At 42.2% G+C, this 144,179-nt stretch overlaps 6 protein-coding genes and 1 long non-coding RNA gene across 10 annotated transcripts in view; 2 read left to right on the top strand and 5 right to left on the bottom strand.

Moving 5' to 3' along the window:
- Positions 1-2,665: 2,665 nt before the first annotated feature.
- Positions 2,666-6,193, bottom strand: LOC140555740 (E3 ubiquitin-protein ligase TRIM62-like). Its single transcript, XM_072679045.1, has 6 exons — positions 5,768-6,193; positions 5,489-5,584; positions 4,678-4,911; positions 3,537-3,607; positions 3,315-3,430; positions 2,666-3,222 (listed from the first exon to the last, which is right to left on the bottom strand). The coding sequence occupies exons 1-6, from the start codon at positions 6,191-6,193 to the stop codon at positions 2,726-2,728; spliced, it is 1,440 nt and encodes a 479-aa protein (XP_072535146.1). The 3' UTR covers positions 2,666-2,725.
- Positions 6,194-8,197: 2,004 nt separating this feature from the next.
- LOC140555739 (nuclear factor 7, brain-like) lies at positions 8,198-13,066 on the bottom strand. Its single transcript, XM_072679043.1, has 6 exons — positions 12,630-13,066; positions 11,244-11,339; positions 10,852-11,085; positions 9,054-9,124; positions 8,833-8,948; positions 8,198-8,694 (listed from the first exon to the last, which is right to left on the bottom strand). The coding sequence occupies exons 1-6, from the start codon at positions 13,053-13,055 to the stop codon at positions 8,198-8,200; spliced, it is 1,440 nt and encodes a 479-aa protein (XP_072535144.1). The 5' UTR covers positions 13,056-13,066.
- A 13,419-nt stretch (positions 13,067-26,485) lies between these two features.
- Positions 26,486-44,277, bottom strand: setdb1b (SET domain bifurcated histone lysine methyltransferase 1b). 4 transcript variants are annotated; one of them, XM_072680488.1, is made up of 23 exons: positions 44,098-44,277; positions 40,765-41,012; positions 39,028-39,191; positions 38,825-38,878; positions 37,331-37,374; positions 36,896-37,205; positions 36,602-36,803; positions 35,991-36,064; positions 35,491-35,681; positions 34,729-34,858; positions 34,490-34,628; positions 33,629-33,745; positions 32,801-33,089; positions 32,325-32,677; positions 32,092-32,208; positions 31,828-31,997; positions 31,193-31,435; positions 30,396-30,557; positions 30,123-30,301; positions 29,941-30,028; positions 29,620-29,852; positions 29,112-29,200; positions 26,486-27,274 (listed from the first exon to the last, which is right to left on the bottom strand). In XM_072680488.1, the coding sequence occupies exons 2-23, from the start codon at positions 40,995-40,997 to the stop codon at positions 27,157-27,159; spliced, it is 3,699 nt and encodes a 1,232-aa protein (XP_072536589.1). In that variant the 5' UTR covers positions 40,998-41,012; positions 44,098-44,277; the 3' UTR covers positions 26,486-27,156. The 4 variants fall into 4 exon arrangements, with proteins under 4 accessions (XP_072536589.1, XP_072536590.1, XP_072536591.1 ...); XM_072680489.1 differs by having other exon boundaries at positions 34,490-34,625; XM_072680490.1 differs by lacking the exon at positions 38,825-38,878.
- A 1,421-nt stretch (positions 44,278-45,698) lies between these two features.
- On the top strand, positions 45,699-61,387 carry znf687a (zinc finger protein 687a). The gene is made up of 11 exons (XM_072680487.1): positions 45,699-45,723; positions 49,001-51,164; positions 51,252-51,339; positions 51,426-51,510; positions 51,599-51,783; positions 52,458-52,649; positions 52,738-52,900; positions 53,072-53,320; positions 53,930-54,042; positions 54,153-54,255; positions 54,976-61,387. The coding sequence occupies exons 2-11, from the start codon at positions 49,022-49,024 to the stop codon at positions 55,516-55,518; spliced, it is 3,864 nt and encodes a 1,287-aa protein (XP_072536588.1). The 5' UTR covers positions 45,699-45,723; positions 49,001-49,021; the 3' UTR covers positions 55,519-61,387.
- Positions 61,388-62,064: 677 nt separating this feature from the next.
- On the bottom strand, positions 62,065-83,349 carry otoa (otoancorin). Its single transcript, XM_072680485.1, has 28 exons — positions 83,288-83,349; positions 82,338-82,432; positions 82,158-82,179; positions 81,729-81,768; positions 80,300-80,441; positions 79,607-79,675; positions 79,297-79,487; positions 78,991-79,193; positions 75,513-75,634; positions 75,027-75,172; positions 74,841-74,949; positions 74,522-74,743; positions 74,267-74,431; positions 73,778-73,918; positions 72,788-72,843; positions 72,577-72,697; positions 72,355-72,473; positions 71,110-71,245; positions 70,658-70,851; positions 69,929-70,019; positions 68,202-68,364; positions 67,294-67,478; positions 66,970-67,122; positions 65,115-65,257; positions 64,870-65,006; positions 64,054-64,151; positions 63,777-63,954; positions 62,065-62,663 (listed from the first exon to the last, which is right to left on the bottom strand). Exons 1-28 carry the CDS (start codon positions 83,340-83,342, stop codon positions 62,590-62,592), a joined length of 3,570 nt encoding a protein of 1,189 aa, XP_072536586.1. The 5' UTR covers positions 83,343-83,349; the 3' UTR covers positions 62,065-62,589.
- Positions 83,350-122,009: 38,660 nt separating this feature from the next.
- LOC140555738 (RIIa domain-containing protein 1) lies at positions 122,010-127,079 on the bottom strand. The gene is made up of 4 exons (XM_072679042.1): positions 126,993-127,079; positions 124,973-125,049; positions 123,447-123,493; positions 122,010-122,674 (listed from the first exon to the last, which is right to left on the bottom strand). The coding sequence occupies exons 1-4, from the start codon at positions 127,056-127,058 to the stop codon at positions 122,601-122,603; spliced, it is 264 nt and encodes an 87-aa protein (XP_072535143.1). The 5' UTR covers positions 127,059-127,079; the 3' UTR covers positions 122,010-122,600.
- A 6,136-nt stretch (positions 127,080-133,215) lies between these two features.
- The window catches only part of LOC140556499 (uncharacterized), an 82,375-nt gene continuing 71,411 nt past the window's right edge, over positions 133,216-144,179 (top strand). The window contains exon 1 of the long non-coding RNA XR_011979736.1: positions 133,216-133,379. This is a non-coding gene — a long non-coding RNA (uncharacterized lncRNA). The remainder of the gene's footprint in view (positions 133,380-144,179) is intronic.

Genomic DNA, 144,179 nt, shown 5'->3' with positions numbered 1-144,179 from the left:
GGAAGACCAAACAAGACACTGAGATTAGTCTGGCCACTCGCTTGATAAACATGGACGTTGGTTTCGGGCACTAAAGTGAACCATGAACTTGTGAATTCACTGGGGGTAGGGGGGAGGGGAGCCAGCCTGTAGAACAGCGCTGTGTAGAAACAGCCACTCAAGCGCCAACCGTGACTCAGCTGGACTCAAAACATTTGGAACGGATCTAGATCAGGCTGTTCTGGTCAAACATGACTGTGCTCTCTCATGACTCGCTGATTCCTCAGTTTCTTGGTTCCTTCTTGGCCTCTATGAAATGCATAAATCATAGACGACAGCAGCTGGCCAACATGGCTATGTGAAACACAGCAAACATGCTTTTAGCATGTCGCTACTACGTCACTGGCTGAGCTGAGCTGATGCTTAGCCTTATAGTCCAAGAACCTGACAAATAGGACAACCCAGTAGAAGTAGAACCACCTAAAACGGAACCGGATGCCTAAGCTAACGTCCTATAATTTCCGTCTCTACCTGTGCAGACCTCCACCACCCCGTTACCTCCCTTTTAACACTGTCATCTATCATTCCAGGCTCTGCCTATCAACATATAGGGGAGGCTGGCTTCCTACCACAAAGCAGAGGCCAGCCCACCACCAGAAGTCTGCCAAGTCCGCCAAGTCACCCTTTGTTTAGGATCTTGAGGTCGTGGTCAGGTTTGACCTCACAAGGCCTCTGTATTTTTAGGTAAGCAGGCTTGGACCTCGCTCACTTTTAGGAGGGTAAAGACTCTCCACAAGGGGGTGCTAGTAGTACAGGAATGGCTTTCAGTGCTTCGCATCAATGCCACAGTGTACCCCAATCAACAGATTGTACCTTATCGTAATTTTACAAAAAAAAATGCAAGCCCTATAGGTACACTATATGGACAAAAGTATTGGGACACACATCTTAGTCACTGAATTCAGGCGTTTCATTCAGTCCCATTGTGCCTCAGGTGTATAAAATCAAGCCCTAGTCATGCAGTCTGAAAGAACGGGAGGTTCTGAAGAGCTCACTGAACTCCAGCGTGGTTCTGTATGTAATAGGAGACACCGCTGCACCAACAACAGCAACAAGTCAGCTGGTGAAATTTTTAATTTTCATTTGGGAAGCCAGACTGGGTCCTAGTAAAAACGCATGCACAAGAGCCCATGTTCCACCCGTGTGAGACCCACATGTTGGCTGGGATAAAAGCTCATGTAGGTGTCCCAATACTTTTGTCCTTATTCTGTGTGTGTAATGGTGTATGTATCATGCCCACTCCAAAGAAGGGACAGCATGCTGGAAAACATACAGTACTCTTTATTGGCTGACATATTCCTACAGCACCAGCTTTGACAGTTGGCGATTGACCAGAGAGACCCGAAGCTCTTCAGCTGGGGGGCAGTGAAGTCACTTAGTCTCAGAAATAGTGATTTTGCAAACACATGCCAAAACAATACTTAGCTAGTTAACACATTAGAGGGCATACGAGGCTAAAGAGCCTGCCGCTATGATCCGAGGCTCGCTGGTTCGAATCCTGGGTCATGCTGCTTGCTTGCCATCAGCAGCCGGAGTCGGAGAGAGCACAACCGATGGCACTTCCACCTCACACCACTCCGAGTTGCGACGCTGGTCGGCACAGGCGTCCGTTAGCTCTGGTGTAAACACTGGGATTCGACCACTGGAGAAGCAGCATGATTCTCAGGACTCTCAGGATTTTTTGGGTCTGGATCTTCAGTCAGTCTTGACTTGACCTCGCTGACTCATAAGCCGTCTAGTGCACTACTTTGGGGTTCTGCAAATGAGGACATGCCACTGGACACACTCTGCTGTTGTTCACTGCCTTGCCGAGTTTTGTTCCCTATAATAGTAGAGCTCTAGACAGTGGCCTGGATGTAGACACGTAGGGCATAGTGAATAGGGCAGAGATTTGGGACACAGCCGTAGTCTAATACATGTGTTTATGAAATGGATCTGGATCTGGATCTGAAGCGGAGAGCATATTTACATGACGTCTGTTTATACAGACCCCACTTACGGTGGGCCACTCGAGTGGGCCTTTGAAAAACAGCCAAGATTATTTTGCATCAGTAAGAGAAAGGTCAGAAAAGGAAGGAAATGCGTGGGCTTTCTTTTTTTTTTTTCAGGAGTGATTGCACAAGACTGGTCCAGAGCCCAGACAGCCTACACTGCTAAAACAAAACACCACGGACCAGCAAAACTCAGCATATGGTATGTTTTAAACACTGGTCACTAGCAAGGGAATACACTGATCATCCAGCAGAAGCACTGGTATACTGGTCAACCAGCCCCACATCAGCATAAACCAGCGTAGACCAGCATGGACCTGCGTATTGGGACCATGGGGTGTCTTAAAGATGGATTTCGGACCATACACACTACCACCAATAGAAGATATAGTGGAAAATCCTGTATATATGTATATGGGTGACCAGTAGAGGACAGGATGGGTAGGCCAGCTTGAGCTGTCCAGAGGACATCACCAGTTCCCAATCGATTAGATGTTGCACCCCTCCGCCATATTAATGTCCCAATACTTTTGTCCTTTTACTGTATCATGTCTTCTGCTAGAGGTATTTTTTTTTAAAGCTTGGCATACAAACTTCTTCTTGATTCAGTCTTGGTTGCTGGGAAACAGGAGAGCAGGAGTCCACAAAGCTGTTTAGGTAGTGTGGGTTGGGTCGCCAACAGAATCAGAGACTTACTACTTAGCCCTGTAGGAGCACACAGTGAGAGGATCACTGTTTGTTCCATCTAGATAAAGCCCTGGAAAAAGACTAACAGACCAGGGCAGGTCTAAGTTATAGCTGGCTAGGAAAATCAGGGACATGTCGTCAGCATTGTAGAAGTACATATGCTTCCTCTGACAGTCCAGGTAGAGCCCTATTTTACTGGGCTGTCCTTTGACGTCGGCGGGGAACTCGTCTCCATCAAAGCTGAGGGTGTATCCTTTTCCATGTCGAAGGTTGAGATAAGCCCCTGATGCTTTCTCCCCCTGAACTCCGACGCTCCAGTCTAGCTTCTTGCCTACTTCCACCTCCCAGTAGTGCTGTCCACTTCCGAAGGTCTCAGTGGAGACGACGCCTGGACTGTAATCCTTGAAGATGTTGGACTTTCTCACAGTCTGCCAAACATGAGCACCTCCTGGTGCCACCTTCAGGTAAGGGTCTGCGGGGTCTTTTATGGTGGGAGTCTCTGGAACTGGGGTATAAAGAGAGAGAGAGAGAGAGAGAGTCATTTTTTGAGCTGGGTCAATCTGGCTAACATTGGTACCTATGTATCTGCTGTATCACCTGGTTTGATAACGCCCAGCATCTCTTTCCACACAAAAAACTGCAGGTGAGTCTCACTAGGCCCGAGGAACAGGGAGTGCGGGATCACGCTTAGATCTCCCACCCTTGACCCGTACCTGCAATATCAGAACAGTGTTAGTAGCGAAGGCTTCAGAAACGATCCTCGAAATGAGACGTCATTCAAATGAATTCAGTGTTTCCTCTTAGCCGCCATTAAATTACTTGATTTCTGGCTCCAGGTCGTCTTTCTGCTTCATCCGCTCTGTAACAGGAAGGCCCTTTTCATTCCACCACTGGGGAAAAGCCAAAATATATTGAAAAACATGATAATAAAGTGATAATAAACCAATTAATAACCAACCAACCAGAAAGCACCCTTCAGTACCTCCTACAGGACCAACAGTAAGTAGTAGAAATTCCCAAAGTGCCCTGCCTATACCACCTGGACCTCAAAAGTAACAGGCTTTTTCAATCCACCACTGGGAAAAAGCAAAAATTATTAAAATACGTTAAAATAACGAGCCAATAAATAACGAACCAGCCTACAATCGACCTGTTTACCCCTGCCAATGACAAGCGATTTGGTTGTGCTAGATGACGGGAAGCACAGAAATATGTAGAGGGTGGGATATCCAGGATTGGGAATCTCAAAAAGTCAAAAAAGTACCTCCTACAAACCCTGAATATTGGAAAAATAAATAAATAAAAAATAATCGGCTGCGTCCCAATTGCCTGCCACACGCTAATACTAGTCTTAATAGTGTGCGTTCGGGAGGTTGGTATACTAAAATATTAACATACCAACGAAAACGTTATTCGCTATTTTTTTCGTAGCGGAGTAGCCCCTCCCTCTCCATTTCGCATTGCACTGTGGGATAGCAGATATCGTTGCTGTCAGTTGCAAACTATGAAAACTACAGCTAAGACCACAGTTCAGGCCGTCAGCTAGAAACATCCTCTACAGAAGTCCAGTGCGGAGTGTCAGCTGAGTATTAGGACTCAAGTAACCAAGGAGGCTGAATGAATATGAATAATGAATATATGTATTCTCTACTATATAAATATGGACCTATGGTTAAAATGTGCTTACTAATGGCTACTAATCAGGTCACAACTGTTTTAACATCAGTATTAAGCAGTTATAACACACATAAAAAGGACTGGGGTTCCTTCAGGACTGGTTTTAGAACCACTGAATTAGTCTATCGTAACCACACTCGAAAGCCGGCCGGGTTTGAGTGCACTCGTCTTGTGTAGTACACTTTTATTTGCCCTACATACTTCATACTCAAAAAACTAAGGAGGATTAGTAATTGGTAGGTATTCGTAATTGGGGCGTGCCCTTATTAAAACGTGGAGTCACCTGTAAGAAGCGGTCAGGCTGGGCGATCTCCAGCGCAGCCTGGAAAACACTCCCCGTCTCTTTTCCTTCCGTCAGTCTTTCATCGATCACGGATGAGTTCTTGCACATGGCCTCAACAGCGTTCCTCTCGTCAGCCTCCAGCTCCTTCTTTACCTCCTCTTCCTTCTTTCTCAGGAACTGGTGCAGCTCTGCAAACTGAGCAGAGATCTGCTCTGATAGGCTTTTGGATCTCATCTAAGGCCAAAATAAATAAAGAAATAATTGTGATGATATTAAGGTTTTGAGTCCGGTTCCAGGTCATGATGGCGAGTTCCATATAATTACATATATGCGGTGTAAAGCATGTGGTTGGTGTGGTTATTGTGTGGCGCAACAGGTGGTTGGTGTGGTGCAACAGACAATATCACTACCTGCCAGTGAGCTACCACACCATGTGGCAGACTGGGGTTCATCTAGCGTCAGCTAAATGCCATAAATGTAAATGTAAGCATCGTTCCAGCTCTGTTCATGGGTTGGCCCCACATATGGATGCCCACCAGGGTCACTGATGGACCAGGAGGGTGTTACAAATAGGCCTCATCTGAGTTGTACGCTGCACATTGGACCTAAATGGGACCCATGTGAGATTAGGGTGGCCCATTGGGGAAGCCCAACTGGGTCCAGTATCAACGCATCAATGTAGAAGCCCACTCATAGCCCACCCCTACGCCCAAGCCCACCTGGAACCTATCTGAGCATGTTGGCTGGGGTGCTAGTTCTAGCCATAATTAAGCAAATTTAAGATCTCGCGCCAAATCCATGGAACGGTTACCTTCGTTTTAGTGACCTCAGCTGCCTGTTTTTCGGTCATGTCACCCAGTTCCTGGTTCTCTTTGGTCAGGAAGCCAATGGCACCCTTCAGTACCTCCTACAAGAACAACAGAGAGTTGTAGAAATCTATAAAGTCGCTCAATATGCAAAACACTCTGACCAGGCAAGGTTGTAAATTTCAGTCCCAACTTTATTTATATCTTAGCATTAAAATTCTACACACATATGAAAAGTTGGTGGACTTCCCCTTTAACCTGGTTCACATTAAGCGGATTGTTACCTTCACTATCTGGGCCGCCTCCTTCACAGGCTTGAACTGGTGCCCCCGGTGCTTCTGCCCGTCCCGACACACCACGCATACCAGCTTCTGGTCCGTTTCGCAGAAGAGTTTGAGCTTCTCGTCGTGTTCAGCACACACCAGTGTGTCCATCAGGGCTGCCGGATCTTCCGTAGGTGAACTTTGGGAGAAGGACGCGAGGTGCTCCCGCACTGCGTCCGTCATGTTCCTCAGCAGGCGGCTGGGCTGCAGGTCCGTCGCAGCGTAAGGCTTTCGGCACTCCGGGCAGGTGCTTTGGGCCTGGTCGCCTCGCATGTGGCCTGTGATGCACTGGCGGCAGAACGAATGCTCACAGGACAGAGTGACTGGATCGGTGAAGTCACTCAAACACACCGAGCACTCGATCTGCCTGGACAGCTGGGAGGCCATTCCTCACGAATTTGCCAGCACCAGTTTGCTGCGGTGATGAACCCTTTAGGTTCTCACCTAAACCTGCTTTCGGTTTCATGTGGTAAGGCACCTCCCAGCCCTGAAAAAAAAAGAAGTTGTCCAACAAGTTTCCTATTGCTCAAATGACAGATAAATGCAACCTGCCACAACTTGCTGGTGAGCTTGACCAAGAACGAACAACGGCCCACATGATGAAGAAGATAACTGAAACTAAGCCACAAAACCAGCCCGAGTCAGTCTACCAAACGGGTGCCATTTCCACGTTGGCATCTTAAAATGTTTGTTTTGAAAATGGGGAAAATGTTTAGTTAAAGAGATAAAACACTTTTTTAAACCCTTAAACGGGCATCGTGACCGCACGGTAGACCTTTCTTTGTGATCAAATTGCTGTACTACATATTTGGCGAAAGCCATTTTGAGCTGTTTGACCTTATTCTTCTCGTTAAATAGAGAGTGTAATGCTGATTATGTCCTAAAAAGCATATCCTAGTCTTAAAGCTGACAAAAAAAACAGTTGACATGTTCATGTTGTACACCCACTAACAATTTTTTAGGACAGAAACTTAGACAATAAAATATGGTATTCGTTAACCCAAAAAGTGTGTGTGACCGCTTGGTTGAGTTGCCCAGTTAGGGTAAACTGGAGAAAGAGCTGGCTCCTGATGGCAGGCAGCATGACCTGGGATTCGAATCCTCAGGTCATATATTAATATTTTAAGTAGCTGGTATAGTTCATGTCAACCAGCTGGTTGACTTACCCAGTTAGGGTAAATCTAGGCCCAAACTAACAAGCATAACAGAACAGTCACTGTACTACAATAGAATATAAATGTTAATGTTCTTCACCCACTAATAATTTTTTATGATCAAAACTTGACAATAATATGTGGTCTTTGTTACCCCAAAAAGTGTGTGTGACCGCTCGGTTGAGTTGCCCAGTTAGGGTAAACAGAATTGGATGCTAACGTTAGCTTAGATTTCCTTGCTCTTTACATAATAAGTACTTAGCTAGTAATACTCATTAGTTCTGCGATTGACATCATAGCTGAACCCGAGTGTAAAAAAGCTAAAGCTACTGCTATCTAGATCACATGTCACTCTAACACGTATATGAGGCTGTGTTTGAAGGGGTGGACAGTAAACCTGCTTATATTCTCGTTCTATTGTAGTACAGTGACTGTTCTGTTATGCTTGTTAGTTTGGGCCTAGATTTACCCTAACTGGGCAAGTCAACCAGCTGGTTGACCTGAACTATACCAGCGAGTTAAAATATACTTAAAATATTAATATATGACCTGAGGATTGCTGGTTTGAATCGCAGGTCATGCTGTCTGCCATCAGGAGCCAGCTCTTTCTCCGGGTGGGTAGATGGCTGGATGTTTTTGAATAAATATATCTTGTAACCGGAACACACAAATAGAACCCTGGACACAAAAGATGAGCGTTTAGAAGCAAGGAAGGAATTACATGGGCTTTATTTCAGGGGTGATTGAACAATTTGTTGTGTTTTAAACACTGGTATGCTGGTCAACCAGTCAAACGCCAGCATCACAACAACATAAACCAGCTAAGACCAGCATGGATAGCATAGAGTCATGGACTTTGACTTTACATTACCTACATCCATGAATTAAAACAGTACACCACACACCATACACATGAAGATACGGTGGGAAACATCTGTTTATATTAATGACTAGCATAAAAAATCCCCACCTAGTAAGCAGTCGTTGGTACCAAGCTGGGTCAAGGGTCAAGGCTAGCACTTGCTTCCTCCATGACACCTGTGCTAGCTAGCATTCCACTATCTCCCCCTTGGTGGACTCTTGGTGTAGCAGAAATAGTTGACGGTGTTAAAAACTGCTGCTAGGATCTAGATTTCTACAAACATTATCCTCCACCAACAAATGGAAAAGGTTGACTGCTTGAAAACTGAAGCACACAACGTTGTTTAGATATGCCAACAGAATCGGAGAACCTGACTTACTTAGCCCTGTAGGAGCACACAGTGAGAGGATCACTGTTTGTTCCATCTAGATAAAGCCCTGGAAAAAGACTAACAGACCAGGCCAGGTCTAAGTTATAGCTGGCTACAAAAATCAGGGACATGTCGTCAGCGTTGTAGAAGTACATATGCTTCCTCTGACAGTCCAGGTAGAGCCCTATTTTACTGGGCTGTCCTTTGACGTCGGCGGGGAACTCTCTTCCATCACACCTGAGGGTGTATCCTTTTCCATGTCGAAGGTTCAGATAAGCCCCAGATACTTTCTCCACCTTAATTCCGACGCTCCAGTCTAGCTTCTTGCCTACTTCCACCTCCCAGTAGTGCTGTCCACTTCCGAAGGTCTCAGTGGAGACGACGCCTGGACTGTAATCCTTGAAGATGTTGGACTTTCTCACAGTCTGCCAAACATGAGCACCTCCTGGTGCCACTGTCAGGTAAGAGTCTTCAGGGTCTTTTATGGTGGGAGTCTCTGGAACTGGGGTATAAACAGAGAGAGAGAGTAGTTTTTGAGGTGGGTCAATCTGGCTAACATTGGTACCGCTGTATCTGCTGTATCTGCTGGACACTGGCAGTAACGATCCTGTAATCCTGTCTAGAGAAGCATTTACTGCACCTGGTTTGATAATGCCCAGCATCTCTTTCCACACAAAAAACTGCAGGTGAGTCTCACTAGGCCCGAGGAACAGGGAGTGCGGGATCACGCTTAGATCTCCCACCCTAGACCCGTACCTGCAGAATTGGGGACATATAGTAGCTTAACCTCCAGAATTCTCGACAAAATCCAGAAATGACTAAAATCAAGTTTCCCGTTCCTGCAAATTGCAACTAAATGACCTGATTTCTGGTCCCAAGCTGCCTTTCTTTTTCATCCGCTCTGTATCAGGAAGTCCCTTTTCGTTCCACCACTGGAAAAAAAAAAACAGCGTTAAAATCCAGCATTTCTGGATGACTTTCTGAGTACAGTTAATTACCAAACTTCTCCCAATTTGGTACTGCCAATTAGCCCACCCGTTCGTACCTCCCCTAGCACTAGCAATGCTCCCTACACTAGGAAGGTATCCTCCGATACATGCAAAGCCATTCATTGCCAGTCGGGGCCCCAGCTCCACCGCACCAGAGCCAGCGGGTGCTTGTGCTGGCTAACATCGCTTTTTCGGGGTGATGAGGGGAGAGAGAGCGCCATCTACCCACCCGGAGAGAGTACGGCCAATTGTGCTCTATTTGACTCCGGCTGCTGATGGCAAAGCGGCATGGCTCGGGTCTCAAACTCACGAGCCCAGGAAATAGTAGTAGCAGGTCAGATCTGACAGATTATTTATGTTGGTGTAGATACAGCAGAAATTCCCAATCCCAGTCCTGGAGAGCCCATGCTCACTACATTTCTAATGTTTGGCATACTTCTAACACACACCTGAAGCAGGACTTCCTCTTTTCAACGGCAGAGCCAAGCGGTTCTGAGCACGGAGGGTAACGTTTCCGGTGGCTTTTCCAAATGCAAATGGTTCAGAACGGCCAGGTTTCTCAGCACAGATAGCCAACCATACCTGGGGCAACTGAACTGCTTGGTGGGAGGGCTAAATGATATAGGGATCTGCTGATTAGCTAGACCTTTAGATTTGCAGTACACAAAATGAAGGGGGTCGTATTTTGGTCTGTGGAGGATACACTTGCAATAATCAGTATCTAGACTGACCCTGAAAATTCTGGGGCTTTTTTGTTTGAGAATTTTCTTGTTTTTGAATTTTCTGTTTGATCATTTTCAGTTTTTGAATTTTCTTCTTTTTGAATTTTCTGTTTGATCATTTTCAGTTTTTGAATTTTCTTCTTTTTGAATTTTCTGTTTGATCATTTTCAGTTTTTGAATTTTCTTCTTTTTGAATTTTCTGTTTGATCATTTTCAGTTTTTGAATTTTCTTCTTTTTGAATTTTCTGTTTGATCATTTTCAGTTTTTGAATTTTCTTCTTTTTGAATTTTCTGTTTGATCATTTTCAGTTTTTGAATTTTCTTCTTTTTGAATTTTCTGTTTGATAATTTTCAGTTTTTGAATTTTCTGTTTGATCATTTTCAGTTTTTGAATTTTCTTCTTTTTGAATTTTCTGTTTGATCATTTTCAGTTTTTGAATTTTCTTCTTTTTGAATTTTCAGTTTTTGAATTTTCTTCTTTTTGAATTTTCTGTTTGATCATTTTCAGTTTTTGAATTTTCTGTTTGATCATTTTCAGTTTTTGAATTTTCTTCTTTTTGAATTTTCTGTTTGATAATTTTTAGTTTTTTTAATTTTCTTCTTTTTTAATCTTCTTGTTTGATAATGTTCTATTTTTGAATTTTCCTGGTTTTGAATTTCCCTGTTTGATAATTTTCTGTTTTTGAATTTTCTCCATTTTTTTTTATTTTTTTTGTTATTTGCAGTTGGTTTTCTTTAGTTTTCTGTTTTCATATTTCATTTCACGTGTCTGCAATAGTTTTCATGGTCTGTGGAGGATACACTTGCAATAATCAGTATCTAGACTGACCCGAAAATTCCAGACGCTAGTTCAGCTATGTGCACATTTTGTACCTAGTTAGCATGCTAACTTGTTAGCTGATGCAGATCTAGGACTGGTAGTCATGGAAAATGTTCAATTGGAGTCACCTGTAAGAAGCGGTCAGGCTGGGCGATCTCCAGTGCAGACTGGAAAACACTCTGCATCTCATTTCCTTCCATTAATACTTTACTGATCACGGACGAGTTCTTGCACATGGCCTCAACAGCGTTCCTCTCCTCAGCCTCCAGGTTCTTCTTTACCTCCTCTTCCTTCTTTCTCAGGAACTCGTGCAGCTCTTCAAACTGAGCAGAGATCTGCTCTGATAGGCTTCTGGATCTCATCTAAGATCATGAAAAGGATGTTATGAAGATTTTGAATCCAGTTCCAGGTCATGAGGGTGAGTTCCACTTTGTAATTGAAATGTATTATTAGCAATGAAACATAATGCAGTGAGCAGCAAGCAGATTAAAGAGCCCACACCAAACCATGGGATGCTTACCTCAGTTTTTGTGACCTCGGCTGCCTGTTTATGGGTCATGTTACTCAGTTCTCTGTTCTCTTTGGCCAGGAAGCCTATGGCACCCTTCAGTACTCCCTATAGGTGCAAAAGAGAGGATTGATGAAAGTACTGAGTATTGACACATTGTTGGAAACAGTGGAGTCATTGTAGAGTGATGAGATACAAAAGGCATTAACAAAAACATAGATAAAGTGACACAGAAATACTTTAAAATTCTAAATACGTCTTCAGAATTAGAAGCTAATCAAAAGCTTATTCAATTCATTTGATTTTGTTTTTATAAAATCACTTGTAAAGTTTTTTAATTTTCTGTTTCTGCATTTTGTTTTTTTAATTTCCTGGTTGATAAGTTTCTGTTCATGAATTTTCTTGGTTTTAAATTTCCCTGTTTGATAATGTTCTGTTTTTAAATTTGCTTCATGTTTTTTAGTTATTTACGGTTGTTTATTTTGTTTACTTTTTCGATTTATAATTGATTTTACGTGTCTGCAATAGTTTTCATGTTTATGAATTTGTTGCTGCGTTTCTTTATGTTTACTTCTCAAAGCTAAAGTGCTAAAGCTAAAGTTAAAGTCAAATCTTGTGACAAGTGACAATTCTCTGAAAACTGAATTTCATTCAAGCAATAACGCAAGAATGGAAAATGCACCAATAAAATTTGTCTTGTGTTTCTTAGCGTGCAGTTGGTTCTGAATGTCCTGTTGTGTTTCTGAAATTGCTGTTTTAGAATTTTCCTGTTTTTTAAATTTCCTGTTTGATAAATTTTCTGTTTTTGAGTTTTCTGTTTGATCATTTTCAGTTTTTGAATTTTCTGTTTGATCATTTTCAGTTTTTGAATTTTTCTGTTTTTGAATTTTCTGTTTTTAAATTTTCTGTTCATGAATTTTCTTGGTTTTTTCCCTGTTTTAGAATTTTGCTACTGTGTTTTTAGTTTTCTGTTTTTAAATTCATTTCATTTCGCATCTACAAATGTTTTTTTTTATGTTACTGAATTGAATGCTGTTTCCTTGCTTTGTTAATGTACTGCATTTTGGGACTTGTAACGTTCACTTCTCAAATCTAAATTTTAAGTGAGTGAAATTTCTGTGGAAAAAACAATAACACAAGAATGGAGAACGCACCAGTAAGAATTTGAGACCGGTTTTGTAGGTTTCATTTCAGTTTTAAATAAACTGTAGACATGCCTGTGCTGCATACCAATGAACACTGCTGAGGATGAGTTACACCTGAAATGTACCAATAAGCAAAACATTTTGACCCGTAATGTTCACCATTACCTTTATATCTTAGAGTTGAAATTCTACACACATATGAAAAGTTGGTGGACTTCCCCTTTAACCTGGTTCACATTAAGCGGATTGTTACCTTCACTATCTGGGCCGCCTCCTTCACAGGCTTGAACTGGTGCCCCCGGTGCTTCTGCCCGTCCCGACACACCACGCATACCAGCTTCTGGTCCGTTTCGCAGAAGAGTTTGAGCTTCTCGTCGTGTTCAGCACACACCAGTGTGTCCATCAGGGCTGCCGGATCTTCTGTAGGTGAACTTTGGGAGAAGGACGCGAGGTGCTCCCGCACTGCGTCCGTCATGTTCCTCAGCAGGCGGCTGGGCTGCAGGTCCGTCGCAGCGTAAGGCTTTCGGCACTCCGGGCAGGTGCTTTGGGCCTGGTTGCCTTGCATGTGGCCTGTGATGCACTGGCGGCAGAACGAATGCTCACAGGACAGAGTGACTGGATCGGTGAAGTCACTCAAACACACCGAGCACTCGATCTGCCTGGACAGCTGGGAGGCCATTCCTCACGAATTTGCCAGCACCAGTTTGCTGCGGTGATGAACCCTTTAGGTTCTCAGAAGATCTGAGTCGTCTCGTAACCCTGCTTTCGGTTTCATCTGGTAAGGCAGCTCCCTGCCCTGGCGTAGCAGGTCAACGGACAGGTTCTACAGCCTGTTTTTTAAGCCACAAACAAATGGCACCTGCAAAAACTCGCTAGCGAGCTTGACGAACGAAACTAAGCCTCAATTGGAGCCATATTCATATAATAAAATGTGACAGCGTGGTAAATCTGACATCCTGACATGACCACAGTTCTTAATATACTAAGGTTTCTGGCCTAGCACACAAGCCGGTCAATTCTTTGTGTTAATAGCGTAAATAACTCTCTAACTATTTTGCGTCAGGCTTGGCGGATCCTGTCTAACGAAAAAGAAAAAACGTCAACAAATAAACAACGTAAAAGTACCCCGGAACTTGCAATTTTTGTTCCCGGCTGCTCTAAAAGACTCAAATGATGTCATTTCCTGTTTGGGACGTCATTTAAAGCCACAGGAAATTATTTATGGACAAAAAAAAAAAAAAAAGCGGAGGTTGTCCAGGTTGTAGACGATGAAGAGAAGTGATGCTAAAAGCTGGGATTGGCTGGCAGTAGCTTGTAGCCTAGCACGGGGCCCTGCTCGCTCTCTATAGCTTCGGCTTTGTCGCTTTCCGGGTTTCTTCCGAGTCCTTGTCTGTGGCCCGGTTGCCGAAGCCACCCGTATTCCCATAACTAGCGAAGTCTGGAGGTGATGAGCTGCTCCCCGGTATCAACAACACCACATTTGCCACATGAAGTCGCCAGCATCTCTAACTTGTTAACAATGGTTTCCATCCCACTAACTGTCATAAATACATTCACGATTTACGGCCCTCATGTCTTCAGAGTCTTCTGGTAGAACTTTCCAAGTTTTTGTTGTATTCTAGGACCTCTTTAATATGTACAACTCTGCCTTTTCTTCAGTATTTCCACTAGCATCAATGTGTGCTAAGTCATTGTTAGGTAAATATGTCAGATCTTGACTGACTGGTCAAACAAATCTTGGAATCCTGGTTGCATAAGTGTGGTTAAGTCTGAGGTTAGATGTAGCTCCCCACCTCCCAGGCCTGCCACAAAAGCCATCCATCAAACAGGACCTCTTTCAGATCCAGGAGCACTTAAAAGGGTTCCTTAATTGGAACTTTAGAGCCTGCAGATAAGCCCTGAATAACACCGAAGCAACTTTTGACGGTTTTACTAAATTGACTAAAGTATTGGGACACCTGCTCATTCATTGTTTCTGCTGAGATCAAGGGTATTAAAAAGAGTTTCTCCTACTTTTGTTGGAATAATCATCTCTAATGTCCAGGGAAGAAGGCTTTCTACTAGATTTGGGAGGGGTCTTGCTGTGAGGATTTGATTGCATCCAGATAACCACCCAACTCATCCATCATTCCAGAGAACACAGTCAGTTCCACTGCTCTAGAGGGTCCTATTTTATTGGCAGCACTTCTCTACAGGGACTAGGCATGCTGAGTGTGAGTGTGCATTTGCACATCTGTGTCAGCAACGGGTGCAACTTAAATTAGCTGCATGCATTCATCAGAAGGGGTGTCCACAAACTTTTAAACCTATAGTGTAAGTGATGTTGCATCAGTGCTGTTACTTGGCAATGATGCTTCATAAGAGTGTCATAAATAGGCCCTTCAGAACGTCTTGCTGCTTATGCATGTGTTATGACATCCCTATGTAGGTGTCCTTCAAACAAAAACCAATGAAGTAAAGTAAGGCCTTATTGCCTTAAGAAGTGTGTTACCTAACCTGGTCTTCAGGTCCACCAGCTGGCCTACATTTACGCTCTACTCCCAGCTGTACCTGGGATCCCATGTTCCACGCTGCCTGGTTCAGGTGTGTTGGAAAACTGTAGCCTCAAAGCCTTCAGTAACGTAGAAGGGCGCGGCTACTTTCTCATGCAAACACCAACCATACTTCCATACTTCCATCCATGTATTGTTCCACGAACCCAATCTGTGGTCATGTCCAGTTCCCAACCGCTAGCTAGGACTCGACCTGGACTCAGAATGCAGGAAGTTCTGCTCACCGTCACTGGACATCTCAGCACGCTTGGGAGAGAAGGCAAACCGCCAGTTCTGTTGCATCGGCTAAAATACATCCTAGCATTGAGTGATGAGGGGGGAGAGGGAGAGCCATCCCATCCACCTACATAGAGTGAGGTCAGTCATCTCAGTCTGGGAATTCCAGATGGGAAGGTTGGGCCTTTCGTCCATCAGCTTTTTTTCCTGGTCAGGGTCATGGGAGGTCAGGAGTCTAGCAGGATTCATTCGAGGACTCCCTTGACAGGGGGACCAGATGAACCCATGGCCACCAAATGCTCCCCATGAACATCACCATGAAGCTCATGTGGTCAGCATTTCAGAAGCGGACCTGATTTCGTCTTGGCTTTTGTGTTGGTATGTGCTCATACAGGAGTCTGGACGTCACCGGAGTTGAGGCCACAGCCCTGGACTTGCTTGAACTGCAGCTGGACCTTTGAGATATGGTGCTTCTGTGCTATTAGTTTGGCCAGGAACAGTTCCGTCCATTATCTGCTCTACACTCGTTGGTTGTAGACCATGTAGAGTGTCTTGCGGCTTTAAATATCGTCAAGAAGGTCAAGAAGGTCAGGGTTCATCAGGGTGTGTGGGGACATCTGGTAAAGCAGCTGGAAGTCAATGGATTCAACATACTCCTGGATGCTCTTCATCCAGACACCGTGGACCATTTCCATGGACAGGGATTAAAGCTAGCCTTGACCTAAAAATATTCCATGATTTAAAAAATAGGCTGAGGCTTAGTCTTAAGCTCGGAAACCAGGCCTTTATGGTGCATCGTGTCTCTAGTCTAGTGTTTCCATTGTTTCCTTGTCTTATTTGATCCCTGGTGTTTCGTCTTTAGTCCTCCATTGTTTATTTATCCTGAACGTATACCGCTGCGCTATTTCTCCTGCCTGTTTTTGTGACCCCTGTCATGGAGTCCAGCCACCACCCAAATAAACACATCCTGCCTGTGTGTCTCGATATGGATATCAGAGCATTGTATAGGCCGACTGTTACCATAACGACACCATAAAACCGCATCTAAAATTAGAGAAGAGGAGCGACTAGGAACCGAATGCACAAATGAGAAGATCTAAGGCAGGAAACATCTACAGACCACACCCCTGGAGATCAATCAGGCTGATTATACTCTTTCCTGGCACGTAGCACACTTTATTTGGAAAGTGGTCCATAGATTTACATGTTTAGCATGAATTCGGTGAGGGCCCATACAAATGAGCTTCTGAAGCTCAAAACTTCCATAGGAACCACTCTCCAGGTCTCCAACCCTGCTCCTGGAGAGCTACCTTCCAGCAGATTTAGGATCTAATCCTAATCCACCTCGCCTGATCCAACTAATGGCTGCCTTCGGAAGGGTTGGGAACCTTGTAGAACGTCAACCCTCCAGGTGGAGAATCGGAGACCACTGCTCTGAGCCCTACAACTGTGAGGAGGCCTTCTGCCTGCAAGAACATCTAGAGTGGCCACCAGAGGGCGACATAAAACTACTTGCAGTGTCTTCCTCAGGCAGTGCTCTGGTTGTGTGATTGCCTTTGAGTCTAAAGCCTTCCAAAGTTGTCTTGAGGCCCGGATGTTTTCTCAAAAGCCCCTCAATATCTCTGACTGGACTGGCAAAACGTCCTTGGGAAATATCGCCATCTTCGGAAGTGTCCAGTCATCAGAGACTTTATAAATGAGGAGAGCGGCCACTTGTTGATATACGGCCTCGTAACGCTCAACATGGCGTCTGTTTACGGTTTAAGTCCCACCCTTCAACAAAAACAGCCAATCAGCTTGCTGATTACGCTGCGAGCGAAAAGGGTCGTCATGCAAGGGTCAGCAATTACACGTGTGCGGCCAGCCAATCCAGCATCATCGGGGCAACCAACACGCCCAGAGGGAAGTGCCGTATATACCCGGCTCTGATGCATCGGCTAGCAGACGCCATGTGCGACATGGGGAGAGAGCGCCATCGACCCACCCTGGACAGAGTAAGGCCTACTGTGCTCTCTCGGGCCTCGGCTGCCGATGGCTAGCAGCATGACCGGGATTCCACCCAGCGATCCTCTGGTCATGGGACAGCACCTTATTCCGCTGGACCTCTCGGGGCCCTTGAAACTGTCGTTTAGAGTAGTGATTCAGCTGAAAGGTGGTGTTTTGGGCGAGTACACAGTGAGTGGGTGATGTGGGTGATTAGGCTAATTAGCTAAATGTTGGTTGGCTAATGTCAGAACCCTTTGAGACAGACTTCAGTGTACAGTAGATGCTGCTCTGCCATCGCAACATTTCAGTGGTATTCTTTAAATGTTCTCACAAAATGTACATAAAGCTATGAAAGTGATTTACAGTAGTTACAATAACGTAGCAAATTGGACGATACATTAGTTAGCGATTGTTAGCACAGACATTGTCATAGTACTAAGTTAGGCAAATTTAATCATACCATTTTATTAATATTATGTATGTATTATTAAAACTGCTAAATTAATCCACCCCACCTGATCCAACTAAAGGCTGCCTTCATGGTCAAAAGCTGATCTGCACCAAGAGCCCTTTGAGCTTCAAGTACGGCTCGGCTCGACCCACCAACCCTTAAGATTCACGGAGGACAAGCGTCCAGGCTTTTTTCTGTCCTGCACCGAAGTGGTGGAAGGAATTCCCCTGAGTGTCCAAACGGCTTCAAACCCAGACTGAAGACCCTCCTCTTCCGAGAGTACTGGGGCGAATAGTAGAGTATTATGGTCTCCATATTGACTTGTGTTTAGTAGAGTCTAAACTTAGAGGATCTTTGGATTCCTGAGTAAGATAAGAATAAGATAAAAGCGTCTGAGAAACGCTGTAAATGTAATGTAATGTTATTAATTATGTACATTATCTAATTATTAAAATGGTAAAATGGGAACAGTGGTTTTGGGCGATGTGAATATTTAATTAGCTGTATAGAATTGTGAAGCCTTAATCTCCTGAGACCAGCATGGTCCTGGACATTTGGGCTAAGCCCTGGATGTTAAAAATATCTGGATCCACCCCTAACTTGCAGGCTTCTTTTTCAAAATTTAAAAAGTCCAACTTAAACATTTTAGTGGTTCCATTCAGGTGTTTTTGGTGTAGCATAGTGGGTGATGACACTACCTTCCCCATGGCAGACTAGTCTTCGATTCTCTGGCCTGGCAAACACACCACACTGCACCAAGTCCCTGGGTTAGACTCCTAACTCTACACTCTCCTACCTGTGCAACATAATTCACATGTAAGTCACCCTGGATAAAAGCACCAGGCGAATGTGGTGAATGTACATTGTGTAGAGAGCTATATGCCTGATTATCAATTTGTTAATTACAGAACCAGACGCAGAAGATAATATAATCCTGGAAATGAATGCCGGTGTCCTTCTGGTGTCTGAACGGGATGCACCTCAATGAAGTTATGTAGAAGAATGCCTCCCCAGCAACCCCACCTGGCTCCTCCATTGTTCACAACATATTCATAACAAGTTCATAACAAGTATTACAAACCCAAATCATTTTTTAAAAACAGAAAGTGCATTAGGAACAGAAGATAGCGTCAATAGGGATTTCTTCGTAGACGTTTTCTTCTCCCTGAGCTGGAAAAACAATGAACCATCATTTAGGCCACCATCTTGCTGCCCTGCACCTTTATACATAAAAAAAAATATATATATTATACATATTTTATATAAATTCTCACCATTCTTCATGGCAGCCATCATCTCTTTCGCCACATTGACATGAAGGTCAGTCTCAAAAGGGCCACGGAACAGAGACTCAGTGGTCACTGTGAGGTCTTTCACCCTTAATCTGTGTCAATTATATTAAAAATAAATATTATTTATGGCCAGTATGTTTGAGCATTTTTGGACAAAAATACCCAAATTGAAAATATGAAAAAAAAACAAAAAAAAACAAAAAACAAAAAACAAAAAAAAAAAACCCTTGCCCATCAAGTGAGACCATGCAAGCATAACATCTTGGGATGTCCCGATCAAGCTACCTTACCCCTCAATCATCAGCCGATACACTCTGGACTGATATCTGTGGTTGTTGGTCTACTGGTGTGTAATAGCTGGTTTATAGTGGGTGAATGTGCTGTGTGTGATTAGGGTTTCTATAGCATGTGTATTAGCATTAGCCTCTACTTGGTTCTGAACGGGCTCTTCAGTGCTGGGTTATAAACAGAGAAAGGTGAGCGAGCGGTTCTGCGGTTCTCCCGCTGGTAAAACGGAGCGCTTCAGTGAGAGTTTTATAAAGGGTCAGATATTATGGCCTGTTTTCAGGTTCCACTGTAAAATAGCTCCACACTGCAGAACCTCAACTCCTTTATTTACCTTCTGAGAACGTCCGCACTGCTGCTGCTGCTGCAGCCGACTGGGCAGTAATGTCCAATAATGGTGCACCGTGGGTGCACACCGTGGATACCCGATTCGTTAAAATATGCCTGGATCCACCCCAGTGGATCTGGATTGGGACATCCCTAATAACATTATTTTAATATTGAATTCTCTGTAGAAACTCACTTTTGAGGAGATCTTGCGGTGCCATCATGATCGTGTTTTACTTGCATAATTAGACATTTTCCATTTTCACGCCACCACTAAAAAACAACAACAGGTCATTAAATCAAGCCGTAATATGGTTGGAATTTAAGAAGCTGCACATAGAAAATAACTGAGGATGAAACTTTACCTGGAGAAAAGTGTCGGGCTGATCAGCCTCCAGAGCAGACAAAAGAATAACTTCGTTCTCCGTCCCACTGGTTAGCAGTTTCTCCATCTTGGCGATATTCTGACTCATTTCTTCCAGAGCGCTGTTTGTTTTGTTCTCAAGCCTTTTTTTCTCCTCAAACTCCCTTTTTCTCAGGAATTCGTGCATCTCTTCAAACTGCGCTGTGATCTGAGCTAACAAGTCGCTAGACCTTTCCTAATAAAAAAAGTGGAACAAAAGGGTGTAGTTTTTTTTTTTAAAGCCGAGAATTAGCAAAGCCTCTGTAGCTAATGATGGGATGTGAAAAATAAAGTCAAGTCAGATGTATTTGTATAGCTTCTTACAACTGTTGTTTTCACAAAGCAGCTTTACATAATCAGTAATTAGTCAAATAAATATAGAAAAAAAGAAAAATCAATAATTTAAGACCCCCAGTGAGCAGCCAACGCCGACAGTGGCAAGGAAAAACTCCCTCAGAGCTGGAGGAAGAAACCTTGGGAGGAACCAAGACTCACAAGGGGGACACGTCCCGTCCTCCTCTGATCAGAACTATTGATAAATTATTGATAAAAATCACCAAACTATCTGTTATTATACTGTTGATCTGCTCAGGTGAGCAACATATTCATACTCATAATATAATAATCATGGTGTGGTATAATTGATACAGTCATGGCAGTGATGGTAATGAGAGTAATGGCAGATGGTTAAGAGTCCATTTAGGTTTGAACATGGTCATTAAAAGGCAGAAGGCAGTGGGAAAACCTACAGTTTCTACAGTGCAGAATCTTATTACGAAATGCAGTTCAGGGGAACTGTGGAGGTCAAGATGAGATCTAGAAGAACAAGACTGTACTACACTATAGGACAGAACTGCACATATGCTGGTAAGAAAGGCAAATCCCTGTAGAACTTGCCAGGAGAGTGGTGGTGCACGGTCCACAAACAGTACAGTAATCTTCACGGAAGACCTCATCACAAAACTCAACGTTTCAAATATGCAGGAGAACATCTAGAGAAGCCAGATGGGGTTTTCCCCCCATTTTGATCTCAAATCAAACTGATTATTTTGATTATTTGTATTATTTTATGTTATGAAAGTCAGAGTAACTGTACATTAGGAACTGATAATAGATCAGCTACAGAAGCTAGGTTTACTACTTCTCAATTTTTTAAATGGTGAAGGAAACTTACATTTACATTCACCTGTAAACATCTGATGCTCATGGTTTATTTCGCTGCTGTCCAATGAAAAACATGCATCTCCAGTTTTGTCCTTTTTTAGTTTCTCCATGGTTTAAACCCTGTAGCTGGGATAATTCTGGATGAACGGACCAGTGTAAATGCTCCAAATTACTTGGGGTAAACTCTTATGTTACAGTGACATCCATTCAAAGTTAAGGGTATCTTTGAGTTCTCCTGTAGATTCACCATTTTGGAGATATGTGTATTTTCCATTGGACAGCGACAATATGCACTGTAGTTTTTTCTTGCAGTATAAATGTCCATTAATATGTTGACTGCTGCTAATCTTGGCAAGGTCAGTGGCTGAACCCAACGTTGTTTTTCACCCAACATCTCACCTTCGTCTTACTGATTTCAGATAACTGACGCTGGATCAAATCGTCCACTGTTCGATTGTCCTTTGACACCACTTCTCTAGCTGCTTTAACCAGTCTCTGTAAAACAAAGCAGCATCAATTAACATCACTGCTGATTTCCACATTTTACAATCGCTTAAGACGTGTTGTCCCAGAATTGTCCTGGGATTTTTAGGGAGTTTTAGGATTAAGGTGTGTTCAACTACATTTACATTTACATTTATGGCATTTAGCTGACGCTCTTATCCAGAGCGACTTACAGGGTTACTCATATTACAGAGGTGGGCCAATGTAGTGTTAGGAGTCTTGCCCAAGGACTCTTATTGGTGTAGCACAGCATAGTCACTCAGACTGGGAATCAAACCCCAGTCTCCCACGTGGTGAAGTAGCTCACTAGCAGGTAGTGGTATTATCTGTTGCGCCACACCAACCACACCAACTACCAAAACCCATGTAAATCCAGATTGATTGATGTAAATCCAGCAAATTTTGCACCACACTTTTAAAACAAAAGTTATTTAAGGATTTAGTAAATACAAACAACTCAAAGAACAATGCTAGGTTGCTTGGTTCCTGGTTTTAGGCTTCTCTGGATTACTGAAAAAACATTCGTAAATTGCTTTACATAGAAACCTAAAGAATTATGACTATATAGTAAAAAAAAAGGGTTCCACTATTATTTTGAGCACTATATAGAACCATACAGAACCTTGAAGGGCAGATTCTACTGTGTAAATTTTAAATATTTTAATATTTTGATATTATAAAAGTTTCTAAACACATTTCACCAAAACTACATTTCAATAAACAAAGGTAGCAAATGTGATGTTTTTTATATGCTACATTAAAGTTATTCAAACACTAGTTATTCAAAGGTTAGTCAAATACACCCATTTTGACAAAATGTGCTAATTAAACTACAAATACACTATAGATTGCGTTATACAATTACATAATTGTATTACACATGTATTAAACATTATGTTTAATATTACTAGTTTATTTTAGAAACCTTACTGTTAATAAAATCTATATAAAAAAAATAATAGTATATATTGCCAGTATTGCATTAACTGTGACCTTTTGAACCCATTTTCTTTGGTAAAATAAATAAATAATGTTTTACATTGCACCAGTACAATAACATATGATTAGGCTATTAACCTTGAAACCCTGCACTGCCATAACTCGTTTATCACTAGTATAAATCTGAGATTTTATTATATGATCATATTTGTCATAAGGTTCTATGAGTTAATTAGTAGTTACCTCATTATTTATAGCGATTTGCAAATAATGTGTGTAGCTCCTGAATAAGTGTAGCATTTAGCCACTGAATAATCTCTACTAATTACAAATAATCTGTGTAATCAAATAATTAGTAGAATAAATTAACTAGCAATTAACAAATTATTTTGCATAGTTACCAGATTATTAGTAATTACTGAATAATTCCTAGTAATTTACTAAATAATTTACTAATAATTAACAAATGACTATTTATGTAGTTACTAAATAATTGCTGTAATTACCAAAAAATGTATAACTACCAAATAATTAGTAGTTACTGAATACATTATAGTAATTACTAAATATGTTGTGAAGTTACTGAATAATGCTAATATAAATAGTTACCAAATAATTTTTATTTCTTTAATATGTCCTATTAGTTACTAAATTAATGATGTAGTTACTAAATAATTTGTAGTAATTTCTGAATAATTGGTGGTTACAAAATGACTGGTGTAGTTACCACATACGTTGTGTAGTTGCTGACTAATAATAATAATAATATTTAATAATAAATAATAATAACCAAATAAGTGGTGCAATAATTGGGTAGTTACTAAATCATCTGTATAGTTACCAAATAAGTTCTGTAATTACCAAAACATGTAAATGATTACCAAATAATTAGTAGTTACTGAATATATTTTAAGATAAGTAACTGAATAACAAGCTCAGGATTCAAGGGGTAAGAGAAGCGGTTCTTGATGGTTCCTGAGAGAATGAACACACTTGTTGACCTGTCTTACGCTGACTGCGTCGCCCACTGCCATGAAGTCGTGACCCCGATGCTGCAGAGTGTCCCTGCAGATCAAGCAGATGAGGGTCTTGTCGGTCTCACAGAAGAGCTTGAGCTTCTCTTTATGTTCAGGACACAGTCTGGCAGCACAGTCCTGCTCTTGGTCCACAGGGTTCTGAGATCTGAGGCCAGACAGGTGCTCCTTGACAGACTCCACGATGTTCCTGAGCGGCCTGATCGCTCGGATGTCGTCCTGTCTGAAGCTCCTTCTGCAGTCTGGACATTGTGCCTCCCGAGACGGGTTCACGTTGTTCTGAAGGTGAAGTGAAATACACTGCCGGCAGAAAGAGTGCTCACATGGAAGGCTCACCGGGTCTGTGAAATCACACAAGCAGACAGAGCACTGGATCTGCTTCTCTAAAGCTGTAGCCATTGCGCCGCAGATTCCTAGCTGGAGCTAGACCTTCCTCTTGACGGGAAGAAGCACATTTACGACACACAATGAGTCTCAAGTACAAAGTACAGCAGCAGTTACAGCACAGGGATTTTTTTATGAACTCCTGTCACAGCATTAAAGAGCACTTATACAGCGGGGCGGGTTTTGATGGTATTAGCATTAGCAAAAAACCAAACAAACAAATGGGGCCTACAGAATTCCCTCATATTTACTCACTACTATGAGTCGAAGTGCGTTTTTTTGGTTCATAGCTAGCATAAATGCTATTACTCAGCAAAGTTTACCTCAGAAATTGTATTCATTTGCTATGTGAATCGATTTTTTAGCGCCGTTTGGGTCCACGTCCTGAACTGTAGCGTAGGATTTAGCTAGTCGCTGAATATCTCCTACCAATTACCAAATAATCTGTGTAGTCATCAAATAATTAGTAGTTGCTGAATAGATTCTTATAACTACCAAATTATTTGTAGTTACCAGATAATTAGCAGTTACTGCATCATTCCTAGAAACGAACAAATAATTTACTGATACTAATAATTTAGTTACTAATTTGTAGTTACCGAATCTCCCATAATAACCTAAAAAGTGTAGTTATCAAGTAATTAGTAGTTAGCGTTTAATATGTGTATTTTTTATGCAAATAATTCAACTAATTTGTAGTAACTACCAAATAATTGCTGGCTAGCAATAGACCCAAACGGACGTTTACAGCTAGCGCTAACTGCTGCCTCTGAGGTAAATTAACAGTTTATAACGTAAAAATGATCAAATTCTGAGGGATTATTGGTTTTATATATAAGTTCTAACTGAATATTGATTATCTTAAAGCGCTGACTCATTTCTCTTGACATTATAAAGTGGGACAATGGCTGGTTGTGACTAGCTAATGATAGCTAGCTAGCTAACTGGTTAGCTGTTTCTTCAGCGATCAATGGAAAAGCCTCAAGTTTCTTTTTTATTGCTCAGATTAAGTCAGGCTAGCACAGCGTATACACTAGTTGACCTTTTCCGTCATTAGCATGAAGAGCTAGCTAGCTAGCATTAGTGTGGATAGTGAGATTTGAAATTTAGCTAGCTAGGTAACATCTGAGAGCAATGACTGTAGAAAACATGGATCCCCCTCAGTTTCATGGAAATGAAGGGAATGGTCCATGTTGTCAAATTTGCAACCAAAATCAAAATGGAAAGACAGTTCAGAGGACAAGAAAAAAAAAAAGGGACATTTAGCAAACCTAGCTAGTTAGCATCACCAGCATGACCAGCCAGAACAAGCCGGTCAAGTGGTGCTGATGCTGATGGACCAGCTAGTCCATCAAATGCAAAAACATACACCACGCTGGTCAAGAGCTAAGGTGGTCGGCCAGCTCAACCCAGCATAGGTTAGATTTTCGCCTGGATGACACGTTTTTTCCCCAACCACCTCGACCATCAAACCAGCTATTAGCACAAACTGGTGAAGAGGGAAATTAGTTCGACATACTATGCAAGCTAGCTCGCGGGCAGATGCATTATCTGACCTTTATCCTGATACAGTGACCATTATATCATGCCGATCCTTCTTATTTTCTGATATTGTGCTTTTAGCATCTCCGAATATTTTACCTGCTACTTACTCTGTTAGACAGCTGCACATTTCCATACAGAGTGTTGTTCTGCATTGTTTTTTATATATATATATATATATATATATATATATATATATATATATATATATATATATATATATATATATATATATATATATACACCTCAGAGGCAGCAGTTAGCGCTAGCTGTAAACGTCCGTTTGGGTCTATTGCTAGCCAGCAATTATTTGGTAGTTACTACAAATTAGTTGAATTATTTGCATAAAAAATATACATATTAAACGCTAACTACTAATTACTTGATAACTACACTTTTTAGGTTATTATGGGAGATTTGGTAACTACAAATTAGTAACTAAATTATTAGTATCAGTAAATTATTTGTTCGTTTCTAGGAATGATGCAGTAACTGCTAATTATCTGGTAACTACAAATAATTTGGTAGTTATAAGAATCTATTCAGCAACTACTAATTATTTGATGACTACACAGATTATTTGGTAATTGGTAGGAGATATTCAGCGACTAGCTAAATCCTACGCTACAGTTCAGGACGTGGACCCAAACGGCGCTAAAAAATCGATTCACATAGCAAATGAATACAATTTCTGAGGTAAACTTTGCTGAGTAATAGCATTTATGCTAGCTATGAACCAAAAAAAACGCACTTCGACTATATATATATATAGACAAACAATGCAGAACAACTGTAAACCTGCTTAGTCTAGCCCAAGTGTAGCTCCCTCAGAAAAGAAGCCAACTGTACAGACTGCATTTCCCATGAGCCTTCTGCACAGAGATGTAAATGGAAAATGTCTCTACACTAACTGTTCTTTCTGTGTAAGATTTACCAATCAAAAGTGAGCACATACATACTCTACAATTGCCCCTTCACTCTCCAATGCTGAAAAAAAATAAGTACAAATTTAGCCCTAAATTTTATTTAAAAAAAAAAAAATACCCTATAAACAAACGCCTCTGGGACCAATCAATAAAATAACCAACTTTTCAGAGAGTAAGTTTAACGGCCTTAAACTCTTCAGCCGTCCGATTGCTTTTACCACCACTGTGAAACATTCTCAAATCAGTGGAATTCCCCTTACTTACCAAGGTACTGTTTGACATGTTTGACAGCAACATTTAGAGTGTGCTATTTCCATCAGGGACAAAATTTATTCCGTTCCAGAGTACAACTTGGTCGGTCCTTACAAACATACTGACAAAAGACACACAGACAAAATAAAACATGGCTGATTATAAAAAGAGAAAAAGACGAAGAAAAAAAACAAAACAAAAAAACCCACGTGATCCAAAACTGATTTATAAGAAAAAAGAAATACAGAGACACAAATTCAGGAACTGTAAGTAAAATATGGCCTTTTACTCGAGTGTAAGGCAGAGCTGGATAACGGAGAGATGAAATGCAGATGAATCTTACAGCCTCAGTGAGCACCAGATCAAGCGTGTGTTTGATTGCATCCGATTTCCTATTTCCTATTTTAATTCCACTCAGATCTCTGCAGGCTTTCAGACAACACAGCGCAATAAAACCGTACATGCTCTACAGCGTCTGCTGCAAAGGCTTCCCAACGAATAGTGAAAACGGTGGGCTTGTGTGTTACAGTAGTCGTCCACGGCACTCGGTAGACCCGCAGCAGCACAGCAGCTCCTTGCCCTCCACGCTGCCCACCTCATAGTTATAGTCCCAGGTCAGCTCCGTTCCTGCGCGGATTCGCCTGGAGACGCATTAACACACAGGGAGGAAGAGCATTAGCGTGCACATGCAGTACATAACACAACCGTGCGCTGTCCACACGATCCTGTAGAAGTACATAGTTAACTAGTTTCTAGAATTTCTAGACTATTTGCTATTGAATAAGCAGTCCCCAAAACGCTTGAGACTAAAGTACTGTGCGAACTCACTAGCATGTTACCAACGGACCCGACCTGTTCGTTATTCACAAAGTAAAGAATCTGGGAACAATCTTTTTCAGGATTGTTTTAGGATGCTCAAAATGTACAGGTTCTAGGAGGAACTCTTGAATTAAACCAATCTAAAAACATTTTATTCAGTATGAATCCTCAGCATGTGTAGTTTGAACAGTCCAATCCAGTATGAATCCGCAGAGTGTATAGTTTAGACAGTGCAATAACTGGGGAGTGATTTGTTTCCAGTATGAATCTGCAGAGTGTGTAGCCCTTACAGTTAAAAAACAGCTGTGGGATTAATTTTAATCCAGTAGTAATCCGCAGTGCATTTAGTTTAAACAGTCTAATAACTGGGGAGTAATCTGTACCCAGTAAGAATCTGCAGTGTATTTAGTTTAAACAGTCTAATAACTGGGGAGTAATCTGTACCCAGTATGAATCTGCAGACGGTATGGTTTAGACAGTCTAATAACTGGGGAGTGATTTGTATCCAGTATGAATCTGCAGAGTATATAGTTTAGACAGTCTGACTAATAACTGGGGAGTAATCTGTACCCAGTATGAATCTGCTGTGTGTATAGTCTACACAGTCTGACTAATAACTGGGGAGTGATTTGTATCCAGTATGAATCTGCAGAGTATATAGTTTAGACAGTCTGACTAATAACTGGGGACTGATTTGTATCCAGTATGAATCTGCAGAGTATATAGTTTAGACAGTCTGACTAATAACTGGGGAGTGATTTGTATCCAGTATGAATCTGCAGAGTATATAGTTTAGACAGTCTGACTAATAACTGGGGACTGATTTGTTTCCAGTATGAATCTGCAGAGTATATAGTTTAGACAGTCTGACTAATAACTGGGGACTGATTTGTTTCCAGTATGAATCTGCAGAGTATATAGTTTAGACAGTCTGACTAATAACTGGGGAGTGATTTGTATCCAGTATGAATCTACAGAGTATATAGTTTAGACAGTCTGACCAATAACTGGGGAGTAATCTGTACCCAGTATGAATCTGCTGTGTGTATAGTCTACACAGTCTGACTAATAACTGGGGAGTGATTTGTATCCAGTATGAATCTGCTGTGTGTAATTTTTGTCTGACAGTAATAAATGGGGAGTAATTTGTGCCCAGTATGAATCTGCAGAGTGTATAGTTTAGACACTCTGACTAATAACTGGGGAGTGATTTGTATCCAGTATGAATCTACAGAGTATACAGTTTAGACAGTCTGACCAATAACTGGGGAGTAATCTGTACCCAGTATGAATCTGCTGTGTGTATAGTCTACACAGTCTGACTAATAACTGGGGAGTGATTTGTATCCAGTATGAATCTGCTGTGTGTAATTTTTGTCTGACAGTAATAAATGGGGAGTAATTTGTGCCCAGTATGAATCTGCAGAGTGTATAGTTTAGACACTCTGACTAATAAGTGAGAAGTGATTTTGTTTCCAGTATGAATCTGAGTGTATGGCTTAGACAATCTAATAACTGGGGAATAATTTTGAACCAGTATGAATCTGCAGTGTATAAGAAACATTCTAAAATTAAGGTAGTAGAATCATCTTCTTCTGATTACTGCATCAATGCTAATAACATCCCAAAACAAAAGAGGCCAAAAGAGAATGGACATACTTGCTGGCGAAGAATGCAACCCAAGGGAATCGCAGGTCGTGGGTGTCCACAAACACATTCTGGACAAACAGGTTAGGACTGCAGCTATGCTGTAGCAGAGACAGAAACATATAAAGGACAGATAAATATATTTAATACTTGAATATCCAAACCTCCATCCACTGCAGAAAAGTCTACTATCCACTTCCCACAATTAGTTTTAATTTGGGCAGACTCTGGCTGTACGAATCCAGTATGAATCTGCAGCATGTAGTTTTCAGTCTGACAGTAATAACTGTGCACTGATTTTAATCCAGTATGAATCTAGTGTGTGTAGATTTTACAATTTGACTAATTATTGTACAACATATTTTTTTTAACCCAGTATGAATTCTACAATGTGTGTAGTGTGTTTACAGTCAGGCCGCAAAAAATAACCCAGTATGAATCCATGTAATTCTGCAAGTAAAAACCCAATAATTACACTCCCCCCTCCCTCCATCCCGAAAGCTAAAGGACCACTGCTCACGTTGAGGTAACGTCCCAGGTTTCCCTCCAATTTAGCGTCGATGATGTAACAAGACTCCTCCCCATCGTAAAATTGTCGTGTGTTTTTGGGGCCGCCTTCTCCACCTCCTTGGCCTTGATTGCCTGATCCGCCACCTCCTCCAGCACCACCTCCTGTTTTCACCTTGATGCCATGAGAGGATTTCATGGCAATGCCTCGCGTCGACTTCACTGCAACCTGCCTCTTCACCACCGCTGAAAGAAAACGCGTGAGAGTATTTTTCTCTGTGTCTGCATATTGAAATTGTCTTTAACAGAACTGTCTAAAAGCCGAGGCTCCTACCTTGAGTCTTCTTTTCTCGCTCCTTGTTGTCATCTGACCCGGAGCTGATAGTCTGCACATCATCACTGTCCGAAAGGGTCATCACTTCCTGTGGGAGACACAGCAGAGAGGTAGAACTAGAGGTAAAGTGTGTGTTCGGGAGGGAATGTCTTAAGAAAAGGTTGGAACCCTCCCCTTCCTACCTTCTTCTCTGGCTTCGGCTGCCCCTCTACTTTGACGTCTTGAGCTCCAGTGGATTCAGACTGGCTGGTCAGCCAAGAGGCCACTTTACTTTTCCCACTCTCCTCAGGCATGGGTGGAGGCTTCTGCTCCTCTGTGACTCCGCCGGACACACTCAGTCCGTCCTTACTGTCCTGACTCCCTACAGGGAGCGGTAGAGAGACAGGGAGCGTGAGACAATGTAGTTTATGTAGTGCAGTGAAACAAAGCTAAGCAGAACTAAGCAAGCTCCTTACCCTCCTTCAGGCCTTTACTCTGTCGGCGAGTGGTGTAGCTCCTCCAAACCGAGCTGGACGTGTAGTACGTGTCTTTCACGAACGTGTCGTCCGAGCTGTCGCTCTCGTCTGGGTTTGATTCCTTGTCATCGTCGCTGTCGCCCTCATCAGAGGAGTCTCGGCCTGACGCAGAGGGGACAGAACATCATCGCATTTACAACATCTGGCTTTCTAATATATGTGAAGTGAGTAATAAATTTGATGATAAAAAGATTAATAAATAAACATAAATAAAAAACGTAGCATTGCGTGACAAACCCAAATCCGGAGGAACTGAGCAGGTGCTAAGCTAAAAGATAACCTGGCTACAATCTCTTCAGCTAGCTAACTGCACACCACACCAAGGACACCAAGAGGAATGCATCACTATCTGGTAAAACTTGAGAATAACCAAACTTAAATAAACAGATAAATAAACTAATTAAAAAAAATTCAGCATGATTACATAACAGGGTGGTAAATAGCTCCACACTGCAGATTTTGGTTGGGGAGATAAATGCTCAGAAGCCTATCACTAAAACTTCCTGTTTTACCAGCGGGAGAACCAGAGAACCGCTCGCCTTTCTTGGTTTCTAAACCAGCACTGAAGAGCGTATTCAGAACCGCATGGAGGCTAATGCTAATACACCCACTCTCACTATCGAAACCAAAATCATAGCACCATCACCCTCTACAGACACCTGCGGATGCCAATTTGAATATCATATCTCTTTTGAGAATCCATACAGATCAGATTTCTTGCATAACCCATGGCTCACCTTTGCCGGTGGTGCTGCTGTTGCGGTCCTCAGACTTTGAGGCGTGTTTGCCCTGCTGGTTCGGAGGTCGCATCTTGACCCGGCTCATGTCCACACCGCTGCCCTCGCTGTCCGAGCAGTGTGCCTCGCTCTCATAGCCCTCCTTAAAATTCTCCACACTCTCGATGTGGTCCAGGTTGGCGAAGTACTCGTCTCCCATCTCCAAGCCCTCCTTATCCGCAAAGTCATCTGTAAGGATTTTGCCTGATCGAGAGAGCGCAAGATATTTGCGGAGTTTAGAAAAGACAAGCTATACAAAGCCAAGACAGAAAACCGTGAGGCGTTGAGCTTAGTCTCTGCATGTAGACCTTTAAAGCAGCATGATGCGAGAATTGCATTCTTTTTGCTCTTGGGCTCCCCCTAGAGTTTGCAGAGTGTAATTTACTTCTACTCCACTGCTGTACATACAAATCATGATTTGTACGCATACATTTCTGGACAAGCTGAGAGATGCAGAAGCAACATCTGAAGGAAGAGAAGCACATGGACTGAGGAGGTAGACTAAAACTACAGGATTTTATGCTGCTCCACCAAAGTGCCATAGTACAGTAGCAGCGTTTTAACGAAGGAAAGATCCAGAGCAGTTCGTTTCGTACCTGCATAGATGCAGACGAAGGAGCCTTTGGCCACGTCGTCGAGGCAGCGGATGCCCCAGCCTTTGTTCTGGGTTTTAAAGAGCTGTAGGCGCACCTGCAGACCGTGCTGCACCAAACGGTTGGTGCACATCTGAGGATTGCAGCGGCACCGCTTATTACACTCATATATCCTGAGAGAGGAAGGTGGAGACAGAAACGAAGGAGAAAATGAGGGTTAGCGGATGCATTACAGCATGTATTACAGTGGGAGGGGGTAATACCAACCCTGTGGGCAAGCACTCGTCCAGCCTCTTGCTATTATACCCAGCGTTGGGGTTTATCTGACCCCCAGGAGTACACCCTGTGGCCTGCAGGGTCAGCTGGTGGCAGGAACACTTTGACCTGCACACAGAAAACAAAGACTTTAGGACGTGTTAGCGCCCCCTGCTGGACTGCCATGATCATAAGTGTTTTAGAGCTGTGTGTGTGTGTGTCGTTGTGAGGACTGAGACACTAACTTGTCCTGACAGCCGTCTGTGCAGTCGCAGCCCACGAGGAAGTCGGCGCTGGTATTGATGAAGACCCCATCAGCAGGGATCCGCTCTTTGCTGTAGGCGACGCTGGGAGGGGGCGTGTTATCGATCTCGTTCACACAGGACAGGGGGATGTCCTCCCGGCCCATTGTGATGTCCCGGATGAAGTAGAAGGGCCTCTGCGGCTGGAAGCGGCGGTCCACCAGCACGTAGGGGTCCAGGCAGAACATCTCCAGGAAGATGAAGTCACAGTGCGTCTGGAAGAGGTAGCGCTGAATCTCGCCCATGTTCCTCAGGCTCAGACCACACGGAGACTTGTAGATGACGTGGAACGACATCTGGGGCGAGGGAAGGAGGAGGCAGAGGAATTATTAGGAGAGGCAGACAAGGGATAAGGGAGCACAGAGAGGAAAAAAAACACAACATCAGAGAGCGTTTCGTGAGGAGCTGTACTACCATACCTTGCGGTTGAGGCGTCTGCGGGCGGTCATACGGCGAAACTCGTAGAGTAGGGGCGTGAGCAGCGGGTTGCGGCCGCGGTGCAGGTTGGGCCTGGTGGGCCGGATGCGTTTCAGACAGTCAGGGGTGCAGAGGTGTGTGAGGTAGAAGAGGCGGTCATTGGGGGCCTGATAGGACGGCTCCTGAGGGATCCGCTCACCGCCGTACATAGACACCGCCGGCTGTAGGGGCTGCTGGGACGGGGCCATGGGAATGAGGGTCTGCACCGGGCTGGGCTGCAGGAGGAAGAACCTGAATCACAGGCAGAGAGAGATTGATTACTGTATCGGTTTTGAGATGATACATAAAAAAATTGTCATATTAAATATCATAAACGATGAAGGACCAGAAACCTGTCCACTTCAACTGCAATCTTATCCCCCTCCTAAGAAGAATCCATGCAGAATCGAAACAGAGACCTCACTGGGTTTTATTATATAGCTTGTATCTGGACTGTAACCCGATTCTGCCTGATTGGAACCATGTATTTATAGTTTGTAGTCAAACGTACCCCCAGTCAAAATGAAACAGGATGCAACATGCAAATTAGCCACATGCAAATGAGGGAAAACATTGAAGAGTGCCATATTTCAAAGAAAAGGCCAAAACTCCTGTGAAATTGACCCAGAGTACTGTAGTAAGGTGAAAAACAGAACTTGTAATGGGATTTGGTTTGGTTGTCCTATGCGGCTCGGATGCACAGACGGATGCATTCCCACCTGAGTGACCAGCTTTTTCTGCATGTGAACAACCCTATCCAGATATACTCCAAGTATAGTAAGTTTGCCAACCTGGGCGCGCTGGGTTGTGGAGGCATGGGGTTGAGGGTTTTGAACTGAACGTCGGTGGCCATGCCGTGCCGAGGCGGGGCTATGAATGTGGACGTGCTCTTCTTAGCCATGTTACTCCTACAGAAAAGGAGACAGAAACAGACCGGAGAGAATCAAGCAAGTACAGGTTAGGAGAGGAGGGCAAGGCTACAATGCTTTAAAAAAAATTTTTTAATTAAGGCTACTGTAAAAACAAACACACTGCCCAACATTTGTGCTCTACTATAGGGCTAAGTGCTTGCTCCCCCATGACTGCCACTTGCGATTGCGATGCAACTTAAAGATGGACCCTCAACAACAGTGAATCACTGAGTCCTAAAGCAACTTGACAAATATAAGACAAAACCAAGTATTATTAGGATCCTTTCCACAAATTGAGCCTTTTTTCATCATTTAAAAGCAAGGGAACTAAATTTGATTTCACCAGTAATGAGCTACAGTCATTTCACCCAGCTCTAGTCCCATTACAGAATCATGCAACAGGACTGTAATTAATATTTTGCTTAATTTCTGTGCAAAAGATCGTAAGATTACTGAAAATGAAACCATTTATTATCATTTCAACCCCTAATACTCAGCATTCAAAACTGTAAACTTCACCATAAAGCATTCAAATTCCTGATTAGTGTTTACACAATAATATGCAACAAGGAGTGCTACAGTGAGATATACAGCTCTGGAAAAAATATAGAGACCACCCTATATATTACATACACACTGTTGTGCTTTGGCCGTAGAATGACTGCATAACCTTGAGTGTATTATTACAGTTACTGTGACCCAAGAGTAATGACAGTTATTTCACAGCAGCCGAATACTCACTCAGGGCGGATGGCCTGCGGGGGGCAGGGGAACTGCGGTCGAGGTCCCATAGGCTGAGGGCCTGCAGGTCGATTGGCTAATGGATTGTTCTCATTAGTAGTGTACTGGACAACAGGCCCTTTAGCCCTCATTGCTCCTACTCCAAACAAGAGCACAGGAAGAGAAGAGTAATGCAAAAGACAGACAAAAAAAAAAAAAAAAACCAGACAAAAGAAGCTAACTTGTGTTGTGTTATTTACCCATGTTGGGTCTCGGCCGCTGTGCGCCACCAAGCTTCTTGTCCTGGCTGTTGGCCGCGCTTATTTTCAGGTTGAACATGGGCTCCAGACGGGTGGAGCCGCGATAGATCCACTCGCTGCGCTTATCGTCCTGCACACAGCATTCACAACAACAACACTTACAAAACAAGGCAACATCTTCGCAGTAGCTCTGTGCAAAATCTCAAGGTATATCGAGAAGGTAGAATTCCAAAATGGCAAAAGTGTTACATCACTACATCATTGGCTCATTACATTTACGTCCCAAAAATATACATACACCCCACCCCCACCACAGAAACGTCAAGGCTAAATGCAAGGCTAGAACGTGTGGAAAAGGGAGATGGCTAACCGAAGGCTAAATAAGGGAGAAAGGCTGGCCGGAGCAAGCGATCCAGCGGCCATCCATGCTGGAGGACTGCACCATGGTGCACAGCATGGCAAACAGCTACAATCGCTTCACCTAGCTAACTGCACCCCGAGCTGACCGAACACAGAGAGACATTTAAGCTATGCTAGACTATTTTATACTAGGGTCAGCTAGGCTAGGCTATGCAATTGTGGGCTGTCTTGGTGCTGTAAACAAGCCAATGAAAGCAAAGCTTCTCCCCCCTTCAGCTTTGGATTTTGATTCAAATGCTTCTGGAGTTGTTTTCCATAAAATACACTCAATTGTAATTGGGGTAGGAGGAACTACAGGCCACTAAATTAGACAGAGAATTACGCTACGCCACCGAGACTCACCAAGAAGAGCATTTTGACCAGGCTGCCGTCCACCTCCTCCACACGGCTCCTCCACCAGGTCCCCTCCCACTCGGTCTTGATGATCTGGCCCGGCTTCAGCAGGACCATAGGTCTGTTGGGGTACGCGGTGATGTACTCCTGAATGAAATCCCGGCACGACTCGTCCTCTATGTCCTCCCACGACTTCTGCACTGCATGAGCACAAAGACACGCAATATTTAAACTGGCACTTACAAACAAGAAGCTGCAAACAGGACATATGGACATTAGGACGCTGATTAAGACATCAGAATCATCACTAGGAAATTCTATTCAGGTTAGGGTTAGACTATAGTATCTGGGTCTGGGAAACAAGGAGGTTGACCGTGTCTAGTCTGATCACCATCAGAAACCGTCTTGTTGTAGCAATGCACATTTTTTTAATCACTGGACTCCTCAATGTGGCTTTTAATAGCTAGTCAATTCTCTTAAACTCAGTTCACTTAAAGAGCAATTCTTACAGGGTCTGCAAACAGGGTAGAGTTCAGGAAGGCCCACGTAGGAAGCATAGCCATCGTCAAAAAAGATGAGGAACCTGTAAGAGCACGCAACGGATAAAGGGCATCAGTTTCATTAATCTCTCTGCACCGCCACCTGCAATCGCTTCCTTTGGTTGACTTCACAGTTCATGAATAGGAACAGAAGCTAGCAGGTTTAAGCACAGTTATGAAAGGCTGGATCAAAGCAGAAGTACTTTTTTGGAGCACTTTTGATAGGTAGAGCACTACAGATCGGCTATGTATCTGTAAATATGCGATTGGTTGATAGTTCTCCAATTAGCCGATCAGTTCATAATTACTAGTTAAGGATTACAGCACCTCTGCATGAGTTTCTCAGTCACAGAACACTGCAGTTCCTTATTCAACTACTAGATGGCCCTACGGAGTTCACATATGTCTGCAGATTCGCTAGCCTCATGCGTTTTTAGCCTGGTGCGTTTTTCAGACATGTAAAAAAATCAGACATTTAACATGTACCTCCATCACGAGTGACACTCCTGATAACAGTTCAGTTCTTTCCAGGCATACACACAAACCTTCTGGTCATTTATAAACCCTGACCCTGCCCTCACCTCATGCGGTTCTTGCTGTTTGGCATCTCCGCCACAATGCCAGCGTAGAGCCACACCTGGTTTCCATCTTTGTACTTGGCGACAACACGGGCGCCCACGTACAGCCTCTCCAGGGTGGGGTGATAGTCGAAGGCCACGTGATTCCCAGACAGCAGACTCTTCCCCTTGTTCTCAAACTTCACCTTGTACTTAAAGCTGTTCCCTGTGTCCGAGAAGAGCAGAGAGAGATCAGGAACGTTTAGGTTATGATAATCCATAATAACATTGGCGTCAGCCTGCCTGTTCACGTCTTACCAACGGAGTTGATGGCGACGAGGGTCCCGCGGTGCCACGTCTTGGTGCGTTTCTTCCCGAGAATGCTCATGTTGATCTTCATGGCGTCCTGTTTGAGGGCTGGGTTCGGCTGGGTGGCAGAGTTTCCTGGGGCGGAGGACACGAACACCGCTGGGATATTCATCATGGGGCCCCGGGTCTGAGAGGGAGGCGCCACCACTTTAGGCGGAACGATGGCGTTGGAGCCGGATGGGGTGTTCTTGGTGACCGTCTGCATCAGGTTCTGCACTTGCTGAGAAGTTCTCTGAATCGCTGCTGAGGCTTCCTTAAACTACATGTACGCAGGAACACACAAGGAGAACCTTCAGTCAGAAAACGCTCAAGTTAAGGCATCAAATCGACACCCCTAGGTTATTTTTGTCCACCCATCTGAAAAGCAGACTGATAGACACTTACCGTTGATTCTTTGACTGGGGTCACAACTTTCTTTGGTGGGACCACTGTGGAGGGAAGATTGCTGCATTTAGCCCTTCTCAATGCTAATAAACATGTCAGTAAAGTCCTCATTACGGCATTTTACAACAACTGTTATGCTGAGTCGGCGGACATGAGGGAAAACATTCAGATTCACAGTATCAGCGATCAATAAAGTGCACAATCAGTTATTTTATATGATCATATTATTTGTGGTATTAGTGCTGGGCAATATTTCGTCTATACTGTGCATACCATGATACTGAAGAAACAAAATGTACTGCATAGAATTGAAGTGAATCACCGAATGAGGACTAGGATGTTAGCCTGATGCTAGCGTGTTAGGATGGGAACTAAAAAAAAACAGAGCTTTTGCTTTTAAAATATTGTGCTTTTATAATGTGGAACCCTCAATTAACATAGGGCAAACATTTTTGCTATATGGGGAAAATATATATATTTATTTAATTATTTATTTATATTATATAATTTTTTTTGTTTTGTTTTTAACTGAGCACCTACTTTTACTGTAAATCGTTACACCCATGAAGATGCTTTTCAGCTTCTACAACAGTGGCGTTTCTGTTGCTAATGGGTTGACAATTGGGTCATATGATAATTAGGTATATATGACAAAATTGATGATTAATTTTATGTATATAAACACACATTATATATGTGTGTGTGTATGTATATATATATTTTTTTTTATTTTTTTTATTTTTAAGTTTTGAAAAATATTTCTGTTTCCTTTATTGTGGCCACAAACAGGCCATGTTCAGACTGCAGGCAAATCAGATTTTTTCCTCAAATCAGATAACCTTTCGTACTGTTATTTACAAGTTATCAGATCGGATATGAGTGTCCGGACAAAAACCTATCTGCATGGGTTACTGTGGTACTGACCGTACACGTCAGTAACTAATCTGTGATGCTCATCTTGGATTCCTGCATTTGCGGCACTCTGGATTTGATGTGCTCGCCGTTTAACATGCCCCAGCAGCCAGAGCGTCTAGCCTGAGATGCATCTGTACATATCCGATTACAATTGAGTTTCCAAACACCTCCAAATGTGGTTTGGATCTGGATTTCGTGTGTTTGCTGGCTGTCCGGACTATCAAAAAAAACCTGGACACAATCCAGATATGCCAAAAATGTGGTCTGGTAGTCTTAACATGGCTGTAATCTCAGCTGCAGGATCCGCTGATTTGATGGCCTGAGTGGCCAGTAGAAATTTTGTAAATCTTAAACATCATCTAGAAAAATTGTGATACTGAATTCTTTCAATATCGCCCAGCACTAAGAGATAACGACCGCTGCCGAAACGGTGAAGAACTAGCCCCATCAGCCACATCAGAAACAATAACAGTAAACATTCAGCCATCTTTAGCTACCCAGTGTGCACCCCTTTAGGACCGACCCGATGTTATTTAAATTGTTCGAAGGGGATTACGGATGATCCATTTTTAAACTTACCATGCTGCAAACTTTTTTCAGCTACTGAGTGCCCTTTACGCATGACTGACGCAGCTACAACATTCAGGAGGATGGAGGAAAATCAGTGAGGGGAAAAAATAAAAATAAAAAAAGGAAAACTACAATATGGAGAAACCAGGCACCCATGGGCAAATCACATCAATGCTATGTCTGTCTAAGTCAAGGAACCGGCGTCCACTCACCACAGCCCACAGCAATGACGTCGTCGTCGTCGTCATCATCGATTTCAATGACCTCTGAGGCGCTGCCCTCGCCTCCGCCGTCGTCGTCAGAACTGCTCTCCCGATACGCCAGACCCATTTTACTGTACAGCTCTTTTACCAGGGACTCGCACTGGGTCACTGAACTGCGAAACGCACAAAACACAGACTTTCCTCAGAGTGGAACGTAGACATTACAACCTGGTGATAGCGAGAGAGTACTCCAGCTTTTAGTGCAGGATAACACAGCGTGGACTTGGTATTGTGCTTCTAGGCAAATGATGGCAAAGTCCTTATCATACGTAAACCACACAGGTGAAGAGAGTTCAATCAAGGTCAATTTAGGTTCTGATCTTGTCCTTCAAAGAACAACCAACAAAAGGTACAGTGCAGTTCAAAGTATTTGCCCTTCCTGACTTTATTTTTAAAAATATTTTTTTATATATACACACACACACCTTTGTACATTAGCAGTGCTGTCTGCAATCAAACGAAGACTAGATTCAATTATTTCCAATAAATTCCATTCCTAGAAAGCCATTTCTAAAGGCCAGAGCACACCGACAGGGCGAACATGGAGAAGCCTGAATGTTTGTTTGGTGTGCCACGGCCGTTTGTGTTTTGTCTGGAAACGTTTGGCTGAATCGACATGTTCAATTTGTGTGAGCAGCATAACCACAGAAACTCCGCTCACATTTTCCTGGTCACTCTGATGCGTACATTTGGAGACTAAATACGGTGTGCAGCAGCAGCCAAAAAACAAGACGACTGCCAAGTTTAGTAAAACCAGAAGGTAATTCTCAGAGAACAACAAAGAAAACTACAGACAGCAATAACAAATCACAGAGGACCCCCTGTGGATAAGATAAAGATAACCACCTCAGGACCCCATGAAAATGTAATCCTATCTGAATGGGATGAAATCATCATTCTACATTTTTCTAATAATGAAAATCTGCACTCTAAAACAACTGCCGGTATTAAACCGATGTGACCTTAAGGCTCTGGAACTCCAGGAAACCCCCATTAACTCAAATTAAAGAGAAGTCACAGTGAAACAGTGAAGCGGACTGCAAAAATTCCTTCATGACTAGAGCAATCATACCAAAATTAAAGAAATCAAACAACTTCTGGAATCAGAGATGGAACTGTTTGAAACATGGAACACGTTTTGTTACGGTACCAAACCAACAGACCAACAATCGGTTTATTGCTCCAGGGCCTGTGCAGCTTGCCATAATTGTATGTTACCGGTTCATGGACTGAAGGTCAAGAGCAGTTGGGCTATGCAACAGGACAATGATCGAAAAACAAAAGACACCAAAAGTCCACACCAAAGTGCTAAGCCCCACTGAGATGCTGTGGCAGGTCCTTAAACAGTTCAGAATTTACCCCACAGCAATAATAATAATAAATAATAATAAAAAGATCTCCAGTTACAGGAAGTGTTCGGCTGCAGTTTTGGCTGCTATTGGTCAATGGATGCTTTTGTGCCAAATCATGAGACAGATTAGAGAAGCAGGCCTGGGACCAGAAGCTGACTTTGTTTGATTCCCAGGACCAGTACCCACAGCTGAGGTCCAGGCGCGTGCTCTCACTGTCCTAAAGTATGTGGCGTGAGAGCTGTTTGACGCCATGCAATGGAGATAAACTGTGGCAAAACCCTGCTTAAGATGTTAAAACAGATCTACCATCTCCCACCCATACACTAGGACTTACTCTGAAGCAGTGGAGCAGAGTGTGTCCACAGTAGCCATGTCTTTTTCTCTCTGTTCGACCCACTCCTGCAGTTCAGCTAGCTGAGCTTTCCTCTGCTGCACAGCCTCACTGCTGTCCACCTGCTTCTCGATCCACTCGCGCAGTTCATCCAGAGAGACCCCCAACTCCTCCTCCAGCTCTGGACCCAGCTCCATCTCCATGCCTCCAGAGCCCAAACCGGAGTCCACCTCCATACCGCTGAGATACGACTGGGGACGGGAGGAGACAAACAGACAGATTTTTTGATGTGTTGAAAAGGCACACACACAGCTCTAGACCTGAACGGCCAGAACATTGGACATGTAGCAGTTCATTGGGCACCACAGTGATATAATAGATTAGATAGACCCAGACACCTAGTTTCACAAAAGATGGTAAATAAGAGCCAAGACTTTCTGATAAAGTATTGCATTTGAAGCACCATTTATAAAGAGCTAGATTAAACAGGGGACAGGTGGATGTTTACACACACAGACAGACAGATATATAGATATACAGACAGAGAGAGAGAGACAGGCAGATCAAAGATGAGGCTAAAGATAGGTAGTTAGACATAGATCAAATTGTGGGTGGATGGATGTCTACATAGACAGATAGATAGATAGATAGATAGACAGATAGATAGATAGATATACAGACAGACCGATAGATCAATTGGTATTAGGATGGAAGGATGGAGCTACAGCTAAGTAGATAGCCATAGATCAAACAGTACATGGATGGATGGATGGATGTACCAGTAGACAAACACATAGATCAATTAGTATTAGGATGGAAGAATGAAGCTATAGATAGGTAGACAGGCACATATCAAATAATGGATGGATGTCTACATAGATAGACAGATAGATAGACAGACAGACAGACAGAGCTATAGATAGGTATAGGATAGACAAATTAAATAGTGGATAGATGTCTACATATACAGACAGACACACACACACACACACACACACACACACAGACAGACAGACAGACAGACAGACAAATCAATTAGTATATGAAAGTATGGGCCTACAGATATAGAAACAGAAATACAGACACAGATCTAATAGTGGATGGATGGAGGGATGTTTACACAGAAAAACAGATACAGCTATAGATATACAGATAGAAAAGACAGATTGATCAATTAGTGGATGGAAGGATGGAGCTGGTGCTATAGATAGGTAGATAGACATAGATCAAATAGTGGTAAATGGGATGTCTACGTAGACAGACAGGCAGACAGATCGATCAGTTGGTATTAGGATGGAAGTATGGACCTATAGATAGAAATAAAGACATAGATCAAATAGTGGATGAAAGGAGGGATGTTTACACAGACAGACAGGCAGACAGACAGATATACAGATAGACAGACAGATGGATCAGTTACTGGATGGAAGGATGGAGCTGTAGATAGAAATAAAGACATAGATCAAATAGTGGATGAAAGGAGGGATGTTTACACAGACAGACAGGCAGACAGATATACCGATAGACAGACAGATCGATCAATTAGTATTAGGATGGAAGTATGGACCTATAGATAGAAATAAAGACATAGATCAGATAGTGGATGAAAGGAGGGATGTTTACACAGACAGACAGGCAGACAGACAGATATACAGATAGACAGACAGATGGATCAGTTACTGGATGGAAGGATGGAGCTGTAGATAGAAATAAAGACATAGATCAAATAGTGGATGAAAGGAGGGATGTTTACACAGACAGACAGGCAGACAGATATACCGATAGACAGACAGATCGATCAATTAGTATTAGGATGGAAGTATGGACCTATAGATAGAAATAAAGACATAGATCAAATAGTGGATGAATGGAGGGATGTTTACACAGACAGACAGGCAGACAGATATACAGATAGACAGACAGATGGATCAGTTAGTGGATGGAAGTATGGACCTATAGATAGAAATAAAGACATAGATCAAATAGTGGATGAATGGAGGGATGTTTACACAGACAGACAGGCAGACAGACAGATATACAGATAGACAGACAGATCGATCAATTAGTATTAGGATGGAAGTATGGACCTATAGATAGAAATAAAGACATAGATCAAATAGTGGATGAAAGGAGGGATGTTTACACAGACAGACAGACAGACAGATATACAGATAGACAGACAGATGGATCAGTTAGTGGATGGAAGTATGGACCTATAGATAGAAATAAAGACATAGATCAAATAGTGGATGAATGGAGGGATGTTTACACAGACAGACAGGCAGACAGACAGATATACAGATAGACAGACAGATCGATCAATTAGTATTAGGATGGAAGTATGGACCTATAGATAGAAATAAAGACATAGATCAAATAGTGGATGAAAGGAGGGATGTTTACACAGACAGACAGACAGACAGATATACAGATAGACAGACAGATGGATCAGTTAGTGGATGGAAGTATGGACCTATAGATAGAAATAAAGACATAGATCAAATAGTGGATGAATGGAGGGATGTTTACACAGACAGACATACAGACAGACAGATATACAGACAGATATACAGATATACAGACAGACAGACAGACAGACAGATGGATCAGTTACTGGATGGAAGTATGGACCTATAGATAGAAATAAAGACATAGATCAAATAGTGGATGAAAGGAGGGATGTTTACACAGACAGACAGGCAGACAGACAGATATACAGACAGACAGGCAGATGGATCAGTTGGTGGATGGAAGGATGGAGCTGTAGATAGGTAGTGCTAGATGTACACAGATCAAACAGTGGTTGGAAATACTGAGCTAGTGCTATAGATAGGTAGATAGACATAGATCAAGTAATGGGGGGGGGGGATTATGGATGGAGCTTTACACAGACACGCCATGCCCCCAATCACAACCATCAATCGACCAAAACATCGGTTTAACCCCGTAAGATCTAGCTAGTCGTTGAAGAACAGACTAACCATTAGACTAACCACTAGAACCACATACACCTGCCACCATCCACAGCGAGGAGGCTACAGTCACAATTTACTGGGATCAACCAGCACTAATGAACTAGAGAAACGTTAACACGGTTAGTTAGCTAGCTAGCCAGCTGCTAAAGCTGGCTAATGTCCATGCTTAACCCTCGCTAAGCCCAGTTACACATGGTATCCAGTCTCCTGTGCACTTGCATGAACCTGTCTGTGAAAATAAGCAACGAACTAAGCGCTCCTGCACGGCAGCATTTCCACACGACCCCCTCTGTTTAGCCGCTAGCACAGACAGGCTAACGTTGTTGCCAGGCAGCTTAGCTTAGCTTAGCCGTTAGCTTACCAACAAAGCCCGACCTCCGCGGCTCCTTAGTGAACTGCTCTGGTTCTGAGAGCTTTAGTCACATTAACTTATTTATTTTTTTGGGGATGTGACTCGGGTTAACGTGTAAACGTCATTTCAGGCCAAATAACTGAGACAGCCGCCCTGGGTCGGTTTAATTAACCCGGACTTTCTGCGCTTCTCTCGGTGGGAAACTTCAATGGGCTGAGCGAGTGCTGGCGTTACAACCAATCAGAGCGCCGGATTGGAGTGATTGACAGATTACTCGTGCCCGTCCCGCCCATCCTATAGCAGTAAGGTACAGGAGTCAAGCGCGCCGGGAAACTTGAAGGCGGGTTTATCCCTGCTGGCGAATCAGCGAGCAGCAAGGTTGTAATTGACAGATAACGAGATCAACGTTGTTCCGTCCACAGTGTATCTGACCAGCAGCATAATAATAAATAAATAAATAAATAAATATAAATATTAAAAAAATAAATATTTTACTTATCTGATTTAATATATAAATAAAAATATAAAAAATAATATATAAATATATATCTTATACGACCTCTATTGTGCAATTTATTTGCACAGTGGAAATCTTTGAAACAGAGCATTCAATTTAAAAAAACATTGACCAGCAGTCAAACATGGTGGTGGTAGTGTCATAGTGTGGTGATGCTAATACTGATCTTTTTTATGACAAGTTTGTAATTACTTTTAAAAATGACTTTTTATTACTGTTTTATTACTATGATTTTAAGATTTTAATTACCTACATTAAGTAGTTTTAAGTAGTTAATTTAATGATCCTGATCTTTGTGGTAAACAAGTTTTTAGTTTCATTTTTAACCTAATCGAATTTTAAATAGACGTATTTAGACCCATTTCATTCAGATATCCAAACCAGTGGACACAAACAAGTTTTAACCAGATTGTTGTTAAAATCATTTAAATCATTTTTTTTTTTTAAACTAGTTTTATTTAGTTTTATTATCCTCGTCATTTTAATACCTGACTTAGGGTCTTCCGTTTTTTCAAGCTGACTTTTTGTCCTACCTGGATTTTTAACCTGATTAGACGATGTCAGACCCTGGATAGGCTAAAAAGCCAAAAAGCAGAGCTGCTAATCCAGAGGAGCATAACAACTTTTAAAGTCTCACATTCACCCAAAACCTTCTGGAAGTAATCATAAGTGGAACTTTTTTTTAGAACACTGACGGACATTTCAGTGCCATGAAAAGAACATCACACCAGCAGTCAAACATGGTGGTGGTTGTTACAATGTTGTTACTGATTTTTTTTTTTTTGGCTTTTTTTAATTTTTTTTTATTACTTCTATTAAATTGTTATTTTTCCATCATGATGTGTCAGTTCCTTCATTTTTTATATAAATTTTGAAATAATTGATAAACAAATTATTTTATATAATAATATTTTACACATTGTTTCTTTAAATGGACAGTATTTAAATGAACAGAATGCACCCAAATAATGAATAAAACGTTATTAAATGATTAAATTAAATATGTATATGTATATATTTGTAATTCTTGCAGACACTCAACCCTCCAAACTTCCTAGAGATGACGCGGCCGCCATGCTCCGCCCTGGCAGAGGCCAGGAACAGTCAGCACCGAGCAGGTAACGTTAGACTGGACTGAAAACTCCGATTTTAACTCCACACACAGCCGCAAACACCAGCTTCTGCTCTCTGACTTGCTTGGGACATGTGCAGGGGGGTTCTTCGGCGACCTGCAGTCCTGCAGCGGACTGGAGTTTGCCCTCAGTTTCGCTTCAACTTCACCAAACAGCTTCTTCTTCCAGCTCCTGCTCCCTGAGCTAGCTGGCTAACGTTAGCCTAGCACTAGCTCGCTGCGCCAGTGGCTGCCAGCAGTTAGCTAGTTAGCTAGTTAGCTGGCTGGCTGGCTGGTGTCCCAGCGCTGCACCATATATCTGCGTGTTTTATAAAATGATAGAAAAGTCTTAATTAAATGCCCAGCACTGTTCTGTTAGTAAGGGGTCGGTAAAGAAAAGAGAAGTGCCTGAAAAAACAAAGCCAAGGGGGCTTTCGTGGCTGCTAGCACTAGTAGCTATCCTAGTTGCTAAGGAGGCGATCCGGCTGCCCTCCGCCTGACAGCTGTGTCTGAGGGGGGGACTGCGGGTCTGAGCGGTTTTAGGACAAACCTAGGAAGATTGTCGGGTGAGATGGAGGCTGTAGAAACGCTGGATTTGTTGTCTGGGGTTAAAGAAAGCAAGCTAGCAGGTCAGCAACCTGTTGACACTTCCTTCTGGGTGGAGGGGAGGGGAGAGGAGTGGAGGGGAGGGGGTGGTTGAAGAGCAGCTCTCAGGGAGGCTGGGGCGTCTGACCTTATTAGATAACTACTATTATATGACATGTGCATAACAGAGGCTTGTTCAGGTGGTAATTACAGGGTAATTACTATATACGTGCCTTATAATTACTGCCTCCTATTTGGGATTAATGACGTGGTTCTGAAATGGTAATTGATATATTATAAACTACTCCAGTTGGTAGTTATATGGTAATTACTGTATACATGCCTTGTTATTACCATGTAATTACCAGTGGCTTGTCTAGTTGGGTATATATTATGGTAATTTATATATATTAGACGCTAGTTGAGTTGGTAGTTACACATTAATTACCATTTACGCGCCTTATAATTACTATCTAATAGAGGCTAGTCCAGTTGGGTATATATTATGGTCCCTTATATATATTAAAGGCTAGTTCAGTTATCTATATTATGGTAATTAATATATATTAGACGCTAGTTTAGTTCGTAATTATACATTAATTATCATATACGTGCCTTATAATTACTATCTAATAGAGGCTAGTCCAGTTGGGTATATATTATGGTCCCTTATATATATTAAAGGCTAGTTCAGTTATTTATAATATGGTAATTCATATATATTAGACGCTAGTTTAGTTCGTAATTATACATTAATTATCATATACGTGCCTTATAATTACCATGTAATAGAGGCTAGTCCACGTGGGTATATATTATGGTGATTTATATATATTAAAAGCTAGTTCAGTTACCTATAATATGGTAATTAATATATATTAGACGCTAGTTTGGTTCGTAATTATACATTAATTATCATATACGTGCCTTATAATTACCATGTAATAGAGTCTAGTTCACGTGGGTATATATTATGGTGATTTATATATATTAAAGGCTAGTTCAGTTACCTATAATATGGTAATTAATATATTAGACGCTAGTTTAGTTCGTAATTATACATTAATTACCATTTACACGCCTTATAATTACTATCTAATAGAGGCTAGTCCACGTGGGTATATATTATGGTCCCTTATATATATTAAAGGCTAGTTCAGTTATCTATAATATGGTAATTAATATATATTAGACGCTAGTTTAGTTCGTAATTATACATTAATTACCATTTACGTGCCTTATAATTACTATCTAATAGAGGCTAGTCCACGTGGGTATATATTATGGTAATTATTATATATCAGAAGCTAGTTCAGTTCGTAATTATACGTTAATTACCATATACATGCCTTGTAATTACCATGTAATAGAGTCTAGTTCACTTGGGTATACATTATGGTGATTTATATATATTAAAGGCTAATTCAGTTATCTATAATATGGTAATTAATATATATTAGAAGCTGGTTTAGCTAGTAATTATATGTTAATTACCATATACATGCATTGTAGTAATAGAGGCTAGTCCATGTGGGTGTATAATATGGTAATTAATACACATTAAAGGCTAGTTCAAGTAGATATATAATGGTAATTAATATATATAATAATATATTAATATATATATATATTAATATATATTAAACGCTAGTTCAGTTGGTAATTCTACATTAATTATCATATACATGCCTTGTAATTACTATGTAATAGAAGCTAGTCCAGTTTGGTATATATTACGTTAATTAATATATTAGAGGCTAGTTCAGTTGGGTATATATATTACAGTAATTAATGTGTATATATATTAGAGGCTACAGTTGGTAGTTATATGGTAATTACGCTACAATTTCAATATGATAGAGGCTAGTCCAGTTGGGTATATATTATGGTAATTAATATATGATAGAGGCTAGTCCAGTTGGGTATATATTATGGTAATTAATATATGATAGAGGCTAGTTCAGTTGGGTATATATTATGGCAGTTACTGAATGTGCCCTACAATGGTCATATAATAGTGACTAGTCCAGTTGGGAGTTATATATTTAGTACTATGTAAGTACCATGTATTGGAAACTAGTTCAGTTGGTAATTATGAGGTAATTACTTTGTAAATACATTGCAAAGGTATTTATCTATAATTGTCTAATATATATATATATAGGTGCCATATAATGACCGGATAATAAAGGCTAGTTCAGTTGGGAATTATGATATGTTAATTAATATATATTGAAGGTTAGTTTGGTTGGTAATTATGAGGTTATTATTGTATAAGTGCCTTATAACAACTGTAAAATAGAGGCCAGTCCAGTTAGAATTTATGATAAGGTACCTACATGGTAATTAATAAATATTAGAGGCTAGTTCAGTTGGTAATTCTATGATATGCCCATATTATATATTAAGTACTGTGTAAGTACATTTGAGGTAATTACTGTTCAAATACATAATAATGACCATATAATAGACCACACACACACATTGTATATATAGCTATATAGCTATAGCTTCAAATGTGATCTAGTTATATATGAATCACTGTATTAGATTTGAAGCTAGTTCAGTTGGTAATTATGTGGTCATTCTTTTATAATCGCTTTATGATGAACATTTAGGCTTGTGGAAAGAGAATGATGGGACAAAATATCTTTGAGTGTTTGTAATAAAGCTTGTTTCACTGTCTTTCGAATTTGTAGGCATCTCTTGGTCACAGAGTAATGGGTGACATGAAGACCCCAGATTTTGATGACCTGCTGGCAGCATTTGATATTCCAGACATTGACGCTAAGGAGGCGATTCAGTCCGACTCAGGGGATCCTGATGGGAATCACAGTGAATCCAGTGGTGGAAAGGAAAGAAGTGGAGGTCCAGTGCAAAAACTGACTGCATTAGAGGTCAGAGAAAGTGTTCCTTTAGCTTCTCATGACCCTTCTGTGGTCAGTGTCATAGTGAAAAACAGTGTATGTTCTGAGGCCTATGGGAGCGGGGAAGAGGAGGACGAGGAGGAGGCAGGTGATGTCCTGGATGGGGCAAAGAGAAGTGGAGAGGAGTCTCTGCTGCCTCTCCAACTTGAACCCAGAGAACATGGCCTTTCGCCATCTGACTCGCTCATCCATAATGGATTCAAAGCTGTTTCGGATAAGGCCGGAGAACCCTCCCTGCACTCCAGTCAGCCTCAAATGCAGCCAAATGGCCTTTGGTCCCCCTGCTCTCCTAGAACAGCTAGCGAAGGTGATGAGAAAAACCACGATGGCAGTTCCTCTAGTCACGCCGTGATCTTTCCACCTCCTGTACTTTTACCTGTTTCAGCTCCTCCTGTCGCATCCGTAAATCTGATTGGCCTTCTTCCCACCAAGTTGGATGAAAATGAAGTAGAGCATCCTGAGTTGTTAAACATCGCCTCAAGGACCGGTGTGCCTCGCTCCGAAGACGAAGAATCGGAGCCGGACCTCGGAAGCCCTCCGCTCATGATCCAGGAGAGTCCAGACCTCCAAGCTTCGCCCAAATTTCCACGAAGACTCAGGAAATCCATCCAGCTCCAGCCCCCATCTCCCTCTTCTCCAACTTTGCCTGTCAGCAACACCCAAACTGGAGAGGCAACTGCTGTCACAGAGCACCTAGGCCTAACATCCCCCGCCCCCTTGCAGACACCCTTAAGCAACAGCAACACCACCACTGCTGTGGCTGAAAAAACGGAGCCACCCAATGTGGAGCGTTACCCAGAGCATATTATCGAAGAGAGGGACTCTCCTGAAAGCCCTGAGCCAGAACTGCCCGCTTGCCTGCAGGGGAAAGGCTTATTGCCAGCCAACCTCGCCGACCCCTCCACCTCTCTGCCAGGCAACAAAGAGCCGGCACAGGAGGAAACAATGGAGGTTCCTGGTAAGGACGGAACTATAGACAATGACGAGCGCGTGCAAAAACACAGGAATTCTAAACCACATGTCCAAAGCAGTGCTGAGCAAGAAGCTCAGGAAGTGGACATGGAGGAACAACAGCCCTCAGAACCTATCTCAGCTGCCCAGAAAGGCTCAGGCATATCCATAGCACCTTCTAGGCCGCTCAAAGTTCGAATCAAGACTGTTAAAACACCTACCGGCAACGTCACGCGCACAGTTACCAGAGTGGCCGCTAAAGGAGCGGCAGCTGGAGCCGCTAAGGGATCTGACAGCTCTAAGATTCAGCTAGGAGGACGTAAGGTGGTCAACAGGCCTAAACGATCAGCCCCTGCCATGTCGGGACATCCACCGGTGCTGCCTGTGTCAACGTTGCAGGATGCTAGCACAGCCATGTTGTTCGCAGCGAGCAAAGTGCAGAAAGTGTCGGTCTCCAGTGTCAGGAAAACTCTGCCTTCCCCATCCTCTTCATCCTCAGCTTCGGGCATCAATGTTCGCTCCTTGGGTTTGAAAACGGTGTACAGCGCTGTGCCCTCGGCCAAAGCAGCATCAGTCGTAAACAGTCCTGGCGCCGTGATCTCCCGCAGCCAGTCCAGCCTGGTGGAGGCTTTCAACAAGATCCTCAACAGCAAGAACCCGCTGCCCAGCTACCAGCCGGACCTCTCTGTTCCCCCACCTCCAGAGTGGGGCCTGGGCGTTCCTCCTGCAGGTTACCGCTGCCTTGAATGCGGCGATGCTTTCGCCTTGGAGCGCAGCCTGGCGAGACACTACGACCGGCGATCGCTACGTATTGAAGTGACCTGTAATCACTGCTCGAAGCGCCTGGCCTTCTTCAACAAGTGCAGCCTGCTGCTGCACGCCCGGGAGCACAAGGAAAAAGGGCTGGTCATGCAGTGCTCTCATTTGGTCATGCGCCCTGTCAGCATGGAGCAGATGATCGGTCAGCAGGACACTGTGCCCATAGGTAGGAGAAATGAGACTTTGACATGTAGACAAATCAGTGGAATTCCCTACTTGTATTCCTGAATCCCTGTCTTCATTTCTTCGACAGGTGTGCTCTCTCCATCTCTGCTGCCCAGCACTTCTTTGCCTGCAGCTAAAGAGGAAACCTCAGGCAACCCCGGAATATTTGATAACTGGTAATAACAGACCTCCGTGACCTCTGTGACCACTCAGGATATTCTTACTGCATTCTTGCTGCTCAGTCCCTGCTGTTACTTTACAGGTGCCCGGAGTGCAAAAGTCCATTCAGCTCAACCGAAGAACTCAGTGCGCACTTCCAAGAAGTCGACCCCAATGGCTCCGACTCAGTGAGTCTGTGTCGTGCACCAGAACACCTCAAGAGTCGAAGACTGAAAGTTACCCTGTTTGTAACCTGTGCAAGTTTGTTTGTTGTAGAGCTGCATGCAGTGTTCTCCTCCAATGCCTCTGTGGAACCCCTGCAGCGCGGCGGCTCACCGGCGGCTTCACCAGAAGCTGCCCCCTCTCGTCTGTCCTGAGTGTGGCCTTGTCTACCGACCAAACAGCCTAAACACGCACTTGCAACAAGCCTGCCTGCACTACACACGCCAGCTTGGATACAGGTACACAAGGGTGGACTAGTAGTGACCAGGGTACATGGTGTAGTTTTGTCCCAGTCCCACCTTTCTATCCTTTCAGTCCCACCCTTTGTCCCACTCTCATCCTCCCAACCACCCATTTGTCTCACTCCCACCCTCTCAACCACCCATGTATCCCACCACCACCCTCCTAATCATCCATTTGTCCCATTCCCACCTTTCTATCCCTACAGTCCCAACCTTTGTCCCACTACCACCCTCCTAAACACCCATTTATCCCACCACTACCCTCCCAACCACCCATTTGTCCCACTCCCACTCTCCCAACCACCCATTTGTCTCACTCCCACCCTCCCAACCACCCATTTGTCCCACTCCCACCCTCATAACCTTCCATTTGTCCCACTCCCACCCTCCCAACTATCCATTTGTCCCACTCCCACACTCCCAACCATCCATTTGTCCCACTCCCATCCTCCAAACCATCCATTTGTCCCACTCCCACCCTCCCAACAACCTATTTGTCCCACTCCCACACACACATAATCATAGATGCACAAAACCAGGGTCCATCTAAAGAAGCCTGGATAGGCTAATGCTACCTTCAGTAAATATTTGTTTGCGAGAGTAAATATCTGTGAAGTTTGTTAGTTAATCCTCTTTAATGCTACATACCCTTCATATTACTCCCTCTGCAGGTGTCCTTGTTGCCAGCTGGTGTTTGGAGGGGTGAATAGTTTGAATGCAGTGAAGACTCACATGCAAACGGCTCATTGTGAAGTCTTCCATAAGTGCCCCGTTTGTCCCATGGCATTCAAATCTGCTCCCAGCGCTGATTCTCACTGCACCACCCAGCACCCTGCACTTACAGACACAGCCAAGCAATCCAAGTGGGTTCAGATATTCGGTACAGATGTTCTGTTGGTGTGTTTTTTATTATTAAGTGATTAATGTGAGGTTGTTCCCTGCTTTTTACAGGGAGATCTATAAATGTGTACTGTGTCAGACCGTGTTTACCCAGAAGGCCCTGCTCAGCCTTCATTTTGACACTCACTTAGCGAAGCAGAAGGTCCATGTGTTCAAGTGCCCTGACTGCAACAAGCTGTTCACACAGAGAGGTTCCCTGCTGGCACACGTTAAGGTATGACTGTAAATAAATAAATATTTATTTTTTCAACACCATTAAAACCAAGCAATGAGTAGATTCTGCCCAGCGCTAACTAGATTCTACTCCAGAAAGCAATTTTCATTTATCTCATTAAAGAGATATTAAACCATTTCCCTCTTCATTCCCCAATTACCGTCTCTTCAGGCGTCTCACAGGAACTCAGCGGCTCGCCCCAGCGAAGTATCGGCTCAGAAAAGCTCTTTAAAGATGGAGAGCTCTGACGGGGAGGAGTGGAGGAGAGAAGAGGAGGAAGACGGCGAGAGAGAGGGAGATCCAGGAGAGAATAAACGCCCTACCAATCCCAACGTCCAACTATGGAGCTGCTCAGAATGTCAGACACGCTACTCTGACAAAGAGATCTATATCGCCCACATGGCCAAAAAGCATGGAAAGGTCAGTACTCCTTCGAACTACATCCATGTTCAGCAGGAGGACATTGTAGATAGATAACTGTAGAGGCATGGTGATGTTTGGTGTCTGACGAGGAGATGCTAAGCTAATGTTGCTAACTGACGTTGGGCTTGGACTGTCACCAATTTCATCTCTGTAAATACACACCAGAATCTTTATTCACCAGAATTCTTCCAATTCATCCAAATGCTACATAAAACAAGCGTAGATAGGCCTTTTTAAAATATGCATATGCTTTGGTTCCAGTCCCACCCTCCCATTGGTCCTAGTCCAACCCTTCTACCTATCCATGTCCCCCTCCCACCATTCCATTCCACTCTCCTGCCCTTCCATATGTCCCATTTATTCCTTAATGAATTTCTTAAAGCGCTAATCAACAATAACATAACCATTCATTTCACTTATTTAGAGACTTTTAAGTCAACAGTACTTTGAGTAAACTGGTTTTCCGTGCTTTTCTAAGTGTTTCTGTATTAAATGACTGGACACTGCAGATGCAGAGATGTTCACAAAAACACTGAAGAAAAATCACAGATCCTTGCACTCGAGACTGCAGTAAATGAGCTGTTCTTGTGGTGAATGTTCCTGCAGGAGCTCAAGAGATTTCCTTGCACTCTCTGTGAAGGATCCTTCTCTTCGTCGTCAAGCCTGCGGCGGCACATGCGGGTCAAACACAAGGGGATCAAAAGATCTTTTCAATGCCAGTAAGTCCAGTTTCATCCAAAGCAGCCCTGCAGGACGTATCGGGCATGGGATTCTTCATTTTGTGCTTTAATACAGTATTGTTGTTTTCTTGTGTGCGTTTTGTCTGTAGGTTATGCCGTGAGGGCAAAAAGACTTTTAGCAGTAAGCTGGTCCTAGAGAAACACATGCAAATTCATCATGGAGGACCAAGAGGAGCAATTACTCAGAGACAGGTCAGAGCAGTGTGTTTTTACATATTGGCTTACACTACAGAAAAAAGGCAGAGTATCACTTACACAACACAACAAATACCTACAAACTGACAGTTGACTTAAAAGTGTGTCAAAAAAGAAATTTGGAAATTTGGCAGCTCATCCTCTTCTGCTGCCCTGTTGTTGTTCTAAATGATTCCTAAAGGAGCGAAAACTACCACCACCATTCTTCACAGTTGGTATGTTTCTAAATTGGAAAAGCCAGATGTAACAAGGCCCACGTTGGCCAAAAGGCTCCTCTGTCCAACAACACATTGTTCCAAAGCAAACCAGGCCCAAATGTTTATGGACACCCCTTCTACTAAATGTGTTCAGCTACTTTAAGGTGCACCCAGTGCTGACACAGATGTGCAAACGCACCCAATAGAATAGGACTCTCTGGAGCAGATAAACGTGATAAAGGCTTGGCACACTGCTAACTGTACTATGTAATTCTGGTAAACTCTGCATAATCACTCGGCATATTGGTAATAAATCCTGTAGTATTACTCCACCGCCTCAGTCCACATGCTTCTTTACCTTCAAACGCTGCGTCTGTATCTCTCAGCTTGTCCAGAAATGTATGTACACGTTCTTTAGGGGTGGTTCAAAGGGTGAATCCTGAACACATCCTGACTGTAGGGGGAGCCCAGGAGCAAGAAATACCATTTTTAAAATTTTCTGATTGTCTCTTTTCTTTAGCCATCATCTCGTTTCACCGACGGCGCTGACAGCTCCTCGGAGCAAGACGGTGCCCCCAGCACTATGACCACCGGCTCCGCAGAGGAGGATGAAGGCACCAGGGCTGGGTCGACTCAGGGGCGGGATGGAGGTGGAGGTTTCCGCTGCGCGCCATGCGGGTTCACGTCCCTTGATAAGGAGGAATTTCTGCAGCATATCCAAAGTCACCGTGGCGATGGGGGCAGGGCCTTGCAGTGTCAGCTGTGTGGGGCGTGTTTCGCGTCAGGCTCCTCCCTCAGCCGGCATCGCTTCATCAGCCACCGCATGCGCGAAGCCGGGTCAGCTCAAGCTCCCAGCAATCACGGAGACAATCCCCACGGTAACGTGACTCCTGATGCCCCGGACCCCTCTCCGGGGTCACCGTCTCAGGCAGAGGAAGGGGAAGGCAAGCTAACCTGCAAAGTGTGCGGACGTCACTTCAGCAAGGCCGCCGACCTCAGCACGCACTTCAGGACTCACGGCATGGCCTTTATTACCACCTACAAAACGGACAAGCCGGCCTGAGCGGGTCCAGAGGAGGAGAAACGAAAGCAGTCGAAGTTGTAGTTTAAAATGTGAAGTCCTACTGAGCTTCTGCTTAAAGCGATAGTTTGGCCTGAAATGAAGGCTGCAGTTTTCCCCCTTTACCCTGAATGTATTCAATCAGTGAAGACATGTTTGGTGTCTGAAGCTTGCTTCTTTAGTATGGCACGTGTCTGCTTAGGTGTGAATTGTAGTATTGCATGTGTCTGCTACAGGCCTGTAAAACATTTAACCCTTTAAAGCCATGTGTAAGAAATCATTTATTTAGAAGTTTTTGATACCTTTGCAATGTCAAAATTAAAGATAAAGGTAATGAAATAATTATCTTAAATAATATATAAATAATATATAATAAATTAAATAAATAATAATGAATTACGTTAATATCAATGTAATTAATCAAATCCAATGGATCTGTATAGCGCTTTTTACAACTGGCGCTGTCACAATGCTGTTTTACAGGAGTCCAGTAATAAAATATGACATAATGCATTAAAAAAGACCCCTGGTGAGCAAGTCAAAGGCAACAGTGACAAGAAAAAAGTGCCTCAGTGCTGGAGGAAGGAACCTTGGGAGCAACCAAAACCCATCCACTTCTGGTCAGAACTACTTATAAGTTATTGATTAAAAAGTCATTATTTAACTAATATAATCAAAGTAGAGATGGTAAGAATTAATAAAGTAACGATGTTGGTTAATAGTGGTAATGATGATAATAATAACAGTAGTAAAGAGTCAACTTTAGCGTAGTTGGAAGGCAGATTGCAGTAGCAAGAGGGTGGGCAGCTGGTCTGACACGGGTAGCAGAGGAGCCTTCCATCTGAGTCAGGCCAGACGAGTGGGCAGTCATTACTCTTATAGAAGGTAAAGAGATGTAAGATAATTAGTTCTGATTGGATTTATGGAGTACAGAGAATGTGAACACTATCAGAGTGTGCCATATCTGACTATAATAGTCTATTTGAAAGGCGAGAGCCAGAAGGTAACACAGACATGGGAGCACCCTGAAACACTGGCATCCATCCGCTCCACCGTCCACAAACCTGAGTGATCGCATGTAAATAAATAACAAATTCAGATACATGTTTTTTGCTCCCCGGTGGATTATCCGTGCACTGCATGCACCAAAAAAGAAAATTCTTGAAAAGCTTGATATTTTACCACAAAGAGTAATATTTTAAAGGCAACTCAGAGTATAAGAATTCAACAGTTTTGTGTTCTGTATGTTTTACATTTATTTTAAAAACCTGCTGTGAGCAATAAATTCCAGATGTATCCAATACGATACAAAATAAAAGTCCTGCACATAAAGTGTTATTTCTTTTTTTATATATAAATAGTTGGTTCGAAGGTAAAAAAAAAAATCCACTTTTAAAGAATTAGGATTTCTGGCAACTATTTGATGGTTCAGGCTTTAAAGGGTTAAAGTTGATAACTGATTACAGAGATATTTGAGTTAAGTTTAGTCAAAACTTAACTCACATTTTTGACTTCTGTATCTCAGTTTGGTCAGCTTGTTTACTTTTTCTTCCGAACTGCAGGTTAGAGCGCCCCCTAAGCATTGGAGGATGCTTTCATCCTATTCGTAGGCTCCTGCCCATGGAGGGCTGTGATGTCTGCACCACTCTAGAGCTGTGAAAGCATGTGCATTTCTGGGTTCAAGAAAGAACGGGAAGGTAAATTTACTCAGACCGGCCCTACGGTCTAACTGCCTGTTTATCAAGTCTGAGGAGATTATTAGTTCAAATCCCAGCAAGTGCTCAGTGCTCCACTGTCAAAAGACTCCCAGTCTGGGGACGTGATATGTGATAGGGGAAGTTCTAAGCCAATCTGTTAGAGACTACTTACCAACTCAACACAAGTATGTATTAGCTTCCATGACTTGTTAGCTACATTAGCTTTGTAGGTCCAGTGCAAAACATGAGAAGCCCATTTCAGGCTGATCTGCTTCACTAAGGTGAGGGGGGAAATTGTATACTTCAGTTTTTGCCAAAACATCACTGTACATTTGTTTTTATGTGCCTTTAACACTCCGTGTCAAGACTCAAGGTCTGTAGGCTTGCAGCAAGCACAAGTAGCCTTGGGCGAGTTTTAAGCAATGCTTGTTTTGTCTGACGGAGGTTCTTCTTTGCCTTGTAGAGGGATTAGAGCCTAGATGGGATTTGGGAGGCTTCCCACAAACCTAAAGGTGAAGGGTCTAGATCGTTCTGGCTTGTTTTCTGAGCAGGTCATGGACATTTGGACATGTTCTCCAGCCCCTACCCCAGTGCACTTACCGAGCCTTAGACATTAATACTCAAAGATGCCTTTGTACTGTTAGACAAACACTGTTTGAATTGAAAAACTCAGTTGATGTCGGTCAGTGTTTCCAAACCCAGTTCTTCTGGACCATCCACAGCAAGGACTGAACTCGGTCAACTTGCTAAAAAATAATACATGATATGTTGCATACATTGACTCTTACAGGGCATTAAGAAGCCATTATGCCTATTGTTTCCCCTGCTGGAGGTGGCATTATAACCCTTATGTAAGCCATTCAGGACCACTGATGAAACTGAAGGCCTCTATAAATATTCATTAATAAGGCTTATTTCAACAAACCTCAGCTCTTAGAACATCTTATAACATTGGCCCACAGAAGCACGTCTTTTATTTTGTCTTCAGAAGGTGCAACCCTACTAGCTGGGACTGGGCAGAATATTTTCCAACAGCATCTTAGCGATAAAATGATCGTCACTGGTAGAGAAATGGGGTTAAGCATGAAGCTTGCCTGACCCTTTTTACCTTAAAAATGTACGTAATTTTAATGTTATAGTTTTCTGTGCTCTTTGAAAGACGACTGTGAAGCAGCAACACTAATTTAGTCATATTTTAGGCTTCAGTTCCACGGCAGGTCGAGCACACCACGCTACACCAGTAAAAGGCCTTGGGCAAGACCCCTAACTACATTTTTCTACCTGTGGAACATGACTCAAATGTAGCTAAGTCACTGGATAAGAGCATCAGCTAAACGCCATAAACGTAAATTGTCAGCTTTAAGCAAATTCATTTCTTGTTTCTGTTGCGTTTTGAATGAGAATGTTGGCTAACACAGCCCTTATTAAGCCCTGTTGTTATGAACTCGCCACAGTACAGAATCACACCCTGCGTTTTAACAGCGGCGAGCACTTTAACTCGTCGTTTAGTACGCTAGCTAACTCGGTTATCACGAACGTGATACTAAAACGTGGCCGATAAAGCGCTACAGTTCAGTGCGGCACATTGAGTTTTAGCAGAAAACTGCTGTGGTCCGGGGCAGTGGGCGACTGGTTTGTCAGCTCTTCTCAGCTTAGCAATTAGCATGCCGGCAAACATGGCTACAATACACAGTATACAAGGGTCGAAATATGATAATACAGTGAAGTACAACACCTGGCTGACTGTGTGTGCAGTCTTTCTCTTGTGTATTAGTTTCTTTTAGAGCCAGTGGGGAAGAAACGGTCATGATGAGGTCAAGGCTAACATAATTAGCATCTCAGGTTTCAGTCCTCAGAGCTGGACCGCTCCCTCAGAGCAAGCACTCTGTTGGTCATGGACGTGAACTCGTCCATCGCTGCAGATTTGATTGAAATGAATGCAGGTTTTCCTCATGAAAATGTGCAGAGAGACGTTTATGTGACGTTTAGCTCGGCTTCCGAAGCTAAAGCGCTAATGTAGGTTTATGTCCGTTCGCCGTAGCCATAGCCATAGCCTTCCCGTCCGCCATCGCTGCTCAAATTCCCTGTTCACTCCATCAGCTCATTTTTGGGGGTGTTGATGTCTTCTTGTGTAGGAAGGTAGCTTTTGTTTGTGCTAGCCCTGCTAAGATGACATAAGAAGCCTGGTAATGGGGAGTTTCCTTTTACGTTAGCATCAAGCTAACTGTGGTGATTTTTTTATTATTATTAACTTTCCACGCATTCTTTACTTTGGATTTTGGAGTTTAGATGTCAACTCCTTCAGTAAAGATCTGAACACCCTCTTGAGTTTTTTTTTTATTTTAATGGAGCCTGTTAGCTTGTTAGCTAGCTAAACGCTCAACTTTTACTCCAGTGAGGAGAAATATCGTCCAGTTTGCCCATAGAGAGCCCAGACTTTCTCGGATGGGTAATGTCCATGTGAACTGTTTACTTGGTCTCCTTTAAGAAAGATTAACTTTGGAAACGTTTGGAAAGCCAGCCCTGATTTTCTGAGGACTGAGTTGGGAAACACTGATTTCGCACCGATTTTGTTAGAAATGCTGCTGGATCTTGAGTCTTAATTAATCAGTCGAGGAGCTTTAATATTAGGTAATATACAGTAGAACAGTCGTGCTTGGAAATTTTAAACCTAATGCTAATGCTAAAGGACTTTGCTGGCGTCTTTAAAAGCCATTCAATAGCGAATTTCTCTGGGATTCCACACCATCTGGATCAACGGCAAGCTTTAAACTGAAGCGATCGAGCATTACAATGTTTGTATGAGGGAAAGGTGAAAATAGGTTGATAAAATAATTTTGAATAAAAATGTAAAAAATACAATACATGCTGATCTGTACCCAAAGATTTTCATGCTCTGTATTCACGTAAGCAAGTAATCATGTGTGGTAACACCAATTAAGTGACTATTTTCTTCTCAGAATCATCAACTGGACAATTAAAGCCCCAGTCAGGACACAAAAAGTAGATTTTTGGTGGGATGGGGGGGCAGTAAAAAACACTGTAGATGGGATCTTTCTTAAGACGTTCATGTTTCGTCTACTGGATTTGTTTAATCGAGCCACATGTGGCTAAATAGACTCGAATCATCCCAGTATCATAAAGATGCTTGATGTTCGATTGATTTTTTTAAATACTGTATATCACTGTGACCAGTGGGTAACAAAAGTTTGGGTACCCCTGGTTCAAAATAGCTGTTACTGTGACTAGCTAAGCGAGTAAAAGATGGCCTGATTTCCAAAAGGCCTAAAGTTTAAAATGATCATTAATCATCATTACTATTTTTTTTTATTTCCATCAGATTTCCATATTTCCAAACTTAAGGTTTGGGCGCTCTGCATGGTCAGTACTTAATCATACATCCTCTTTTTTATGGCAACCTTTCCATGTTTGTTTGTTACCCATGCCACTGGCTGCAACACAGGCTGCCTGTGTTTAACAGTTGGTAAGGCATTCTTTACATCAAATTCTGCACCTTTTTCTCCAGACATACCTTTGCTCAGTGCAGCCGTGACGTTCTTCATCAGTCCTCAGAACTTGTTTCCAAAGGGAATCAGGCTTGTTTAGATGTTCCTCTACAGTCTTCTGACGCTAACCCATGCGGTGAGGATGCAGGAGCGATTTTCTCCTGATGAAGAGATTTGCAGCACCTGATCTTGATGATCGTCAACAAGCCATAGCCCTAACAAGCTAATTAAAGTCTGAGACCTCGAGTAAAGTTATCTGAGAGCTCAAGTCTTTTGGGGTGCCCAAGTCTTTGTTCTCCAGTTCATATTTTTCCATTTCAAAATTGTATAAAACAAAATTAATACAATTAAAACACTGATCTTGCTGAAAATCTTGAAAAGAATGTTTGAGATCATCTGACATCAACCATCTTTTTTTCACCTTTCACTTATCCAGTAGAAGAATGCCGATTCTTTCACTGGTGGATAAATTTGGTAGCTTGATATTGATGTACTATTGTTAAACTTTTAATTGTTTTAATTGTGAAAATCTTCTGATTGGGGCTTTAACTGGGTAATTTGATCACTTTTCAGCTTTTTTCAAATCAGGTTTTTGTAAATAAAGAAAACTGTTACTAATCATACATCAGTCCTCTTGTTGTTTATTGATATAGTTCTTGTGGTGGCCAAGCCGTGGAATTTCCTTTCTAGATTTTTATGAATTTACTGGGAATGTACTGTGGTATTTATTTGGTATATTGAACATGCCTAATATAAGTAAATTCTCTTAGTTAACAAAAAATAGATATTTAATAAAATTCTATTTATTTATTTATTTATCTGTTTGTGAGGTTAGTTTTTCAGTACAAGTAAAATCTCTTTAAAACATTATTTTAACATGAAAAAATATCTAAATATATTTGTATATATATTTAATATATTTTTATATGTAATACTTTTTTTTAATATATATTTTATCATTTATTTATTTGGTTATGTACGTCCAATTTCAGTCAATTCTAACCATTAACATGGAAAAGAATAGTTATAAAATATGTATGTAATAAAATTCTATTTGTTTATATATTTATTTATTTATTTGGTTATTTGGTTATTTAGTTATTTTGTATATTAAAGAACACAACACATCCAATACAAGTAAATTCTCTTTTAACCACTATTTTAACATGGAAAAAAAGAAAGAAAGAAATAGTTATAAATATATATTATATATTTAATAAAATAAAATTAATGTATTGATTTGGTTAGTTAGTTGGTATATTGAAGAACACAACATGTCTAATACAAGTAAATTCTCTTTTAACCATTATTTTAACATCACAATCACTTTTTTTAACACAGCTTCATCACTTTAATATTTTATTAGCATTTTTGGCAGCATTAGCATTGCATTTGTCTTTTGGTTTTCAAAGAAACTAGTCATTGACGATGCTCTAACTGCATCACGTACAGGTTTTAGAATAATGTAAATAGTGTTCTCTCTATTGCTCTTAAAATATCATAAATATATTTATTCTTGCATGTTTACCTTGTTAAACAGTTTGTCATATTTCCAAATAAAGTGCCACTTTGAGCCCAGTCTGATCAAACTGTCAGGTATTCACTATAGTCCATAGTCCTCCATAACATAACTGTGAAATACAGTCTCTCTTTTTTTTAGGTCATATATTATTAATTGACTGGTCTGATATGGTGCTTTTCTGACAGTTTGATTGAATCAGGCCAACCCCCCGAAACCCTCATCAATAAGATTTCCCAACATATTTCAGCTAAGCTAAAAAAATAGCATGCTATTGCAGTAGAATTGAGGTCTATGGCTGTGGCTGTTTCAGATGTAAATATTCCCGGAGAGATGTTCAGCATCATTCCCCTCAGAGAATGAACCCCAGCAACACCAGCGCAGCAGGAAGCACTGCGATTCCAAACAGGCTCTGTTCTGGTGCCCCTAGAGAAGAGAGAGAAGGCCGAGAGAGATGCGGCATATTAGAAAATGTGAAATGCTCCAGAGCTGCTGTGCCTTTGGTGACCATGTGCAGGTTTTTCATGTGCAGATGTTCTCTGTTTGCCAGAGAACATCTAGGCCTCATTAACATGCGTTTGGTATCCGGATGGTATCTGGATCTACTTTGGCCAGATTCTGTTTACACTCGTAAACATTCAAATGTGTCCCCGGTGGGATCAGATGAGGGTCTTTTTAACTTTCCAGTGTAAAAATCACACCGACACGAACATCATCTCATCTCAACGTCCTGTAAACAAGGGTTTCTCAGACTGTGAGCAGTTTAGAGGAACAGTGGGGGATCTTCTACACCATCTGATCGTAATCCGATCACAATACATCTCAGGGGGGGGGTGTTTACACCTGGCTTTTTAAGGCGGACAAGCGAAATCCGAACCAGAATGGCAGATGTAAACATGCTCTTAATCAAAGACCATAGGGCCCTATTTTAACGATCTTTTGGCGAGCCGCCAACCGTTCAACGCGCAGCCTTATTTAGGTCGTGTTGGTATGTCTTTGCTATCGTAAGGATGGGAAAAGTTTGCTAAAAGTATGTACTAAGTCTCTTAATTAACCACGGGTGTTGTTTGGGCGTAATGGTCAATAATAAACCAATCAGCGTGTCGCTCGCCGATCCCTTTAAGAGCCAGGTGCGGTCTGTCTGACCTTGGCGGGTTGTTATTTCAGTGTATGAGCATCGGGCTGCATGCGCCTGTGTTGACAATTCACCGCCAAGATAGCAACGAACGTCTGCCTGTTGACATCTGCCTAGGTTGTTTTCAAACACCTCCTGTGTTTTCTGTTGCCAAGATTTACCTGAAAACCCCTCATTTGAGACCACCGCGCCCATTAGCGTAGATATATTCACAAGCAGCGCTGCTGTTTAAACGACGCAGACGGAAGGCGTGAACATAGACTGTTGGCGGGCTGGAAGATACTCCAATAAAGTGGCCATGAGAGTATTTCATGCGGTGTTTCCGTTATTTAGCCCCCCCCCCCCCCCCATGTGTATTTCTGCACGACCTGATTCCTTCATCTCTCCATAAATTGCTCACGTACCTCCTTTCTGCGCCACCGCTACAGGGCCGCTCGTGCTGGTTTCGGTGCGAGTTGTGGGCAGTCCCAGGGCCTCGTCCACGGCCGCCCGCTGCTCCACTCCCAGCCCTGACCTCTGGGACTCTGATACCATGGCAGCGTTGTCAGGGCCCAAAGCTTTCAGCTGGCTCGTCGACATGGCCTGATTACAGAAGAGAGATAATGTGAGACGCGTATGGAAACATAGAAGAGGTAAAGAAGAGAGAGAGAGAGAGAGAGAGAGAGAGAGAGGGGTACTTACAGCCAGGCGCTCAGGAGAAATGAGAGTGATTGCAGACTGGCGGATGAACGGCAGGGCGGAGGAGTTTATACTGGCTAGCTCAGTGCCGTTCAGACCAGCTGTGGACAGAAAACCAGACGTGAGCACATTCACCAAGCATTTGTGACCACGGCATGATTGTTGGTGTCAGAAGGGCTGGTTCGAGTTTTTCTAGAGCTGGGATTTTCACACAACAGTCTGTAGTGATACTCAGATTGGTGTAATTAAGAAAACCCATCCAGTGATGAGGGAGGTCAATGAGGGAGGTCCCCTTCTGTCCGCCAAGAACAGAAAGCTGAGGCTGCAGTGGCTCAGCACAGGCTCACCAACACTGGACAGCTGAAGACTGGGGAAACCTGGCCTTATCTGATGAGTCTGGATTTCTGCTGAGGATCATCTCACTGGGTCCGAATTTGGCATCCGTGAACCCAACCGGCCTTTTGTCAACGGTCCAGAGTGGTGGAGGTGGTGGTGTAATCAATCACCTATGGATTGAAGGCCACAGGCTTCAATCATCAACCATGTGCAGCCCTTCACGATCACAACTGACCCAATCTCCTAACAGCTACTTCCAGCATGATGATGCACCATGTCACCAAGCAAAAGTGGTCTATTTCCTACGATGAATTCTCTGATGAGTTCAGCGTTCCTCAGTGGTTCTTCTCGGTCTCCAGATCTGAATCCAATAGAACGTCTTTGGGAGATAAACAGCAGCTCCTGAAAGATCTGTAGGAATTGTGGGATGCCATCTTATCAACACAGACCGGTATCTCAAAGGAAGATTACTCAGATACGTACCAATTATGTTGCCCAACATGCTAACTTCAGTTTCCCCCCAGCTTCTTGGATCACCAAGTGCAGCCACAGCTTTCCTCTTCAGACACTCCAGTATGGCAACAGGACACATAGCATGGCCTACATCCTCCACCGCCTCCCTGGTTCACCCAAACAGAGCAGAAGATGTTAGCGTATTAGCCCACAGGACTCTGACTCGTGGTCAACAGAAAATGCTGGTGTATCTGTGAGTGAGTGTGTGTGCTTACTTGAATTCTCCAGTATTAAGTTGATCTATCTGGTCAGGCTGCAGTCCACAGATGAAGTGGCCCAGACCCACCATCTCTACTGCTCGGAGGTTAGCTATTTTTGTTTTAGTTCTCTCCACAAAACTCTGCCAGATGGCGACCTTCTGCAGGAACCGACAGAACCAACATCCACATTAGAACCAACATCCACAATCTCGAGATAACATAGTGAGCATGCGTGCAAAAGTTGTGAAATTAGGGGTTTCAGCCAATTTAAAGCCTATGCATTGCTGACATGTGCACCCACAGCCATGTAACCTCTATAGAAAGCATTGACAGTAGAGTTGGAGTGATGGAGCTAGGCTTAAGTAGGCTTAAGTGACTGAGCTCTGCTAAATACTTTTGGGATGAGTTGTAATGATGGAGCTCAAACAAACACAAGTTTGGGATAAGTTGGAGTGATGGAGCTCAAACAAACACAAGTTTGGGATAAGTTGGAGTGATGGAGCTCAAACAAACACTTTTGGGATAAGTTGGAGTGATGGAGCTTAATTAATCACTTTTGGGATGAGTTGGCGTGATGGAGCTCCACTGACCACTTTTGGGGTAGGCTTAAGTGATTGAGCTCTGCTGAAAACTTTTGGGATGAGTTGGAGTGAAGGAGCTTAATTAAACACTTCTGGGATTAGTTGGAGTGATGGAGCTCCATTGAACACTTTTGGGATGAGTTGGAGTGAAGGAGCTTAATTAAACACTTCTGGGATTAGTTGGAGTGATGGAGCTCCATTGAACACTTCTGGGAAGAGTTGGAGTGATGGAGATTAATTAATAAATTTTGGGATGAGTTGACATGATGAAGCTCCAGAGAACACTTCTGGGATAAGTTGGAGTGATGGAGCTTAATTAATCACTTTTGGGTTGAGTTGGAGTGATGTAGCTCAACCAAACACTTCTGGGATGAGTTGGAGTGATGGAGATTAATTAATCACTTTTGGGATGAGTTGGCGCGATGAAGCTCCAGAGAACACTTCTGGGTTGAGTTGGAGTGATGTAGCTCAACCAAACCCTTCCGGGATGATTTGGTGTGGTGGAGCTCCATTGACCACTTCTGGGATGAGTTGGAGCTGAACCAAACACTTCTGGGATGAGTTGGAGTGATGGAGTTTAATCAAACACTTCTGGGATGAGTTGGAGCGGAACCAAACATCTCTGGGATGAGTTGGAGTGATGGAAATTAATTAATCACTTCTGGGATGAGTTGGAGTGATGGAGATTAATTAATCACTTTTGGGATGAGTTGTCGTGATGAAGCTCCAGAGAACACCTCTGGGTTGAGTTGGAGTGATGTAGCTCAACCAAACACTTCTGGGATGAGTTGGAGTGATGGAGCTTAATTAATCACTTTTGGGATGAGTTGGAGTGATGGAGCTCAACCAAACCCTTCCGGGATGATTTGGTGTGGTGGAGCTCCATTGACCACTTCTGGGATGAGTTGGAGCTGAACCAGACACTTCTGGGATGAGTTGGAGTGATGGAGCTCAACCAAGCATATCTGGGATGAGCTGGAGTGATGGAGCTCAATCAAACACCTCTGGGATGAGTTGGAGTGATGGAGCTCAATCAATCATTTCTGGGATGAGTTGGAGTGATGTAGCACCACTGACCTCACCAATGCTTTTGTGACTGAATGCCATTAAAGCATCACAGCCTATAGCCCTCCCAGAAAAGTCAAGGCTGATACTGCAGCAACTGTCTACTGTCGTTTAAGCTGTCTATCCCCAGAGGAACGCTAACCGTAACCACAAAGCTAGCATGTCTAGTACCAAAAGCAAGGTGTCAACAGCCTGTGTGTGTATGTGTGGTATGTGTGCGCTACCTGTGTATAGTTCCACTGGCACATGGACAGAAGCGCCAGGGTATCCAGGGTGGAGATGTTTAGGCTTTGGAGTTCTTTTGTGTTGAAACCTTGAGAGATGCAGCCCAGTTCCACAATCTGAGGCTGATCCAGCAGTGACACATTACCCCACGCCTACAACACAACACAGCACAGGGACAAACCACATGAAAACATGGAGAAGTAGGTAGTTTTGTTTATTTTTTTTTTTTCTGGACCACCCGGGCCCCCCCCCTGAGAAGTAGCTGTGAAAACCGTTGTAGAATGATGTTTAGAGACGCTGTAGTAAAAATCGTGTGTAGGCACCTCTATAGCCTTCAGCCTGAGTGCCGCCAGCTGCTCTGCAGTGTAGTTGCGGATCTCTCCCAGCACTTGCACAGCCTCCCGGAACGTTTGGGCAGTCATGTTGGCCAGCTGAGTCGAACTCCAGTACACGTTCCCCTCCCGCAGATCCTCAATGAGTGATGGAGAAGGCAGCACTGCTGGAGAAACTGCAGAAGACAATGACAATGAGTTTCCTTCTATGTCCCACTGGCTGCAACACAAACTCAAGGCTTAACAGTTGGCGGGGTGTTCTTTTCATGAAATTCTCCAAACTAATTTATGCAGCCACAAAGTTCTCGTCATCGGTTGTTGTCATCGATTGTACAGGATGCATCAGGGTTGATTAGCCTCTAATTTTTTCGTGGTGTGGACGCAGGAAAGGTGTCCTTCTGCTGACTCTTCCATTAAGGTCATATTGGTGCAGGTGTTGCCGCACAGTAGAACAGTGCACCACCACTCCACCATTGAGTCTGCTCAATCTTTTAGCAATCCTAGGAGCATTCTTCATCTTCCAGACCTCAACTCGACCTCCACTGTTCCTGTTAACTGACATTTCTTAATTACCTTAGAAACATCTACCTGAAAATGCTTTGGTATCTTATCCTACTTTGTGGGCTTTGAGTGCTCGGCAGCTGCTTAGAGGAGCTCATGGCTGCTGATAGTTGGAGGAAATTTGCTAACCTGGCCTTTCCTAGCAAGCCATAGCCCTAACAAGCCGATTCCAAAGTCTACCCCATACCTCAAATCTACTGAGGTGCCTACATTTTGGCACAGTGCCGTTTCTTTTCCTCTAAATTGACCAAAACAATAAAAATTCTCGTGCTTTTTACAATCACTTTTTTGTATGCTGTCCTTCAGCAGTTTTCTCGTTTCAGGTATTGGTGACTCACCCGCTCTCCTGCGGCGCTGCTGGGTGAGTCTGGTTTTGAGCTGGAACAGCTTTTGCCGCAGGGCCGACAGATTAGGCCACGAGCGGAACTCCTCTGGAGCTGAAGTTGTAAACTGAGGCTGCATGCCGCCCAGCAGATCAGACAGAGCAGACATCAGCCAGGCCTACGGAGAAGATCGGAGGGTGGAAATAATGTGTGTTACTGATCAATCCAAAATGTTCACAGTGCGGAATACAGATTTCAGCAAAATACAGATAATTCACCCGGCCGGGCCCATGTTTCACATCTCAAACAGAGGGCATGTCCGGAGAAAGGAGGACGTATGGTCAGCCTAATTAACCTAGTATTGTTTTAGCTGCATTAGCCTTTAAGTGCCGTGCTAATAACTAACGTACATGCTAATAAATGTACATCAGCTCAATCATTATTAGCTGCATTAGCCTCTTATGCTGTACATATGTACATCAACTCAATAAATAGGAGCAGCATTAGCCCTGTAGCTTCTGTTTGCACCATGCTAATAATTAACGTACATAATCTAAATCATTATTAGCTGCATTAGCCCTGTAGTTGCATTAGCCTCTTAGCTCCAGTTTGCAACATGCTAATAAATGTGCATACATCAATCATTATTAGCTTTATTAGCCTCTTAGCTCCAGTTTGCATCATGCTAATAAGTGTGCATAAATCAATCATTATTAGCTTTATTAGCCTCTTAGCTCCAGTTTGCAACATGCTAATAAGTGTGCATAAATCAATCATTATTAGCTGCATTAGCCTCTTAGCTCCAGTTTGCACCATGCTAATAAGTGTGCATAAATCAATCATTATTAGCTTTATTAGCCTCTTAGCTCCAGTTTGCAACATGCTAATAAGTGTGCATAAATCAATCATTATTAGCTGCATTAGCCTCTTAGCTCCAGTTTGCACCATGCTAATAAGTGTGCATAAATCAATCATTATTAGCTTTATTAGCCTCTTAGCTCCAGTTTGCAACATGCTAATAAGTGTGCATAAATCAATCATTATTAGCTGCATTAGCCTCTTAGCTCCAGTTTGCACCATGCTAATAAGTGTGCATAAATCAATCATTATTAGCTTTATTAGCCTCTTAGCTCCAGTTTGCACCATGCTAATAAGTGTGCATAAATCAATCATTATTAGCTGCATTAGCCTCTTATGCTGTACATATGTACATCATCTCAATAAATAGCAGCATTAGCCCTGTAGCTTCAGTTTGCACCATGGTGAGAAGTATATACAGCTATTATTTGCTAGCTGAATTAGCCTCTTAGCTCCAGCGCAAAACTGAAATACATAATATCTTACACTTGTAATAAGTAATAATCAAAAGCATTTATTTATTTGTTTGTTTGTTTATTATTAAATTATTTAATAGTTCGGCAATGGTAAGCTGTCAAGTAACAATGTACAATTTGTGCGTTAATTCTTCTAAAACTATCTATATAATTTTGCATTAAAAACACGAAAAAATAAAAACAGTTATTTATTTAAATAAATAATAATTACAATAATAAATAAATATACAAACAAAAGATAAATAAATAAATAAAAAGCTATGTATTTTTTTTTTATTAATTAATTAATTTTTTTACACAAACTACACGAACCAAGTCAGACAAACAGGTTTCGCCTTGGAGAAACTTACTGCACCATCAGTAGAAGTGGGAATAACGCTAGCTGATGGCATTGCTAGCCTTACTCACCTTGGAAGGCATCACCTCCAGTGCAGTCTCGTTCAGCAAGATCAGGGGTCCCAAAAACTTCACAACTTCTTCTGCCCAGACTGACGGGTCCCTGTTTCCAAAGACGAGACGTCAAAATGAACATGAAGCCAAACCACCAGTGAGCTGTTAGGTCAGAGCTGCTGTGTTCGCATACCGTCAAAACTGACCGCTGAAAAACCACAGGGCTGCAAGAGCTCAACAGGGTTTAAAGGAGTAGTTCGGTGAAGAAATCGAGTGAACATGATTGATCACTGACCCCAGATGCAGTCGATTAGCCAAGACATGTTTGCAATCTGAAGTGTGCTTATTCAGTTTACAGTGGTGGATGCTAGGCTAACATTGCTAACAAACACTGGGTTTAGACTGTCACCAATCTTATCTCTATAGCTTAGCGCAGTATGGGGTATCATTTGACCTTTGACCTTTGACTCTTTTAAATATTATATATGGCTAAAGATTTCTGATACATTTTTGAAGCAAATAAATGAAGTATGAGATTGGTGACAGTCCAAGTCCAGCATTAGTTAGCATAGTTAGCCTAGCATCTCCCGTTTTTAAACTAAAGCAGCACACATGAATCACCAGTCATTTCTTGGCTGATTGACTGTATCTGGAGTAAACGGCGCAAACTGAAGGCCGTTCAAGAGACGGGGTGTCTCCGGGGTGAGTTACAATGGTGTTTTAAAAAAAGCTTGAGAACTACATTACCCATAGACACTTGTGATCAGCTTGAACAGAGGTGCTCTGTAAAGGCGAGGGATGTGCGCACAGGAGGCCAGCGCCTGCAAGGTGGAGTTTAGAACTGCTGCGTTGAGGGAGGACATCCAGGCAGGGTCTAACTCGCACACGAGCGGACCCAGAGTCAGGACTTCAGCCGTGGACAGACCAGTCGCGTTCTTCCCCTGAGAACACGGAGAACCGATAGAAGTAGGTAGCCGTCAGAAGATGGTCAACCGTGGCCATGAAGGGATGCACATGGTCATCAACAACACTCAAAGCGATGGCTGACCGGTATTAACGACCTTCCCCTGCACCGTTACACCTCCACCAGCCTGGACTGTTTGGACAGGTTGGGTTCATGGAGTCTGCTGTTGACCCTAAATTCTGACCCTACCCTCGGTGACCCCCTTTCTGATGGTGTGTGGTGTGTGCTTCTTTACCAGGCAGCGTAGCACTCGGTCTCGCAGCTCGCGGCGTGCCGGTGCACTGTTTGGCAGGGACGACAGGTTGGCCTGGCTCATCTTCTCCAGGAATCGGGGACACACTGTTGCCGGGAGACCCTGGATCGACTTTATTCTGTGGACACAGTTGTGGGGATGTGGGGTTCGGACATCAAACATGCGATGGCTAGTGGACTAGCCAGTTAAAGGCTGTTCTGCAGTCAGATATATAAGTATTTGGACAGCGAAACTATTTTGGTCATTTTTTGTCTGCTGGTTGACCAGCTTGATCTTGTTGGTCATGCTAGTGAACCAGTTTGGTGATGCTGGTCATGCTGGTCAACAAGCTTGGAGATGCTGGTCAACCAATTTGGTCTTACTGGTCATGCTTGTCAACAAGCCTAAGCATGCTGGTCATGCTGGTGAGCCGGCTTAATCATGCTGGTCATGCTGGTCAACAAGCTTGGTCTTACTGGTCATGCTCGTCAACAACTCTAAGGATGCTGGTTATGCAGGTCGACCAGCTTGGTTCTGCTGGTCAATCAGCTCGATTATGCTGGTCATGCTGGTCATGCTGGTGAGCCGGGCAAATCATGCTGGTCATGCTGATCAACAAGATTGGTGATGCTGGTCAATCAGTTTGGTCTTACTGGTCATGCAAGTCAACAAGCCTAAGCAGGCTGGTCATGCTGGTCAACAAGCTTGGGCCTTACTTGTCAATAAGCCTAAGGATGCTGGTCATGCAGGTCGACCAGCTTGGGCTTACTGGTCAATAAGCCTAAGGATGCTGGTCATGCAGGTCGACCAGCTTGGGCTTACTGGTCAACAAGCCTAAGGATGCTGGTCATGCAGGTCGACCAGCCTAATCATGCTGGTCATGCTGGTCAACAAGCTTGGTGGTGCTGGTCAACCAGCTTGGCCTTACTGGTCTTGCTAGTCAACAAGCCTAAGCAGGCTGGTCCTGCAGGTCGACCTGACCAGCTTGGTCTTGTTGGTCAACCAGAATGGTCAAGCTTGGTCATACTGCTGGTCTATTATGGTTAGGTTGATCATGCTTGTAGACCAGCTAAACCATCAGCTCACACCAGCTAACAGATGCCTGTGCTGCGGAGAGAGCGCCATCTACCCACCCGGAAAGAATGTGCCACAATTGTGCTCTCTCAGACTCTGGCTGCTGATGGCAAAGCACCATGGTTCAGGATTCGAACCTGCGACCCCCCGGGCCATAGTAACCTAGTAACTTACGGTAGGTGGATCAGCAGCAGAGCTGGAATGGCCTGGAGCTCAGAGTCACTGATGTTCACGAAGTAGCCGGACCTCTGCTTCTCCAGAGTCAGGAACAGTTTCTGAGCGACGCAGCTCACCTGGAGGACACATCAGAAGGCCGAATCAGACTGACCAATCAGAATTTCCATGTGTATTCGTGCTTTTCAAATACTTTCAGTACATTTTGACAATGGTACCTACCTGTGTCCTGGACAGCCATTTAGAAGAATTGGCGAGTGTCTGTGCTATGTCCAGGGTGTCACTTTGATTGACGTTGTTGACCATGCTGCAGGTTACGCCTTGGATAGCCTGGCCCAGCTTTCTGTTAACAAACAGTGGACTTGTCCAGTGGATCTGTATGTCATTTTTGATGGACAGGCAGTCGATATCAGTTAGCATGACTTCACCTCACCTCACATGTTCACTTTTCATCCCGTGACTCAAAACCTTCTTCAAAATGCTAACGGACTGGAGAAAAGGGCAGGGAAATACAGAGTACAGAACAGATGCAGATACATGTTAGGTCATACTGAAGCTAGATTCGATTTACCACAGGTTATATAATCATGTCATCGGTGCACTATAGTACACTGTACGTACAAAAGTATCCGGACGCTGCTACGTTATGGCGCACCCATTATCGACCCATTACTGACACAGGTTTAATTGCCATAGAAAAGCACCGCCAATATAACAGGAGGCTCTGGGGCAGCCATGCATGAGTCTAAAGCCACCAGCTGGGGCTTGCTGGTCAATCAGCTCGCATGAAAGTCATGCTGGTGAGCTGGCCTAATCATGCTGGTCATGCTGGTCAACAAGCATGGTGATGCTGGTCAACCAGCTTGGTCTTACTGGTCATGCTGGTCAACAAGCTTAAGCATGCTGGTCATGCAGGTCGACCAACTTGGTCTTGCTGACCAATCAGCTAGATCTTGCTGGCCATGCGGGTCAAACAGCTTGGGCTTGCTGGTCAATCGGCTTCATTACGCTGGTCATGCTGGTCAACCAGCCTAAACATGCTGGTCATGCTGGTGAGCCGGCCTAATCATGCTGGTCAAATAGCCTAAACATGCTGGTCATGCTGGTCAACAAGCTTGGAGATGCTGATCAAGCAGATTGACCAGCTTGGGCTTGCTAGTCAATCAGCTCGCTAAAGCACCAGCCCAACAGCCTAAACATGCTGGTCATGCTGGTGAGCCGGCCTAATCATGCTGGTCATGTTGGCCAACAAGCTTGCTGATGCTGGTCAACCGGCTTGGTCTTACTGGTCATGCTGGTCAACAAGCTTAAGCATGCTGGTCATGCGGGTCGACCAGCTTGGTCTTGCTGACCAACCAGCTAGATCTTGCTGGTCATGCTGGTCAACTGTGTATGGGTGTGCTGCATGTGTGTGTGTGCGCACCTGTGTCCGAGACCAGCGGCGACCCTCCACCTGGTCCACAGAACTAATCCCGGCCTTCTCCAGAACGAAGACGGAGATGGCAGGGAGGAGAGAGTCTGGCACCTCCTTCACCAACTCAGACGCGTTCACACTGGAGCGCATCTGAGGACAAGAGCCATGTTGCTTTTAGAGGCATCTATACAGTACTGTGCAAAAGTTTTAGTCCCCTGTGACAACAAGACCTAAAACGTGGTGGTTCTCCATCACTGTGTTCATCATTAGAACATCTCCAGAGTTCTCCTCATGGAGTCTAGTATTATTTAGAGCTCTCCTCAGATCAACACCTGGTTTGGTGGTAAATCATCTGCTCCTGCTGCTGATGATGATGGAGGTGAACACATCCCCCACGCTGTGCTGGCTGGACTGGGGGGCGTCCAGGAGAAACCTGGAGGAGCCGAGCTCACAGGACCTAATGTGACACGTACTATTATAAGTGTAAACAATCCTCACCCCCTCAATCAGAGCCATTTTCTGCAAAAACGACATCTTCTCAGTCATGTTCTTCAGGCCGTCATTTTTCAGCAGTCCTTGCAGTCCCTTGACCTTCCTCAGCTGGTCGCTGTCCACCCCAATCACCATGGAGCCCAGAGACAGGAGATGCTCACCAGTGATGTCCTAAAGGAGATAGGAGGAAAGGGTTTGTTGGAGGACTTTAGAACTTGCATGGCAAAGATTCAGACTACAGGCCTTAACGGCTGAACTCACCGCGACCTTCTCCAGGAGTTTTTTGGCCAGGACTTTGGCCTGAGCCGGTGTCCACGTGGCCTGGCTCAGGCTGGAAAGGCCGCCCCTCAGAGCATCTGCGCTGAAGTCGGACAGTTTGGAGAGGGGCAGGACGGAGGCGCTGGAGCCCAGAGAGCGCAAGAGCTCCAGGGTGGGAGGAGCTTCACCAGACGATATCAGCTTCTTCACCAAGTCCCGCTTCACCTGACCGAGAGTAACAGGCTGACAGGTCAGCATCTTGAGAGCATCTCTAGCATCAAAGCTTCTCCAACCAGCAATGAAAGATTCCACAGCTGCGTACCTGGTCAAGCCCAGGGTTCTCGCAGTCCCCCAGCTGGGACAGCAGCTTCTTACTCAACGAGCTGTTCAGAGACGAGGCATCGTCATAGAAACAGACGAGAGAGCCGAGCCTGGAAGGGGAGAATGGTGTGGGCGAGACGTTCAAAAAGGTCACTTGTACCAAAAAGGTCACACAGACGGTACCTACCTGTCCATTTGGGGCAGGAGGTTCTGGTCACCACTGGAGCATTCTCGCTTAAGCCGTTGCAGGAGCATCCGGCCAACGGTCGGCTGAATCCTGTCGGATTTGTTGAACGCATACTGGAACTCAGGAGTCTGGAAGAACTTGCACAGCTGAGAGAAACAGAGAGAGACGTATGACTATGTTCACACGTTACTTTCATCACATGCAGCATCTCCTTTACTGATTTTCAAATGAAATAATGAAATAAAATAATTATGAACGAAGAGTCGAGTCTTTAGATTGAACAGCCGAATCTGATTCGACTCACTGAGTCGGTACAGCCCTATACGGTAACCTTGGATATTGAAATGGACACCAAACATGTCCTTGTTTATTAATTATACCATCAACTGATGGGGAAATTGTGTAAATTCCTTCAACACTGCTGAACTCTTTCAAAGCAGACTGTTTTTGTGAGTCACATTTATTAGGAAGGTCGCACAGACTGACCTCTTCTGTAGCGATAGCCTTCATGTCGGCCTCGGGCAGGCGTGAAAGAAAGCGGCCCATCATCCTCAGGGTCTCGGCCTTCAGCCAAGGCATTCGGGGACACCCAGAAGAAGGCACGTTGGCTAGGGAGGAATAAATAATACAGATATTTATTTCTATACCATTTCTTTTTCAATTTTTTACCACAAAAGGAAAATATAATAAAAAATACATACAAAATATTATTTAATATTTTATAATATATATAATAATCATATAAAAATATATATTCACCTCTTGGATATTTTCCTCTTTTACTGCTTATATAAATGAAATCATGGTCAAATTGCTTAAGTATTCAAATTTACATTTACTAAGTATGGACTTAATTATTTATAATTATTTATGCCAACCACCAATCTTATTATACATTATATATTTGTATTTAACTGACTTTAATTATTTTATACAAACCTGTTTTTGTAAATTATTGCTTTAAAAAAAAAGGCAAATTATGTTGACCAGGATTCCATTTATTTATTTATTTTTGTTCATTATAAATGATGATTAATTTATTTATTTTTAACATGCTGTATTATTACAGCATGTTATAAAGTATTATTATTTATTTATTTGTTAGTGTTTGTTTTTTTTCAAGAGCACCAATAAATTCAGCCATACAGTACAAACAAATACGGTACAAAAAGCAAGATGCACAGGACAAAAATAGTGATGTCAAGCAAAAATCTATAAATAAATAAATAAACAAACAAACTAACTAACTAGGTAATATTGCATTGCCTTGGCCACAGACAAACAGAAATTGGGGCAAACTGGGCAGCTGCCATAATGTCTTCTATTGAAATGACAGTCTGAATAAAAGCAGAGCCCAGAATTTTTGGTCTGCAAGACAAGCAGAAAAGAAAAACCCAGTGTCTTTCATATCCGAGGCAAAATAACAGGGTGGTAAATAGGCACGTACAACCGTACAACCCGACAAACCCAGAGGAGTTTACTCGTAGATGTCTGCATCTACTCCGTCTACACACTCACGAGCACAGACACACTCTGTCCGATGAATAGGTGGCCTCTATTCATCCTCCTCTGCTGGGAGACGATGTAACGGCAGACGGCTGAAACTTACACTGGTTTTTTCCTTCGCTGACCTCCTGCCCCGTGCTTTCGTTTTTACCACTCCCATGCCCAACGTTGTCTTGCCTCCCAGGGCTTTGGGTGATCGTCTCGTTTGCTTTCCCATGTCCACTAACCACCTCAGTCTTGTTCTTCTCCATTTCGGTTTGGTCAGCACTTCCAGCGGTCTGCGGTAGAGTGTCCCTGTTAGTCACTGGGTCTCTGGTCTGATTTCTTGGGAGGTCTGCTGGCTTGTTGGGATTCAGCTGGTTTCCTGGAACGTCGGCTGGTTTCACAGGGTTCATGGCATTTGCTGGATTCGCCACTACCATTGGGGTCTCAATTACTTTCCCAGCCCCCTGCCCTATCACCTGCCCGACCGCTAAGCCTCGCCGCGCCCTGCTCAGAGCTTGGTCGCTGCTCGTCACACCAGTCGTCTGGTCAGTCTCTGGATCAATCAAGAGAAGCGAGGACTGTTATGGTTATTTGAAAATGCACACATTTGTTATCGGCATGACTTTGACCGCCTGGTGCGGTCAGATGGTCCTCATATGTAATATATATCTACATAGATACACACACACTTACCGAACGCTATGCTAATACTGGGCCTAGATTCTACAAGGAGTTGGAGACATTCCTTTAGGTTTTTCAGGAGCGCCTTCATGCTGTGAGTCTTCCCTTCTACCACATCCCAAAGGTGCTCTACTGGGAAGAACCTCCAGTGAAGAACACTGAACTCCATGAAAGCAGTTTGAGTGACTTCTACTTTGGTGTTAATGGCCCAAAACGTCCACCACCAGTCTGGACTGTTGGCACAAGGCATGTCTATGGTGCCACATTCTGACCCTACCCTCTGTAGGCTGTAGGCCTCAGCAGGAATCCAGATTTCTCAGACCAGGCTTCAACTGTCCAGGGATGGTAAGCCCCTGCTGAGCCACTGCAGCCTCAGCTTTCTGTTCTTCAGAGTGCTTCACTGTTTACAGAAAATACCCTTAGCTAATTTGTATAGACTAGGATCCAAAAGATCCCCCTATGGTTAGGTACCCCTAAATACAAAAGTCAGTATGAAGACCACCATACACTTCGCCCAAGTACTCCTCGAAGAGGAGCGACTCTGATGCCGTTCAGACACCCAGGGGTTGAAGTTCGTTCCACCACTTCGGTGCAGGACAGAGAAAAGCCTGGACGCTTTATTCTGTGGATCTTCATGTGGATGGAGGGTCGTGCTGAGCCGAGCCATACCTGAAGCTGGAAGGGCTCTCGGTGGTGATTGGCTTTTGACCATTGCCATGGAGTATGGAGGGGCTGGCTGGTCCAGTCTTGGCTTTGTAGGCTTTGCAGTGTCAGGGGTTTGAATCTGATGACCTGGGCAGCAGCTACAGGAAGCCAGGGAAGAGAACATGGCTGAACCCAGAAGCGTTGAAGACGACCTGTGCCGCTGCTTTCTGGATTAGTTGCAGGGGCCTGAAGACCAGCCAGAAGAGAGGTGCAGTAGTCCAGTCTTGAAAAGTGAAAAGAGACTGAACAGGCCTCTCTAGAGAGGAAGGGTCGAATTCTTCGCATGATGAAAAGGGATCTGCAGCCGTCGATACAGTAACACGGTCAAAGCCACAATACAGTACAGCTGGACAAGCATGCTGGTCTCTTTTGGTCTGTCTGTGCTGCCTTTTGTGCTGTTTCTATGCCTTCGGGCTTGATCTCACGTTGAAAATAGCACAGTAACCACACTGCCTTTGCAGTTCCGGTTGCTCGAACAGGCAAAGCTAGGCCTACTTCTGTGTCTCTGCTTTAGAAATGTTGATGCTCTCTTTAAGTTCAGGATTGCCACAATTTCCCCTCCCCCTGGCAAAGTGTCCATACCTCCCAACTGTACATAACCTTTTTATTGTGGAATCTGCCGTTCCAGGAGACATCTGAGACATTACTGAGCTCCTTAGACCGTCCCATTGAACTGTCCCATTGGATCGTCCCATTGATTTGTCAAACAACCCCTTTTTTATGTGAGAACAGAGTAATACCAGCTGTAGTCCATCATGATCACTTACCAGAAGTTGGAGCAAGTTCTTGGCTTTCTCAGGTTAATCCCCTAAAAACTCAGAAAGGCTTATTACACACTTAATACACACTATTCTTTAGTAATAGGAGCTTGTAATAACACTTTCGGCCCACCTTCATGTAGGTGTTTCAAAAGGTTTCAAAGACAGATTGGAACTTTCAGCACCATGGATATAATAATCTAAGTGGGTGTCCGTATATTTTTGACCGTGGGTGTCCGTATATGTCTGCATCATTTTGACCCTGGGTTGATTTCCGAAACCCCACTAAAGGTTCAAGCACAAGTGAAATAAAGTGTGTGTGGACTTACGGAGGGTGGGGATGTCCGTGGCTGGGTCGGGTTTGGTCGGGGCAGAAGAAGGCTTCGGTGGATTAGGAGGGAGGATCCTGGTCTGGTTCTGTTTTGGCTGACAGGTGGGCTCATTTTCTACAACCCTCTCTTTCATCCACCGCCTGATCTCCTCTCGCTGTTCTTCCGTCAGGAAGCTGAACATCTCACTGAACAGCTTCATCCTGGAGACAGAAAGAGGTACAGGGAAAGCGAGGAGGTGAGGTGAGGAGTGAGGATGGGCGTTTCTGCTCTGGGGTTCCTCTGGGTTTGGGTTTGCTGACTCACATCTCCTCCAGGTGAGCTCGCTGCAGTTTATATGGCAGGCTGAGTGGAGAAGGGGGCGTGGCCTCCAGCAAGGGTTTGGCTGCCCACAGCAGCGTCCCCAGCTGCTCCGGACTGAACAGGGAGCTGTTGTGAAGGACGGCGGCCCAGGAGAGGGGGGCCAGAAACGCTCGCATGAAGCAATGATCTTTCTCCTGAGAGAGAGAGAGAGAGAGAGAGAGTCCCACTTAAGGTGAGTTAATGAACCATAGGGAGAGAGAACTGTATGACACACACACACACACACACACACACACAGAGAGAGAGCACTAACCGTAGTGTTCCTCATCAGGCTGATCATGTGCGGCAGAAATGTGCAGTTCCACATCTTCTCTGTGATGTTCTTCAAAGGGAAACCAGCAGGTCAGTATCAACATTGGTTTCAGATATTCTAAGCTGGTCTTTGATGGTCAAGGTGCTGGGAAAGCTGGTCACTCAGGTGAAAACATACCTTTTACTGGTTGGTAAAGCTGGTTGACCAGTTTGGTCATTCTGGTCCTGCTGGGCAACCAGCGTAGTCATACTGGCTGATTAGCTTGGTCGGGTTGGCCATGCTGGTAGACCAGCTAAACCATCACACTCAAGAGGAACATAGCCTACGCTGGTAGGAGCTAAGCTGGTCATCCAGGTGAAAACATAGCCTGTACTGGCTGACCAGTTTAGCTCTTGACCGCCATAGTTTATGCTTTCATTTTAGGTTTGACTGATTCGCTGGTCCACCAGCATGACCAGCGGGACTGATCTGGTCGTCAAGCTGGTCAGACTGGTTGACTACCTTTTGTAAAGCTGGTTGATCAGTTTGGTCATACTGGTCCTGCTGGTCAGGACTGGACCAGCTAAACCATTACAGTCAAACAGGAACACCAGTCAAGAGATAAGCTGGTCAACTTAAGCTTGACCAGCTTAAATCGGACAGGCTGTTTTTTTTGCCCCATTAATGTGTGTGTGTGTGTGTGTGTTAATTAACCAATGTTAGGTCCTGCTGAATAGGGTCGATCATGTTGGGCGGAGATGCGGAGTGATTTCCAGGCAGTGGAGGGAGGGAGGAGAGGAGTGCAGGAAACAGAAGGAAGGGGCTTCCCATCCTCTCGTCTGGCTTTGTGAGATTGCTGGGAAAGATGGGAGAAAAACATTGAACCCCGAAAGTGGCCGATCAATTCCTGGGGGACTGAACGGTTACTCCACACATGTTCACCTTCGTAGTGTGTAAGCGTTCAAAAAAGTGATACTGTAGCTGATCGTAGCTGTTCAGTAGCTCTTTACCTTGTAACGTATTTCTCTAGCTGTGGCTGTTCTTCAGCTGTTCAGTAAGTATTAATGGCGCTGTAAGTTGTTTATTCGCTGTTCGTTAGCTCTTTGCTTGTTCAGCAAGTATGTCTGTTTCTGCAGCTGTTCGCTAGCTGTTCAGTGTTCAAGTTTTAGCATAGCTGGATCTGTTTGTTAGCTGTTCAGGAAGTCTTTACCTGTTCTGTAAACAATAATCTAACTTTCTAATAATCTAAATTCAGCAAGTAGTAATGTAGCTGAAGCTGTTAATGCGCTGTTCGTTAGCTCTTCACTTGTTTAGTATGTCTGTTGCTGTGGCTGTTTGCTAGCTGTTCAGTAAGTACTAATGTAGCTGTAGCTGTTTGCTAGCTGTTCAGTGACTCTTTACCTGTTCCGTAAACAATAATCTAACTGTAGTTGTTTGCCAGCTGTTCATTAGCTCGACTTCCAACGGCTGTTTGTTACCTGTTCAGTAAGTATTAATGGTGCTGTAGTTGTTTATTCGCTGTTCGTTAGCTCCTTACTTGTTCAGTAAGTATTTCTGTAGCTGCAGCGGTTTGCTAGCTGTTCAGTAAGTATTAATGTAGCTGTATCTGTTTGTTAGCTGTTCAGCAACTCTTTACCTGTTCCGTAAACAATAATCTAACTGTAGTTGTTTGTCGGCTGTTTGTTAGCTCTTCACTTGTTCAGCAAGTATTTCTGTTGCTGGAGCTGTTCGCTAGCTGTTCAGTAAGTATTATTGTAGCTGTAGCTGTTTGTTAGCTGTTCAGGAAGTCTTTACCTGGTCCGTAAACAATAATCAATTAATGTAGCTGCAGTTGCTCCTTAGCTGTTCAGTAGCTATTTAACGGTTCCGTAAGTGTTAATTTTAGCCGCAGCTGTTCGTTAGCTGTTCGTTATTGCTTAACCGGTTCAATAAATAGCATAATAGCGGGAGCAACCTTTTGGCTACTGATGAAAGCTATAGCTGTTCCTTAGGTCTTCATCAGCTTCAATCATCAATCATTTACATGATTGTAGGTGCTCTTTGCGGTTCAATAGCTTAGTTTGTTCGCTGGCTGTTCAGTCAGGGTGTGAATATGTGTTGTTGTATCTGTAGATGTTCGTAAGCTATTCGAGTAGCTCTTTACCTGCTCAGAGAGTGGTCTGTCATGTTGATGGGAGGGTAACCTGTAACGGTAGGGTCATATCAGTATCACATCATACTGGCAAGACGACACAAGGCGAGATGCAGCCACTCGTTGCGAGTTCTCCGCTGGATGTCCAGGCTGCACCTTACCTGACTTACGAGCAAGCGGTGGTATATCATGTTTGCCTACAGAATAAATCGTTTCTCAGCTGAGCATGAAACGATCCTATCTGTAGGCAAATGAGCCCCTGTTTGCATATCGCTCGCATGAGAAGGCCCTCACCTAAGCCCAGGCATACTTTTGTGGTATCTCACCGTCCATGACTTCTCAAATGAGCCGGCTGACAAGACTGACAGATTGAGACTAGTTTGCAATGGTGGAGTCTTTCTAAAAACAATCTGCATCTATGTTGTAGCATTCAGTTCTTACCGTTCTTGGAACACTTCATCATCTGTGGAGGAAAAAGGTGAGAAGATTGATTACCTTGATTGACCAACCGTTTTGGCCTGTCTACGGAAGTCATGTCTTTACATGCAACACATTGGATTTTGAGGAGACCGACAGAGCATACAACTGATTCATTTACTAATGAGACAGAACTGTAGTTACCAGTTTCTGCGCCATTTCCTTAAAGCCCTGGGGCATTGGAGGAAAGGTCATGTTGAAGTCCGGTATAGGAGGTGGGCTCATGTCTTGAGACATTACTTAAAAAAAAAAAAAAAAAGAGAATTAATTTTTTTTTTGCTGATCTTTATTAGATACACAAGAACTAAACAAATCTCTAAATGGCAGCTGTTCAGTAAGTATTCAGTAGCTTCAGATGTTCAATAAGTATTAATGTAGCTGTCGCTGCTTGTTAGCTGTTCAGTATCTCTATAGCTGTCTGGTAAGTATTTCTTAGCTGTTTATTAAATATAAGTAATGTAGCTGTAGTCATTTTATCGCTGTTTGTTAGCTCTTTACTTGTTCAGTATGTATTTCTGTTGCTGTAGCTGTTCGTTAGCTGTTCCACAAATATTAATGCTGCTTTAATGGCAGCTTTACAGGAAAAAGGAAAAGTTCCAGCTGTTCAGCAAGTATTAATGTAGCTGTAGCTGTTTGTTAGCTGTTCAGTATCTATTTAGTTGTCCGGTAAGTATTTCTGTCGCTCTAGCTGTTCGTTAGCTGTTCATTAAATATAAGTAATGTAGCTGTTTAATCACTGTTTGTTAGCTCTTTACTTGTTCAGTAAGTATTTCTGTTGCTGTAGCTGCTGCTGCTGTTCAGTTAGTATTAATGTCACTTTAATGGAAGCTTTGCAGGGTAGGAAGCCAATCCCCATTCTGAAAAGTAGAGCCAGGAATGATAGATGACAAAGTTAAATGGTAGGTGACGGAGTGGGGGCGCAAGGTAAAGATGTAAATTATAGGATGTTAAATCAGGAAGGAGGGGCTTCAGGCATGTTCCTGTTCCCAACATTTGGTTATTTTAACTCTACATTAGGTTGAACATTTCTGGAATATTTATTTAACATTCCACATACTTCTAGATTTTAAGAATTTGAGATAAATTCGGCTTACCTGTAACCCACTGAACTAGAAGTAAGACACCGAAAGCTCCTCCTGCTGGAGACATGGTGGACTGCACTGGACTTTTCTTGCTGGCTGAAGGCAAAACCGAACAAGTGATAATGTATTTATAAAATCAGGCTGAAGTTCAAAAGGAAATGGGGAAAAACATTTTGCAGCATATTGCAGTTGATCGGTCTACTCAGGCTTTAGTAGAGCTCAGCAACACTGAGATAAATAACTGATCGGCACAGTGATTTATCAGTCTACTCAGGCTTTAGTAGAGCTCAGTAACACTGAGATACTAAATAACTGATCAGCACAGTGATTTATCAGTCTACTCAGGCTTTAGTAGAGCTCAGCAACACTGAGATAAATAACTGATCAGCACAGTGATTTATCAGTCTACTCAGGCTTTAGTAGAGCTCAGCAACACTGAGATAAATAACTGATCAGCACAGTGATTTATCAGTCTACTCTGACTTTAGTAGAGCTCAGCAACACTGAGATAAATAACTGATCGGCACAGTGATTTATCAGTCTACTCAGGCTTTAGTAGAGCTCAGTAACACTGAGATACTAAATAACTGATCAGCACAGTGATTTATCAGTCTACTCAGGCTTTAGTAGAGCTCAGCAACACTGAGATAAATAACTGATCAGCACAGTGATTTATCAGTCTACTCAGGCTTTAGTAGAGCTCAGTAACACTGAGATAAATAACTGATCAGCACAGTGATTTATCAGTCTACTCAGGCTTTAGTAGAGCTCAGTAACACTGAGATAAATAACTGATCAGCACAGTGATTTATCAGTCTACTCAGGCTTTAGTAGAGCTCAGTAACACTGAGATAAATAACTGATCAGCACAGTGATTTATCAGTCTACTCAGGCTTTAGTAGAGCTCAGTAACACTGAGATAAATAACTGATCAGCACAGTGATTTATCAGTCTACTCAGGCTTTAGTAGAGCTCAGTAACGCTGAGATAAATAACTGATCAGCACAGTGATTTATCAGTCTACTCAGGCTTTAGTAGAGCTCAGTAACACTGAGATACTAAATAACTGATCAGCACAGTGGTTTATCAGTCTACTCAGGCTTTAGTAGAGCTCAGTAACACTGAGATAACTTATTTGTACACTCTCCCAGTATTGTACAGTTACTGGAAATGTAAAAAATGACCATCAGATTACTTCCAGACATTTATATGAATGATTACAATTAGTTTAATTAGTAGACTTTAATGCTATCCTGGTATGTCTCCTAGTTTTACTGGATTTATTCCATTTTAATATAATTATTTATTACTATTTTATATTGTATCTGTCATTAAACTCCAGAGCAAAACACTGCATTATTTAACACCACGTCCTCCTGTCCTGAGGCCTCCCTTCCCAATTTGTGAAGTTTATGTTCCGTTGCTGCTGTGGTTTCTGTAACCATGCAACCCACGCATCCTGCCTGCCACCTGTGAGGAACCAGGAGGGCTGCCTGGACACCGGCGTTTCTAGAGTCCCGCTGGAATTCACATTCAGAAAAACAGTGCCTTGAAACGTGATCCGTAATTTCCACCACCTACAGCCAGAAATGTTAAAATAGGCTGAGATCAATTATTCCTATTTATTGTCTAATATTTTGGGTCTGAATGTACCTTGATGAAAGTCATTCAAATTCAAGAATTATATAATATATTAACATGATGGTGAAAAATGAAGTCCTAGAAATTCAGCCTATAGTTTTAATTTCAGGCAAAACGTCCAGGGTATTTACAAACAGCCAGTCAGGTGTGTATCTAATTTAGTAGAACTTATTTGATACTTATTTGACTTTGCTAATTGAATACCATACAACTAGGCCTCAGTGTTGATGTAATAGCAAAAAACAACAACAAAAAAAAACTGTGTCAGATTTTACTATAGCATTTCCCTTACAGCTATGTAGTAAAGTAAATAAACAAAAGCTTTGTTAATAGTAAAAAAAGGGGAATTACTTAATATCACATTTTTTGCTCTATTTTCTGTTGATTGCGCTAGTCTAAATATAAAGCTCATTACTAATCTAATTCTGAATTAGCATCTGGCCTTATGCTTGCAATGCTTAATTACAAGGCATGCAAAATTCATGTAAAGAATAATTTATCTGGCACTCATATGAAGCAATTATGAAAATATCAAATATTCAAAAAACAAAACACTAGTAGTTTAAGGCTGGTCAGGAGGTCACACAGCTGCTCTATTCACTGACTTTAGATTTAGCAGGTCGCACATTTGTCACTCTAGAAAATAAATATTCCTACTATTACTCTTTATATTCCCAGTTATTCAGAACTTAGATAATAAACATGTGATTCATTTTTAAGTAAAATCTTTTAAACATTTTTTTTTACAAAAATCTACGCATTAAATTGACTTGACTTGATATACGTGTGTGTGTGTGTGTGTGTGTGTGTACAGTGTATTTTATACATATGCCCCATATGGAAATTTATACATGTGTAAATATATTCAAATGTTGATATGTAAACATTTATGAAATGTAATAATTGGACTAAACCTCCTAATTTAGCATTAAAGAAGTTTACAAATACAATAACATTGATAAAATACAGTATACAATAAAGTACAGTAGTCCAGCATCTCTTCTTCTGGGGTTTAATTAATGCAAAAACATCTATTACTCTAAAATATATATAAACATAAAATGCAAAAATTCTCTCTCTCTCTCTCTCTCTCTATATATATATATATATATATATATATATATATATATATATATATATATATATACATACATACTTTTGTTTATCAGCTGATACTGGCATGATTTCAGTGTTCATCATGCATATATATATATATATATATATATTACTATAATGAGAATATACTTACACAATGTGTCTGGTCTCCTCACCCAATCCAGAGACTCTGATGTGGGATGTCGCTGACTCTCACTACCTGTGTAGACTGAGAGGAATGAGTGTGGGTTGAGTGATCTCCTCTCTGCCCCTCCCAACATTAGGTGGGAGGTTACCTCCTCAGGTGCATCAGTTACATGAGTGGGCAGCTATACAGTACAGAGGTGTACTTCCTAAAGGTGATTCCATCGTTACTCTGAACAAAGAACTTCAGAAGAGCCACAGATTTGCACTTTCAAAACATTTAAATGAACAACTTCATATATATTATATATATATATATATTATATATATATATATATATATATATATATATACATATATATAGCTGAACATGAGTTCATTTTAAAGTAATAAAAAATACATTAATAAGGCGTTTAGCATATTTTAGCTAGACAATAACAAATTAGCGTCGCTTAAGTTCGACTGAGTGACCAGAGTCCCTCTGAGGCTTGTTATGGCCTATAATAATTCACCCCTGAGCAACCCAAGCAGGGAGCAATTTCTCCATCCAGCTGGCCTAACGAGGAACAGTTCTTAATAAAGAAATGATTCAACTATTAAACTGTTCACCCTATAAAAGCACGGCCAATAGCACAGGATGCCCTGGAGGTCACCATACCCTAATCCACAGACTGTAAAGCCCCCCCCCCCCCCAGGATTGGGCTGTGGAGCAGTACAACTGCGTTCTCTGGAGTTATGGAGCCTCACCCAGTACCCAGTGGCACTGGAGTCACTGATTACAATCAAATCCTCACAGCAGTGTTCCAAACTCAAGTGCAAGGCCTTCCCAGAGTAGTAGAGGCCGTTACTGTAGCAAAGTGAGGGGGGGGGGGTTGTTCTACTCACTTTACTATTCACAGTAACAGGGATTTTGGACCAGGGGTGCCCGAGCCTTTACATCCCACTATACTGTAGATGTCCTTCACCGTGTTCTGCAGAAAGCCTCTTCCTGAAGACATCAAGCAGTCAGGCGTGTTTATAAGACAGCACTGGAGACGTCCTGTTCAGCTCAGTTCACCTTCATCCCCATAGAGTCAACTAGCAAACAAGCCCCACAGTCTGCTCTCCCCTGGTGCCTCCACCCGTAATGGACCTAATTAGCTAATGGTGCTAATTAGAGAATGAAGGGTGACTAGTTACAGGGAAATAATGTGAAAGAAGGAACAGGCTACTGTAGTCGGTTTGACTCAGGAGGGCCGCTAGTCCGTTCCTCATTTCTTTATCAAGAAATCCAGAGTCAGCAGAGTTCTAGCTAGGTCTGATCAGGGCTTTAGAACGTCACTAGGATAGAAATGGCAAACCAGCAAAGTACAGTAGAGGTCCCCATCAAACTACTTCACTTCAGACTATACATGAGGGATAATCCGATCCAGTACATTGGGATCTTGGCCCTCCAGGCAAAATTTGAATGGATCGGGTACCGGGTATTTTAATCCCAATCCAGTTCCGAGTCTTTGTTTTAACCATGGACGCCATTTACGCATTATTGGACGTTCTCAGAAGGTAAATAAAGGAGTTGAGGTTCTGCAGTGTGGAGCTATTTTACAGTGGAACCTGAAAGCAGACCATAATATCGGACCCTCAATCAAACTCTCACTGAACTGCTCTGTTTTACCAGCGGGAGAACCGGACAACCACTCGCTCGCCTTTCTTAATTTGTAAACCAGCACTGAAGAGCCCATTCAGAACCGAGTGGAGGCTAATGCACACCAGTAGACCAACAACCACAGACATCAGTCCCCCCCCCCCCCTTAGTCCTCTACTGGTTGTTCACAATGGCTACGTCACAATTAGCATTAGCCAAGACTAAAAAACTGTATTTCCATCATCACAGTGCTATGCTATGTAGCTGCTTAGAGGTTCACTAGAAGTAAACCTGACTTGTCCAGCAACATGAAGCTGAACTGGACTAGATCTGTACTGGGTTATCTTTTCCACACATACACCAGAATCAGCTCTGATGACCGGTGATTCTGAAGAATGGACTTTGGAGACCGAAGAAAGCTTCAGCAAGAAGTTTATTACAGTTAAAATAAAGAAAGGATCACAGACTCTTACTTCACATAAGTGTTCAGTGACCTCTCCTCCACCAGCAGTGAGGTTATGCATATATATGGAAACAAGCATGGAATAGATACAGGTATGTGTCAGTGGGCCTATCGTTCACCTATAGGCTTACACTGAAATCAGAAGCAGCAGATAAAAAGCATGCTGCAACATGTATACCTATGTTGTAAAAAAAACATATATATATATATATATATATATATATATATATATATATATATATATATATATATATATATATATATATATATATATATATATATATAGAAGTGTAGAAGTGTATATTGTTGCTGTCCAATGGAAAACATGTATCTCCAAATGGTAAAGGAGAAGGCAGAAACGTCCTTAACTTTGAATGGAAGTCTATGCAAAATAAGAATTGAGTCATTTAGAGCATTTCTATTGGTTAATTCATGAAAAATGATTGACAGTATGCAGAAGCAGAAACAGGCTTCAAACCATGGAAAAAATAAAAACAGACAAAAATGGAGATACATGTTTTTCATTTGACAGCATTATATATATATATATATATATATATATATATATATATATATATATATATATATATATATATATACACACACACACACACACACACACACATTACTATATTACTATGTGTGTATATACATATATATGTATATATATGTATGTACTGTATTACTAAATATATGTGTATATAGGTTATAGTATAACCATATAGGTTGTAATATATATATTTATATACTTTACAAACATAATACATAATAACTATAACTTTCCAATAACTGTTTCATATTATATTATACATGTATTCTATATTAGTATTTGTATTTTTATTTAAAAAGTTAGCAATTCAATCTGTATTATTCATTGAAGTTTAGACTGTTTTATACAGTAGCACTATATACTATACTAGATTAATATTTAGGATGATTATAATACACTCTGTATGACATTATTAATTAAACTGTTTCGCTGATTGATGACATCATTGCTCATCACTTTCTCCCTTCTCTGTCCTTCTCCTCGGGCTGTTCCTAAACACAAACCAAGCAAGTAAGCTGGTCAGAAGGCTTCAGAAATCCATTCTGTGAATACAGTCAACCATTACAGTGATCAGTAGCAGTGTCAGCGGCAAAACAGCATGCAGCATGTTAGCCTGTGGCTATGACGTTACACCAGGGCCCATGTTATTCATGGGGTGTAGCCACACTGTCTGGCACTTCGTTGTTTAGTGCAAGTAGACAGAGAGGAACTAGAAAAGTGAAACCAGCGGAAGCACGCGGCTGCTTCACTGCTGGGAACAGAACCTGGGAGGACTCATTGGGGACATTTAGTTCTTTAGATGGTGTTATTTGGTTTCTCCTGATTTGAACCTGAGCCATTTGAAGAAGCTGTAGTGTGCAGAAGGTCAAGGGTCAAGGGATGGCGAGATGAAAAGTTCAGGGTTGAGCCTGATATCAGGACCTGATAGAAACGTACCACCTCATCCAGGAATTACAGTGACTGGATGTACTAAAGGTGAAGGTGCACATATCTGACACTGTACAGTGAAATGTGTCCTCCGCATTTGACCCATCTGTGGTAGTGAACACACAGACACTAGTGAACTAGGGGCAGTGAGCACACACACACACACACCCAGAGCGGTGGGCAGCCAACTCCAGCACCCGGGGAGCAGAGAGGGTGAAGGGCCTTGCTCAAGGGCCCAACAGTGGCAGCTTGCCGAGCCCAGGTATCCAACCCACAACCCTGTTATCGATAACCCGGAGCTCTAACCGAGTCTGAGCCACCACTGCCATATATGTATAGCTATATTTAGGGAAGTTATTATGGTAAAGATGGAAGTACAGAAATGTACTTTGTAGTTTAGTTTAGGGACTTTAGACAATGCTCTGTTGTGTGCTAGTAGGTAAACACGTGTCAAAGTGAAAAGCTTTGGAAAGGCCGAGGTCAAAAGATCAAGGTAAATGTTTATGAATGAGGAATTGTGGCTAATTGCAGTATGGACTGAAGGTAAAGTTGCAATCGCAGTGTTAAATACTAACTGTATGCTAATTCGACCCAGGTCTCGGTTTAGAAATGTAAGGAAATAAAATGTAACCTTGTTTGTTGGTCATTGACATTAACTTCAGTGTGAAATACAGTATATTTCTCCATTCAAAGAAGATACAGGACTGCAGTTATTGCCATATCAAGAGAAGTGAAGTTCTATCAATCATCAGCAGGTTGGTTGTTTTAGTGAAACTGCACATGTAAATGTAAATTTAGTAAATGTAGCACAAACTTTTGCAACTGGATGTTTACAAATATTATCATGCATTCTATAAGTTATTTATAATATATTTATATTTATTTTTATATATGTATTATTCTTTTTAAAATATTAGATTTTTCATTTTTGTTTCATATTAGAATTATTATTATGTGTGATATTATAATTAATATTATTTTCTTATTTATTCTTATCTATTGTATTTATTTAAATTATTTTTTATATTTTATTTTACTCTATATTTACAGTTATGTCTGATAACATATTTATACAGTACACGTAAACAGGATTCACCCCCCTCTTGAATGTGTTTCCCTGTTATTGCTTTTATAAATGAAATCATGGTTGATATAATTTGTATAATTTAAAAAAAAAGACTCTTTAATGCCAAAGTAAAAACATCTTTCTATAAAGTAATATCTATTAAATAAACAAATCTGATGTAAAATAAGTCGCTGCGTAAATATTCACCCCCTTAAAGTCGATATTTAGTAAACACACCTTTACAGCGACCACAATCACAGCACTGCGTAGGTCTCAGGCTTGTACATCTGGACACTGCAATTTTACTCCAATCGTCTTTCTAAAAGCTGCTCAAGCTCTGTCCGGGATGCTCTGGGGTCAAGCATGAACATCCCTTTTTTTAAGTTCAGCCACAAATTCTCCATTGGACTTAGGTTTGATTTGACTCGTTCACTCCAGGACATTCATCTTGTATTTATATATTTCTGTCTGGCTTTCGCTGTCTAGCTTCGGCTCATTGTCCTGCTGGAAAATAAATCTGCAGGCTGAACCCGACTGTCCTCCAGGATTTCTCCATATTTTGCTTCATTAACTTTACTATCTACCTAAACAGGCCTTCCAGGGTCTGCTGCCAAGAAGCCTCCCCACAGCATGATGCTGCCACCACCATGCTTTACAGTGGGGATAATGCGTTTGTGCTGATGTGCCAAAAAGCTCCATTTTGGTCAATTTAGCTGAACTCCAGGATATAGCTGGATCCATCCCCTGACTTATACTTCTGGAGGGTTCTTTTGTCCTCATGGTGTCTTCATTTGTAGCCGGGTATCCCGATTACCAAGGACTGGACCTTCCAGACAGGCGTCTCCGAACTACAATCACTTGAGACGTAGTCACTGCACTCTGGTGATCTTCAGTTCACAGAATGTGAGACTACTAATTGTCTGGATCATTAAGGTTGAGGCAGGCTGCATGAGCTGAGGGACTTCATTAGGCCTAAAGCAGAACTCATCGTCAGGACATGCAGAGGTCAGGAAACGGGCAGGCAGGTACAACTCGGGTGAATCCACAATCCAGGTCAATGTAGGTCAAAGCAGAACGTCAAAACCAGAAGAATAAAACAACCAGGCATCAAAAAACCCTCAAAGACTGGCAGCGTCACAGTGACTTTACCAAGAACCTAATCAGGCCAATCATGAACAGCACCTGTGTGCTGGAGAGAAGCCTCAGGTGAAGGCCAGAGCTTTGGAGCATGTGACCTGTGCATGAGCTCCTTACTGAGTCCAGCAGAGGGAGACATTACAGTCACTTTAATGGGGGTGTTTATATTAATGCCTATCACTTATTTCACATTTAATATTTGTATTTAATTGATATTAATTTGTAGAAATATGAACATTCCCCTTTTGAGTCTTTTGAGGGTTCCTCTCAAGGTTTTTTCCTCTCCCTCTGAGGGAGTTTTATTTTGCCACTGTCGCCGCTGGCTTGCTCTAAAGAGGCTCGGACCCGGATCACTGTAAAAGCTGCTTTGTGACAACAGTCATTAGAAATACATTTGAATTGAACTGAATTAAATTTTACTGTATTCTTTGTATTATTTAATTATTTTGTATTTATTATTTGAAACAATATTTTTGTCTCGTTTTTATTTATTTTATTTATTTATTTTATTTGTTGTATTATTTTTATTTATTATTTTTAACAATATTTTTGTCTTGTTTTTATTTATTTTTCTTACTTTATATTTACAGGTATGTGTGATAACCTGTAAACAGAATTCACCCCCTTGGATGTTTTCCCCAGTTATTGCTTTTATAAATTAATCATAAATCGTAAATCATAAATTATTATTTTTTTATTGTCAAAGTGAAAACAGCTTTCTACAAAGTAATATTTATGGAAAAAAATATATAGAAATGTAAAATAAATTACTGCATTAATATTCACTCCCTTTTTCCACGCCACTGTCGTCACTGGCTTGCTCAAAAGGGGCTCGAACCCGGATCTCTATGAAGCTGCTTTGTGACATTCATTGTGAAAAGCGCCAAATAAATAAATTTCAAATTGAATTTTGAGAATTCATGTAAAAAAAAAAAAAAAAAAAAAAAAAAAAAAAAAAAAAAAAAAAATATATATATATATATATATATATATATATACAATATACATTATATTCTTTTATTTATAAAAGGAATAAAAGGGGGAGAATATCCATAAAATATCCATAGTTTAATGTTTTTAAATATAATTTGTTCTTAGTTTTTTGTATTTTGACACTTTCAGTAAAATTTAAAACACATACCTCAGACATTGAGAACCCATAGGATACCCAAGGTGACTGCCATACCAAAGCACCCTGGAAAGAAGGACATTCAGTTTTAATAAATGAGCTTCACACTTCTACTGTATAGTCAAGGCCTATACACGCTACATCGTCCTCTTTGGGCTGGAGATTCAGGTGGCTTCAGTTTAGAGCTCAAAGGCCGAGATCACTTCTGATTAATGGAGCTACGACCGAGAGATATGAGGTGATGCAGTGGTAGTGCGGTGAGGAAGCTGTGCCATGGGACAATAGAAATGATAGGGCGTTAGATTGGGCGGAGGCCTGAACCTCCAGACCATTCCTGTTAATGCATCTGAGCTCCAGTGGTCATCTACATGGTTTCCTCAGGCTGGAAACAGTAATGATCAGCTGGTTCTCCACCAGATAATCCAGGGATAACCTTGACCTACAGAAAGGGTCCATCCTCACCGTAGGGAACTGCACATTCGGGAGCATCTGAGGACGCTTCTACGGAAGAAATAAAATAGCAATGAAACCATCAGGAATTTGGTAGAAATACATTAGAAAAATGTTGCTGTTAGAGAAGCTTGTATCTCCAAATTGAACACCTGCCATATTCACAGTACGTGCCTGATATCTACTCCCTGCTGTTGAGGGTATAGAACTACAAAGCAGAGTTTAGGTGTTAGTAAGCTAATACAGGGTTCAGCTCAGGCTTATCAGGATCAAGGCAGAGCCCTGGCGGCTCAGTAGCTAACCAGCTAAATCACTGGCTTCCACAGCTTATCTTCGCTTAGTTTAAGTGGGCGTCAAACATCTGCTTCCAGTCCAAGAGCCAATCCCATATGACTTCTGCTCATGGTGTTCCAGTTCACATGGTGTGAATTATAGAGCATCTACTATGAATTACTCAGTATCTACAATGAATGATTCTGTACCTACTATGAATGATTCAGGATCTATTGTGAATTATTCAGTACATACTATGACTGATTTAGCATATACTACGAATTATTTAGTATCTACTATGAATGATTCAGTATCTACAATTAATGATTCTGTACCTACTATGAATGATTCTGTACCTACTATGAATGATTTAGTATCTACTATGAATGATTTAGCATATACTACGAATTATTTAGTATCTACTATGAATGATTCAATATCTACAATGAATGATTCTGTACCTACTATGAATGATTCCGTATCCATTGTGAATTATTCAGTATCTACTATGAATGATTCAGTACCTACTATGAATGATTTAGTATATACTACAAATTATTCAGTAGCTACTATGCATGATTCCGTATCTACTATGAATGATTTAGTATATACTATAGATATTTAGTATCTACTATGAATGATTCAGTATCTATTGTGAATTATAGAGTATCTACTGTGAATTATTCAGTAAATACTACAAATTATTCAGTATCTATTATGAATGATTCAGTACCTGCTAAACATTTCTAAGTATCTACTATGAATGATTCAGTATCTATTGTGAATTATAGAGTATCTACTGTGAATTATTCAGTAAATACTGTGAATTGTTGTACTGAATTATTATTAATTCATAATTGATAATAGAAACTGGATAATATATAGTACGTATAAATGATCTATTATCTATTATGATTTATTCACTACGTACTATGAATGATTATGTACTATGAATTATTTGGTAATTACTATTATGCTAATATGTACCTTATGTTGTGTAAGGATGAGGAATGGACCCACATACAAGCCTTTAGGGTTTAAAGTGATGAAAAGTAATACATTCAGTAATGTACATGTTATACAAGCTGGACAGATGTTAGTTTAACCCTTTATAAGGAACAGACACTGATGATCTGAACGCTTGCATGGAACTCATACTGACATAACAGAGATTTTAGGTTGAAAAGAGGCTGAACATGTGATGCAAACTGACTCAGTAAATACTTATTCAGTGCTCTGGAGTCTTTAATTAGTGATGGGCAGAACCTTACTTTAGAATACGGAACAGTTCTGGATGTTTTAGTGGTTATTAAACTCAGTAAACTCACAAATACCCCTGAAACACTAAAAACAAAACCTGCAAATGTAGGTAACTATTAATGCACAATAATGCGCATAACAGGGTGGTAACACAGTGTTTATAATGCATTATTACAAGAAATAATGCCTTTTTAGCGATTCTGACATAATATGCCTCCAATTATGTATTAAGAATGGTTATATTAAGTCAATCTTGTTACGTAGAGGATAAAACATATAGAAACTCGTCTAATTCAAGTTTTATTGAGCAAAGGACAATATCCTAATAACCCGTTAATTTGTACTCGTTTTACCAGAATTTGTTGTAAAAATCATGTATAAGTTGATTTCATTGTGTTTCTGAGGCCTGATGTGTGTGAGGCCTAATTTCTACTCATTTTACATGCCCATGGTCACTAGATGGCAGCAGCAGTAAACAAGCTGAATGTCTACTTTACCTTCAGTTGACTGAGGCAAAGCACTTCTTTTACCTGTAACACACACACACACACACACACACACACACACACACGCACACACACATTAAGGCATAAAACTGTTCGACATTTGGGTCATTTACCAACTAATTACTAATATATGTATATTTGTGTGTGTGTGTGTGTGTATATATATATATATATATATATATATATATATATACACACACACACACACACACACACAAAATACATACATGCTAACTTCTAACGAAATTCGTCATTCACAGTAACGTGTTTGTTATATATATATATATATATAGCAATTTCCTACCTAGTTCTGTTTATATATATTGTTTATATTGAACTCTTCATATCTGTAGTTTTTGCTTTTACTGTTACAAATGTTAAAACATAAGCTGCATTTCTCTCACTTACTGTATAACTGTATTATAATTCATCTTCTATTTTTTTTACAGCATTAATGAGGATAAATAAAAAAAAACTCACAGGAGCACTGCAGCATTTCATCTACCTGCAATATAAAGCAGATATTGATTACATATTAAGAAAATTACATATAAATAACTTGTGTTGTTGTCTGAAGTGAAATGAGGTGTGGTGCTATTGACATACGCTGCTGGTCACACAGCTAAGTTTAAGGGTCAGAGCATCCGAGCAGTTGTCCATCATAACCGTGTGTCCAGACAACTCTTTAGTCCAAGACCTGAAATGACCCTGAGGAAGACGGCAAACAGCAAAGTGGTCAATCATCCAGCACATGCTGTCAATCACACACTGACACTACTACACTTAGGTAATCCAATGTACAGTAATTCGCATAACAGGGTGGTAACACAGTGTTTACCGTGCAAAGCTTCAGCAAAATCTCAAATCTCAGACTTTACACCGACCCCAGATGCCAACATGTTAACCAGCCAACATACAGTATGTTCGGTGTATGTCCCAATTCTGCCTCTCTAGTTTAGCGTAGCAGCTAAGAGGCAGTTGCTAGCAACCACTAGAAGTCTATAGTCACCCAGAGCTTTACTGTAAGCATGTGCTCACACGGCTCAAACCACATGGTGAGGTTTTGCACATCTTTGTAGTCCTACCTAGACCTGGATGTGGTTTGAGTGGGTGAAGGTAGGCAGACGCTATTAGGGTGACTGCTGATCTCCCTGTACGTTAGATAGTGTCACAGCTCCAGATCTAAACTACAGAAATCATAAATCATATTCAGTTGAACTGTAGTTTTTATTCGGTTTTGTCAGTTCAGAGCTGGAGAGAGATCAGAGGTGGTAGAAGAGCTGCATATTTACATCAACACTCCAGTAGGCCTGGCAGGTGGGGTCCCTCATTGGCATTTTGAGGTCGAAGCGAAACTGGCCATCCCCGAGGGGCGTCCCGACACACTCAACTGCAGCAGGGGGGTCTTCTGAAGGGGCTGCCAGAGACAGGGTGACCATGCACAGCAGCACAATCACGGCTGAGAAAGGACACAGCAACAGACGTTTTATTAAATCTGCCATCTGAAGAAAGCCTGAAGCTTATGAAAGGCCTAAAAGCTAATGCTGGGTGCCCGGTCCCTTGCTTTTAGGCCGGATATCAGCATTGGTACTTGCTTTGGTCATCTAGAATTAGCTTTTAGCTCCTTTAAAAGCTTTGACACACCGCATAACAGCACTTGTCGTTGCTTTGGTCACCTGGCATTAGCTTTTAGCACTTTTCCAAAGCTTCAGTGCACCAAATAACAGCATTGGTATTGCATTGGTCATCTAGCATTAGCTTTTAGCCCTTTCAAAAGCTTCAGCGCAATGAAAAACAGCATGTTTTACTTAGACTTAGCATCCTCAAAATCACCCTAGAATTCCACCTTATAATTCGGACACTGAATGGCCGACCTAACTAGGGAGCCACTGAAGTCCCAGCCCTTTTAGCTTTTGGCTGCTCCAAAAGCTGTATAAATAGTAAGTACGTGACTTTGGTTGGCTCCAGCGTTTATTCTCGCTTCGGTGTTCTCCTGAGGCAGCCGTTGTGTTTAGCCTCTGGCACCGTAAATATAACGAGTTCAAGACTGTGATGTAAGAGTTTTGAAGTTTTGGAATCAGGCCTTGTTTCCAGCTCTGTTTCGGTTCTGCTAGATGTTCTTTCGAAGGAGGAACCGCAGTGTTTGAGGTCTTCAACTGGGTCATTCTCCATTTGGAGTGGGAAACCATGTCACCAAGGTTGGAGGGCCTAAAAAGATGTCCAAAATATTTGGCACAACTCCAAGATCGAAACCACATTTACCTTATTATTTCTTAGATTTTCTGTGTTGAAAATCATGTTTTAAAGTTGCTTCACATAGCAGTAGCTCGTCACATTACAATTTTCAACATTTGAGTAAACAGTGAATCAGTAAAAAGAATATGAACTTACTATTTACATCATTAGCATCACACTACATTAAAAAATTTGTATCCCATTTTCACCAATTTTCTTCCCAATTTGGACCCCCCGATTGTCCAACCTGTACGTAATCAGCCCCCAACACCAGTGAGGGCGGACTAGCACACCCCCTCTGACTCGGCTCCAGCGCACTGACGCCAGCGCCGCAGCAAGGAGATGTGGGGAGAGAGCGCCATCTACCCACCCTGGAGAGAGCAAGGCCAATTGTGCTCTCTCGGGCTCCGGCTGCCGATGGCTAGCAGTATGACCAGCATTCGAGCCAGCGATCCTCTGATCATGGTGACAGCGGCTTAGTCTGTGGATTTAATTTAATGTTTTGTTTCTGTAAATCTAATTAAAGGAACAATATATAGTTCAGCCACTGGTGTTACAGATGTGTCACCATGTGGTGTTTGTTCATTTTTTAATAATTAACTTTTTTATTAAAGGTATCCTGCATGGAATGTCAAAATAATTCATTTCTGGACCATTTCTTTTCTCAGTAATTATATTTTTATGTTTATTGTACAAAAAATGTAATCTTTTTTTTACAAAATTGTACAAGAAGATGCCTTTAAGCGTAAAAACAATACCTCTGTTTGTATTTGATTTTCAGTGCTTATGTATAAAAATACTTGGTAGCACGTCTTTATCACATTCAGTCACATTGTAATTTCAATTAAAAATTAATAAACTGATGACAAAATAAAAGCTATGTGATGGGGTAACACCAGTAACCCTTTTGAATTTTATGTTAAAATATATGAAAATATCTTTGCATGTATTTGATAAGTGGAGTTAATTAATAGACAAATGAAATTTAGTTTAAAAAAACAAATGTATCCACTTGAATTCTCACTCCAAATGGACTCAACTATGCCCAGATCAACTCCAAATGGACTCAACTATGCCCAGATCAACTCCAAATGGAGAACCCAGCTATACCCAGATCAACTCCAAATGGATCCAACTATGCCCAGATCAATTTCAAATGGACTCAACTATGCCCAGATCAACTCCAAATGGAGGACCCAACTATGCCCAGATCAACTCCAAATGGAGGACCCAACTATGCCCAGATCAACTCCAAATGGAGAACCCAACTATGCCCAGATCAATTCCAAATGGACCCAACTATGCCCAGATCAATTCCAAATGGACTCAACTATGCCCAGATCAACTCCAAATGGAGGACCCAACTATGCCCAGATCAACTCCAAATGGAGGACCCAACTATGCCCAGATCAACTCCAAATGGAGGACCCAACTATGCCCAGATCAACTCCAAATGGAGAACCCAACTATGCCCAGATCAATTCCAAATGGACCCAACTATGCCCAGATCAATTCCAAATGGACTCAACTATGCCCAGATCAACTCCAAATGGAGGACCCAACTATGCCCAGATCAACTCCAAATGGAGGACCCAACTATGCCCAGATCAACTCCAAATGGAGGACCCAGCTATGCCCAGATCAACTCCAAATGGAGGACCCAACTATGCCCAGATCAACTCCAAATGGAGGACCCAACTATGCCCAGATCAACTCCAAATGGAGGACCCAACTATACCCAGATCAATTCCAAATGGAGGACCCAACTATGCCCAGATCAACTCCAAATGGAGGACCCAACTATGCCCAGATCAACTCCAAATGGAGGACCCAACTATGCCCAGATCAACTCCAAATGGAGGACCCAACTATGCCCAGATCAACTCCAAATGGAGAACCCAACTATGCCCAGATCAATTCCAAATGGACCCAACTATGCCCAGATCAATTCCAAATGGACTCAACTATGCCCAGATCAACTCCAAATGGAGGACCCAACTATGCCCAGATCAACTCCAAATGGAGGACCCAACTATGCCCAGATCAACTCCAAATGGAGGACCCAGCTATGCCCAGATCAACTCCAAATGGAGGACCCAACTATGCCCAGATCAACTCCAAATGGAGGACCCAACTATGCCCAGATCAACTCCAAATGGAGGACCCAACTATACCCAGATCAATTCCAAATGGAGGACCCAACTATGCCCAGATCAACTCCAAATGGAGGACCCAACTATGCCCAGATCAACTCCAAATGGAGGACCCAACTATGCCCAGATCAACTCCAAATGGAGGACCCAGCTATGCCCAGATCAACTCCAAATGGAGGACCCAACTATGCCCAGATCAACTCCAAATGGAGGACCCAACTATGCCCAGATCAACTCCAAATGGAGAACCCAACTATGCCCAGATCAACTCCAAATGGAGAACCCAACTATGCCCAGATCAACTCCAAATGGAGAACCCAGCTATACCCAGATCAACTCCAAATGGAGGACCCAGCTATACCCAGATCAACTCCAAATGGAGAACCCAGCTATGCCCAGATCAACTCCAAATGGAGAACCCAACTATGCCCAGATCAACTCCAAATGGACCCAACTATGCTCAGATCAACTCCAAATGGACCCAACTATGCCCAGATCAACTCCAAATGGAAAACCCAACTATGCCCAGATCAACTCCAAATGGAGAACCCAGCTATGCCCAGATCAACTCCAAATGGAGAACCCAGCTATACCCAGATCAACTCCAAATGGAGAACCCAGCTATACCCAGATCAACTCCAAATGGAGAACCCAGCTATACCCAGACCAACTCCAAATGGACCCAACTATGCCCAGATCAACTCCAAATGGACTCAACTATGCCCAGATCAACTCCAAATGGAGGACCCAACTATGCCCAGATCAACTCCAAATGGAGAACCCAACTATGCCCAGATCAACTCCAAATGGAGAACCCAGCTATACCCAGATCAACTCCAAATGGAGAACCCAGCTATACCCAGATCAACTCCAAATGGAGAACCCAGCTATACCCAGATCAACTCCAAATGGATCCAACTATGCCCAGATCAACTCCAAATGGACCCAACTATGCCCAGATCAACTCCAAATGGAGAACCCAACTATGCCCAGATCAACTCCAAATGGAGGACCCAACTATGCCCAGATCAACTCCAAATGGAGAACCCAACTATGCTCAGATCAACTCCAAATGGAGAACCCAGCTATGCCCAGATCAACTCCAAATGGAGAACCCAACTATGCCCAGATCAACTCCAAATGGAGAACCCAGCTATACCCAGATCAACTCCAAATGGAGAACCCAGCTATACCCAGATCAACTCCAAATGGAGAACCTAGCTATGCCCAGATCAACTCCAAATGGAGAACCCAGCTATACCCAGATCAACTCCAAATGGAGAACCCAGCTATGCCCAGATCAACTCCAAATGGAGAACCCAGCTATACCCAGATCAACTCCAAATGGAGAACCCAGCTATGCCCAGATCAACTCCAAATGGAGAACCCAGCTATACCCAGATCAACTCCAAATGGAGAACCCAACTATACCCAGATCAACTCCAAATGGATCCAACTATGCCCAGATCAACTCCAAATGGACCCAACTATGCCCAGATCAACTCCAAATGGAGAACCCAGCTATGCCCAGATCAACTCCAAATGGAGAACCCAGCTATGCCCAGATCAACTCCAAATGGACTCAACCATGTCCAGATCAACTCCAAATGGACCCAACTATGCCCAGATCAACTCCAAATGGACCCAACTATACCCAGATCAACTCCAAATGGATCCAACTATATCCAGATCAACTCCAAATGGACTCAACTATGTCCAGATCAACTCCAAATGGACCCAACTATACCCAGATCAACTCCAAATGGACTCAACCATGTCCAGATCAACTCCAAATGGACCCAACTATGCCCAGATCAACTCCAAATGGACCCAACTATACCCAGATCAACTCCAAATGGATCCAACTATATCCAGATCAACTCCAAATGGACTCAACTATGTCCAGATCAACTCCAAATGGACCCAACTATACCCAGATCAACTCCAAATGGACTCAACTATGTCCAGATCAACTCCAAATGGACCCAACTATGCCCAGATCAATTCCAAATGGACCCAACTATACCCAGATCAACTCCAAATGGACCCAACTATACCCAGATCAACTCCAAATGGACTCAACCATGTCCAGATCAACTCCAAATGGACCCAACTATGCCCAGATCAACTCCAAATGGACCCAACTATACCCAGATCAACTCCAAATGGACTCAACCATGTCCAGATCAACTCCAAATGGACTCAACTATGTCCAGATCAACTCCAAATGGACCCAACTATGCCCAGATCAATTCCAAATGGACCCAACTATACCCAGATCAACTCCAAATGGACCCAACTATACCCAGATCAACTCCAAATGGACTCAACCATGTCCAGATCAACTCCAAATGGACCCAACTATGCCCAGATCAATTCCAAATGGACCCAACTATACCCAGATCAACTCCAAATGGACTCAACCATGTCCAGATCAACTCCAAATGGACCCAACTATGCCCAGATCAACTCCAAATGGACCCAACTATACCCAGATCAACTCCAAATGGATCCAACTATATCCAGATCAACTCCAAATGGACTCAACTATGTCCAGATCAACTCCAAATGGACCCAACTATACCCAGATCAACTCCAAATGGACTCAACTATGTCCAGATCAACTCCAAATGGACCCAACTATGCCCAGATCAACTCCAAATGGACCCAACTATGCCCAGATCAATTCCAAATGGACCCAACTATACCCAGATCAACTCCAAATGGAATTAACTATGCCCAGATCAACTCCAAATGGACCCAACTATACCCAGATCAACTCCAAATGGACCCAGCTGTACCCAGATCAATTCCAAATGGACCCAACTATGCCCAGATCAACTCCAAATGGACTCAACTATACCCAGATCAACTCCAAATGGATCCAACTATATCCAGATCAACTCCAAATGGACTAAACTATGTCCAGATCAACTCCAAATGGACCCAACTATGCCCAGATCAACTCCAAATGGACCCAACTATGTCCAGATCAACTCCAAATGGACCCAACTATGCCCAGATCAACTCCAAATGGACCCAACTATACCCAGATCAACTCCAAATGGAATTAACTATGCCCAGATCAACTCCAAATGAACTCAACTATGTCCAGATCAACTCCAAATGGACCCAACTATGCCCAGATCAACTCCAAATGGACCCAACTATACCCAGATCAACTCCAAATGGAATTAACTATACCCAGATCAACTCCAAATGGAATTAACTATGCCCAGATCAACTCCAAATGGACCCAACTATACCCAGATCAACTCCAAATGGACCCAGCTGTACCCAGATCAATTCCAAATGGACCCAACTATGCCCAGATCAATTCCAAATGGACCCAACTATGCCCAGATCAACTCCAAATGGACTCAACTATGCCCAGATCAACTCCAAATGGACTCAACTATGTCCAGATCAACTCCAAATGGACCCAACTATACCCAGATCAACTCCAAATGGAATTAACTATGCCCAGATCAACTCCAAATGGACTCAACTATGCCCAGATCAACACAGTTTTCCATTCTAGGAAGTCTTTAAGAAGGCTAGAGTGTAAATATAGACAATTACAGAGTGATATAAATGTGTGTGTGTGTGTGTGTCCAGCAGAGGAGCTAAGAACAGGTGGTGGATTTGTACCTCATGGCTTCTTGAAAGGAATAATGTGGGTCTTGATGATTGACGATCATGACGAGTCTGAACCACAGCCTGAATCTTCTTATCTAGATACTTGTTTTGGCACCTGGGCCGTTAAAAACCCATCAGTACGATATTTTCATATATTGGAGTGGAATAGTTCCCTCGAATGTTCTTTTTGACGCACACACACACACACACACACACACATTCTCTGGCTGTGAGGCTGGAAACCCCCTTTGGATCTAAAAAGCGTTCTACTGTCAAGCCTGATGCAACCAGCTGGGCCATTTCATCACACAGTGGCCTGACATAACAGCACACAAACAAACCGAAAGGGCTTGACTGGACAGCCTTATATGCCTAGTGGACAGTAAAATTGATAAGGCATCACAGTATCATTTATTATTATTATTATTATTATGATTATTAATATGTGGACTGTAAAAGGAGTTGGACTAATGCTACATTTTCTAACATCCAGCTCAGCATGTTTGCCTGAGTGGTAACATGTGTGGGTGGGTGTGTGTCTGGGTGTCAGGTCACCCCATCTAAAGCAGCCATTCACAAACCAGCACAAAGCATCACACTACATTTGTTTTATTCACATGACCACATAATTCCTTCTCTTTCATGTCTTGTTTTTTTTTTTTGTAATGGTGACTTAATGGTGATAACTTTCCCTTTACTTCACGGAGCACTTTGGAGAGTCTTACATCATGGCCCTACAACTGGAATTTCCACAGTTGCGTAAGTCTTTATTTGGCCTGATCAATTATTTACAAAAAAGAAAGAACACTCTTATATATAGAAATTTGATGGTTTATTTTATGGTTTATTTTAAACCAGCAAAAAACACAGAATTGTTAGAATTAACCCTTTCTGCTCTGAGTGGTGTTTAAAATGTCTACCCAAGTCATTTCAGACTTAGTAACCGGTATGTATTTGTCAGGTGTAATCGATTTTTTAACTGTATTATTAATTACATAAATATATTTGGCTTTAAAGAGTTAAGTATTACATATTATTATCGTTCATATTCAATAACAATATTTAACAATAATATAATATGATACTCTTGGCTTTAAATAGATAAGTGCACTTGGTTATAAATACATTTTAAAATATTTTTATAATATCAAGTCAGTATCAATTTCAGACTTACTAACCGGCATGTATTTGTCAGGTGTAATAGATTTTTTTTAATGTATTAAGATAAGATAAGATAAGATAAGATAAGGGGGGGGGGGTATTGCACATTATTTAATACATAAATATACTAAAAATATGATACTCTTGGTTTATTTTAAACCAACAAAAACTAAGTTGTTTAATCATTTCTGCTCTGAGTGGTGTTTAAAATTTTTACCCAAGTCATTTCAGACTTAGTAACCGGTATGTATGGGTCAGGTGTAATTAAAAAAAAAAAAAAGTATTATTAATTACATAAATATATTTGGCTTTAAAGAGTTAAGTGTACTTGGTTATAAATATATTTTAAAATATTTGTGTAATATCCAGTCATTTCAGACTTACTAACCGGTATGTATTGGTCAGGTGTAATCGGTTGTTTTTATGTATTATTAATTACGTAAATAAACTTGGCTTTAAAGAATTAGGTGTACTTGGTTATAAATACATTTAAAAATATTTCTATAATATCAAGTAATTTCAGAAAACATGCGTTTGATTGTATTTTCTTATTTAGATAATGGATTTTTATGTATTACATATTATTGTGCTTATTCAATAACAATATTTAATAATACTATAATATAATATATTGTTTAATACATTACATACATACATACAATACAATACATACATTATTGTATGTATTATTTTATACATAAATATATTCAAATATGATACTCTTGGCTTTAAAGAGTTACGTGTACTTGGTTATAAATACATTTTAAAATATTTTTATAATATCAAGACATTTCAGACCGGCATGTATTTGTCAGGTGCAGCGCAGAGGAGCAGAAAACATATAAAAACATGCAAATGATTGTATTCTCTAATGGATTAATATCTAAGACATATTACTGATTTTATATTTTAAACCCATTTTTAATTACAATATAATATAGTATATTATTTAATACATATTACATTTATTATTTCATACATAAATACACTATACACTCAAATATGATACACTATACACTCAAATATGATACACTATATGTATATAAATACATTTTAAAAGATTGTTTTAGTTTTAATAGTGGAGGGCTACATGCAGGGTGTTGTGAGGCAGAAAGCTTAGTCTTTCAGATTTTATATATATCAAAACAACTGAATTCTTTATTTTTCAATAAATTGTAATGTAACCATATAAAGCGTAGGTAAAACATGGTGGTGGACGCTTCACTGTTGTTTTCAGGTGGGAAATAAAGTGTCTGTATCTGTGGAAAGAGAACACAGTAATTCTGTAAAGAAATGATCGTGCGATCGTGCAGAACGACACTGAGGGGTTGGACTGCATGTGGACTCTGAAGGTCACAGTTGTGTGACCTTTGTATGTTCTGATTGAGAGCAGCCTGTTGCTGCGTTCTCTGGTCAATGTTTCCTCTAGGGGATTTTTCAGTAGCGATGGCAGACCCATGCTCACCCGTGGATGAATGTGAAACGGTGCAAAAATGAGGAAACAATATAAGATGATATACAGTGAAACTAGACTGCAAAACAGACTATATATATACTTACTATCTGTTTGGTTAGCAAAAGCATGGCTGCTTTTCTCTGAGGGCATTTTTAAGTGTCATGTGAGCTACTGAGGCTTTCTCCAGCCTCCATATGGCTTTAATTAATGGAGTTTTGTTAAAATGCTCCGGGTGATGAAGCGCCTGCATCCGGAGTGCGATGGGCTTTACGCTACGTTCTGAATTAGTGTCCTTTTCAACTGTACAATCTTAACGTTAGCTAGTCGGGCAGGAGACACAAATCGGGTAGTGACCAGTGGCCGGGCTGCGTTGTTTGTTTTTTCTCAATGTTGTTGTTGTTGTTGTTTTTTTCCATTTAGCTTCACAAAACTTTATAATTATATGATATGATATTAATATTATATATTATTCTATTATTATTAGTGATACGGCACTGATACTGGTGCTTGCACACAGTATCAGTAATAAAGAGCACCAATACCATGAAGCTTACCTGCATTTTTTAATTGTACACATTTTTATCGTGGAATATTTTTAATTGTAGACTTTATTATCAAAGCAAACGTTTGAACAGTGAATAAAAGTCAGTCATAAATATTAATAATTTAATGGAACTTTTACATTTACGGCACTTTCTGTTTTCCTGTGGTGTTGACTTTCTAAAGTTCAGTTTCTGCAGCTTGTTTAAAGGAAACATAACTTTTTTGGTTGATCTTAGCCAGATTATGCTTCACTACCTGCACGTGTTTCTACATTTTAATTTTCTAATTCAAATTAGATTCTAATCTAATTAATTCACTTTTTCAAATTTATCTATTATTATCTATTATCTATTATATCTTATTTGGGGTAACACATAAAAAAGTAAAACCTATAAAAAGGGGAATTCTATAAACATCAGGATTTATAGCATCTTTTAAGTAGCTGGTATTCAGAGCTGGTATCGATACTCGGTATCGGCAGATACTTGAAAATCTGAGCTAGGGGCAGTGAGTACACACCCAGAGCAGTGGGCAGCCAACTCCGGCACCCGGGGAGCAGAGAGGGTAAAGGGTCTTGCTCAATGTCCCAACAGTGGCAGCTTGCGAAGCCCGGGTATCGAACCCACAACCCTGTCAACAACAGCCCAGAGCTCTAACCTCTGAGCCACCATTGCCTCACTGGTACTGGTATTGTTATCGGTAAGGAAAAAGTGGTAACGGTGCATTCCTTATTATTATTATATTGAACCTCACTGATGTTCAATATAATAATGCAGCGGCACATAAGCTCTACAAACTGATCCTCATCCTCACCGAAAAACGGGCCAAGCCAAGACCCTTCAGGGCTTCCGTCTGTGTGTGAGTCACTTGTTACTGTTGTTTTTTTTTCCTTTTAGCCTCACCGATCAAACAAACACACTCACACAACTTAACTGAAGACAGATCCCAACAGATTGAGCTTTCTGCCATGGCACACACAAGCTGAACATGCTCCAAAAGGGAGAAATATGATCCAAAATATAAGCCGATATTTTCTGACTAATGACTTCCTTGTAAAATTGGCGCCAAACACCATGCTAGGGGCTCGACTGAGGGGGAAAATGGTCATACAGGAGAGAATACGAACTAACAATTGCTAAAGACACGGTGCAAAGGTCAGCGCAACTGACTGCAAGCCGTGTTTTCATAATAATAATAATAACAATGTCTCAGGAGTGCATATATTTCCGAAGAATTTGCGATTTGTCCGAATGAACCTGTAGCATGTAGCACAACACACACACAGGAAGAGCTGGAATGGAGCTGTAGTCAAACCATGGACCTGAATGCTGCAGCTAACGGTGTGTATATTATATTATATTATATTATATTATATTATATATAAATATATATTTATTTCTATATCTCCCACTGTATGAGTATTATGAACTCTTACATGGACTCTACTAAAAGTAGGTAAAGTACATCAGTGAAACATCAGCTGAAAGAACTGCTCAAAGCCTCCTCAAAGAACACACATATTAAAAAAAGCAGCACAAATATTAAAAATCATAACTCACCAAAACGTACACCACCTTTCCTGTACACCATTTCCAGGCCGATAAAGCTTGTACCTTTAGCTCCAGGGCTCTCGAGTTCCACCACAGTGCACAAGTCCAGCGATCTGGGATGATTTTCAGGAAATCACGCCTCCTCTATCTGTGCTTCCTTGTTACTTTCAAATTTGCATTGGTGTGAAATGAGCTGGCAAAACCTTTCTAAAAACATGAACAAATAATCTGCCGTGTGTGTGTGTGTGGGGGGGGGGGGGGTGTTTATGGGTATGAGTAAGAAACAGATATAGGCAATCGGCCCAGACATATTATATGGCCACAATTCACCCCTTATGTAAACTTAAGTCACTAGTCATCCAAATCAGATCTTTCCCATAAATACACACACACACACACACACACACACACCTCTTCTCAGTCTACAACCACCTCTTCTTTGAGGTTAACCTTGCTGGCCCAAAAAAAAAGCTTGGTAAAGTCCTGTACCGTTTAAAGTCCTTAAATATAGGTAAGAGGTAACACAGGGTCAAGAGGTCACCTGGCTTATCTAACTCAGCTTCAGGATCTCGTGATTGTGGATCAGTCCACTGTTTAGAAATATGATCCTGCTGGATAAGCTCTTTTTTGTGTCATATTGTTCTCATTTTATTCCCAATTTGATTCTGCCAATCAACCTGCTTGTTCTTAGCGCCCCCTAGCGCTAGCAACACTCCCGATACTAGGAGGGTAAGGACATACCACACGTCACCTTCGATACATGCGAAGCCAGCCAGGTCCTCAGCCCCCCCAGCTTGAAGAGTGATGGGGTGAAGGAGCGCCATCTACCTACCCTCGGAGAGAGCACTGCAAATTGTGCTCTGAGATTGTGCTCTATCTGACTGCGGCAGCTGATGGCAAAGCGGCATGGCTCAGGATTTGAACTGGCGACCCTCGGGACTCTCTCTCTCTCTCTCTGTGATGCTGGTCGGCACAGGGGTCTTCTAGCCGGTGCACCAGAGCTGGGTGACATTGCATTGTCAGCAGTTAGTCGGCAAGTCCAATGCTCTGCTGACAATAAGCCCCAGATCTGCTGCTGTCAGAGCTGCAAAGGGGGGCTGAGACCATATTAAGGCCTTTGGGTTCAGAAAGAGGTGTGATAAGCGCTCCTGTAGGTGCTTCTAAGATAAGATAAGATAAGATAAGATAAGATAGTCCTTTATTAGTCCCGCAGTGGGGAAATTCACAGTGTAACAGCAGAAAGGGATAGCAGGACACTCAGTTACAAACATTTAGATAAATAAATAATTTACACTATATACACACAATATAGATAAGAATTAAAAAAGCAATAAACAATATTATTTACAGTAAAAGACTCTTAATTGCACATGGGGGTGGGATATTGCACATAGTATACCCTAAACATGAACATGTGTGTGTAGTTAAGTGTGTGTGTATGTGGTTAAGTGTGTGTGTATGTGGTCCACTGGGAGCAGTGTTGGTTGTGCAGTCTGACGGCAGCAGGAAGGAAGGACCTGCGATACCGCTCCTTCACACACTTGGGGTGAAGCAGCCTGTCGCTAAAGGAGCTGCCCAGTGCTGCCAGAGTCTCATGCATGGGGTGGGAGCTGTTCTCCAGCATGGATGCCAGCTTGGTTGTCATCCTCCTGTCTCCCACCACCTGCACTGGGTCTAAGAAGCACCCCAGGACAGAGCCGGCCCTCTTTATAAGTTTGTCCAGTCTCTTCTTATCTGCCGTCGAGATGCTACTGCCCCAGCAGACCACTCCATAAAAGATGGCAGATGCCACCACTGTGTCGAAGAACACAGTTCTATGGGCTACACACAGTAGACTGGCAAGGTAGTCTGAAACAGGAAATTAGGAAACAGATTACTTTCTGAAAACCTCAAACCAGTGCGAGTCACATGACAAGATGAGCGCATTTCCTGACCTGTTCGCCAATTCCTGGCACCTCCGAATCATGCGACTCATTTCTGCTAATCTGGTTGAGAACAGTGACAGTGGAAACTATGGCTTATTTCCTTTAGAGCAGCCCAGCAACCCGCCTACACTTTTTAGTTGATTTATAGTCATGTCTCTTTTTTGTGGGGGTTTCAGGGACCTCACTTTGAGAACCATGGATTTAAAGGGATGGGTTTTACCTGGGTTCTGGAGAACCCCCATGTGCTGCTCATTTTGGTGTTTTGTGCTGCTCCAACACACCTGATCCAGCTCATCCGCTAATGAACAAGTGCCTTCTAGGTTGAAGGTGGTGTGTGTGGGTGTGTGTGTGTGTGTGTGTGTGTGTTGGAGCTGGAAACCACTAAAATGTGTGGGCCCGGGGTGGGAACTCATGATTTGTAGAGCAGAGATGATCAGTGATGATTGTCTGTTGTGATGGTTTGTAATTGTTTAGACCTGAAGGAGTCAGGAAAGAGATGTTTAAGCTAAGCTAAGAGTTATTGAGGCACATTTCTGTGAGAACTAGCTAATGCACCTCTCCACACTAGTAAACAATGCTAAACAGTAGCTGCACGCTTCTAAAAACCCTTTCCCAGAACAAAAGTGTGTCTTCGGACTGTGTTTTGTGCTAAAATGCTAAGATAAATCAACCTGTAATGGTTGGTTAGCATAAATACACACACACACACACACACACACACACACACCTCTTCTCAGTCTACAACCACCTCTTCTTTGAGGTTAACCTTGCTGGCCCAAAAAAAAAACACCTTGGTAAAGTCCTGTACCGTTTAAAGCCCTTAAATATAGGTAAGAGGTAACACAGGGTCAAGAGGTCACCTGGCTTATCTAACTCAGCCTCAGGATCTCGTGATTGTGGATCGGTCCACTGTTTAGAAATATGATCCTGCTGGATAAGCTCTTTTTTGTGTCATATTTTTTCTCATTTTATTCCCAATTTGATTCTGCCAATCAACCCGCTTATTCGTAGCGCCCCCTAGTGCTAGCAACACTCCTGATACTAGGAGGGAGCACTAGGACTTAGTTAGTTAGCTAGCAAGTGACACTCAGTGCATGGTCCTGAAAAGCCTCCAACGCTCTGCTGACAATGCTGACAATATAAAAAATTAAAAAAATTAATAATAAAAACCCTTTCCCAGAACAAAAATGTGTCCTCGGACTGTGTTTTGTGCTTGTTTTGTGCTAAAATGCTAAGACAAATCAACCTGTAATGGTCGGTTAGCATCCGGTTTGGACAGAAAGTATGCTAGCTAGCATACTGGCTAATCTAGCTCCAGCTTTATCGTTCTTAAATCACGTAAAACCTGCACATTTTTGCGTGAAATGTTTTACGTATGATGTTCAATATGTGACAGATCAGTCAGCCATAACATTAACACCACCTGCCTAATATTGTGTAAGCTAAATCAGCCCTGACCTTGAGCCAGTCTGGCACTAAAAAGTAGGCCTACGTTGTTCCTCAAGTCGACCAAAAGCTCTGGCAATCAACCCGGCTTCAAATAACGAACTTTCTGTGTGAAGGACAAAACTGTTGTGCTCGGACAAAAACACGTTAAACAGAAAACGGTTGGTTAGCTTGTGGTTTGGGCAGAAATATGCTAGCTAGCATACTAGCTAATCTAGCTCAAGTTTTATCGTTGTTAAATCACGTTAAACCTACACATGTTTTTCCGTATAATGTTAAAAATGTGACATATCAGCCATAAGTCCCCCTCGTGCTGTCAAAACTGTGCTAGTCAGACATTAAAAAGTAGGCCTACCAGAAGCTCTGGCAATCAGTCCGGCTTTAAACAACGAGCCTTTATACGAACTTTGTATGTATGTAATGTGCTGCTTGCATAAATACAGCAAAACAACCTGAAGTGGTTGATAAGCATCCTGTTTGGACAGAAAGTATGCTAGTTAGCATACAGGCTAATCCACATGGTCAGCTAATCTAGCTCAGGTTGTATCGTACTCGGATGGTGCTCGGATAAACACAGCAACCTAAAACGGTTGGTTAGCTTCAAGTTTGGTCAGAAAGTATGCTAGCTAGCATACTAGCTTAAATTCTTAGCTGGTCTAGCTCAGGCTGTCAGCTGTTTTAGTATGTTTTGTTAAACTACACATCACATACACACCTTGCTAAAATGAAGCTGCATTGGTTAACTAACAAACAAACCAGGCTAACAAACTATTTCAACTCGTTTTGCTTCAAACTGTCTGTTGCACTTTAGTTCGGTCCATTAAAGCTGCCGTATGTTTGTGTTAAGCTTAGCTAACTAGCGTCGGGCCTAGAAATGCTGTTATTATTATTATTTTTATTTTTTTTTACAAAATTGGCAAAATGTACACACCTTTTTCTAAATTCCAGTGTTTTCACTAGAAATTTTAGGTAGGCCTACATAGGCGGACTCTGGGAGTGAAGGGCTCTACACCGACAGAACAACACATACACACCTGATAAAGAAAATAATAAACTTTTACATAATGCACTTTTCTTTAATCACAGCTCAGGTACAAAAAACTTGTATCTGAAAAGGCAAGTCTGCACTGATTCTAAATTCCCATGACACATCTACCACAGGCAGATTACAGATACAGACCATAATTTATGGCAATATCAAAATAATTTTATATATATATATATATAAAAAAATACAGGGATTCTTTTCCAAATTTCACCAAAACAAAAAGACCTATCATATATATATATTATATAAGCTAGCTCAAGTTTAACAGTACTTCAAAATACTCCAGTACATTCCAGTAGGGGTTGGTTGGATCTTCACCTTTTCCCTAATGTTAACACATAGACGCAATCACCATGATGATGATGATGACGATGACGATTACAGTAATGGAAAAATAAATTAGTAGAAAATCTTAACCCAAGTCTAATTCAATACATGGGAAGCCAGCCCCTGCCTCTTTTCAAAACTGCTGCCAATGCCGCATCGCCGGGGACCTGACAGACTTGTAGGAAAGTGCAATGATGATCATACCAACAGTCAATAAAATATGTAAAAAAAAACAAATAAATAATAAAAAAAAGGTACAGTTGTAAAGTGTTACACTGTCAGAAAAAACAAGGTACGAGGCACAAACCCTGTAAACGTACATATTAAGGTCCGGTGGTGATCTCGAATGGGCTGTAAAAGGTTTGCTAAACTCAAGGCACATAAATGGAACTTGGCTTTTTTATTTTTATTATTAAGTCCTCAAACTACATGTGCTCTTGGCATACCCTTTAGGGTGCCACCACAGTGACCGAAGTGTCCAGTTTTTTTTTTCTTCTGACAGTCTACAGTAAAGTAGGGCATCTTCGGACAATTCCCTTTAGAAAGACATTCCACATTTTTTGGGTTTTAATGAACCCAAATCATTTTCACAATCAGATTGTCTGCAAAGAGAAACTAAGACACACAAGCTGATGCTTCACATATAAAATTGCTTCATTTGCCTAATATGAAGACAAGTGTCACACACTACCAAACTGGGGCTTAAGGCTCATTTGTGCTCAATGTCAAATACGGATACGGACCGAGGGCTCATTGCGTCTGTATTTTTGCACGTTTTCTGAAAACGGATAAGAACGGACAGTACCACTTGGCAGTTGGGGTAGGGCAGTGTAGCCAACAGCTCAAGCAAAACTCTGGCAACCTAGTTAGGATTTTTTAAAACTCTGTATGATGATGTTACATGGTCAGAACACAGGGAAATTGTTGACTCTGAACTCTAGTGGATGGACTGCTTAACATCCATGCATTGGCATGAGCCTTTAGGCACAGTGGGCAACACCGACCAAATGCCATGAAGGTATTAATTAATGAATTAATTAATTTATTTTAAATAGGAAATAACCAGAGTACACCAACGCCAAAACCTCCTCCCAACTGTGAAGCATGGTGGAGGGAGCAGGTCATGGTTTGCTGAGGTCTGCTTTGTTGCCCCAGGGTTGCCTTGAGATCTCTGAGGGAACAGGAGATTTAGGTAGAAAGTTGATGTAAAGGTTTTTAAGCAATTTAAAGGTTCCTTATGCTCACATCACATCATCAATAGCAACAAGAAGATTTTGTTTTTTTGGAAAGATGAACTGAAAGACTGCTGTGTTTGGACTATCTTGGCTTAGATAAGTTAACCAGCAGGCTACACACCACAGCACAGGCCGTGTTCCAGCTAACTGAGGCATATCTGAGAGCACAGAGTCGAGGGAATGGTCTTAGGAGTGTTTTCCACTGTTTTCAGACACATTTAGTAGCCTGGCTAATCCAGGTTTGCCTGCTCCCCCCTTAAATCGAACTCAGCATGTCGCTAAACTCACAACTATGGTGGGCTTTTTCGCCCCCAATGATCAATGATTTCACCAATCATTGAGGCCCCACACTGCGGCCCTCTCAAAGGCACATGGGACAGAATAGAATATTTGACACATCAGACACATCATTTTGAAATACCAATATAATAAAAGCTTATATATTAGACAATTCTTCTGTACCTAAACAAATAAGTGAATAAATAAACTCTATACAAAATCCAATAAATAAAATATGTAAAAACACTGGAGGAACAAATAAACTGAACTGCTGATTTGGAACAGCTCACATATGGAATGCTGCTAAGGTTATGGACACGTAGGAACTGTAGAACGTGGCACATTTCTCAGGCAGAAAGCCGGAGAACCGGGAGCTTGTTGAATCTTCAACAGTGCTGTGATTGGCTGCAACCCTGAGAAGTCCACATCCAGTCCACCCCCACACTGCATTTTCTTCAGCTATCTAGAGCACAACCACCTGCGATGCTAGGATGTAGAGAGATGTGCACCTGGCCTCTCTCTTAGGCTGAAGAAATCTGCACACAGAGAAACGTTACGAGATGTTAGATGACTCTCATTCTCAGACTACACGCTTTACTGTTGCAGAACACTGGAGAGTATTGCCTCACAACTTGATCCCACCTGAAGACGAGCACCACAAGAGCGCACAGAAGAGCCAAACCAGCCAAACCAGCAACGCAGCCACCGATAACAGCAGGCCGGTTAACAGAGCTGTGGGGTTGTCTGATTCCATCATCTGTAGAAGTGTCTTCTGGTGAAAAACACACATTTCAAACTTGGTAAATCAGCATCTTGAGGTCTCTTAAAGAGCCTTTCCCAGGCAGGGTGTAAATCCACACACACAGCTTGTCTAGTCCCTGTAGAGAAGTACTACCAATAGAATAGGACTCCCTCTCTGGAGCAGATAAACATCATGAACCTATTGGCACCATGCTGCCTAATAAAGCCAGCCGTGGGCTAGTAGAGGGGTATATATAAAGCCCCCCAGCTTTGAGCTGTGGAGCAGTGGAACTACTGTGCTATCTGGAATGATGGTGGTGCTTCATCCAGTACCTTTTGGGATGAGTTGGGCAGTCAGGTCAGATGAGGTGGGGTGATGGTCATCCAACAGCTTGACTTCACTAACACTATTGTCACTGAATGCAATCACTACTGCACATTACTGACTGAAGCCATTATGAAGACCACCACCTCCCTTCCTGTACCAAACCACACTCTTTCTTCAATGGCAGCTTTTTTTTTTGTTAGAACTCTCAGAATGCATGGCTCATAGAAACCCATAGGAAGTCATTGGTGGTGTGTGTGGTTGATGAGATTACCTTTAGGAGGCAGTGCGATGAGGCAGGTTGCTGTTGGGAAAAAACCCCCCAAAAAAACAAAGTCATTATGCGTCGTTATAAATAATGCTGTAAATATTTGAATACATTAATGCTTAAAGTTTTCACTTACTTGAGCAGTTCTTGGGAGTCTATGGGGACAAAAAAAAAACAGAAAACCTGTTACTTGTAAATCTGTTATGCAGCTAAAATATCTCCTGCCATAGTTGAATAATGAGAGTTCTGGTCATGAGTCAAGTGTCGAACCGTGAACCTCAAACACTGCTGTTCCACTTTAAAAAGGAACATGGAAAACTGGCCAATTTCAAAACTTGACTCTTGTTATATTTACATCTCCAGAATTGGCATAAACCCCACCCACTAAAGAAAGCTCTAGTCAAAGCCGGTCAAACGGTAAACTGTGGCGGCGACTTCAGGAAAACATGGTGCTGTTGATACTGGAGAGTAGCTCATCACCTCCAGACCGGGAAGCTCTGGGTTGTTCCAGAATGCCCTATTCTACTGGCAGTACCTTTTCTTCTACAGGGACCAGACAAGCGTCATGTGTGTGCGTGCATTTGCACTTCTGTGTCAGCAATGGGCGCAACTGGTTGGTGTGGAGCAACAGATAAAACCACTAGCCGCCAGTGCGCTATTACACCATGTTGGAGACCTGGGTTCGATTCGTAGTCTGGGTGACTGTGTTGTGCTACACCAATAAGAGTCCTTGGGCAAGACTCCTAACACTGCATTGGCCCACTTCTGTAATACGAGTAATGTAAGTCGCTCTGGATAAGAGCGTCAGCTAAATGCCGTAAATGTAACTTAATGTAGACGAATGCGTAAATAGAAGAGGTGTCCACAAACATTTGGACCTATAGCTTAAGTGACATGACTGGTGTAATAATTTCGAGCTGCTTTATCTCATAATTGAGTGATTTTTCAAACTAGAATCAGATCACAGCTTTTTTACAGGATTCTCGATAGCGACAGCGGCAGTACTCACCCCGCTGCAGGAGTTTCTGTATGAAACCTTATCATGGCATGAAAGCAAGGTCATGTTGCGAGGTCCCCGGCTGTGAACCACGCTGCTGTTAAACCTCTCCTCGTTTGCCATCACGGTTCCCTAAAGACACACATGCAAGCAACATCAGAACTATGCATGCATTTGTGAACAGGTATTAAAAGCAGTATTCCACAGTCAGAGGTGGACGGAACCATTTATACCACATATATATATATATATATATTTTTTTTTTTTTTTCTGGAAAACTTATTGTTCATAATTTTTATTTTTAATATAAATTTATTTCTGTTCTCCCACTATGACCAACACACGTCCCCCTCAGATACGCGTGCAGCCAGCCAGTGCCTCTTTTTCGAACTGCCGCCGATCTGCAAACATCACCGGCTGGCCAACCAACACGCCTGGAGGGAAGCGCTGTATACCCATACATCGGCTGGCCACCACTGCACTAGAGTGATGTGGGGAAAGAGCGCAGGGATGGGGAACAACTAGGCAACTGGGATGACCGACCGCAGTCTTGAGTGGATGGTCAGGAAAATTTGATTCAAGAACTCGGACTGAGGCTGGTGTCTGCACCTCAAGAGCCAACAGGCCCAGACAAAGTGGCTACAACTGCTGCATTTCTAATATCAACCATGTTCAGGAGTGAACAGTTCTGCGGTTCTCCCGCTGGTAAAACAGAGCTTTTCAGTAAGAGTTTTATAAAGGGTCAGATATTATTGGTCTGCTCTTAACTCCTTTATTTACCTTGTGAATTAAGAGCACTGCTGCCGCCGCCTGGGCAACAGTGGCGCCTTAAGAACACCAGTTGATGCTCTGAACACTGTGGTTAAAACCTAGACTCGGAACCGGACTGGGATTAAAATAGCCGATACCCGATCCATTCAAATATGCCTGGATCGGCCCCAGTCCTGATCCACTGGGTTGGCTTGGGACATCCCTAGATATTAGCCATACTGATAAATATCGTTTATGACCAGAAAACAATAAAAGGCTTGAAATATGTCAAAATGACAGTTGCCCTTTTTTGATATAATAATGAGATGTTTTGGGACGCACTAGTACTATTAACATTTATAGCATTATAATTCAAATCTACTCACATCCACAACCCAGTTATAGTAGTCACATGGCTCCACGCTTTCTTTAAGGAAATATGTGGTGCCTTGTGGACGCTGCTCCACGAAGCAGGAGTCAACGACTTCCGCCATAAGTGGTTTCGGCACGAAGAGGAGGAGGAAATGGGGGAAGCCAACTGTGAAACAGACAGATATTTCAGGCTTACAAAAGCAAGCATAACAGGACTTCATCGTAATCAGAATATTACACATTGTTCACATTTCACAATACATGGATAAATAGAAATGCTCCAAAAGTGTTGAGTCATGTGATCCAATGCTGATGATTCAACACTGAGGTAGTCCTAGTCCACTGTCCGGCTCTCTCCAGGGTTGGTTTACCAACATGAATACAGCACTGCAACAACACTGAACAGTCAACCTAACGTCGGTCATATCGTATACACTGACCAGCCTTAACATTAGCACCACTGACCGGTGAAGTGAAGGACACTGATTATCTTCCTCTACAGCAGCTCCTGTTAAGGGGTGGCTATATCAGGCAGTGAGTGAACAGTCGGTTCTCAAAGGCGATAAAGCAGGAGAAATGGGTGAGCGTAAAAATCGGAGCCACTTTGACAAGAACCCAACTCTGATGTTCTAGATAACCATCTCAGAACATCTCCAAAACATCAGACAGGTCTCGTGGGGTGTTCCCGGCACCTGCCAAAAGTGCTCCAAGGTGCATTGGTGACTAATCGGTATATATTTTCGATGTACAAGCACACAATTTTACATACAATCGCTGTCAATGAGAAACCACGTATGTCCAAAATGTCAGCTTTACAGGAGAAGGAAAAAACCTTCTTACCTTTCAATGAAAATCAACGTAACACAATGTTATTAATGTAATAGGATGTTATTCTGGGTCGTTTTATAGCATTTCTACTGTTCTACTTATATAGAAACCACACAATGTACAGAGCAGCTACAGGGTTCAGATGATGAGGGAAATTAAAAACAGAGATACCTATATTTTTTTATTATTATTGGACAACAGTGATTTACACACAGCTTTTAACACAGAAGGGAAAACTAGTCGAGGCTTTCTTCGAGTGTCTTCTCAGTTTGTTACTCTTAAACACCTGTAGTATCTGAGTGTATATAGGACATTCTACCTGGGGCAGTGGTGGCTCAGTGGTTAGAGCACCGGGATATTGATAACAGGGTTGTGGGTTGGATACCTGGGCTCGGCAAGCTGCCACTGTTGGGCCCTTGAGCAAGGCCCTTTACCCTCTCTGCTCACTGGGCGCTGGAGTTGGCTGCCCACCGCTCTGGGTGTGTGTGTGTCGTCACTGCCCCTAGTTCACTAGTGTGTGGGTGTGTGTTCACTACCACAGATGGGTTAAATGCGGAGGACACATTTCACGTGTCACAAATACATGCACCTTTACTTTTTAAAACTTCTATAATCAAAAAAAGAATCATAATTCATAAGGTTCTGTTTTTTTTAAGCATTTAATTAAAAACTTTATTATAACTAAACTATAAATCCTAAAAAATGAATTTCATATTTTTAGTTATGATGTTTTTTTTTTTGTAGTTAAACCAGTGATAAATGTAAGCCATCATTCACACAAATAAACATGAAATAATGCATAAATTATTATGCACAAATTATTACTAATTTACTTGTTTTTACATGTTTAGCAGGTCTTGACCTGTTTACATGAAAAAGGGCCCGGTATGACTCACAGGAAGTGACATCACCAAGGTGGCGCTAATGTTGACCAGGGTTGACTTTTCTTGTTGATTTTTTTCCCTCCAGTTTTCATCACTTATCTAACCTTCTTAACTTTCAACGAAATTCAAAAACAATTTTACTAAAATATATATTTTATTAACACGCAATCCAAGCGCACGCCCCCAAAACCCACCCACACCTGCCAACAGGTGTCGAGTTCTGCTACCTTGTGAAACATGCTCTCATAGTGTATAATAGTTATAGATTAAATGCTTAAATAAAGGGATATTTCGATAGGCTGAAAGCATCAGATTAGAGAATGCTCCCAGTAGAGGTAAAGGGAAAGGTGCACGAGGCAAATTATTATTTATTATTATTATTTATTTTATTTTTTTAATCGCAGACTACGACGCTTTCAACACTTAAGCCAATATTAACAGTAAGCTCGGCTTGTATGAAGCAAGTGAATTATTATAAAATCGCGTGAAACATTAATAATGCATGCGCAGTCACGAGGCAGGACATACCGATGACCTACAAAACGGAAAGGCGCACGCGCGCATGTGTGTGTGTGTGTGTGTGTGTGTGTGTGTATATGCAGATTTAGCCAGATCAATAGGTTTTTATATATTAGGAATCTTACCTATTGACGAGAATAAAGTGAGCTGCATCTTTTTATCTTCGAAAACCGGCTTGATCTTGAACTTTTACAGCAATGATTACAGTCCAAACCCCTGGCTCTCCACACAGGAACTTCCAAACCCCCTAAAATCTCTAAATCTAAAAGACTGCAGAGAAAGAAAAGGGAAAGCGTAGGAGGAAGAGGAGGAGGAGCAGGAGGAGGAGGAGGAGGAGGAGCAGGAGATTCCAGTGGCTGTTGACCGTTCATTAATATGTAAATGTAAATGTAAATGTTATCCTAACCAGCCAGCGTTTGTGTATGAAGCTGCATGGATGCCCCCTTGTGGTCATTATTATAATGCTCTGTTCAGGTCTGGGTTGCCATATGGGATGTCCTATAGAAGAAATCCCTCCTGACAGCAGTGGAGAAAAGGCTTTTTTACCTCCATAATATTTTACTAACAATTAAAGTACATTTTAATACATACACACTTAGGGCACGAGCGTGAGGGTGAGAGACATTGCAATGGAAGAGAGAGAGGGGGGGTGGTGTGTGTGTACTGGGACACATTAGGGGATAGTAGTGTGTATCTGTGTCATGTTGAAGATGATGCAATGATCCAGGCATGAGTGTGTGTGTGTGTGTGTGTGTGTGTGTGAGAGAGAGAGAGAGAGAGGCTAATAGGAGGGCAGGGTTTGGCTTCAAGTCATTGGCTTCAAACATTCCTCAGTGTCACATGGGACTGCCAAAGCCCCCCCCCCACACACACACACAGGGCCTAACGTTTATAGCATTAAAGCACATTGTGAACGCCCCTCCAGATTGCTTCAGGCTTGTGCAGATGTTCCTTGGAGATCCATAAGGTCATATAAGTGCATATTAGTCCTCCCGGCCTCAGCGTGACCTCCACTGTTGCTTAGCTTGGTTCACTGCCATTTCTGACCTAGGAAAGGCCTAGCTAGAGACTAGAGACATCTTTTTTTTATTAGTCTTTCCACCAGTGAACCTGTTAACCAGGCAAACAGGTGTTTACAGCATCCAGTAGGTTCTGTATGTTCTCATGGCTCTACATAGGCTCATTGGCATTGCTATAGAACCTTTGTTAAAAGTAGGTTGGTGGTGGATAAAGGATCTTTCATCAATTAGCACACTCCCCTCCAACAAAGGGAGGGTGAGGACTGACACATGCGCCACCAGCCACCGCCTCTTTTTTATATGCCGCCGATTCAACGTCACCTGGCCAGCCAACACGCTCGGAGGAAAGAGCCAGGCCAGCAACAGTCCTCAAATACAAACCAAAGCGTGCCAAGAAAACCTTCCCCCTGCCATCACAACACCATCTCCACCAGTCTGGACTGTTGACCACGGTAGGTCGGGTCCATGCATTTATGCTGCTGGTGCCAAATTCTGACCCTATCTGAGAGATTTTAGCTGAAATCCAGATTCATCAGGCTACGTTTCTCCAGTCTTCTACTGTCCAGTGTTGGTGAGCCCCATGCTGAGCCACTGCAGCCTCAGCTTTCTGTTCTTGGCGGACAGAAGTGGAACCCGACATGGTCGTCTGCTGTTGTAGCTCATCCTCCTCAAGCTCTAACTGGTCTGGTCATTCTTCATCAACCTCTCTGTAGGTGGACAGGTCTTAATAAAGTGCTTGCTGAGGGTAGATTTAATGCATTTCAGGTTTCTACAAACATTTGGACTTACAGTGCAGCACAAATCCTTTATTTAAAATCGTATTTTTACACTTATTTCCTTACTCATTTTTGGGAACTAAAAGTTATTTACAAAAAGAAAAGAAGAATTAAGCATCTAATTAATTCCTATATTCCTATATTATTTATACTTTTAGCAGGCTCCAATTATTAATGGTCTATCAATGGTCTTAAAATATACAAATTAATCTCAGTCTACCTCTTTTTTTTTTTTTTTGGTTTCCACTTCTAAATGAGTAAGATTTTGAGACAGTACCCATACCTAACCTAACATACCTAACATCTGTTTCTCTGAAGGTTTCACACCTCTGAAGATGTTCTTCTACATGTTTCACCTAAAGCCTCTTCCTGAAGACATCAAGCAGTCAGGCGTTTTTATAAGACAGTACTGGAGACGTCCTGTTCAGCTCAGTTCACCTTCATCCACATAGAGTCAACTAGCAAACAAGCCCCACAGTCTGCTCTCCCCTGGTGCCTCCACCCGTAATGGACCTAATTACCTAATGGTGCTAATTAGAGAAGGAAAGGCAGTTTGTCATTTCTTCCTAAAATCCAAAAACTCCTCAGATGTCCACTTCAGCATTCCCTTCCATTCGGGCTTGGATTTTCGTCTGCAGGTCCGGGTCACTGAAGTAACCTTACAGAGGGAACAGACATATTCAGTTTCGCTCGCGAGGTGAACGTCTACATACAGTGGTATACACAAGTTTGGGTACTCCAGCTTAACCGTCCCATTACTGTGAATAGCAATGTAAGTAGAAGATCTGAAGACTGATCTCCAAAAGGTGTTGTCTTCAACATATTGAGGAATATAAGTGTTTTATTTTAGTTCAGTGCATTTTTTGAGCGTCTCAGGCCTTAATTAGCTTGACTGGGCTAAGGCTTGTTCTCAGTTATCGTTGGGAAAGGCCAGATGATGCAAATTCGAAAACTTTAAAAATAAGACTCCTCAAACCTCGTCCCAACAATCAGCAGCCAATCTGAACAATTAGAATAACTGAAGCTGACAAAGCAGAGGAAAACATAGCTCAGATAGGTAACAATACAACCACTAGTGTGAATATGGGGGTGAGTTGGAATTCGGCCAATCATCTTTATACCATTAGCTTGGCTAAAGTTTAGTTCTTTGGGTATTATGTTTACATAATACAGCCGCTAAGTGGCTACAGTGGCCTACAAATCAATCAGCTTAGTTCTGCAGTGGAGCTACAGGATTGGCCAGGTTGACTTTACCTTAACGTAAAGGTGGGAGGGATGTCTAAGTCACTACATTAGCCTCGCAGCTCCAGTGCAAAACTAAAGAAGCACAAAGATGCACACCAGACATCTCTCAGCTAATGAGCTGCATTTAGGGTTAAATCATGCACATTTGTTTTTTTCCCTTTAAGGCATAAAAGCAAGTCACTTACCGGCGGCAAATTCTCGGATATCTGCAGGTCTTTTAAGAAAGACATCCCTGGAGGCGTAAAGGAGAGATAAGAAAATGAGGCACATAAATAAAACCTCTACGAATAAATCTGTTCATTTCAGATTTCTGAGAAATGAACTGAAGCGCAGCTGCTTCCGTACCACGCTTGGGCACTCTTGTTTATGATTGCTGACGCTCCGGCGGCTGCACCAGTGATGCACTTCAGGGAATTCGATTTGCATAATTCAGTGTTTGAGTCATTAACAGTGGGCTTGGTGTGAAACTGCAGACTCAGATCTCTCACCAGTGCTGGTGAATGGAAACAGGAACACCAAAACCACCAGTGATAACATGCCCACGTAGGGCCTGTGTGGGTAGCTGAAAGTATTGTCCATAGGTTTCATGTATGGATGACTACTGGGATCAGTGTTGGGACCAGGAAGGGTTGCACATGGGCCTTTTCTGGGTTGTACACTGCACATGGGGCCTGTGAGATATGGGTGGGTTGTAATGATGGGGCCTATTACACATTAAAACACAATACAAACCCACTCAGAGCCCAGGCCCACCTGGAACCCACCTGGCCCACGTTCCACCCATGTGAGCCCCTTGTCTGCCACCACTGGGTTGTATATGGAATGTTGATGATGATGGTAAAATAGGGGGAAACTTGTGAGAATCTGGGAGGACTATTTTTTTAAAGAGCTGTGCACATATCCCTCCACCATAATTGTGTTTTTAGACACATATTTAAAAAAACATACTAAATTTCTCAGCAGCCAGCGCCTCTTTTCCAACTGCTGCTGCAGATGCAACATCACCAGGCTACCAACGCACTCTGAGGAAAGCGCCGGGAGTCCCCAGCCTTGAGTGTCGTGCCGGCCAACATCACACTAAAGTGATGTGGGGAAAAAGAGAGAGAGAGAGCAAGGTCAACTGTGCTCCATCGGGCTCCGGCTGCATGACCCAAGATAGGCCTTTTACACCGAGAACCCGATTTACATGTTCTCTCCGCCAATCACAGCCCTCTTTTAGACGTAGTATGGTAGCAGTGAGCCCTGACTGCTGTTAACCAGAGATAATTGAACTCGGTGTGTATCCTCCTCCTCACCTGTAGAGGGAGCTGCGTCTCCGAGATCTGTTTAAAAACAGTTCAAGCTCTGTTAGCGTACGAATAGTATGAATAGTTTGACGTGAAAATAAATAATGAATGAATGAATTAAATAAAATAATAAAAGTAAATAAATAAAAAATACATACATAAATCCCATGCTAATATTTTAGTATTTTGCTCTGTGTCATTTATTTGCGGCACGTTCGGTGTGTAACGCCTTAGGATGTAAGATGTTAGCATTCAGACGTCTCGTTCCTTTCACCACCACTGTGAAGAATTCTGTGAGCCGGCTAGTTTCTCTAGAAAGGCACGTTTCAGACCAAACCACTCTGAACTCTTTACGTCTTAATCAGTTCATTATTCATTATTAATCATAATCAACCACATCTGTCAAAAGTCATCTCCGCCGTCACCTTAGAAAGTCGCTCAGCAGCGCGTCCACCTCTGGATGAGCTCTCAGATACATTTCGTTCGCCATTCTGGTCTTGATCTAGAAGAAAACAGAGACAAGAGAGAGAGAGAGAACTGTGGGTTACCAAGGGCCTGGAAGGACACATCAGCGGTGTCCAGTTGCGTCCATGAAATCTCTGTATGAAGTGCCCTTCTACAGGCGCCCTTCTACTAGGCTACAGAATAGCCTAGCTTTGTTTTTAGCACTGTAACAGGAATGCTAATTTTTTAAAAAGTTATTATTTCCTTACCGGATAGTACTGCTGTCTTCTTGGCGTGGTTTGCTAGCTAAAGAGTTTGTAGCCAGTCAGCTAGGTTTGCTTTTAGCCTAATATCTGCACCATTTGCATGGAAACCCAGGCAGTGCTTCACCCATTTAGCTAGACTGTAGCCTTTCTTTAGGGTCTCTTCCCAAAGTCCCAAAGTAGCCGCTGTGTTTAGCCTCGAAAGGCTTACACAAGTGGGCGGGTGTCTGTACATTTTGTGGGCGTAAATATAACGAGTCGAGACTGTGATGTAACAGTTTGGGGGTTCTGGAATCGGCCCGTTCTCCACCTCTGTTTTGGTTCTGCTGGAGCTCTGCTTTCATTGGCTGGTTTATGGCTGGTTTACAGCCTAGCTTTGTTTTTAGCACTGTAACAGGAATGCTAATTTAAAAATAATATTAGTTCCGAATCGTACCGGATAGTGTTGCTGTCTTCTTGGCGTGGTAAGCTAGCTAAAAATGTGTAGCCAGTCAGCTAGGTTAGCTTTTAGCCTAAAATCTGTGCCACACAGTGGGCCCATGGACCTGGCATGGATACCCAGCCAGTGCTACACCCATATATTGTCCCAAAGTAGCCGCTGTGTGTAGGCTTTCACAAGTGGGCGGATGTCTGTACATTTAGTGGGCGTAAATATAACGAGTCGAGACTGTGATGTAACAGTTTGGGGTTTTTGGAATCGGCCCATTTTCCAGCTCTGTTTTGGTTCTGCTGGAGCTCTGCTTTCATTGGCTGGTTTATGGCTGGTTTACAGCACAGCCTAGCTTTGTTTTAAGCACTGTAACAGGAATGCTAATTTTAGCTTTTAGCCTATAATCTGTGCCACTGGACCTTGCATGCCAGTGCTCCACCCATTTGGCTAGCGTTAGCTAGACTTTAGGCCTTTCTTTAGGATTTCTTCTAGTAGCCGCTTTGAAAGTAGCCCCCAAAGGCTTTCCCAAGTGGGCGGGTGTCTGTACATTTAGTGGGCGTGAATATAACGAGTCGAGACTGTGATGTAACAGTTTGGGGGTTTTGGAATCGGCCCGTTTTCCAGCTCGGTTTCGGTTCTGCTGGATGAAGGAGGAGGAGGTTCACGGTTTGTCACTTTCAAGCACAGGCAAATTCCACTTTATTAAAGTCTGGGGGTTTCTTTAAATATGCATACAGTTATAAAGTCAGGGTTCAGTAATTAGCCAGCTAGCATTTCCAGCATCTACCGTTGTGCGTCTTAGAGTGTGCCTAAGAGGAACACGGCGGAGGGAAAAGTAGTTCCTACCCATTTGCTTGACTTTTTTATTTTTTTTTAACTTTAATTAAAACACATTTATTTAAACACACAGATTTAAAGATTTAAGATGATTTATTTATGGAAAAATTGTTTTTTTTCCAAAAATGAGGTCCAAATGAGGTCAGAAATGATAGTTCGGATACTTAGAATACACTGGAAAAGAGCATTAGCTGACTTAATTTGACTTAATTCATTTTTTATTAATTAATTAATTACATTTAAAAATATTAAATATACAGCTTTCAACTCCAGTCCTAAGACCGAGCCATTTTCACTGCTGAACAGCTGTGTGGCGTCAAACCGAGTCCCCACAACGCCAGCTAAACCACCACAGCTCCACCACGACACCGTAAACTCGCTAGCTACAGTCCCAACAAGACCTGAAACCCCCCAAGTTTCAAACGTCTCGGTATAAATGGTGTTTCTCGCTGACGATCAACCTCCCAGTACCTTAAACTGGCGCAGTTTGTCCTGTTGTTCAGGGCTCAGGGCTCCGAGGTCCGCTCTCTCCTCCATGGCCGCCGCTCTTCGCCTGCAGATGACAGGAGCGGTTGCTAGGCGACCGCACTAACGCGGCCAGCTCGCCCTCCGCTGCCTGTCCGCGGCCACGGCTCATCACTGCCATCTACTGAACTCTCATTATTCCTTATTCCCACGATTTCACGACAAATAGTTTTCCATTCTTTGAGGAATTTTAATATGCAGGCGATTACAGTCAGTAATGAGATAAATAGCACTTTCTAAATCTGCCTCTGTGTGTCTGTGAGGAGCAGGAGCTACACGGCGGAGGGAAAAGTAGTTCCTAGCCACACATTCGCTTCACTCTTTTGAGCACCAGTCACGCAGCGTTAACTTTAATTAAAATATGCATTCAGCTTTTTAAAATTATTTTTAAAAGAATTGTTTTAATGGAAGGATAATAATAATAATAATAATAATAATAATAATAATAATAAAAACGGGACAATGGTCAGGATTACTGCGCGTCTGTAAACAGGCACATGAACGTAGTCCCCCCCCCCACACACACATGTAAACACTGTAGATAAATAAGTTAGCTTAGCTTATCTTAAATTAGAAATACAGAAATACGCAGCTGTTTTTAAATTAATCATCGTTAGGGCACTGGTGTTGTCTGTCATAGCTATGATCCTCTGTTTTTTTTTCTAGACTTCCTGCCCTGAATAGTTTTACGGTTCCCTGCTTATCAGCTACCTATCAAGACCTTTCTGGCCTGGGTCATAAAACCAAGCAGCGAGTCTACAATAAACTCTACAATACCAGACGTGTACTAGATTACCTCAGCTTTGCTGAGCTGATAACCAAGCTGGGGGATTTCTGAAGAATTGACCTGAACTGGAGACTGAAGGTGGTCATGTGTTTGTGCAGGTATCGCTGCACAGTAGAACTGTGCACCACCACGCCTAAGAGTCTGCTAAATCTCACCTTTCTAGCATTCCTATGAGCAGTCCTCTCACAAGGTGATATATTTCAACAGGACACTGCACCGTTCCAGTGAACTGCCATTTCGTCAACTGAGCAAACTGCACCCCAAACTTCTCCTTCTTTGTGGGCATCAAAGAGCTTAGAGGTGTTCTCCCTGGAACTAAAGACCTCTAAATACCTCCAAAGACTTCTAAAGACCGATGTTGGACTTCATGAAGTGATTTGTGAAGAAAGGAGACTTGGAGGCCGAAGGAAGCGCCAGTAAATTTATTGCTTATCTTTAAAAAAACGATTGGAAAAATAATCACAGATCTTATACAACACCAGCTTCCCTTGATTACATTCTCACTCACGTTACATAATCACATTTCACATGCATAGCAACAAAAAGAAATGATTAAAATGACGCTCCAGAATAAAACGTCCACGGTCCACCCATGGACTCTCCAACAGTGACCATAGCATTTCAAGCACCAGCAATACTGATTTAACATTTCACATGGGCACACCAGGGTTCCTGCAGAGCCTTCAAAAGCCTAATAATCTCTGATTTGAGAAGATGACGGTCTAATTTTACTGCTTTTAATTACCGGAGGCATTGAATGTAGAAAAGTCTAGGCCTTAAAATACGCCTGAACTACTTCTTTGGAGCTTCTTTACAGTAGGGCTGGGCGATATGGTTAAAATATTATATCACGATTACTTATCGCGATATCTTGATAAGAACTTTTCAAATATTCTCCCGTACTGAGTACAGTGATGACTATTCGAAATCTGTAGCCATGCATCTAATTAACCAGCGCTAATTGCTAATTGGTCAGTGTTCTTTAAGCTCGGACGATATCCACGATGCGCCCGCTTGTATCTCGATTACCAAATATTTCACGATTTCGATACAAGATCGCCATGCTGCCCAAATCTACTTTAGATGCATTATCGGTAGTGTTGGAGTGTCTACAGTGTTTGAACTAGTTCCCATCCTTCTATACTTGTAAGCGTGAGTGCAGATCTTTCCCACCCAGCAAAAACTTAAAAGTTAAAAAAAGACGTTAAAAAGATAACTTTACAAAACGTCGCGAAACGCTGTCTACGTCTGAATTAAACCTGGTGATTTGGGTTGCAGCCCTTCACGGTTGGTTTCTTTCTTTTCCAATACGTCAATATCTATTAAGTTCTTGAACAGCAGCGATTTTTCGGAATTATTTTCGGAAAGACTTGTTCGGGTTTCTACGCAAATTATTTTCATGGCTGTATTAGGGCTATAACACGTCCACTTTGGCCTTAATTTGGACCAAATCAGACAGACTAAACACAGCCCAATGTCTAACACCTCTTTTAGGGCCCAAGTCCATGACGGGTAAACCAGATTTAGCCCAAAACACAACGTCCACATGGCGTCTGGTGATGGGCGGGTTTAGTCTCATTTCCTCAGCTTCATTTTTTCTAGAAACCACCAACCAAAGTTCTGCTTTATCAACGCCTGCACGGCGTTGGGTATGGGTCATTTACCCATTTACCACCCTGTTATTTGGCACCAGAACTCCTGCACCATTCGTTGCTAGTGTAAACACACAGGCCGCCGCCATACTCACAAGGCTTACTCCTGCACCAGTGGTCTTACCCATAGACCATCTCTGGCATTGCGACGTTCTGAAGCCAAAAGATGGGCAAGTTTGGAGCCGAATACACCAATATGCCATTTATTGTCTTGAAATACGAGCACATTCGCGCTATCACAGTTAGCATTAGCTGTCTATCAGCTTGCCCATAGCTGACGTGGGAATGGACGGGGTTAAAAGTTGTACTGCAGCCAGCCACCAGAGGGCGTAAGAGACATAAGAGGTCTGTGGTCGTACTATATAGTGCTGCTATTCTCTCAGTTAGCCTGGATAGCTCTAGCCTGAGGTACTCTAAGTTGTCTAGTTTGTTTTTGAGAAGATGAACGTGGAGCTGGTAGGACTGTTTCCCTGAGATTAGCACTTGGCCTAACACGGCTTTCCTTTTCAACGTTCCCTTCTCAGGCCGGTGGAGCCAGGCAAAGCCCCAGTCACGAGACTTAGCTTCGGGTGGCGCCTCTCTAACATTCAATCATTTATCTGTTATTAGCTGTTTCCTGTTATCTAGAGTCATCTAAAGGTCATGAAGAAAAGCACCATTTGGGTAATGCACAAAAGACTATGTGCATTACAGGAGCATTGAAATTTTGAGATTTTAGAAACAGTGCAGCAACCCTGGTATACCTATGTGTATAGGAATGTGTTTATATATAAATATAAAATTATTATTATTCTAAAAACAATGCCTTATTATATTATATAATATTATAATAATATGATATATTAAGTGTTTGTAGTATATATTTCTCTTAAAACCATGTAGACCGTGTCTACATCTTTAAAATAGTATATGTGTAATGGTAATATGTCATATTTAGCATTATCGCAATACAATATATAAGGCACCATCTGATACTTGGTGGATGAGGTCTTCACTGGTGGATCATCAATGATTGGTCACTGTTCTGTCCTCCTCCTAGGGCCACTCCTAAACACACAAGCAAATCAAGCAAGGATTCATAATTCGAGACACCATATGAACATATCAGAGTTGAGCAAAATGCTCTGAATACTGAACACTGCCCAACATAGCTATTAATATCCATAATAAAAACGTGCCATTCCAGCTTGTAAACATCCTGTTCTACAAGGTTTGTAGAGTAAGCGAACTTCTATAGCCTGGATACTTGATTCCTAATTACCGTTGATGACACGTCTCAGGCCCCAGGTCAGGACCCCACAGGACTGACCACCACAGAGGAGGTAGTAGTAGAGTAGTAGCACTGCAATGGTGGTGGTGGAGAGTGTGTTAGTAGTGTGTGCTGCGCTGGTGGTACAGCTGAGTGGATCAGCCACAGCAGTGCTGCTGGAGTGTTTAAACACCTTAGTGTCCCTGCTGGACCGAGGATAGCCGGCAGCGTCCCGTGGGCAGCATTCTGTGAGCACTGATGAAGGACTAGAGGACGACCAACAACAACAACAACAACTGTGCAGTAACAGATCAGAGAGCTTCTGTCTCTGACTTTACCTTCATCTACAAGGTGGACCCTGAACTAGGTAGGAGTGTCTAGTAGAGTGGACGGCAAGAGGACACACTACTAACACACTCAGCAGTGCTGAGAATGACCAAATGTGGTGGTCAGTCCATTGAAGAACAAACAGGGTGACAGGGTGGTTTTAATGAAGTGGCTGGTCGGTGTTTATACGTATACACACATGTACATACCTCAAAGAGTAAGAAGCCGCATGGTGATGACGGTGCCCAACCACTCTGGAAACAGGGAGAGTTAATTAGCTTTAACGATTCTTATGTGCTCATGCACTCATTAGCACTGTCAGGGGCGCTGCATTGTGGGGGGGAAGTTAGAGGGGTCCGGAAATGTTTATTACTGAGTAATTGTAGAATTGTGGGAGTTGTGGATGCCAGCTCCATTCTCTGTTCCTCAAAAAAAAAACAGGAAACCCAAGAACTTTCACATACTCACCATACGGCACGGTGTGCTTGTGAGCATCTGAATTCACTGAAAAACAAGGAACACAACAGTGTGAGCAGTAATAGCACGTCTTTGTTGCTAGGTGGTTAATAGATGGTTACTTGGCAGTTGCTATGGTAGACCAGGTGACTGCTATGTAGTTGCTTAGTGGTTGCTAGGTAGTTACTACGGTATGACATAGTATTTGCTAGGTAGTTAGCTGGTTGCCATGTTGTTACTAGGTGGTTGCTTGGCAATTGATATGGTAAATCAGGTGACTGCTATGTAGTTGCTAGGTAGTGTTGTAGTAAAATGTTTATTATACCTTGTGTTTGTTGACAAATTATCCTTAAATAATGATTACTCAACTTAGTATTAACAACTACATAATCATTGTGTGAAACCTTGTATTTTATATGCATCTATACAAATGATTATCCGATACTTATATCATGTAGGCTTACACACATAGCTAACAATGTATGGCTTGTTTCTAACCCACATAATACCCACTTGTAACACGTATTGGTGTGCGACATATAGAGTCACTTTGCATGGCATATTACTCACCCACTTACTAACTTACATGATATTTACTCATAAGACATATTATAACCTTATTACATTGTATGGCCTACTAACTCACATGACATGGCCTCCTGAGACACATTAACATGTAACATATGGAGTTCTATGGTAAAGGCGGGTGATTCACGCTTAAAGACATTTGCGTTATTAAAACTATACATCAGCATGACAAGTGAGGCCACTCCATGTGTCTGAAGTCACTGTCATGAATCATCCGGTTGGCCCCAATTGGGACTGGTGTACTTTGTTTGAACTGAAGTGATATGGAGGGGATGCTGATAGGGTCGGACAAAGCGGCCTTCTCTCTGTGTGGGTAACTCCCTAACCTGCAGCCGCCTCGCACACACATAGAGAATGCTGCACTGTCCGGCTTTGAGAAAATACAAAACATAGTCAAGGTCAAGCATGATGGTGGAGTCAGACACGTGAATCTGAGTACTAACATGTGCCATCTTGCATATTCACATAGACTAATCTGTAGAAACGCCTCATCGGCAGGTTTCACGTCATTTGGGGTATAAACGTGGAGTCAGATGAGAACGGGGTCAGAACTTTGCTTTGGGATGGTTGATACACTGTCTTTAATGTATTTGTTCTCCTGGATCCAGCATTCTTAAATAAATACTTTGGTTTGCTTCTAACTTCACTCCACTCGTCTGCGACTCTTTCCACAAAACGAACATGCAAGGTGTTGCGCCCCGGAAGAGGGGTGGGGTACGGGCAACACTATGTAGACATTTTCCTACAGTAGTTACTACGGTATCCCATGGTAGTTGCTAGGTAGTTGCAAAGGTATTCTAGGTGGCTGCTAGCTGGTTGCCATGTTGTTATTAGGTGGTTAATAGATGGTTGCTTGGCAGTTGCTATGGTAAACCAGGTGACTGCTATGTAGTTGCTTAGTGGCTGCTAGGTAGGTACTACAGTATCCCATAGCAGTTGCTAGGTAGTTAAAAAGGTATTCTAGGTGGCTGCTAGCTGGTTGCTATGTTGTTGCTATGTTGTTGAAATGGACAGGCGTAACAATCTGAGCCACAAGTCTCCACGTCTCAAATGGAGGGGGAGGGGGGGGGGGGGGGGGGTTGTTATGCATGCGCTTGTTTACAGGAAGGAACGGCGGCGGGAAGTCGGTTTCGGTTTCGGGTCCGAGTCTGTTTGGGGGCGTTTTGCGACGCTTACGCAAGACTTAATGCTTTACAAAGATCGCGGTTTTAAAATGCACCGCAGTTCTGGACTATCTGGACATACAGCACGCGCTGCACGGCCAGCCTAATAAGGTAAGCGCGCGGACGGGTTTCTTTGCGCTGGTGCTGCAGAAATGCAGTGACGTAGTTCTGCACCTCAGGCTCTATCTCTTCACGAGCGCTCTGCTGTGAGCGTTTCACACGGTGTACTACAGGCAGTGCTCCAACCCTGCAATGTATATGTGTGTATATGTGTATATGTGTGTGTGTGTGTGTGTGTGTGTTACATAGTTTTTGTCGCCAATCTGACTCTGACTCACTGTTTAGTCTCTGTCTCTCGCTGTCTTTGAAGTTTTGCACGGCTAAATGTGGGAAATACAGCCAAAACCAAAGAAACCAGGAAGATTTTTAAATTATAAATCTGCCAGATGTGCCCTGCTCAATTATTACTAATAAAAGATCCAGATATTAATATTAAACACCATATTGAACGCATAGCGCATAAAAGCTACAGAGGGACCCTGAGGCAGCTTCTTCTACAGCTGTTAATTTACAGCAATACGGCTTTTCAGTGCCAAGAAACAAGAAAAGTGCATTTCCTGAAAAGAACACAGACTAGCTATGTTGTTGCTAGGCAGTTTCTATGGCAAATCAGGTGTGAGTGCTGTGTGGTTGCTAGGTAGTTAATATGGTATCCTAGGTGGCTACTAGCTGGTTGATATGTTGTTGCTAAGTGGATACTAGATGGTTGCTAGGCAGTTTCTATGGCAAACCAGGTAAGTGCTGTGTGTTTGCTAGGTAGTTAATATGGTATCATAGCTGGTTGCTATGTTGTTGCTAGGTGTTTACAAGATGGTTGCTAGGCAGTTTCTATGGCAAACCAGGTGTGAGTGCTGTGTGGCTGCTAGCTGGTTGCTATGTTGTTGCTAGGCAGTTTCTATGGCAAACCAGGTAAGTGCTGTGTGTTTGCTAGGTAGTTAATATGGTATCATAGCTGGCTGCTATGTTGTTGCTAGGTGTTTACAAGATGGTTGCTAGGCAGTTTCTATGGCAAACAGGGGTGAGTGCTGTGTGGCTGCTAGCTGGTTGCTATGTTGTTGCTAGGCAGTTTCTATGGCAAACCAGGTAAGTGCTGTGTGTTTGCTAGGTAGTTAATATGGTATCATAGCTGGTTGCTATGTTGTTGCTAGGCAGTTTCTATGGCAAACCAGGTGAGTGCTGTGTGGTTGCTAGGTAGTTAATATGGTATCCTAGGTGGTTGCTAGCTGGTCGCCATGTCGTTGCTAGGTGGTTGCTAGACTGTAACTATGGTTACCAGGTGGTTGCTACAGAGTTGTTCATGTAAAGCCTGTAGTATTACACTACCTCCTCAGCCCACATGCACGTGTACAGCTGTCCATGAGGGGGCGCTAAAAGCCACCTAGCCAAGTACAGTCGGCCGAGCGCACCGGTGTCTTCTCATCCCGCCTGTGTTGCCGCATCAGGACGTGACTTGTGTGCCTAAGTCAATGATCCCAAAATGCATTGCGCGCCGCGCTGCTGTTCCAATTGCAAGATTATGGTACAGTGCCCTCCTGTCCTCGGGAGTTTGTACTTGCCAACTCAGCACTACCTAGTGCACAAGTCTGAACTAGACGTACCTCCAGGCCGCCAGTCACCCAAATCAATCCGCAAATACGTTCGCACACACTTCACAACACGTTTCAACCACCTGCAGCAGACTTGAAAGACTTGGAAGGATGTGGTTTAGGGTGGGTGTCAGACTGTCACCCTGAACCACATCCACAAGTCTGCTTGAGCCTAAAGTAAAAAAGTCAACTTTAAATCCATCTTTATTATCTAGAACCATGTTCACACACTGTTAAAGACACTCCCTCGTCCAACACATTCATGCTGATCAAGTTCACTTTAGCTGTACCAAACCTAGCAAGTGCGCCCCCAAGTGGTCAAATGGAAAATTCACTGTCTGAAACTGTGCCCTATTCACTGTCCCCTACATGCGGATATACAGGTCACTATGCATAGATACCCCGTTGTTCGTTAAGCGTGGGAGCTCGTTGCTGCGCGACAGCAGAGTGCGCTGTTTAGTTGCTTAGTGGTAGTTAATACAGTATCCTAGGTGGTTGCTAGCTGGGCGTCATGTTGTTGCTAGGTGGTTACTAGATGGTTGCTAGGCTGTTGCTATGGTGAGTGGTATGTAGTTGAAAATTCCCTGTCTGAAACTGTGCCCTATTCCCTTTCCCTTACATGCGGATATCCAGGTCACTATATATATAGAGACCCCAGCGTTCGTTACGCGTGGGAGCTCGTTGCTGTGCGACAGCAGAGTGCGCCGCATCGTGGGTTGCCAGATTGCTACAGTGGTTGTTGTTATACTGTTATACTGGTGTGACATAACTGGTTTTATAGTGGGTGAATGTGCTGTGTGTGATCTGTAGCGTATGTGTGTGTATTCGCATTAGCGCTAGCCTCCTCTCCGGTTCTCCCGCTGGTTAAACAGAGCGTTTCAGTGATGGTTTTATAAAGGGTCAGATATTATGGTCTGTTTTTTAGGTTCCACTGTAAAATAGCTCCACACTGCTGCAGAACCTCAACTCCTTGATTTACCTTCTGAGAACGTCCGCACTGCTGCTTCAGCCGGCTAGGCTGTTGTGTACGTTAATGGTGCCTTGAGGACACCAGATGGCGCTCTGAACACCACGGTTAAAACAAAGACCTGGAACTGGCTTGGGATTAAAACTAGCCGATAAAAAACATGCCTGGATCTCAGATTGGGACACCCCCGGTTCAGATATTCAGAGCTTAAGAAGTAATCTATGTAGGTTATCCAGCACTGTATATCCTGGTATATCCGTACCTTTTTGATGTGGTGAACCAGATTCACCTGCAACACAGAAAAAAAGAACATCACTTCCATCATCAGATCGCTTCTCAATTCAGTCATTTACCACAACTTCACTGTGAAGTGAAAAACACTAATTATCTTCATCTACTGTGGCATCTGGGCATCTGGGGTCACTGAGGCTCATGGAGGTCCCGCTTACAGGTTGGTGCCAGATACCACAGGACACCTTCAGAGGCCTTGTGGAGTCCACGCCTCGAATGGACAGCTCTGTTTTGGCAGCACAAGGTGGAAGCTTCTCAATATTAGACAGATGGTCTTAATGTTATGGCCACATACGGGTGGTCTTAATGTTATGGCCGAGCACAGTCTTCTAGTACTAACTCAAATTGTCCAAACTTGCAGCAATTAGATCGTAGACGACAGATAAGGAGGAAAAAATGCCAAGCAGTCAAGCAATTCCGTTTCTGGAGCGACTATGGGTGACGATAGCCTGCCTCAACTTCCTGTAATTGGTCCGAACCTTCCCACCCACCCAGAGACAGAGAGGCCAGTGATGCTCTCTGGGACTCCCGGGCACTGATCATTAGATGGATGTGGCATTAAAAGGTCCATATTTATTATTTGGGCCAGCACTTAGACAGCTGGGCCACTCGGGAGCCCATCATATTGCATGTTAACAATGATATTAAGGATATAAAGCATAAACTATATAGTAGAACATGTATATCGTTACACCACTAGTATTACATAGAAAAAGGTGACTTACAGCTGCACGTTAAATCCTCGTCGATCTACGGAATAAAAGAGACACAGTAATGCTTAGAAAACGCAACGTTACTGGTATGTTAGCATTAACACCAAGTAATTGAGCCTTTCTATGAAACGGGTGCAGTAATCATACCCTCCTTTCAGAGGAACATGCTATTTTTAAATCATTTTTCATAATGTGGTTGGTGTGGCGTAACAGATAACACCACTACCTGCCACTGAGTTACCACACCATGTGGGAGGCTGGGGTTCGATTCCCAGTCTGGGTGACTATGCTGCGCTACACCAATAGGAGTCCTTGGGCAAGATTCCTAACACTACATTGGCCCACCTGTGTAATATGAGTAACCTTGTAAGTCGCTCTGGAAAAGAGCGTCTGCTAAATGTAAATGTCATAAGATAATTTTAGCGTCTGTGATTATTTGTAATATTTTGTACATAATATAATATTACATTATATGTGTGTCCCTGTTTAATTAAGATACATGTATTTCAAATAAAAACCTTTTTTTTAATTCAAACAAATAAATATAATATAAAAATCAATAAAAAAAATCACATACTGTCATCATAAACAGGAAGTGACAATATGCATTTGTCAGAAATGGTTCCCTAGTTTCATTTTTGGGGTCAAGCTCTCTCTATAAGTCTCTATAAAACATTTTTTAATTTTTTTAACTATTAATGTGAAGAAAATTATATTTCAATTGATTAGCATGTGTGCTAGGTCAGGAACTTGACCCCATGAAGAACTGTGGGCCCTTTAGGATGAAATGTACCACCCCGTCACGTATGTTTTATTGTGAATATGGCTGCCATGTCTGAGTACAAATGACATGTATAGTTGAAGAATGATCTTGGATCTTTTGTTTTCCTGCAATTGCAATGTGGAGATGGCACCCGAACACAGAATGACCTTACAGTAATAACAACAACGACGATGAACTACAGTACAGTGGACATAGCTTACATTGCTTGACGGACAGCTGAGGCGAAAGGTCAGCTGATCTGGGCAGGTGTCTGCTGTAATGGTGTCTAGCGTGGTGGAGAGGACGGGATTAACAAATCCATCAGCTGAGGCCACAACTCGATTCTGCCAGCAGAAAGAAAGAGAAGAGAGCGCAAGTGAAAATGCAGACCGTGGTTCTGTACTGAAGAAAACACACTGATGGGAGTGTACCGCTGACTTATCCAACATTAATCATTTATGGGACAGAAGAACCCCGCTATGAAGTAGCGGTCGATAAAAAACTAAAGACTAAAGTTTGCCAGTCTAAAGACTACAGTTTAGGGCTAGATTTAAGGTTTAGGTTAAGTTAAGGTTAGGATTTAGGGTTGATTCAAGGGTAAGGTTATGGTTAGGGTTAGGATTTAGGGTCGAGGTAAGGGTTAGAATTTAGGGTTTAGGGTTGAGGTAAGGGTTAGAATTTAGGGTTTAGGGTTGAGGTAAGGGTTAGGATTTAGGGTTTAGGGTTGAGGTAAGGGTTAGGATTTAGGGTTTAGGGTTGAGGTAAGGGTTAGGATTTAGGGTTGAGGTAAGGGTTAGAATTTAGGGTTTAGGGTTGAGGTAAGGGTTAGGATTTAGGGTTGAGGTAAGGGTTAGAATTTAGGGTTGAGGTAAGGGTTAAGATTTAGGGTTGAGGTAAGGGTTAGAATTTAGGGTTTAGGGTTGAGGTAAGGTTTAGAATTTAGGATTTAGGGTTGAGGTAAGGGTTAGAATTTAGGGTTTAGGGTTGAGGTAAGGGTTAGAGTTAGGATTTAGGGTTGAGGTAAGGGTTAAGATTTAGGGTTGAGGTAAGGGTTAAGATTTAGGGTTGAGGTAAGGGTTAGAATTTAGGGTTTAGGGTTGAGGTAAGGGTTAGGATTTAGGGTTGAGGTAAGGGTTAAGATTTAGGGTTGAGGTAAGGGTTAAGATTTAGGGTTGAGGTAAGGGTTAGAATTTAGGGTTTAGGGTTGAGGTAAGGGTTAGGGTTAGGATTTAGGGTTGAGGTAAGGGTTAGGGTTAGGATTTAGGGTTGAGGTAAGTAGGGTTGAGATAAACCCACCCAAATGCAACCAGTGGAGGATATACAGCTGATGAGGAAACCACAGTCTCTAGAAACCGCTCCCCTAACCTCTGCCACAACACAACACACAGACTCTATGAGCTGGTTTCCCAGAAACTAAGCCTAAACTACACTAAGTTGTACTTTCAATGGAAAATTACCATTCAGAATGCTCTGTAGTTCAAGACTAGGCTCAATCCCTTTCTGGGAAACCAGCCTTTTATCTCTTAGAATTAAAGATGTGGTTAACTGTCCTGTGGTTTCAGACAGAGATATGTAAATGAGCTCTTGTCATGCCAGTAATGCACAACCAGCACCACATGAATTGCTAGAAAGATGCCCTTTCCTCACCCAGAGACGAGAACATACTCTAAATAATCATAAATCCATACATTTATTCATTTATTAATACTTGCCTATCTTTGTCAGCCCACCACAAACTCTACACGTTGGCCCCCCAGGACTGGCTTAGAAGTCAGACGACGTGTTTTATGTTTTGCGTTTTGCCCAATTAATCAAAGTCATAATTAATCATGACATGGGAAGTCGATAGTATCATTTTTGTTTCAATTTGGAGCATTTCTATTGGTTCGTTCGTCAGGAAATCTGGACACAATGTGAAAAAACAACCGCCAGATTCAAATCAGGTCAAAAAGTGAAAATGGAGCTACAAGGTTTGTGTGAAGGTAACGATTTATTAATTGTAATGAATCACAGAAATGCGTTATTGAGCACATTGGTGGGTATCATTCGTTTGTAGTGTACACCTTTTAAAAGGGTTCCACAGCTGGTTCTTTTTGCCTATATTTGACTTAATATTATAAAACATATTAAAATCTATAAAAAAATTAATATTATGAAACTTTCTCGAAATATTGTGATGTAATATTCAGGCCTTGTGATCCACCACCAATAGCAAGGCATATTACAGCTTCAGTAAATAGCATAGAATCATGATACTGGTGTTACAGCCATATACCAGGCAGGCCCAGTGAGCCCTATCAAATGGTAGCTCCTAAAGGATTAAGTGTCAGAACTGCATGCATTAGTGTAGTTGCCTCAGTAGGGTAAAGACCTGTGTAATTTGGGACGCAGCCAGATAACGTAACGTCACATTTTACAGCTTTAACAACATTAGCAGGAGCACTTTAGCGGAACCGTGGTTTAATACTGATGATATATACATGTGATTGAACAAGACAGGTTTACAAGACAGGTCCAGGGGTTAGACTTTAAAGGGTTAACAGAATGTTGTAATGCTAAGTTGAACCCTTAAGATCCCAGAAGCCCACATTTCTGCACTTTTATGACTACATTACTGTTAAAAATAACATCAGTTTTATAGGGCCTAAAATTGAGCCCTTTGGGACGCCACAAGGTGGGTTCAATCAAACTGTCAGCAAATCGTTAGCAATAGTTTCTGCATAGGTGTTAATAACGCAAAAATTAAGCTAGAGTTCAAGGGGTTAAGGGAATGGAGTTTAGGTTTAAAGAGTGTTGAATGAGCATAGCTGTGGAGAGTTATATTTTACAGCGATAAAAATTTGGAAAGAAAACATTTCAGGATTCTTTCAGATGTCTAAACGAAATCGTAGCACTCAGCTAGAATTCCCCTTGGTACTGGGCTCGAGTTGCCAACTTCCTCAGACTCTGTGAAGTAGAGAAAAAGGGGAAGACAGAGAGACAGAGGCGGAAGCATTCAGCACTTACATTAATATTCCAGAAGGCAGTGCAGCTGGAGTCCCGCATGACCTCTGAGACGTAATAAGGCAGGGTGTAGACAAACCTCCCTTCATCCTTTTGTCTCCCAATGCACTGGGATTCACCAGCTGGAGCTGCTTCGGCCTGGGCAGCCAAACTGAGAAGAACGCAAAAGGCTGAAACGACACATACAGAAATGATCAGAACAGGGTTAGAGAGCATTCTTCAGAATTTTAGATCATCATGGTTGGATCCAAAGAGCTCTCTGAGGCCTTCAGCCTGGGAGTCTGGGAAAGGGTTAAAGAAGATCTCAGGACAGTCCACTACATCATTTACGAGCAAAACAGCTGACCAACACGGCCAGATCAGAGCGTCCTAACAGGTCCAGCCCAACAGCAGAACCACAAAATGAGTTTCCAACAATCCTACAACGCCATTACGGGATACAGGACGAAAAACCTTGTACTTGGCCACTACTGACTACATCAGCCACTGAGTAATCAATCAAAACGATTGAAAATGTTCGAAAAACAGCTGAACCTATTAAATAAAGATAAATTAGGAGCCCATGAAGCTCCTCAACAATCGGATAAAATCTTGCACGGCAGCTCATCATTTTTTTGAAATAATAAACAAACACAAATAAATAAAAAAAAAATGGGTAGAGCCAAACTGGAAGTAAAGACAGGAATCACGTCACAGCACAGAGTCAATCATCCACCATTTCACATTGGGCTGAACCTCCATTTCGAGACCGCCTTCTGACAGCACCTCTGTCTTAACCGCAGGGCGACTGCAGACAGCTCATTATCATCACCCTTTATCCAGCGCGCAGGTAAACAGCTTCAGTGTGGGTTCACTTCTTATTGACTGCCTGCCAACTGTACAGCTACGGTGAACCAGAATGGCCACAAGAGCAGGAAATGACCTCATATGACCTTGATCATGCACTTGCACTGTGCAGCACAGACGCTCGGCTTAATTCATTCGGATAAAGGTAAAGGCTTTACCGCGACAACAACACTAATCCTTTCAACTTCAGCAACAGCAACAGCTGCCATTCCATAGGGCTCCCTGGGCCTGCCTGGTGAATGGCTATAACACATATTGGGGCTGTAATATGCCTCGCTGTTGGTGTGGGTGAAGAGTACCATCACCATAAAATAAAAAAAAAAACCAATATATATATATATATATATATATATATATTGGGGGGGTGCTAGAATGGCCCTATATTGGGGGGTGCTAGAAGGGCCCTTTAAAAAAGAGTGTACAGTATTAAAAATGCCCACCAATGTGTTCAATACAGTGTGTGTGTGTATAAATACATATTTCATATATATATATATATATATATATATATATATATATATATATATATATATATATCGTATCTTATCTTCATACTGAGAAATCTGGCTCACTTCCCCCATGTTCTTTGATAACTGCAACCCAACCACAGCACCTGAGGTTCCTCTAGATAGCACGTGATGATCACGTGATAGTCCATCCTCCATTTCCTATGCTAAACCTCCATTTCAAAGCAGGCCGCCCCCGGACATGCCTCTCTACTGTCTTAAGCTTAGAGCGAACTACGTGGGATTAGCCAACCTCCACCTCTGACCTCAATGGAACCTAAACCAAGGCCTCCTCCAGATCCATACAGGCTTCATCAGTCAGATGTTGCAATAGATTCATAATGTAAGACAGATAGAAATGCTCCAAAGCGGCTGATTAACAGAATTATTCCATCAACAAATGAGTGTTTCTGGTGCACCTGCCTGCTATATATACTATATTAATAATATGAATAGTAAGTGAGTGACATGCTCAACAGATTCACCCCAGAACCCACAGAAACCTTTCAGGCCACAGATTGCTCAGCCTGCTGAACCAGTTTTACTCATGATATCTCAGCCACTCAGAATGGAGGTTGTGTATTAGTCACAGTACCAGACGGTTCCATTCCTGGTCCTGGATGACCTCCTGACCTGCTTCCAACACGCCCTCGCCCTCATTAATACAAAGAGGGGTTTTATTTATTTTTATGGGATTGTATTTTTGAGCTTTTAAAAAAGAGTAAAAGAGACTGAGCTGCATATGATGAATGACTGCAATAATAATAATTATAATTATAATTATTATTAATATTATTTAATTACAGACATGTGACATCTGGCTGCCGTATGGATAGTGGGATATTGAGTCAGGCAGCAGCAGATATATATATATATATATATATATATATATATATATATATATATATATGATTAAAATAAGCTCTTATTTAATGTTATTATTTTTTCAGTTTAAACATTAAAATCTCTTCAGCATTTCTCTTTAAACCTAAAAATACTCAGAAATACAATTAAAGTCACATTAATTATTAATTAAATTAATTTTTTAGACCATAAAAAACAGTAGGTCTGACCGCAACAACAAACAGCACGAGGTCACGAGGCCGGCACGTGGTCCTACTTTCCCTGGTTCTGACGGGTCCAGCAGAGATCCACAGAACCTCCATTCTGAACGAGCCTGTACATAAACTCATCTGAGCAGAGCCACCTTCACCTTCACCTCCACCTCCACCTGAGAGCTCCTCAGCTCCAGCTCTAGCCTCAACACTGAACTTCATATTCTTTCGCCCCACAAGCTTATAAAAATATATGTATTTCTTAATAATTTTTATTATTTATTATTCTGAATTAAAATATACTCCTCGTGGGTTTTTGTAAGCTTTTGTTTGTTTAAAAAAAAAAAAAAAAAAAAAAACTCCACTGCGTCGCTTGTGTCTCGCCTTTTGGCCAATAGATGGCGATAGAGCTCAGTAGATCCTGAGAGGACGTCCATACGCTACCAGTCAACTACCTCCAACCTCCAACCTCCAGCCACACACACAGGGTTCGGAACCACTGATATACTGAATCTGTGATATACTGTGATTTATCACAATTAATAAATCAAAAAACCTCTTATCTCCATTTTTGCAGTGTTTGACATTTTGACATAATGTTAATCTGGCCATTGTTTAATTAGTATATACTAATTTATTATAATATATATTAATATATATATTAGTCACTGTCAGAACATTTTAGGCCTGAATATTCTGAGAAGTTTTATTATATTTTTTTGTTTAATAAAAAAAAAAATGTCCGACTGGACAAAAAGAGCCAGCAGTAGAACCCTTTAAAAAATTGATCAGAACTGATGAAGCTCACTAATGAAGAATTTCTGTGATTTATCACAATAAATAAACGCTTACCGTCACACATTAACCTTGTACTTACTTCCTATTTGGTCCAAAATGCTAGAAAAAACAGCTGAACCTAATAAATAAAGATAAATAAGGAGCCCATGAAGCTCCCCAACAATCTCCAGTGGTCCTGTGTCTGTTTATGTGTCAGGCTGTGCTTTTAGGACTGATTAATGATATCTACTGCCTTGCACGGCAGTTATAAAAATGAATAAATAAATATATTAATAAATAAATACTAATAATAATATGAATAAATAAAAAATGGGTAGAGCCAA

The sequence above is a fragment of the Salminus brasiliensis genome, chromosome 5, assembly GCF_030463535.1.
Source record: "Salminus brasiliensis chromosome 5, fSalBra1.hap2, whole genome shotgun sequence".
Classification (NCBI taxonomy): domain Eukaryota; kingdom Metazoa; phylum Chordata; class Actinopteri; order Characiformes; family Bryconidae; genus Salminus; species Salminus brasiliensis.
Note: the sequence above shows the minus strand (reverse complement) of the source record. Positions and strands in the feature narration are given on the sequence as shown.

What these genes read in the sequence shown, in the direction of transcription:
- LOC140555740 (XM_072679045.1), bottom strand. Translation starts at nt 6,193, where the DNA reads ATGGCCTCCCAGCTGTCCAGGCAGATCGAGTGCTCGGTGTGTTTGAGT. An exon ending in AGGCGGCCCAGATAGTGAAG is followed by an intron (nt 5,585 to 5,767) that starts GTAACAATCCGC and finishes TTGTTCTTGTAG; the next exon opens with GAGGTACTGAAGGGTGCCAT. An exon ending in GACCTGGAGCCAGAAATCAA is followed by an intron (nt 3,431 to 3,536) that starts GTAATTTAATGG and finishes CTGATATTGCAG; the next exon opens with GTACGGGTCAAGGGTGGGAG.
- LOC140555739 (XM_072679043.1), bottom strand. Translation starts at nt 13,055, where the DNA reads ATGGCCTCCCAGCTGTCCAGGCAGATCGAGTGCTCGGTGTGTTTGAGT. An exon ending in AGGCGGCCCAGATAGTGAAG is followed by an intron (nt 11,340 to 12,629) that starts GTAACAATCCGC and finishes TTGCACCTATAG; the next exon opens with GGAGTACTGAAGGGTGCCAT. An exon ending in GCTGGGCATTATCAAACCAG is followed by an intron (nt 8,695 to 8,832) that starts GTGCAGTAAATG and finishes TTTATACCCCAG; the next exon opens with TTCCAGAGACTCCCACCATA.
- setdb1b (XM_072680488.1), bottom strand. Translation starts at nt 40,997, where the DNA reads ATGGAGGTGGACTCCGGTTTGGGCTCTGGAGGCATGGAGATGGAGCTG. An exon ending in CCACAACCCAGCGCGCCCAG is followed by an intron (nt 33,090 to 33,628) that starts GTTGGCAAACTT and finishes CCTGTGATTCAG; the next exon opens with GTTCTTCCTCCTGCAGCCCA. An exon ending in GACGAGTGCTTGCCCACAGG is followed by an intron (nt 31,998 to 32,091) that starts GTTGGTATTACC and finishes TTCCTCTCTCAG; the next exon opens with GATATATGAGTGTAATAAGC.
- znf687a (XM_072680487.1), top strand. Translation starts at nt 49,022, where the DNA reads ATGGGTGACATGAAGACCCCAGATTTTGATGACCTGCTGGCAGCATTT. An exon ending in CCCTGCTGGCACACGTTAAG is followed by an intron (nt 52,901 to 53,071) that starts GTATGACTGTAA and finishes CCGTCTCTTCAG; the next exon opens with GCGTCTCACAGGAACTCAGC. An exon ending in TGGCCAAAAAGCATGGAAAG is followed by an intron (nt 53,321 to 53,929) that starts GTCAGTACTCCT and finishes ATGTTCCTGCAG; the next exon opens with GAGCTCAAGAGATTTCCTTG.
- otoa (XM_072680485.1), bottom strand. Translation starts at nt 83,342, where the DNA reads ATGTCTCCAGCAGGAGGAGCTTTCGGTGTCTTACTTCTAGTTCAGTGG. An exon ending in AATGGCTGTCCAGGACACAG is followed by an intron (nt 72,474 to 72,576) that starts GTAGGTACCATT and finishes TGTGTCCTCCAG; the next exon opens with GTGAGCTGCGTCGCTCAGAA. An exon ending in TCAGGCTGAAGGCTATAGAG is followed by an intron (nt 67,123 to 67,293) that starts GTGCCTACACAC and finishes GTTGTGTTGTAG; the next exon opens with GCGTGGGGTAATGTGTCACT.
- LOC140555738 (XM_072679042.1), bottom strand. Translation starts at nt 127,058, where the DNA reads ATGGAGGAGAGAGCGGACCTCGGAGCCCTGAGCCCTGAACAACAGGAC. An exon ending in ACAAACTGCGCCAGTTTAAG is followed by an intron (nt 125,050 to 126,992) that starts GTACTGGGAGGT and finishes GTTTTCTTCTAG; the next exon opens with ATCAAGACCAGAATGGCGAA. An exon ending in TATCCGAGAATTTGCCGCCG is followed by an intron (nt 122,675 to 123,446) that starts GTAAGTGACTTG and finishes TCCCTCTGTAAG; the next exon opens with GTTACTTCAGTGACCCGGAC.